Below are 118,713 nucleotides of genomic sequence, written 5' to 3'. Positions count from 1 at the left end.
TACATTGTCTTGGCTGTGTGCTTAGGGTCGTTGTCCTGTTGGAAGGTGAACCTTCACCCAGTCTGAGGTCCTGAGTGCACTGGAGAAAGTTTTCGTCAAGGCTCTCTGTACATTGCTCCGTTCGTCTTTCCCTCGATCCTGACTAGTCTCCCAGTCCCTGCCACTGAAAAACCTCAAAAGGCCTCCTGCGGGGACAGTGGCTGGGATTAAAAATATAGGACAAAACACATATCACAAGAGACACCACATAAAGAGAGACTTAAGACAACTACAGCATGGCAGCAACACATGACAACAACATGGAAGCAACACAACATGGCAGCAGCACAAAACATGGTACAAACATTATTGGGCACAGAAAACAGCACAAAGGGCAAGAAGGTAGAGGCAACAATACATCATGCGAAGTAGCCACAACTGTTAGTAAGAGTGTCCATGTTTGAGTCTTTGAATGAAGAGATGGAGATGAAACTGTCCAGTTTGAGTGTTGTTTTTGCCTCTCATTCCAGTCAATAGATACAACAAACTGAAAGACGAGCGACCGTAATCTAACATGGATAGGATGGTCCCCTAAATCAGGGTTACTTTGGCAGCTGGGTGAAAAAAAGAGCAATTAAGATAGAGGAAACCAAGTCCAGATTTAACCTTAGCCTGCAGCTTTGACATGTGCTGACAGAAGGACAGTGTACCGTCTAGTCAAACTCCCAAGTACATGTATGAGGTGTCTACCTCAAGTTGTAAACCCTCAGAGGTAGTAATCACACCAGTGGGGAAAGGGTGTTACTATAATTTAATTATGCCAATGTGCTTTCATCAATTGAAAGCCCTTAATCTATTTTATGAGAATTTGTAAGATTTATTGTTTGCATAAAATAGACGCAGACCAGTCTTTAAATAATAGGTAATAGAATTTATTCTCGGAGCGCGCTCCCACTTAAACACGTACAGCAGTTTATATACAGATCATGACGTCATTTTACTGCTTTAACAGAATCCCCTCCTCTCGACCGGGACAAAGTAAGGTGAAAGTTCATTCTAAGAAATTTTTGAGAAAATGTTTGCAAAATAATAGAATAGAAATACTTAATTTACATAAGTTCATTCTAACTTACTAACACACTCCCAGATAACTTTTGACCCCTCAACATTATCGATCACCACTGAACTGACAGTTATAATTAAAAGAAAACCTAGGAATGCACTCACTTATCTAAAAACCCCAGAGCTAAGTTTCAGTTGGGTCAACCATAGGCTAACGACCTTATGTGTTTACACAGTCCACAACCCATTTGTTTCTGCCTAGTTGGAATGGTGTTCATTAACTTTTTATTACTCCTTGTCCTGTCACACAATTCCTTCTTATGAACTCATTTTGTCTATTACTTATAAAACAGAGTATAAGTTTACCTAGATACAATTCTATTTAAAATGGGGATATTGTTTATTCATTTATCCATAATAAATCCATAATAAATTCAACAAGGGGCATTCTTCTTACCAAACCACATGACCTTTGTTTTGGTGGTGTTCAGAACAAGGTTAAGGGCAGAAAAAGCTTTGTTGCAGAGCGTTTAACACAAAATCCGGAGGGGAGAATACTATAGACATCAAGAAAGCCAGTCAGTTGATCATTGACAAGTTTTTCCAACACTGTTGATAAACAGGGAAAATAGAAATTGGCCTATAACAGTTAAGCTCAACTTGATCTTCCCTTTAAATAAAGGATGCACCGTGGCTGCTTTCCAAGCAATGGGAACCTCCCCAGAGAGGAGAGAGATGTTAAAAAGGTCAGAGATAGGCTTGGTGATGATAGGGGCAGCAACCTTAAAAAAGAAAGGGTATAAACCATCTGACCCAGGTGGTTTTTTGGGGTCAAGTCTAAGGAGCTCCTTTATTACCTCGGACTCAGTGACTGCCTGCATGGAGAAACTTTGTAGCGGGGCAGGGGAAAAGGATGCATGGCTGAGTCAAATATGATGCCTGACTTAATGAAATGGTGATTAAAGAGCTCAGCCATGTGCTCGTTGTCAGTAACAACCACATTATCGACATTAAGGGCAGCTGGAAGGAGGAGGGTTTATTCTCCAGGTCTTTAGCCGTGTTCCATAACTTCTTGGGGTTAGACCAACAGAGAGAGAACTGCTCCTTAAAGTAACTGGCTTAGATCTTCCGGATAGCCTGAGTGCACTTATTTCTCATTTGCCTAAACGAGAGCCAGTCAGCCTAACTATGCGTGTGCCGAGCCTTTCGCCAAATGGTATTCTTGAGGTGGAGTACAGTGCCTTGCAAAAGTATTCAGCTCCCTTGGCATTTTCCCTATTTTGTTGCATTACAACCTGTAATTTGAATCAATTTTTATTTGGATTTCATGTAATGGACATACACAAAATAAAACTTTTTGGTTAACAGTACAACTGAAAATATGAAAAAAGGAGGTCCAGGCGTCTTCGACAGAGGGGATAAAGCTGTTTCTACATCAATTTACAGAGACCGGGTCATGAAGGAAGGCTTGCTCATTAAAGTTTTTTAGCAGGCATTCATGACAAATCAGGACAGGTCGTTTCACTGAGCAGCCATTACGAAAACAGGCTGTAAAAATTGTGATCACTAAGGACATTACAGAAAACACCAGACTGATACCTATCAGGATTCTTTGTGAGGATAACATCAACGATATTAGCCTTTCCTGGGTGTTTGGAGTCATACCTTATGGGATTGGTAATAATCTAAGAAAGATTTAGGGAGCCCCATTGCTTTAGGACTTGGTCAGGTGGTTTAAGCATGTCCCAGTTTAGGTCACCTAAACAGGACACATTCAGACTTAGTGTAAGGGTCCAGGAGAGCGCTTAGGGCAATTAGAGGACAGGCCGGTGCTGATGGAGGACGATAATACCCAGAAACAGTCAAGAGCTATTTGAAAGTTGAATGCTTAAAAACAGCAAATCAAATTGTTTGGAGAAAGACTTTGTGGAGACAAGCAAGCACTGAAGGTGTTCCTTGGTAAAGATTGCCAGAGCACAAGTGAGAATTAGGGCTAGCAACAGTAGATGCACCAGGGTGTAAATGCACATTTCCAGATATCATCAGCAGTAATACAATCAGGGCACGGCAGAGGACAGGGAGAGGTCTGTAGTGTTGATTTATGACATTTGAATGTGGATTAGATGGCAACAAGATCATATTGTACAGCAATTTCATCAGGTAACATGAATATAAAGTCGGCATCCCGAGTGTGGAAACAAACGTAGTCTGTCCCACGGTTGGGTAAACAAGCAAGTTCATAGTCAATCAAGCACACAGGAGTCATGAGGCAAATAGCTTAAAGCACAAGATAAAATATATAACTTGGGGCTAGAAAAGAGTCACTCGCCCCAACAGTGCATGTGCTGGAGGCGAGTGAAAGCTTGGGAGAGAGGGGGGAGTGTGGCGGGGGTACCTGTACCAGACAGGGGGAGGGCACAGGTACCCAGACAGGCTAGGGAAGACGGTGAACAGATCGCCAGGTGGAATCCAAGCAGCAGGAGTAGGTGTCACACCCACTTGGGAGAAGATTTTTCGGGTTCCTTGTAGAAATTCCCAGCTAGCTAGCAAGTCTTTGTCCACCGTTTTTTTCCACGTTGAAAAGGAGGACGTTAGCTAGCTTTATCTCTTTATTGTTGGCGAATCGTCCTTTACGACTTCCAAACAAAGTTGTCCTGCGGCTGTTGTATTTTGGAGATTGCGGGGAGGATATTTTCTGATGTGATCAAAGCAACAAAATAATTTGAGGTAATTAACAATTGAAGTGTCCTTGCAGCATATCAGTTTAAAATAGGGATAAATCCAGGGGATACTTTATTGTAAGGACCTCTGCACAGATGGGGGGGATTCAAAGGCCTCTGCATGCATTTGGGTGGGGGAGGCTGTGAAACTCTCCTGCCATTGTTGGGCTCAAGGGCTTTGACACCTCTCACTTCACACCTGTGCTAATTGATCTGATCTGTCCGAGCAAGCTTGGTAGCCTTAACTTCGCATTCAGTCCTTATAAAATATATCATTAATATTTATTTTTCTTCTTGGCTTTAAAAGTAACTTCAGACTAAACATTACTCAGTTCCAGGTTAGATGGTGTTTTCAGGTTTCTTGTGTTTATTTTGCTGGTAGTTGGTTTGCCAGCGCATTCGTTGTATATACCTAGGAAATAATCTTTGGTAGTAGGAATCCTTCCAGGCAATTCTGTCCAAAATTAGGTTGCAGGTCTGGAGTTTTGATTTGAAGGTTGTTGTGGAGGGTAGAATCCTGTATATGTCCTTGCAGAAAAAAAAACTATCTAGCTCTTAATCCATCTGTCTGTAAAAACATGCTGAAAATGCAGGAGCCCATCTGCTCATTAGCTCTCTCTGAATGTTTTACTCTGAATTTCCACATATTTAAATATATAAACATATATGTGGAAATACACAGCAGTCACGCTGGACAAGTGTGCTAAAATGTAATCTACAAATCACCACACTTACTCATTTCATGCATTCTGTAATATTGCTATTAGGAGTTTGGTTGGGAACAACACCCAACAGTATATCATGTCTGGATACATAATTGAAGTAGGTCAAAAACAGTTATCTTCTTCAATCCATGCATCAACTGGCTAAATAAACAGAACTTGAAACCTCCAGCAGATAAAGGAGATTGATACAAAAAGATTTTATTTTCACAATATCAAAAGTCAACAGTGAACCCTACAGAGATTTGTGGATCAATAGGCATCAACAGGGTAGAGAGAAAAAAATAAACAGTTGTGTGTAGTGATCCCATTTAACCAGTTACTTTATTTTTGTTTGAGTGTAGGTGCATGCTGAGTAGCATTGAGAACAATGTTTTTGAAAACTGAGTTGGAGACAAAACACAAGCAAACAGTAAACTGAAATAGCAAACTGGAGCAAAAATCATTTTTGCAGTTCATCCTTTACACAACAGTTATACAAAAATCTAAGAAAAGAAAAATGTGTAAGAAATTATGCATATGGAAAATTCAACCCAGAAATGGGGTTAATTTCCTATATCTGCAGATTAAAATATTCTCATCTCCTTTCAAGTATCCCGCCATCTGTAGGACAATGTTCCCATTTTCAAATGTAAAAATACTACAAGATTAGGGGGAATGGCAAATACCAAACAACTCAATGGCAGCAAGAGGGGATAAGAGAAGTTAATAGGAGGGGAGGAAGAAAAAGGAGAACTCCGTGATGGCCATTTTATAGAGCTGAAATAACAACCGTCATGGGCACAGTTTCAAACGGACCCAAAGCGGTCACAACTAAATACTTCATGATCTTCCGACCAAGGTCTGGACAGTATCAGCAGTATGGTAATAGCTCCACCTTATCCTCTGATAGGGTAGGTGGATAGAGGGCTAAGTAGAGTTTCTGCCATATTGCTCACACCGACACAGCCCTTTCATTTCTCCAGTGGGGAATCAAGAAGTGTCTAGAGTGGGGTTTACAACCCTGGTCTTGGAGTGCGGCAGACACTTCCTGTTTTTGATTATACTGACCTGGAAGACCAAGTGTGTTGAATTTAGGCAATCACTGAACAATAAGCTTAGTAGCTCAGTGTGGCTCTTTGAGACAATTGTACAGTACCTGCGGCACTCCAGGAACAGGGTTGTCTACCCCTGGTCTAAGGGTCAGTTTGAAACAGAACTGAAGAGATTCAAGACACCAGAATCCATCCTAACATAAAGGGCGCGTTCCTCTGCCCAGGCATTGCTGACACATGCCAGATCTTACAACCCCTGGATAGGTATTTTAAGTATCAGCTAACCACATCAAGTTATAGCAAACGACGCATCAAGTTATAGCAATCGACGACAGTCGATGACGTGGCACGTAACCATTGGTTGATGCACGCAACGCCTAAGCAGGGGAACGCGACCAAAGGCGCCATATTCCCTCCAGGGTGAAAGGTCACAGGAAGTAGTCTGCCACTGGCTTTTTGGAGGGAATGCCCCTGGTCTCCTGCGGAGCGGCTTCAAATATGATGAACTCCCTCTGCAGGTGCTCATCCAGCTCCAAGATGGCCGCCACATTACCACATCTGTTTGTCACAGAGAGAGAGAGAGACAGAAGGGGGCAGGAGAGAGAGGTGGTTGCTATTGCGACCTAAACATTGTTATAAGCTAACAAAGCACATGCATACACAGCAGAGTTTGGCAATAAACTCAGCAGTTCAAATACAGAATATATAGGACGGGAGAAGAAAACGAGACAAGCAGGCAAGAAAAAGATGGACAGGACACAGACCTGTAGCAGTAGTTGGGAGCAGACCACACAGTGAGTACGGTCTCATTGAAGTGCCACTTGTATCCCTCCATGACCAGCTGGTGGGCCCTGCAGATCATGTGGATGTCGTTGGCTGCGTTGAACTGGGCCACCACGTCACTGCCAAACAGGTAGCCCGCCCCCCTAGGGCTCACACCCCACCCTGTGGTGTCTGGGAGAGTGAGAAGCAGAGAGACATTCTGGTTGCTACTGGAGTCATCTCATTCCTTTTTGTTGGGGCATAGATGCTACAATGTGTGACAGGATGACTTGGAGGAATCTTCACCATCTTGCTTACAGCAACACGTTTTTGGGGCACAAGTTTATTTAGGGGGTTGTTTCTGGACAGTACCAGTATCTTACCTTCTGGGTCAGACCACAGCAGGTCACACATGGGGCCGTCGTGAGGCACTTCCTGCTTCCTGTCGATAGTTCTGATTTGGTCCAGAGTTTGAATAGATGGAGAAAGGCCGCCGTGCACACAGAATATCTACACAAAGAGAAAATATAAACACAACATGTAAAGGGTTGGTCCCATGTTTCCTGAGCTGAAATAAAAGACCCATGACATTTTTCATACGCACAAAAAGCTTATTTCTCTCAAGTTTTGTGCACAACTTTAGTGAGCACTTCTCCTTTGCCAAGATGATGCGCCACACCTTTCAGGTGGACGGATTAAGAAGCCGATTAAACCGCATGATCATTAGACAGGTGCACCTTGTGGTGGGGATGATAAAAGGCCACCCTAAAATGTGCAGTTGTGTCACAACACAATCCCACAGTTGTCAAGTTGAGGGACTGTGCAATTGGCATGCTGACTGCAGGAATGTCCACCAGAGCAGCTGCCAGAGAATTGAATGTTAATTTCTCTCCCATAAGACATCAACATCTAGAGAATTTGGCAATACATCTAACAGGCCTCAAAACCGCCGACCCCATGTATGGCGTCGTGTGGCGAGCAGTTTGCCGACGTCAACATTTTGAACAGAGTGCCCCATGGTGGCGGTAGGGTTATGGTATAGGCAGGCATAAGCTATGGACAACGAACACAATAGCATTTTGTTTAATCAAAGGCAATTTGAATGCACAGAGGCCCATTGCTGTGCCATTCATCCACAGTCATCACCTGAAATTGCACAGCCCCATGTCGCAAGGACCTGTACACAATTCCTGGAAGCTGAAAATATCCCAGTTCTTCCATGGTCTGCACACTCAGAGATGGCACCCATTGAGCATCTGCGGGATGCTCTGGATCAACATGTATGACAGCGTGTTCCAGTTCCTGGCAATATCCAGCAACTTCACATAGCCATTGAAGAGTCAGACAACATTTCACCACAATCAACAGCCTGATCAACTCTATGTGAAGGAGGTGTTGCACTGCATGAGGCAATTTGATTTTTCCAGGGTATCTGTGAGCAACATATGCATATATGTATTCCCAATCATCTGAAATCCATAGATTAGGGCTTAATTTATTTATTTCAATTGACTGACTTTCTTATATGAACTATAACTCCGTAAAATATTTAAAATTGTTGCATGTTGTGTTTATATTGTTGTTCAGTCTAGTGAAGGCCTTACACAATCCAACTCCAGAAACAGGTTTCTTTAAAAACATTCTTCCTCATACAGCAGCAAAACATGTTTGAACCGATGAGTGCAATTGCGATCGTTACTTGCATTAATTACATAGTTAACAATTACAATTACTAGAGCTAGCAGGAAAGATATAAAGAGGGGAGATTGTAGCGAGTCATGCTGTTTCAGTGAGAGCTAGCTATTTAGTGAGACTAGCCATCTAACCATAACAATCTAGCCTGGTCCCAGATCTATTTGTTCTGAATTGTCAACTCATATGTTCATTGTCACGTCCCTACTTGGCATGACCATAGGAGTTGGTAAGATGGCACAAATAACAATCAGAGAGAAGCAGAGAAATATGACTGAAGGGGCCGGGGAGCGCACCTTGCCGTCGATGATGGCAGAGAGGGATAGGTAATCAAAGATCTCGGTGCAGTATCTCCAAACAGTGACCGAGCCGTACTTGCGGAGGCACTCGTCATAGAAGCCGTAGACCTGTGTGATCTGCCGTGACTCATGGTTCCCTCGGATCAGAGTGATCCTGTCTGGATACCGCACCTGTGGGAGGAGGAGGGGTTAAGTTACGTGTTAGAATGGGTCCTTCAGAGGGACCCTACTGGCTAAAAAGCAAATGAGAGGGGTGGTAGGTCCAACTTTGACCTATAGAGAGCTTAGGTTAGACACAGGGCTAGACACAAAGGGCACACGTTGCACAGTACAATGAAGAAGAACACAATATTTATTGCATTTCCTGAATTTACATAAGTTTAAATTGAATTAACGCCCACCTCGCATAGCATTAGAAACACTACTACAGAGGCGGTAAAAGAGAGTCAGAAGAATAAAAATAATTGAATAGCTTTGATTTGGCTTCTCTCGAGTACCTTGAGTGCTAGCAGCAGCAGGAACGTCTCCACACTGTAGAAGCCTCGATCCACAAAGTCACCCATGAAGAGATAATTTGTCTCCGGAACATCACCGCCAACCTTGCACACACGCAATTGAAGTGTTAAATAATGACACAGCAAAAAGGGAACAGTAGAATATGACATGTATGTAAATTACATAGAGTTTATGGCATTATGAAGACAAATGGTGCATATGTTGAGTTTGGAACTGTACACACACCGCACAGAGCAGCACTCAGAAATCATACAGATGAAATGCAGACAACTTACTCTAAACAACTCCTTCAGGTCATAAAACTGTCCATGGATATCCCCACACACCTGTGATAGAAAAGGAGAATTGTAGGGAATTAAAGGGAAACAATTCAGGAAGTAAAGCTGAGCAAAAATGTATTTAATCCACCAATACTAAACATGTGCTTGTAACATAGAAAAATCTATATTTTTTGTATTTTGACCTTCAACAACGTTTATTAGAGGTAAGGGTAGCGCTATCTTGAATTGCCATGGTAGCGCCGATGTGTCATTGCATTGGTAGGAGGGAGCAGATTGTGAGTTTTGGCACAGAGACTGCAAGTGAATGCTGCCACTGGGAATTTCCTCACCTCTACTGGATTGTGATCTGGACAACAATATTAAGGAATGAAACTGTATACAATTAATTGTGATGTAATGACATGTATACAATTAATTTTGATGTAATGACATGTACACTTTAGAGTATTTTTTCAGTTGATGAGTCGGTGAAATGAAATTGACAAGCCGAGTAGACAAAAATCAGCCAAAATGAGGCAAAGTAGTTAATAACTAGCTAACCAGCCTACTTGATTGAGCTCAACTTGTCTTTATGTAAATATTTTCATTGATAACTACAAACTAAAATACTCCTATTGACCCTTTGAAGAGCATTTGTCATTAGGTATGAGCTAGACCTAGCTAACACGAACTGGCTAATGATTAAGTTAAATATGAAGAAGTGCTGCATGGTATACTGGTATGGTATACTGCATGGTATACGGTACCAAAACATCATGATACTTATGGATACCAACATTGTAGAACACCATAGTGCCATTTCATATGATACTACCTGCGTTATGTGTTAATAACATTTAGACTACGGGGGGGGTTGAAGAATGAGTTGCATGGCTAAACAAGGAGTTTAGCTTAAGTACATGTTCATTAAAAGTCGTTAAACCTACGCCCTGGTTTGTCATTATACAAGGAACAAACATAACATGGTGTCGAATCGGTAGTCGCTATGACGAGACAAAGAGAAAAGAAAGCAGTACTCTGCAAATTTCCATGATGAAAATTGAACATTCTACCACAAGTGAAGTGACATGAGTAGTTGAAGATGCTAGCTTGCAAGAGCGACAGTAGCGAGAGCGAGGCTGCATTGGAATCTGTTGACGAGCAAGTTGATGAGCAACATACTGAAGAGAAATTGACACTGTTCCTGTTCTCCGTCATGGATAGGCTTAGTCCTTCTACACAGTTAACAGGAAATCTAGCTGACAGTTGGAAACATTTCAAGCAGAGATTCAATATCTACCTAGTAGCCAGTGGAGCAGGGGGTGATGACAAATTGAAGGCTTCCATTTTCCTGCATGTTATTGGACATTTACAATAGCTTTCAGCAAGACGAGGCAAACTTGACATTGACTGTACTAAATTTGAGGAGTATGTTGTACCATGCCAGAACATCACGTTTGAGAGATACAAGTTCATGATCAGAAACAGGGTGTCAGTTTTGACCCGTATTTGGCTGAGCTGAACACACTGAGCAAAACGTGTGAATTTGAAAAACTGAAAGACTACCTAGTGAAAGACTTTCCTGTCTGTGGCATACTTATAAAGCATTACACTCCACGCAGTTTGGCTTCAGAGCGAAACACTCCACAGAAACGGCCAACTGCTTTCTTCTGGAAAATGTGAAGTCCAAGATGGACAAAGGGGGTGCTGTTGGGGCTGTGTTTCTGGACCTAAGGAAGGCTTTTGATACTGTTAACAATGAGATTCTCATCACAAAATTGTCCAAGTTCAACTTTTCCCCTGATGCCTTGAGATGGATGAAATCATACCTTGAAGGCAGAACTCAGTGTGTCAGAGTGAGCAATGAGCTGTCGCCCACTCGTAGCTATGATGTGGGCGTGCCCCAAGGGTCAATACTGGGGCCCCTCCTGTTCAGCCTGTACATTAATGATCTGCCTTCTGTCTGTACTGGGTCTGAAGCTCAAATGTATGCAGATGATAGTGATATATGTGCATGCAAAGAGCAAACAACAAGCTGCACAACAAGCTGCACTCCCACGGCCTCCTCCACATCTCCTGATGTACTGGCCTGCCTCCTGGTAGTGCCTCCATGCACTGGCCACTACGCTGACAGACACAACAAACCTTCTTGCCACAGCTCGCATTGATGTGCCATCCTGGATAAGCTGCACTACCTGAGCCACTTGTGTGGGTTGTAGACTCTGTCTCATGCTACCACTAGAGTGAAAGCACCGCCAGCATTCAAAAGTGACCAAAACATCAGCCAGGAAGCATAGGAACTGAGAAGTGGTCTGTGGTCACCACCTGCAGAACCACTTCTTTATTGGGGGTGTCTTGCTAATTGCCTATAATTTCCACCTGTTATCTATTCCATTTGCATAACAGCATGTGAAATTTTTTGTCAATCAGTGTTGCTTCCTAAGTGGACAGTTTGATTTCACAGAAGTGTGATTGACTTGGAGTTACATTGTGTAGTTTAGTTGTTTAAGTGTTCCCTTTATGTTTGAGCAGTACATATATATATATATATATATATATAGACGAGCAAGGTCAGATCGGAACCGACTAAGATACAGTAGAATAGTATAGAATACAGCATATACATATGAGATGAGTAATACAAGATATGTAAACATTATTAAGTGAATGAGATACCATAAAATGGTATAGAAAACAATATATACATATGAGATGAGTAATGCCAGATATGTAAACCTTATTAAAAGTGACTAGTGTTCCATTCCTTAAAGTGGCCAGTGATTTATAGTCTATGCCTATAGGCAGCAGCCTCTAATGTGCTAGTGATGGCTGCTAACAGTCTGATGGCCTTGAGATATAAGCTGTTTTTCAGTCTCTCGGTCTCAGCTTTGACGCACCTGCACTGACCTCCCCTTCTGGATGGTAGTGGGGTGAACAGGCAGTGGCTTGGGTGGTTATTGTCCTTGATGATCTTTTTGGCAATCCTGTGACATCGGGTGCTGTAGGTGTCCTGGAGAGCGGGTAGCTTGCCCCGGCATCAGGAAGACCGCACCACCCTCTGGAGAGCCATGCGGTTGTGGGCGGTGCAGTTGCCATACCAGGCTGTGATACAGCCGGACAGGATGATTTCAATTGTGCATCTGCAAAAGTTTGAGGGTTTTAGTTGACAAGCCAAATTTCTTTAGCCTCCTGAGGTTGAAGAGGCTCCGTTTCACCTTCTTCACTACACTGTCTGTGTAGGTGGTCCATTTCAGTTTGTCAGTGATGTGTTCGCCAAGGAACTTGAAGACTTCCACGTTCTCCACTGCGGTCCCGTCGATGTAGATAGCAGAGGGTGCACCCCCTGAAGTCCATGATCATCTCCTTTGTTTTGTTGACGTTGAGTGAGAGGTTGTTTTTCAGGCACCACACTCCCAGAGCCCTCACCTTAGGCTGTTTCGTCATCATTGGTAATCAAGCATACTGTGGTGTGGTCTGCAAACTTTGAGTTGGAGGCATGCTTGGCCATGCAGTCATGGGTGAACAGGGAGTACAGGAGGGGGCTGAGCATGCACCCTTGTGGGGCCGCAGAGTTGAGGATCAGCAGAGTAGAGGTGATGTTTCCTACCTTCACCACCTGGGGGCGGCCTGTCAGGAAGTCCAGGATCCAGATGCACAGGGCAGGGTTCAGACCCAGGGCCTCGAGCTTAATGATGAGCTTGGAGGGTACTATGGTGTTGAATGCTGAGCTATGTCAATAAACGTATTGTTTGAGCCGTTGAATTGAGACTTCACTTTGTCTCAATACTTACGTTATATATATATATATATATTTCCATCCCGCGAATGCTACCATCTATCCACGGTCTCTGGTTAGGGTAGGTTTTAATAGTCACACCGGGTACCACATCTCCTATACACTTCCTCCTAAACTCAGTCACAGTATTCGTGTATGGTCTTGATTATTTTCGCAAGCTGCCCGGAACATATTCCAGTCCACGTAACCAAAACAATCCTGAAGCGTGGGTCTTGATTATTTTCGCAAGCTGCCCGGAACATATTCCAGTCCACGTAACCAAAACAATCCTGAAGCGTGGATTCCTGAATAGTGCGAAGCATGTGTCCTTCCTGTTTGAGTTTCTGCCTATAGGACGGGGGAGCAAGATGGACATGTGGTCAGATTTGCCGAAAGGCGGACAGGGGGGGGCCCTGTAAGCATTCCGGAAATTTGAATAGCAATGGTCGAGAGTCTTAGCAGCGTGAGTAGTACAGTTGATATGTTGACAGAACTTCGACAGCCGAGTTCACAGATCTGCTTAGTTAAAATCCCCAGTTACAATAAATGCAGGCTCAGGATATGTGGTTTCCAGCTTGCATAAAGTCCAGTGAAGTTCCTTGAGGGCCGTCGAAGTAACGGCTTGAGGTGGGATGTAAACGGCCGTGGCGATGACGAAGGAGAATTCTCTTGGGAGATAATATGGTCTGCATTTAATTGAGAGGTATTTTAGGTCGGGTGAACAAAAGGACTTGAGTTCCTGTATGTTTACAGAATTACACCAGTCGTTAATCATGAAAAACACCCTTCTGTCCCGGAGAGAAATTTATTCCAGTCTGTGTGATGTACTGAGAATCCTGCTGGCTTTACCGGCTCTGACAGAGTATCCCGAGAGAGCCATGTTTCTGTGAAACAAAGTATGTTACAGGCCCCCTTGCTCTAAGCTCACCAACTTTGTTATCGCGAAGTCTAAACCTTTCGAGGGAGGTTCTACTAAGACAACATATGGATTTGTTTAAAGATGGTCATACCATGGATCATTTAGATATTTTATTTTAGGGCCCCTGTAGGCATCAGAAAATATTGAATTTGGCTTTCACTACTATAGCCCATTAAAACGCATTGAATAACACATTCATAAATGGCAAAACAGACAGTCAAAAATTAAATCAAAAGGAATAAGGTTTTGAAGTGTCTGTCATATGTAGAATATGCGCTCAGGAAATATGTGTTCTTTGGACATTTTTAACCCCTTTTTTGCTGGCTAGTGCTGAGCAATTAGCTCTTTTTGAGGTCAGTTTAGTTAAATAAATCACTTAATGTTTTTTTTTTTTACATTAAATGCATTATGTGGGTTGAATGCTGTAACACAGAATAAAACAATTAATAAAAATCCCATGACGGTAATGACTGCCCATTACTGCTTACTAACCATTTATCTACATTAATAAAAATATTTGATGTTTATTATTTCATTCCAAGTCATCATTTCATATAGAGCTGCTGCCTATGCGGTCTGACAAAAATCACTATTTTAGTAGTTTTTCAAAGTAAACAAAGACGTAGCCTACTTTTATGAATGCTGAATACCAACTATCAATCCCTTAGATCATGTATTTTCAGGCTCGCGAAGCAACTGCTTTCTATCTCTCCATCCTGTGTTCTCACTTCTCTCAGTCTCAGGGTCTTGCGCCACACAGACCGGACGAGTTTAAGTGTGCTTAACTATGTAGAATATTGGCCTGGAAACTACAACTCCTTACTACATCGCACAGTTGAGGCTTGATCTGATATATCTACAGAAACTGCATATTATATAGCTTAAACTGAATGATTTTGATGGGAATTTGTGTATTATGTTAGATTGACTCACGGGTGCATCAATAGATTTAAGGATTATGGACAATCAGATATGAAATGTTACATGTTTGCTCAAAACCGTTGGACAATCAAATGTAACTGTCACCTTGCAAGCCGTTTGATAACTTGTACAACTCCCTTCCATTCATTGTTCCATTTTTTATGTGCTGAAGGGTCATCATTACTTGGGGAAGATGAGGACGAGATTGAAAATGGACGAGCAGGAGGAAGTTTGAGCCACCACGTATTACTGCTGCCTCTGTCAAGCTTTTTGACTGGAAGGTAACTGTCAATGATTATTGTTATGTACCATTGGGCCTATGATTTTTTTTTTTTTTCTTAACACTCACTCTCTATATGACACTGTGGTGCACTGTCAGCTCTCAGACCTTTGTGTTGAGGACGACACTATAGACATGTCACCTGTGCACCAGGCAGTCAATAGTTGAATCCACAGTAACAAGGAGAGGCAGGGGCTGAAGAGACTGGACAACATGCTGCAAAAAGTGCTGAGGGACAATCACACCCTCGCAGGACAGATACATAGATATACATAGGTACTCGTGAGGTGACTCCTAGTCTTCACCCAATAGCTTAGATTGTCACTTGTCATTTCCCCTTTCTTGCATGCTTTTCATTTGTTCCCTTTTTGACTCTGTGTATTAGGCTATATGCCTTGTGGAATGTTTGTAAGAAGAAATTTAAGTTGTAAAAGCAAAATGTTATTATATGCTTAATTCTTATATATTGTAATTCCAGTAACATTTTGATGACAATATCCCAAAGATGAAAGTTGTATATAATGTTATGGTTATGATAGCATGATGTAACTTGCACTTTGTTTTCAGGGTGGAATGAGATCATGTATTCCCTTAAGTAATATAAATCTTTCCATAAAGTTATGTATAAGTCTTTCCTTATCAGATGTAAGACTAAATTACATTTGTAATATGTTTTGGTGCATATATGCATTTACTATACTATCCAAATAAGAAAGTGTCTGATCGCAGAACATTCCATAAACTTCTACAAAAATACCACAGGTCTTTAAAACAGCTGTAACTCATTCACAGTTAAAAGGTATTACTATGCTGATATCAGACAATCCTTACAAAACAAGGAAGACTCAATATATGCTAAGTGTTTCTCTATCTTCATTAGGAAGTGTAAATTGCAGTTGTTTGGGAAAAAAAAGTGTATAGCACATTTTCACATGTGTTTTTTCTTGACTGATTACCATTTTATTTACGTCATATCATTTGAAAGGGCTGTTTCTCAGCTTTCAAAATATGTATCATGTTTTCATAATGGTTTGACACCAGCAAAGTATAGCTCATTTAGGTATGCAAGATCTCAGTAAATTCAGGAATTTCAAAACTCTCCAACCGATGAGGCAACAATGCCAATTTGGCGATTTACAATTAAGTCAGGTTTACAGTCTGTCTATCGACATGTCTGTAGAGAATTGTCTTAGCGACATCATGAACAGTCTATCGTCATCCGACATCCAATTTTATACTTATGAAAAAGTATAAACAAAACAGCCTCTGCATGACATCAGCACCCCAGTGCTCCAATTGCATACTTTATTTTATCACCAATAAAACCCATCCGTTTAAAAATGAATTCAGAAAATGTCAACCTAGCAAGCCAGGCAACTAAAAAGCTATTTTCTAAACAATGTTTTGGTTCGTTGTCTAGCCACTTTAAATAATGACCAGAGTATAGCTGACAACATCTAAACTTTAGTTACTTGTGATCTATTATTACAGGAAAGTAAACAAACCTAATTATTTACAAGGTAATGGCGAGCTTACAGAAAATAGCTTAGTGCCATAGTGTGACAAAATAAAAGTTGGTCATTCTGAGAATTTTTAGAACAGCATCATCAAAGGAGGATTTGGTCTGGTTGCTGTGACAGTACGGTAACCACATCAACGTACACTGCGAGTCGCAGAGAAGTAAACTTTTTTCACGTCTGTGCGACAAGGAAAGTGACGGTCTACAGACATTCCACCTGAGTATAAATCAAATGTTGTTTTGACCAGTGACACTGGTCGTATTCTAATTGCCTACAAACATGTAGACCAAGTATGAACTAGACTTTACAGTTAACTGGGGTTCTAAAGCCTAGTGTTTCCATTCCCCCTTAATGTATTCAGCCATCCAACATTACACGTAACACGAGGGCTCAGATTGGGAAGTGCAAATAATGGCAGTCTAGGCAGATCTACGAAGTAACCAAGGTGTCTTCTATTCTGAAAATACTCACAGTAACGGGAGAATCCACCCTCTGTACATTACTCTCCTCTACCAGAATCTCCCTGTAACACAAACGACAGGCTTAGTGATGAAGATTTAGATAGTATCAGAAATGTTATAGTAATATTTGTGTTTAATTACCTGGCCTTGGCACACAGTGCTTTGACTTCATTTTCCTTGATAAGTTCACAACGCCTAAGTTGTTCTATCTGTCTGTCCAGATCACTGATGTCCCCCATTGTCACACACATATGGAGCGAGAGGCTCACACACAACCCTCACTCTGGGGTCTGGAGGAGTCACCTACAGGGCCTCGCAAACACAGTGTATTCTTCACACAGTCACCCTGGTCCGGAACACACACACACTCGCTGTTCAGGCAGTTATAGTCACTAAGCGAGAGCGGCAGATAGAGGGATCTATGGAAGAGTAAGAAAATACATTTTTTTAGAGCATGGTAACATGTAGACATTGTTATATGTCTGTTCTGTTCAATGTGAGGGCTTCAAATAGTGGAAACCCTAATTACCCAAATAGCGTAATAGTTAGCGTTACTAGCGAAGTTTGCGAGTTAGTTAGCATGAAACGAGTTAAACATTAACATAATAAACGTTCGTTAACTGGTAACGTTACCTCAGTCAGATAGTTGGCTGGTCTTTTCATTGAGGTTGGTATTATGGCTATATTTGTGTTCATATGTAATACTCAGATAGTTTGTGGTAGAAAAGAGAACTGCGTTGTTAGGATTAGCTAACAATCTTGGCCTGTTTATCAGGTACTTACGAAATGCTAACGTTGCTTAGCTAGCTAATTTAGCTTGCTAGCTAGCTGTTACCAATGTGTTCTAGTCGAAACGGCGTAATCCAAAACTAACATAAATACCTTTGAATATTGGGGAAGAAGAACTCGAGATACATACATATAGCTGTTTTATTCCACGTAAAAGCAATTTTTCCGCTCCACCACGGTTATCTTTTTTCACCGGTTCACCAAACCACAGCCGGACGGGCTCTGTCTGCAACTTCCGCTGTCGGGAACGCGCATTTCGCAGTCATGAAACGGGAGTCGAATTTTTCAGTTTTTAAGCAAATTTCCGACAATTCAACATTTTAACCTGACTAATGCTGTGTTCTTATGATGAAACATTATAACAAAATCAATGGGGGTTTGACTGTTTACATATATTTTCTACATACTTTCTATTTGGTTTAAGTTGCCACTGAAATACTTTTTCCCATCCTGAAAATGTCAAATAATAACAATATTTATTTGCTATCCACAAACAACTTCACCCCCATTGATGTATATGGACCCCGATTGCATTTTCTATGTATTGGCAATGAGAGGCTTTGAAGCCATTGGCACTCCCCAGAAGGAATTGATGGATTTCTACAGAATTTTAATTGAATGTTGTAAGTACAATGTTACATGTATTTAAGTCTTTTTTGTTGTTGTAGTGCAGACACTAACATTAGTACTTAAAAAATTATATAAACTTTAAGGAAAATGTATATATATTTTGTTTTTTTGTTTTGCACACATGATAAAATATAAATTTAACATGCAACAATTTAAAAGATTTTACTGAGTTACAGTTCATGTAAGGAAATCAGTCAACTGAAATAAATAAATTAGGCCCTAATCTATGGATTTCATGACTGGGAATACAGACAGATATGCATCTGTTGGTCACAGATACCATTAATAAAAAAGGTAGGGGCTTGGATAAGAAATCCAGTCACTATCTGGTGTGACCACCATTGTCCTCATGCAGCGTGACACATCTCCTTGGCATAGAGTTGATCTGGCTGCTGATTGTGGCCTGTGGAATGTTGTCCAACTCCTCTTCAATGGATGTGCAAAGTTGCTGGATATTGGCAGGAACTGGAACACGCTGTCATACACATCGATCCAGAGCATCACAAACATGCTCAATGGGTGACATGTCTGGTGAGTATGCAGGCCATGGAAGAACTGGGACATTTTCAGCTTCCAGGAATTGTGTACATATCCTTGGGGCCGTGAATTATCATGCTGAAGCATGCGGTGATGGCGGCAGATGAATGGCATGACAATGGGCATGACAATTATCTTGGCAAATGAGAAACGCTCACCAACAGTAATTTGAGAGAAATAAGCTTTTTGTGCATATGGAACATTTCTGGAATCTTTTATTTCAGCTCATGAAACACTTTTACATGTCACATTTATATTTTTGTTCAGTGTATCATTTAAAATAATGCATTAAGGTGTCTGTAATATAATAAAAGTGAAACAAACAAATGTAGACATACATTTCTATAGCTTCCAAAATATGTTTTTACATTGTGGGCGAGTGCCAATATGGAGGCGCAGTGGCTTCAAAACAAAGCCCCCTTTTTGCCATCTCGTGTGTGTGTGTGTGTACACACACACACACACACACACACACACACACACACACACACACACACACACACACACACAGTGCATTTGGAAAGTATTCAGACCCTTCCCTTTTTCCAAATGTTGTTACTTTATAGCCTTATTCTAAAATGGATAAAATAAAAATAAATCCTTATCTACACACAATACCCCATAATGACAAAGCAAAATTATATCAATGCATTAACAATAAAAAACTAAAATACCTTATTTACAAGTATTCAGACCCTTTTCTAAGAGATTCTAAATTTTCTCTCAGGTGCATTCCATTTGTCATCCTTGAGGTGTTTCTACAACTTGATTGGAGTCCACCTATGGTAAATTCAATTGATTGGACATGATTTGGAAAGGCACACACCTGTCTATATAAGGTCCCACAGTTGACAGTGCATGTCAGAGCAAAAACGAGGCCATGAGGTCAAAGGAATTGTCCGTAGAGCTCAGACAGGATTGTGTTGAGGCACAGATCTGGGGAAGGGTACCAATAAATGTCTGACACACAGTGGCCTCCATCATTCTTAAAATGGAAGTTTGGACCCACCAAGACTCATCTTAAAACTGTCTGCCCGGCCAAACTGTGCAAGCAAGGGAGAAGGGCCTTGGTCAGGGAGGTGACCAAGAACTCAATGGTCAGAGCTCCAGAGTTCTTCTGTGGAGATGGGAAAACCTTCCTGAAGGACAACCATCTCTGCAGCACCCCACCAATCAGGCCTTTATGGTAGAGTGGCCACACAGAAGCCACTCCTCAGTAAAAGGCATATGACAGCCTGCTTGAAGTTTGCCAAAAGGCACCTAAAGGACTTTCAGACCATGAGAAACAAGAATCTCTGGTCTGATGAAACCAAGACTAAACTCTTTGGCCTGAATGCCAAGCGTCACGCCTGGAGGAAACCTGGCACCATCCCTTCGGTGAAGCATGGTGGCAGCATGATGCTGTGGGGATAGTTTTTCAGCGGCAGGGACTGGGAAACTAGTCAGAGTCGAGGGAAAGATGAACGGAGCAAAGTACAGAGAGATCCTTAATGAAAACCTTCTCCAGAGCATTCAGGATCTCAGACTGGGGTGAAGGTTCACCTTCCAACAGGACAATGACCCTAAGCACACAGCCAAGAAAACGCAAGAGTGGCTTCAGGACAAGTCTCTGAATGTTCTTGACTGGCCCAGCCATGGCCCGGATTTGAATCCAATCAAACATCTCTGGAGAGACCTGAAAATGGCTGTGCAGCGACGCTCCCCATCCAACCTGACAGAGCTTGAGAGGATCTGCAGAGAATGGGAGAAACTCCCCAAATACAGGTGTTCCAAGCTTTAGTCATAATAAGTCATACTTATTTTCCACCATAATTTGCTAATTAAAAATTAAAAATCCTATAATGTGATTTTCTGGATTTTTTTTTCTAATTTGGTCTGTCATAGTTGAAGTGTACCTATGATGAAAATTACAGGCCTCATCTTTTTAAGTGGGAGAACTTGCACAATTGGTGGCTGACCAATGACTTTTTTGCCCCAATGTATGTATGTATGTATGTATATATCTTTATTTTAATGTATTAATTGAGGTATTGTGTGTGTGTGTTGAGGAAAAAAACGATTTAATACATTTTAGAATTAGGCTGTAACGTAAGAAAATGTGGAAAAAGTCAAGGGGTCTGAATACTTTCCAAATGCACTGTAAATCTTTGGTCATCCCACTACCCAGTTGGGCTGGGTCGACCCACAGTTTGGGAACCAGGCAACTTCCGCTGTCGGGGAAGCACATCTCTTAGTCATGAAATGGGAGGGGAAACCCTGGCTGAGAGTACTTTAGTACCTCTGAATGTAATTTGCAAACCGAAGTGAACACCGATCCACATTGTGTCTGTTTAAAGTTAGATTACTTAATTGAAACAATAACAAAGTGGCCTGGAGAAATGTAACCACGCTCAGATTTAGACTCCCAACTATCCACGATATCAAAATGATCATTTTAACCATGTTTTGAGGCTATGAAATGGTTGTTTACATTTACATTGTTTTTAAACATTGGGAGTTAACAAGCCTATAGTTTGGGTTCTGACTTGGTACGACAGTTGAACTTAGCTCATGTGGCATTTACAAGTTATATTCTTCAATAATCATGGGGTATAAACAGTTGAAGTTGGAAGTTTACACACTTAGGTTGGAGTCATTAAAACTCATTTTTCAACCACCCCACAATTCTTGTTAACAAACTATAGTTTTGGCAAGTCGGTTAGGACATCTACTTTGTGCATGACACAAGACATTTTTACAACAATTGTTTACAGATTATTTCACTGTATCACAATTCCAGTGAGTAAATTGACTGTGCCTTTAAACAGCTTGGAAAATTCTAAAAAATGTCATGGCCTTAGAAGCTTCTGATAGGATAATTGACAACATTTGAGTCAATTGGAGGTGGACCTGTGGATGTATTTCAAGGCCTACCTTCAAAATCAGTGCCTCTTTTCTTGACATCATGGGATAATCAAAAGAAAAAGCAAAGGACCTTGTGAAGATGCTGGAGGAAACAGGTACAAAGGTATCTATATCCACAGTAAAACAAGTCCCATATCGACATAACCTGATAGGCCGCTCAGCAAGGGAGAAGCCACTGCTCCAAAACCACCATAAAAAAAATCCCGACTTTTTGCAACTATACATGGGGACAAAGATTGTACTTTTTGGAGAAATGTCCTCTGGTCTGATGAAACACAAATAGAACTGTTTGACCATCAATATGTTTGGAGGAAAAAGGGGAGGTTTTCAAGCAGAAGAACACCATCCCAACCGTGAAGCATGGGGTGGCAGCATCATGTTGTGGGGGTGCTTTGCTGCAGGAGGGACTGGTGCACTTCACAATATAGATGGCATCATGAGGGAGGAAAATTATCTGGATATATTGAAGCAACATCTCAAGACATCAATCAGGATGTTAAAGCTTGGTCGCAAATGGGTCTTCCAAATGGACAATGACCCCAAGCATACTTCCAAAGCAAAATGGCTTAAGGACAAAGTCGAGGTATTGGAGAGGCCATCACAAAGCCCTGACCTCAATCATATAGAAAATGTGTGGGCAGAACTGAAAAAGCGTGTACGAGCAAGGAGCCCTACAAACCTGACTCAGTTAAACCAGCTCTGTCAGAAGGAATGGGCCAAAATTCACCCAACTTATTGTGGGAAGCTTGTGGAAGGCTACCCAAAACATTTGACCCAAGTTAAACAATTTAAAGGCAATACTGCCAAATACTAATTGAGTGTATGTAAACTTCTGACCCACTGGGAATGTGATGAAAGAAATAAAAGCTGAAATAAATCACTCTACTATTATTCTGACATTTCACATTGATAAAATAAAGTGGTGATCCTAACTGACCTAAGACAGGGAATTCTTTTACAAGGATTACATGTCAGGAATTGTGAAAAACTGAGTTAAAATGTATTTGGTTAAGGTGTATGTAAACTTCTGACTTCAACTGTATAATTAATTTAAAAGTCTAAATTTAATTGTGCAATTTATCTTATTTAAAAACAAAGTAGGCCTACAGAACAATAAACCACACATTTGATTCAAAATCTTTTTTTTTTTTTTTTAAATCACTTGTAGAATCTAAGGTCAGTTTTCAATAGTTGAACATTGATCATACAAGCCCACCACATGTAAACACTGTTAGTAGAGCTAAGTTAGAGCATTCACAATTTTATAACAGGAACTCAACAATAGCAGCAAATAAAAAGTTAGTGGTTATATTTAAAACAAATTTTAGCAGGATACTAGACATTGGAATGTAGTGAAAAGATAAATATATTAAAACATACAATCCTGATAATTATCAAAGGCACATTGACAAATGTCCTTGGTGATGGCAGAAATATTAAAGTTACAGTTGGCTAGTGACCGTTATCTTTCGAAGTGATATGAAACTTGTACCAGTCGTAACAATGTGATTTCTAAGTAAATGGAGGAATCTACCACACACCCAGCAAGGTTGCTAAGGTGCAGGAAAATGTCTGAACAGACCTCTAATTTAAGCATAACAATAATTATCAGCAATTTCCATCCACCCCAGCTGCAGAGTCTCTTTTTCAGACCTCCAAGGAAATACCAAGCACTTCAAAACATGATACTACCTCTTTTGCACTTCCCACCAGTCTTTCTCCCTCTACTATCTCTTATAGTGAGCAGAAGTATCTGTGGACTGGGAAAGCTATGAGGCCGGAGATGGCGATGCCCAGACTGTCTCCTACACTGGCTGCCACCATGGCAAACTCCCTCTGTCTGTCTCCAGTCTGCAGGGAGAGAGGGGAAAGGTAAGGGGAGTGGCACGCAAACACACACAAACATGTCCGATGGCTGACCCTCCAGCTAATGTTTATTATTGACATAAACACAACCTTATATGCAGGCTGACAAACACACACACACACACACGTGACTGACCTCCTTGCTGATGAAGTAGAATGTGTTGACGTATGCAGCTCCACCCAGCAACCCCTCGTAGAGGACTATCACAAACACCAGCCATGCACTGGGCAGGAACTGGTAGTACACTGACAATAACAGCAACACCGCGTTCACACACTGAGGGAGACAGAGCAACACCGCGTTCACACACTGAGGGACCAGGGCCCGTATTCACAAAGCATCTTAGAGTAGGAGTGCTGATCTAGGACAATAAAATAACATGGACAGGGGGGACCCGATCCTAGATCAACACGCCTACACTGACACGCTTTAATATGGTGTCTCCTATTGCCCTGGAATAGGTGGTCTTCACTGATAAAACCCTTAAACAAATGTAAACTACGCTTTGGTCCTATTATTGATCACACAATTTCTATATGGCGTCAAATTGAAAATCGATATAACTGGGATTCAAAATGACATGCCTATACTCCAATATTTCACAATAATGCCTTGTGATCTGGAGGGTGGCCTTTTGCATCCCCCCAATGGTCCAAATATGAAATCCATACCCTCGCGGATATCATGGATAGTAATGGTTCGTGAACATTCCAAGAATTGAAAGACAGATACATACCAGGCAAATCTTTTTTCTATATTTACTATTTAGTTCAGCTTTGCTGGCCTATGGAGTCCCTTGGGAAACCCAACTACCGAACCATCCAATGCTGGGATTTAGAAATAAATGATCTGGGCTCCTGAAAAGGACTGATCTTTATAATATAGAAAACTTTTGGAAAGCTCATTCTGAGCTAGTCATAAAAAAAACTGGTCCACAGATCTAATTGAAATCGGAACAACCCTTTAACTGGAACAGAACATTGAAAAACATGACTTTGGCATCCCGTAATCTGAACCATCAATTTATACATTGTCTGTTCACACACTGTATTTAACACAGGAATCGTTTTACGATTAAATTGACCCCAACTCCTAAAATCAGGTAGGCACATTCCTCCATATGTGGATGTACCCTGCAGTTAAATGCTTCTTGGCAAAGATACAAAATTAATTCAGAAGTGCATGAATGTAAATTCAATGCTTTGCATCTATGTTACTTAACGATGATAGCTCCTTGAATCTCTCAATCAGAGATGATTAATGCTGACAGGCAACACTGCCGCAAAATATTATGTTGGATCTTACACGGCAATCACCTCACTCTCTCACAATTTGCCAGTGGATACAGTTACTTTTAGAAGTTAGAACATCATTTGTATTTATTATGGATCACCAATTGCTGCTGCCTTGGCATTGGAAAACCTTTGTGGTTAAATCTGTTTGAAATTCACTGCTTGACTGAGGCATCTTACAATTGTGTGCATGTGTGGTACAGAGATGAGGTAGTCGTTAAACACTTATTGTACACAGAGTGAGTCCATGCAACTTGTGTGACTTGTTCAGCAAATGTTTACTCCTGAACTTATCTAGGCTTGCAAAGGGGTTGAATACTTAACTCAATACATTTCTGCTTTTGATTTTTAATTCATTTGTAAAAATTTCTAAACATAATTCAATCTTTACATTATGGGGTATTGTGTGTAGACCAGTGACAATCTCAATTGAATCCATTTTAAATTCAGGCTGTAACACAATAAAAATGTAGAAAAATCTAAGGGGTGTGAATACTTTTTCAAGGCATAGTACCAAATAAAAATGGCCTAGAAGGCCAGCATCCCGGAGTCGCCTTTTCACTGTTGACGTTGAGACTGGTGTTTTGTGGGTACTATTTAATGAAGCTGCCAGTTCAGGACTTGAGGCTTCTTCCTCAAACTAGACTCTAAATGTACTTGTCCTCTTGATCAGTTGGGCACCGGGGCCTCCCACTCTTTCTACTCTGGTTAGAGCCAGTTGCCACAGATGTCTCAAATTTTTAGGAAGAATGCAATTGGCATGATGACTGCAGGAATGTTCACCAGAGCGGTTGTCAAATAATTAAAATGTTAATTTCTGTACCATAAGCCACCTCCATTGTTTTAGATAATTTGGCAATACGTCCAACCGACCTCACAATCGCAGTCCATGTGTATGGCGTCGTGTGGGCGAGCGGTTTACTGATATCAACGTTGTGAACAGAGTGCCCCATGGTGGGGTTATGGTATGGGGAGGCATAAGCTACGGACAACAAATACAATTGCATTTTATCAATGGCAATTTGAATGCACAGAGATACCGTGACGAGATCCTGAGGCCCATTGTCGTGCACGGCACCATGCCGCAAGGATCTGTACACAATTACTGTAAGCTGAAAATATCCCAGTTCTTCCGTGGCCTACATAGTTCCAAGTTCTTCCGTGGCCTGCATAGTCAGACATGGTACCTGTTGAGCATGTTTGGGATGCTCTGGATCAACGTGTACGACAGCGTGTTCCAGTCCCCGCCAATATCAAACAACTTTGCACTGCCATTGAAGAGGAGTTGGACATCATTCCACAGGCCAAAATCAACAGCCTGATTGACTCTATGCAAAGTAGATGTGTCACGCTGCATGAGGCAAATGGTGGTCACACCAGATACTAACTGGTTTTCTGATCCAGCCTCTTTTTTTTTTAAAGGTATCTGTGACCAACAGATGCATATCTGTATTCTCAGTCATGTGAACTCATCTCAATTGACTGATTTCCTTACATGAACTGTAACTTTAATCTTTGAAATTGTTGCATTTTGTGTTTCTTTTTGTTCAGTATATTGTTTAGTATGTAAAGACAACATTACATTGAGAATAGTCTAATGGGTGAGAATATTATCACTTGTGAATGATGCCCAGTGTGTGCAGTCTAAAGAAAAACAGAGCATGCGTTATTTTAAAACTTTTTCAGCTCATAAGCCTATACGTTTTGATAAGGTTTGTATCACAGTTTGTATCATGGCCAAATTACTCAAAGCGTAGCCTATAAGCCTGGAACAGGGGTGTAGAGCCCATAGCCAACAGAACTTGGTGAACCGTGTTCTTATAAGCCCAGTCATTGCGCCATGGCGTGTGAACCATTTAAAAGAGGATCCCAGCTTTCTTGTGATGCTATATTTAGTGCTCAATTCTTAAAATTAAGCACATGAATCCTCTTTATGACCAGTGTAGCCTACCTGGCATATAAAAAATTAAATCGCACGTAACGTTCTTTCTATTTGAGTGCAGGCTACGGATGTTTTTTGTGTGGGCCATTCTAAAAAAAAAAAAAAAAAGCACAAATATGTAAACACCAGATTACATTGAGAATAGTCAGATGGGTGAGAATATTATCAAGTACATGTCAAATTGTGAATGAGAGACTGATGAAGTGTGTGCAACCTGAGCAAGAAACAGCAGAGCGCATTCCTTTCATCCAACTCTTTTCAAATCATCATTAGTCGCACAACTAAAGTTGCATACATAACTACATATTCAGCATATAGAAGGACCTGTTTCAAATGATCACTTTGTTAACCACAACACAGAATAGCCATATGTGGGCACACCCTCTGAAGTCAATATCCTTTCTATTTTATTCAAGCTATTTTCAATTATATTCTTCTTCCTATCAAATAATGCCACGGAATTCTAAGAAAATCCTGTAAAAATAATTAGTGTAGCCCACAGCCATATGGCAGAGCCAGATCAGGGCCTGACATGAGGACAACTCAAAATATACTGTTCTGTTCTTCGGTATAGGCTACATTTTCTTCATATAATGTTTCTTTAGATCTGCTTAAAATAATTAATTTATTGTGATGGTGTAGGCTATATTAAATGGATTTACTAGACTTTTTAAAATGCAGATGTTCCAAAGATCTGCATCAGAGTGGCTTGTAGGCTATGCGTGGAAGCCCAAAGATGCTAAACATTTTGTTATTTAAAAGGACTATTACCGTGAGACAGGCAGTTATTTGCATAACAGTTACCGGCTGATAAAATGTCATGACCGACAAGTTCATCACCGCTTGCTGGTGACACTGATTTATTTAGAATTCAAGGCACACGTAACCAGCATGGCTACCACAGCATTCTGCAGCGATACGCCATTCCATCTGGTTTGGGACTGTCATTTTTCAAGGGCTATTTGACCAAGAAGGAGAGTGGTGGAGTGCTGCATCAGATGATCTGGCCTCCACAATCACCCAACCTCAACCCAATTGAGATGGTTTGGGATGAGTTGGACCTCAGAGTGAAGGAAAAGCAGCCAACAAGTGCTTAGTATATGTGGGAACTACTTCAAGACTGTTGGAAAATCATTCCAGGTGAAGCTAGTTCAGAGAATTCTAAGAGTGTGCAAAGCTGTCATCAAGGTGGCTACTTAGAAGATTCTCAAATATAAAACATATATCTGTATAACAATTTTGTTTACTACATGATTCCATGTGTTATTTTACAGTTTTGATCTCTTCACTATAATTCTACAATGTAGAAAATAGTAAAAAGAAAAGAAAAACCCTGGAATGAGTAGGTGTCCAAACTTCTGACAGGTACTGTATCTCATCTATTGTTCACTCACCTGAAGCAGAGAGAGAGCCCAGATTCTCCTGAACTTCACACAGCAGAGAGAGGATCGCGAGACCAACACCCCCACCTGGTACAGTGTCTGGTACCTGAACACATACACAAAGAATGTGAGTTAATAGCTTTACACCACTTAATCATAGAAGTTTACATTCACCTTAGCCAAATACATTTTAACTCAAGATTTTCATAATTCCTAACATTTAATTTCCCTGTCTTAGGTCAGTTAGGATTACCACTTTATTTTAAGAATGTGAAATGTCAGAATAATAGTAGAGTGATTTATTTAAACAAGACAATGATCCAAAACATAAAGCAAAATCTACAATGGAATGGTTCAAAAATAAACATATCCAGGTGTTAGAATGGCCAAGTCAAAGTCCAGACCTGAATCCAATCGAGAATCTGTGGAAAGAACTGAAAACTGCTGTTCACAAATGCTCTCCATCCAACTTCACTGAGCTCGAGCTGTTTTGCAAGGAGGAATGGGAAAAAATGTCAGTCTCTCGATGTGCAAAACTGATAGAGACATACCCCAAGCGACTTACAGCTGTAATCGCAGCAAAAGGTGGCGCTACAAAGTATTAACTTAAGGGGGCTGAATAATTTTGCACACCCAATTTTTCAGTTTTTGATTTGTTAAAAAAGTTTGAAATATCCAATAAATGTCGTTCCACTTCATGATTGTGTCCCACTTGTTGTTGATTCTTCACAAAAAAAATAGTTTTATATCTTTATGTTTGAAGCCTGAAATGTGGCAAAAGGTCGCAAAGTTCAAGGGGGGCCGAATACTTTTGCAAGGCACTGTATAACCATATAGATGTCATCATGACGGAGTATTTTTTTTTTGTGAAGTGCACCAGTCCCTCCAGCAGCAAAGCACCCCCACAACATGATGCTGCCACGCCCGTGCTTCACGGTTGGGATGGTGTTCTTTTGCTTGCAAGCCTCCCCCTTTCTCCTCCAAAAATATCGATGGTCATTATGGCCAAACAGTTATATTTTTGTTTCATCAGACCAGAGGACATTTCCCCAAAAAGTACAATCTTCGTCCCCATGTGCAGTTGCAAACCGTAGTCTGGCTTTTTTATTCCTTGCTGAGCGGCCTTTCAGGTTATGTCGATATAGGACTCGTTTTACTGTGGATATAGATACTTTTGTACCCGTTTCCTCCAGCATTTTAACAAGGTCCTTTGCTGTTGTTCTGGGATTGATTTGCACTTTTCACACCAAAATACGTTAATCTCTAGGAGACAGAACGCATCTCCTTCCTGAGCGGTATGACGGCTGTGTGGTCCCATGGTGTTCATGCTTGCGTACTATTGCTTGTACAGATGAACGTGTTACCTTCAGGCGTTTGGAAATCCAAGGATGAACCAGATTTGTAGACTTGTGGTCTACAAGTCTAAAACAAATTCTGAGGTCTTGGCTGATTTATTTTGATTTTCCCATGATGTCAAGCAAAGAGGCACTGAGTTTGAAGGTAGGCCTTGAAATACATCCACATGTACACCTCCAATTGACTCAAATGATGTCAATTATCCTATCAGAAGCTTCTAAAGCCATGACATTTTCTGGAATTTTCCGAGCTGTTTAAAGGCACAGTCAACTTAGTGTATGTAAAGTTCTGACCCACTGGAAATGTGATACAGTGACTAAGTGAAATAATCTGTCTGTAAACAACTGTTGGAAAAATTACTTGTGTCACGCACAAAGTAGATGTCCTAACCGACTTGCCAAAACTATAGTTTGTAACAAGAAATTTGTGGAGTGGTTGAAAAATGAGTTTTAATGACTCCAACCTAAGCGCATGTAACTTCCTAACTTCAACTGTATATATTCTGAATGGTACTGACCAGCGATACTGCTCTGCATGGGAGAGATAGAAGTTTGGGAAATATAGGAGTTCCAACTGTAAAGAAAGTTAAAAAATTAGGGGTCATCCATACTATACAATGAGAATGGAAGTGATGGTGAGAATATCAACTAATTGCAGTGACACTATAAACTGCCAAGGGGCGACAGAGGCCTACTCACCAGGCCCTGGTTGATGAAGTACTCCGCGAAGTAGACAACTCCTAACGGAACCACAAACCTCAACAGACCCTGAGGGGAGGCGGTAGAATTGATATTAGCAGATTGGCAATAACACATATAGTACTGGAGCACATCAAGACTGAGTAAAACTTACTAGGCCAGGGTTAAACTGATTATTTAGCACATTTGAAAATGAAATTAAAGTAAAACTGTTCTGTGTCTATCGCATTGGGGAATTGAGTTTGTATCGACTGGGAAAAAAGGATATTTATGAGATTTTGGCCTGGCTTACCCTGGTCTGGGCCAACTTTGAGAGAGTATAACTTTTTAATCTGAAAATGGTACAGACCAAGTCCACTTTTCTAAAGTGACTTCAAACTCACTTTAGTGATGTGTAGTTTCTCAATACATGTCAGTGGTCCAGTGACCTTGTCTTCTGTTATATTCAGAAGGAAGGAAGTGAAGATGGGCTGTTTGGTTAATCAATGTCCTACAAAATATTTTACAATTAAAATGTAATATTTCATTACTTAAAAATATAGTGTTAAACATCCATATTACCACACATCACTTTCCTCAAAATTCTTTACCTTACCACATGCTGACATGATAAACACACCTTCAGCACCTTTCTCCCGCTCTTCCTCTTCATCAGTGTCATCCAATAGGGGCTGCCTGCTCTGTGAGTCTCTGCCCCTCACAGACTCCACCTCCCTGCACTTCCACTGTGGGAAGGATGGGGGGAAGACTAGCAGGAAAAAATAGCTGAGGGGAAAGTGGGGGAAAAGGAAGAGACAAAAAGGGGGTGAAGGGTTCAGCTAAACTGACAGAAAAGGAGAGTGATCCTTTCCCACTCACCTAACAACACATTAACTTATCACATCAACATTGTTTATGGGACTGACCAGGGGTGAAAGCATACAGAACAAAAATATAAACGCAACATGCAATTTCAACGATTTTACTGAGTTATTGTTCATATAAGGAAATCAGTCAATTGAAATAAATTCATAAGGCCCTAATCTATGGATTTCACATGACTGGGCAGGGGTGAAGCCATAGGTGTGCCTGGGAGGGCCACCCACATGGAAGCAAGGCCCACCCAATCAGAATGTGTTTTTCACCACAAAATGGCTTTATTAGACATAAATACTCCTCAGTTTCATCAGCTGCCCGGGTGGCTAGTCTCAGAAGATCCCGCAGGTGAAAAAGCCGGATGTGGAGGTCCTGGGCAATGGCTGGCATGGTTACACATTGTTGGCGGTTGTGAGGCTGGTTGGACATACTGCCAAATTGTGCACAACCTTTTAGAGAAGAAAGCTTTTTGTGCGTATGGAAAATGTCTGGGATCTTTTATTTTCAGCCCATGAAACATAGGACCAACACTTTACATGTTGCGTTTATATTTTTGTTCAGTATAGAACTAATTTGTTCCCGGTATGGGACCTCCGGTGTGTGCATGCGCTTGTCAAACTATCACTTAAAAGGGCTCCTTTACTAGACTACACACACTCATCCACTCACAACATATTTCCAGCCTCCAAACTGGTGAATGGAAAGAGACATTGGTTACACAAAACACCAAAAAAAATGTAATGACATTTGGCGATTTGAGAATTGATGCACCCACTGCTGTCCTCACGCGTCTCATCCACTCATCTCTGCCTTGGCAGATAGTTAGTGTTCTCGTGGAACCACATCGTAGTTTTGAGCGTAGGTTATACCACCATTTGCAAAATGTTCATGCCTCTGACGTACGGTAATGATAAATAATGGCATAATAGCCTAAAGATTCATTTACATTTGCTTGAATTATTGTGATAGGCTCATGTTTCTGGCACAGCGTACCCCCACTATTTATTTTGCCAGTACGCCATACCGAACTACCTTACTTTCACCCCTGGGACTGACCTGATCACCATGGCTACAGGGATGACCAGCATGATGAGCAGCGTGTTCCTGGGCGAGAGGCCAGCCTGCGTGAGACAAGAGTACAGCAGAGCCCCGGCCACACCTGCTCCACCGGTGCCCGAGCCCCAGCCCCCCAACACATCTCTAAGAAGGCGGATAGAAAGAGACACGGGGTGAGAGTGTCGGAAAAAAAACTATTGAGAGGGGTTTGAGTGAGAATACCTGTTATGTAAAAAAAAAGAGCTGCAAAGTAAACATCTTACAGAACTGTTAGTAAATCAGGGAGATAGTCTACCTGCTAAAGAAGACAGTGAGAGAGAGGAAGGAGAGCTCTCCCAGTCCAGCGCTCACACTGGCAAAGATCACACCTAAAAGATACACAGTACTTTAATATGGATGCAAATATGTACTCTAATACGATACACATAATAATGGTTAAAATACCGTCTCACAGCATATTGAGTAAGGGTTAAACAATTGTAATACAGTGCCTTATGAAAGTATTAATTTCCCTTGAATTATTCCACATTTTGTTGTTACAGCCTGAATTCAAAATGGATTAAATAAAATAAGTAATACCCCATAATGACAAACTGAAAACATGTTTTTAGTAGTGACTGGGTGTATTGATACACCATCCAAAGTGTAATGAATAACATCACCATGCTCAAAGGGATATTCATATTTTGTTATTTTATTGAAAATGAAATACAGAAATCTCATTTCCTTTTCCTCTAGGATTTTGTCTGTGCTTAGTCCCATCCCATTTATTTTTTATCCTAAAGTACTCCCCAGTCCTTAACGATTACAAGTCTACCCATAACATGATGCAGCCAACACTATGCTCGAAAATATAGAAAGAGGTACTCAGAAATGTGTTGTATTGGATTTGTCCAAAACATAATACATTGCATTCAGGACAAAAAAGTAATTGCATTGTCTTTTTTTTTTTGCAGTATTACTTTAGTGCCTTGTTGCAAACAGGATGCATGTTTTGTAATATTTGTATTCTGTACAGCCTTCCTTTTTTTCACTCTGTCAATTAGGTTAGTATTGTGGAATAACTACAATGTTGTTGATCCATCCTCGGTTTTCCACTATGTCAGCCATTAAACGCTTTAACTGTTTAAAAAAAGTCACAATTGGCCTAATGGTGAAATCCCTGAGCTGTTTCCTTCTTCTCTGGCAACGGAGATAGGAAGAATGTCTATGTTTGTAGTGACTGGGTGTATTGATACACCACCCAAAGTGTAATGAATAACATTACCATGCTCAAAGGGATATTCAATGTCTGCTTCTTTTTTTTTACCATCTACCAATAGGTCCCCTTCTTTGCGAGGCATTGGAAAACCTCCCTGGTCTTTGTGGTTATAATTCACTGCTTTACTGAAGGATCTTACAATTATCTGTATGTGTGGGGTACAGAGATGAGGTAGTCATTAAAAAATAATGTTAAACACTATTATTGCACACAGAGTGAGCCCATGTAACTTGTGACTTGTTAAGCAAATGTTTACTCCTGAACTTGCCATAACAAATGGGTTGAATACTTATTGACTCATGACATTTCAGCTTCTAATTTGTAATGAACATAATTCCACTTTGACATTATAGGGTATTGGCCACTGACAAATTCTCAATTCAATACATTTTAAATTCAGGCTGTAATACAACAAAATGGAAAAGGGGTGTGAATACTTTCTGAAGTCACTGTAAGTTCTGCCTTTGTGAGTTGAAAGGGTCTATCTAGGATTGGTACATTATTTTTAAACTATATACAGTATATAGCCATGGATTCTTGAAGAATACTTATAAATGCTTCATGAGCTTAGTTCAACTGTCCTAACCCCAAATGTAAGTCTGTTTTACTCCATTGTTGGTAAACAATATCATTGTAAATAAATAAGGTTAAGATTCAAAACATGGTTAAAACTACAGCGCCTTCAGAAAGTATTCAAACCCCTCGACTTATACCACATTGTTGTTGTGTTACAGCCTGAATTCAAAATGTTTCTCACCCATCTGCCTCATAATGCCAAAGTGAAAATATGTTTTGACATTTTTGCAAATATATTGAAAATGAAATACAGATACATCTCATTTACATAAGTATTCACACCCCTTTGCTATGACACTCCAAATTGAGCTCTGGTGCATCCAATTTCACTTGAACATCCTTGATATGTCACAACAGCTTGATTGGAGTCCACCTGTGGCCAACTGAGTTGTTTGGACATGATTTACAAAATTAAAAAAACGATATAAAAAGGTCCCACAGTTGACAGCTCATGTCAGAGCAGAAACTATACCATGAAGTCCAAGGAACTGTCCATAGATCGTCGAGATTTGTGATGAGGCATACATCTGGGGAAGGGTATACAACTATTTCTAGAGTGTTGAAAGTTTCCAAGAGCACAGTGGTCACCATCATTACGAAATTGAAAAAAATATGGAACCACCCGCTCTGCCTAGAGGTGGTCGTCTGACCAAACTGAGCAACCAGGCAAGAAGGACCTTGGTCAGGGAGGTGACCAAGAACCCAATGACCACTCTGACAGAACTACAGAGTTCCTTGTCATAAATAGGAGAACCTGCCAGAAGGACAACGGTCTCTAGAGCACTTCACCAATCTGGGCTTTATAAGAGAGTGGCCAGACAGAAGCCACTACTTACAAAAAGGCACGACAGCACACCTGGAGTTTGCAAAAAGACATGAAAGACTCAGATTATAAAGTAAAGGATTCTGTGGTCTGATGAGACAAAGAATGTACTATTTGGCCTGAATGCAAAGCACCATGTCTTGAGAAAAGGATATTTGAAATTGGATGACAACTTGTTTTTAACCAAGAAAGAATAATTTATAACCGACTTTTTCCAACATAACATAGACAGATCCCCTTATTGTATAGGACGCTTTTCAAATGTTCCTTTAGAGGACATGCAATTCAACACTCATCTTTAAAAAAAAATAGCAATTTAGGTCAGGAGTTCATATTAACAAAGGAAATAGCAGGACTAACAGTACAGATAGATAGCAATAAAAACTGTACCAGAGGCACAGAATATGTGGAAAACAAAAACAAATAGAGGAACTTATTCAAGGAAGATCAAGTGTAATATATTATAAAAAATAAAGCGAACTGCTAAAAGCTTGGAACACCTGTATTTGGGGAGTTTCAGCCATTTTTCTCTGCAGATCCCCTCAGGTTTAAGTCCGGGCTCTGGCTGTGCCAATCAAAGACATTCAGAAACTTGTCCTGAGGCCACACCTGTGTTGTCTTAGCTGTGTGCTTAGGGTTGTTCTCCTGTTGGAAGGTGAACCTTCGCCCCAGTCTGAGGTCCTGAGAGCTCTGGAACAGGTTTTAATCAAGGATCTCTGTACTTTGTTCCGTTAATCTTACCCTCAATCCTGACAAGACTCCCAACCCCTGAAAAACATCCCCACAGCATGATTCCTGCCACTATCACGTTTCAACGTAGGGATGGTGCCATGTTTCATCCTGACGTGATGCTTGGAATTCAGGCCAAAGGGTTCAATCTTGGTTTCATCAGACCCGAGAATCTTGTTTCTCATGGTGTGAGAGTCTTTAGGTGCTTTTTGGAAAACTCCAAGCAGGTAGCCATGTGCCTTTTACTAAAGGAGTGGCATCCATCTGGCCACTCCACCATAAACACCTGATTGGGAGTGCTGCAGAGATGGCAGAACCTTCCAGAAGGCCAACCATCTCCACAGACAAACTCTAGCTCTCTGTCTGAGTGACCATTGGGTTCTTGGTCACCTCCTTGACCTAGGCCCTTCTCTCCCGATTACTCAGTTTGGCCGGGCCGACAGCGCTAGGAAGATTCTTGGTGGTTCTAAACTTCGTCTATTTTTGAATGATGGAAGACACTGTGTTCTTGGGGACTATCAATGCTGCAGACATTTTATGGTACCCTTCCCCAGATCTTTGCCTTGACACAATACTGTTTCAGCGCTCTACGAACAATTCCTTTAACCTCAAGGCTGGGTTTTTGCTCTGACATACACTGTCAACTGTGGAACCTTATATAGAGAGGTGTGTCCAAACAATTGAATTTACCACAGGTGGACTCCAATTAAATTCTAGAAATATATCAACGATGATCAACAGAAACAGGATGCACCTGAGCTCAATTTCTTGTCTCATAGCAAAGGGTCTGAATACTTATGTAGATAAGGTATCCGTTTTTAAGTTTAAATAAATGTGCTAAAATGTCTAAAAACCTGTTTTCGCTTTGTCATTATGGGGTGTTGTCTGTAGATTGCTGAGGATTTAAAAAAATGTATGTAATACATTTTTGAATAAGGCTGTAACGTAACAAAATGTGGAAAAATTCAAGGGGTCTGAATACTTACCGAAGGCACCACACACACACACACACAACCAGTCAAAAGTTGACACACCTACTCAATCCAGGGTTTTTATTTGAACAGGAAGACAGAGTTACCCCTGAATCAGGCCTTCATGGTCAAATTGCTGCAGAGAAACTACTACTAAAAGTCACCAATAAGAAGAGACTTGCTTGGGGCAAGAAACACGAGCAATCAACATTAGACTGGTGGAAATCTGTCCTTTGGTCTGATGAGTCCAAATGTGAGATGTTTTGTTCCAACCGCCGTGTCTTTTTTCAGATGCAAAGTAGGTGAATGGATGAACTCCGCATGTGTGGTTACCACCATGAAGGAAGAGGAGGAGGTATGAGGAGGAGGTATGAGGGTGTGGGGTCCTTTGCTATTGACACTGTCTGTGATTAATTTCGAATTTAAGGCACAACTAACCAGCATGGCTACCACAGCATTTAGCAGCGATACGCCATCCCATGTGGTTTGCACTTAATGGGACTATCATTTGTGTTTCAACAGGACAATGACCCAAAACACACCTCCAGTCTATGTCAGGGCTATTTGACCAAGGAGAGTGATGGAGTGCTGCATCAGATGACCTGGCCTCCACAATCACCCGACCTCAACCCAATTGACATGGGTTGGGATGAGTTGGACTGCAAGCAACCAACAAGTGCTCAGCATATATGGGAAATGCTTCAAGACTGTTGGAAAAGCATTCCAGTTGAAGCTGGTTGAGATAATGCCAAGAGTGTGCAAAGCTGTCATCAAGGCAAAAGGTGGCTACTTTGAAGAAGCTCAAATCTCAAACATTTTGATTTGTATAACACGTTTTAAGTTACGACATGATTTCATGTGTTATTTCATAGTTTTGATCTCTTCACTATTATTCTACAATGTAGAAAATAGGAGAAATAAAAACCCTTGAATGAGTAGGTGTGTCCAAACTTTTCACTGGTACTGTGTATGTATCAATATTTATACATACATGCATACAAACATACGAAGAAAAAAAAATATATATATATACAGTAGGGCAAAGAAGTATTTAGTCAACCACCAATTGTGCAAGTTCTCCCACTTAAAAAGATGAGGCCTGTAATTTTCATCATAGGTACACTTCAACTATGACAGACAAAATGAGAAGAAAAAAAATCCAGAAATCACATTGTAGGATTTTTAATACATTTATTTGCAAATTATGGTCTACAATTGTGTTTCTGGTGTCCTTTGACAGCTCTTTGGTCTTGGCCATAGTGGAGTTTGGAGTGTGACTGTTTGAGGTTGTGGACAGGTGTCTTTTATACTGATAACAAGTTCAAACAGGTGCCATTAATAAAGGTAACGAGTGGAGGACAGATGAGCCTCTTAAAGAAGAAGTTACAGGTCTGTGAGAGCCAGAAATCTTGCTTGTTTGTAGGTGACCAAATACTTATTTTCCAACATAATTTGCAAATAAATGTATTAAAAATCCTACAATGTGATTTTCTGGATTTTTTTTCCTCATTTCGTCTGTCATAGTTGAAGTGTACATATGATGAAAATTACAGGCCTCTCATCTTTTTAAGTGGGAGAACTTGCACAATTGGTGGCTGACTAAATACTTTTTCCCCCACTGTATGAGCCCTGTATCAACAAGTATAATAAACAGATATATATAGAAGGTTGAATATATTATTATTACCTGCTAGATCTACTCTCTCTATTATATTATGACAGACCAGCTAGATCTACTGTCTTCATTATATTACCACAGACCAGCTGTATCTACTGTCTCCATTTCACTTTTGCCATTGATGTGGTCTTGCCCTCTCCTCAAAGCTATTTCATGTGGGTTGGGTTGGGGTGGGGCGGCAGACACACGCATCTCACATTTCATGACATTACATGTTCATATATTGCTTCTAAAATTTAAAAACAATCACAAATAATATTTTATATCATTAATTTCAAACAAGGGCATTAGCATGATAAGAACTTACCAGTCCAAAACGATGTCCTCTCCCGTTCAAAAAAATATTCCTCCACAATCGCTAAATGAAGCATCCTACAACAATCTCTGTCTCACTTTCCCAATCAATTTATTCAAAAATTGTGTGTACATCTGTATATCTAGACTTAGATTTAGCTTTCCCTGACTTGTCGCCATAATGATTGATATATAAACAGCTGAATCTGCGCGTTTACCAAACAATGCAGTGCGTAATATGCGTAGCTCCTTCCGGTATGAAACTTCAATAGCGAATGACGCTCGTTAAGCTGGAGCTTACTACATGGGTTGGTCTTGCAACACATAAACATGGCGTATTGCTGTTAGCTCAGCTCATTGGCTATCTACCGAGCTACATTTCAAGACGATCAGTAGTCATTGGGTTACAAGACAGTCAATCAACGAAACAGCAGGCAAATCATTGCTCCTCAATGATGTAATGACTTGTTGTCTTCAAATCAGTTTCTTTCAGTCAATACGTCCCGCGAAATGGCCCATTACGTTTGATTGTGTTACAAACAAACCAGTTGATTGCAGTGAAACCAAACATGACTGGAAAAGTGTGGGTTATTTACCTGGAATGTGTCGTCGAAAATGGAATGAGACGGAATTCACGACACGGTTCACAAAATTTTATCAAACAAAAGATCACTCATTGTGTAACAATGAGCATTGGAATTGCAAACAGACGAAGATCGTCAAAGGTAAATGATTTATTTTACTGCAGTTTGTGATTATGTTAAGCCTGTGCTGGTTAATTTTTTTTTTATGGGGCTCTATGCTCAGATAATTGCATTGTATTCTTTCGCAGTAAATCATTTTTTAAATCTGACAACGCAGTTGGATTAGCACGATTCTAGGCTTTCGATACATGTGAGACACTTGTATTTTCATGAATGTTTAATATGACTATTTATGTAGCGAAAACCGTATGTTGTGGAATTTCAGCCCGCTAGCGGGTTCCGTGCGCAGAGAGGTTAATATACACATGACTGAAAGGTTGCTGGATTGAAACCCTGAGCTGACAAGGAAAAAATGTGTTGTTCTGCCACTGAACAAGGCAGTTAACCCACTGTTCCCAGGAACCACTGCTTTAAATCAAGGCAAGGTGACTGGAAACATGACCGAATGTGGCAGGGTCTACAGTCAATCATGGACTACAAAAAGAAAACCAGCCCCGTCACAGACCCCAATGTCTTGCTCCCAGACAAACTAAACAACTTCCTTGCTCGCTTTGAGGACAATACAGTGCCACCGACACGGCCCACTACCAAAGACCTGCGGACTCTTCTTCACCGCAGCCAATGTGAGTAAAACATTTAAACGTGTTAACACTCGCAAAGCTGCCGGCCAAGACGGCATCCCTAGGCACGTCCTCAGAGCATGTGCAGACCAGCTGGCTGGTGTGTTTACGGACATATTCAATCTCTCCCTATCCCAGTATGCTGTTCCTACATGCTTCAAGAGGGCCACCATTGTTCCTGTTCCCAAGAAAGCTAAGGTAACTGAGCTAAAAGACTATCGCCCCGTAGCACTCACTTCTGTCATCATGAGGTGCTTTGAGAGACTGGTCAAGGATCATATCACCTCCACCCTACCTGACACCCTAGACCCACTTCAATTTGCTTACCGCCCCAATAGGTCCACAGACGACGCAATCGTAATGACACTGCCCAAACCCATTTGGACAAGAAGAATACCTATGTAAGAATGCTATTCATCGACTACAGCTCAGCATTTAACACCATAGTACCCTCCAAACTCATCATTAAGCTCGAGACCCTGCGTCTCGACTCCGCCCTGTGCAACTGGGTCCTGGACTTTGACGGGCCGCTCCTAGGTGGTGAGTGTAGGAAACAACATCTCCACCCCGCTGATCCTCAACACTGGGGCCCAACAAGGGTGCGTTTTCAGCCCTCTCCTGTACTCCCTGTTCACCCAAGACTGCGTGGCCATGCACACCTCCAACTTAATCATCAAGTTTGCAGATGACACTACAGTGGTAGTCTTGATTACCAACCATGACACGACTGCCTACGGGGAGGTGGTGAGGGCCCTCGGAGTGTGGTGTCAGAAAAATAACCTCACACTAAACAAAACAAAGGAGATGATCGTGGACTTTAGGAAACAGCAGAGGGATCACCCCCCTACCAACATTGACGGGACAGTAGCGGAGAAAGTGGAAAGTTTTAAGTTACAGGGGGGAACACATCATGGACAAACTGAAATGGTACACCCACACAGACAGCGTAGTGAAGAAGGAGCAACAGCGCCACTTCAATCTCAGGAGGCTGAAGAAATTTGGCTTGGTCACCAAAAACACTCAAACTTTTAAAGACGCACAATCGAGAGCATCCTGTCGGCCTGTATCACTGCCTGGTACGGCAACTGCTCCGCCCACAACCGCAATGCTCTCCAGAGGGTAGTGAGGTCTGCACAACGCATCACCGGGAGCAAACTTCCTGCCCTCCAAGACACCTGCACCACCCGATGTCACAGGAAAGCGAACAAGGTTATCAAGGACAACAACCACCCGAGCCACTGCCTGTTCACCCCGCTATCATCCAGAAGGCGAGGTCAGTACAGGTGCATCAAAGCGGGGCCCGAGAGACTGAAAAACAGCTTCTATCACAAGGCCATCAGAATGTTAAACAGCCATCACTAACAATGAGTGGCTACTGACTCAAATCTATAGCCACTTAAATAATACAAAAATTGGATGTAATAAATGTATCACTAGTCACTTTAAACAATGTTTTCATACCCGGAATTACTCAGCTCATATGTATATACTGTACTCTATACCATCTAGTGCATCTTGCCTATGCTGTTCGGCCATCGCTCATCCATATATTTATATGTACATATTCTTATTAATTTCTTTACACTTAGTAGTTGTTGTGAAATTGTTAGATTACTTGTTAGATTCTACTGCATGGTCAGAACTAGAAGCACAAGCATTTCTCTACACTCGCATTAACATCTGCTAACCATGTGTATGTGACCAATAAAATTGTATTTGATTTAGGCTGTCATTGTCAATAAGAATTTGTTCTTAACTGACTTGCCTAGTTAAATAAACATTAAATAAAAATGATTAATTAATCAGCTAAATCTGCTATTAACAGAACTGCTGACTGGCTGATAGATGCGTCCCCATGGTTACCATATCAGTGTCTGGTTTCAGGGGAATTGCCAGAGCTGCAATGTTCTAGGAATTAAAATAGTGATCAATGATCATATCTCAAATGTTTCCATCCCCATTCACAAACATAGGCCTACACACACACATTACCCAAAACGCTTATCCACATGGTAGAAGAGAAGGACACCACAAGGAAGCTTGCAATCGCCGTTGCAACGCATACCAACACTCGGAAACTGTGGACAAAAACACAACCTCCAAATTGACATGTGCACTCAAATTGGCAAACCTTTGCAAACTCAAACAAACTGGTAATGTAGGATAATATTGTTTCTGTATTATGTTATGATTAGCAAAAGCTAAGATACGGCCATTGACAACATCTTATTACAATGTTAATTTACTGTAAGAAAAAGTATTCAAAGACAACTGGGAAAGCACCATCTGTCCTTCTCTTACCCATAAGGGAGATTGTGGATGAAGAATGGAGCAGAAAACTTGATCATGAGAGTGGGAAGAATATCAGCCAACAAAACAGCCTTGGAGAGGGGGACAGAGGTCACACACATGTTAACCAGGCAGGTTCAGGCTGGTCACTTTAACAAATGTTTACATACTGCTTTACTCATTTCATATGTATATACACTGTATTTCAGTCAATGCCACTCCGACATTGCTCGTCCTAATATTTATATATTTCTTAACTCCATTCTTTTCCTTTAGAATTGTGTGTATTGTTGTGAATCGTAAAATATTTCTGCACTATTGGAGCTAGGAACACGAGAATTTCGCTACACCCGCAATAACATCTGCTGAATAAAATAACATTTGATCACACACACTTTCACAGCTGCAGTGCATCTCTATTTACCGCGGTAGAAACAGGGCTGCAGTCGTAACGACTTCTTTTTCCACCTTCAACGTCCAAGGCAACTGTGGATGGAGTCTGAAGAAGGACATGGAGAGAGAATGAAAGAATATTGCCAATATAGTACTTTGATACTAACAACAGATACAAATGCTATGGTGATACAGCATTCTACAACCCATTCTTACAGGCGATGTGGAGTTGTGAGACCCTTGTTGTTTTAAGATGTCATGGGCTGCACTCAGCATCACCACGTACGCAAAGTTATTGCACAACCCCAGCAACCTGAAGACAAGGGTCAGGAGGAAAGGTGGGAGACAATGTTGAATTTCAAATCATTCATTTCTATTGCCTGCATTTCAGAACATTCAGTGCAGAGATGATGATAAGTATCAGTGGGCCAATGAATGGTCGCAAGTTCACTGAGGCTACGCAATGATGTTGTAGGGCAAACTGAGGATAAGATGTAGATTGTAGATTTTGTAGATTAAGACACCGATTAAGACACCGCGAAGCCAGTGCAAGATATGGCTTGGAAAACGTACCTCAATCTAGGTATGACAATTATGTTGTACTTCGAATTGTCCCAACTGCTACACCGAGTAGAAGGAACGACTGCTAGTTTTTAAGTAAACTGCCGTTTTTGTCCTCATGCTAGCTAGCAGAAGCCACAGCAGTCATTTTAGAATTCCATAATGGCTGCTGTGGCTACATACATACTTATTGCTGGGGCCAGACAGAATCTACAAGGATTGGTTTAGTCAGTCTTTACAACATATAGTGCCTTCAGAAAGTATTCACACCCCTGGACTTTTTCCACATTTTGTTGTGTTACAAAGTGGGATTAAAATGTATTTAATTGTCCTTTTTGTCAACAATATACACAAAGTATTCTGTAATGTCAAAGTGTGTGTGGGGGGGGGGGGCTAATGGGGCAGCAGGGTAGCCTAGTGGTTAGAGCGTTGGACTAGTTGCAAGTTCAAACCCCCGAGCTGACATGGTACAAATCTGTCCTTCTGCCCCTGAACAGGCAGTTAACCCACTGTTCCTAGGCCGTCATTGAAAATAAGAATTTGTTCTTAACTGACTTGCATGGTTAAATAAAGTCAAAATTTAAAAATTTAAAAAACACTAATATAAACTACTTAACCAAAAGTATATGAACACCTGCTCGTCGAACATCTCATTCCAAAATCATGGGCATTAATATGGAGCTGCAGGGACTTGCTTCCATTCATCTGTGACGACCCTCCCACTCTGTCTGCCGCCGTATTCTCTCTTTGCGCTAGTTTTCCTTTTTAGGATGCCGGTGGGCGGAGTTGGGAGGGTCATCAGCTACATGGGAAACACCTGGGCCCGGTGTGTCCCAGGATAAATACACCACTTCCCCATTCATGAAGGAGACTCTCTCCATGCAGACACCTTTCTAGATTTTGTTGTGTTTCTTGGTGGCCTTTTGGTTGCTTGCTTTGGCACCTTTCAACACCCTGCATTATCACATTCATGCATGCAAAACACTCACATACACTACTGATTTCACACACCATTGTATATTGTACCTAGTTACTTATTTAATAAATATATGTTTTGTTACTCCTTATCTCCACGTTGTCTCCCTTTTGTTACGGGCTTTGAGCCGATTCGTGACACAGTGTTGGGAAATTATGATTAAATGACTGAACAAATCATTTTAAATGGAATTGTAACTAAGTAAACTTATACTCTGTTTTATTATATCTGATTAACAATGAGTTCATAAGAAGGGATTGTGTGACATGGACAATGAGTAATTAAAGTTAATGAAAACCATTCCAACTAGGAAGAAACGAATGGGTTGGGGACTGTGTAAACAAATAATGTCATTAACCTAACGTTGAACCTACAGAAACTTAGCTCTGGGTTTTTTTTAGATAAGGCAGTGAGTGCATTCATGGGTTTTCTGTTAATTAAAACTCTCAGTTCAGTGGTGATCGATAATGTTGAGGGGTCAAAAGTCATCTGGGAGTGTGTTAGTAAGTTAGAATGAACTTTTCACCTCACTTTGTCCCGGTCGAGAGGAGGGGATTCTGTTAAATCAATTAAATGATGTCATGATCTGTATAGAAACTGCTGCTCGTGATTAAGTGGGAGCGAGCTCAGGGAATAAATTATATTACCTATTATTGAAAGACTGGTCTGCGTCTATTTTATGCAAACAAGAAATCTTAGAAATTCTCATAAAATAGATTAAGGGTTTTCAATTGATTAAAGCACATTGGCATAATTAAATTACAGTAACACACAGTCACAAGAGCATTAGTGAGGTCGGGCACTGATGTTGGGTGAATAGGCCTGGCTCGCAGTTGGCGTTCCAATTCATCCCAAACGTATTCGATTGGGTTGAAGTCAAGACTGTGCAGGCCAGACAAGATCTTCCGCACCGTTCGACAAACCATTTCCCTATGGAAATTTGCACACGGGGGCATTGTCATGCTGAAACTGTTGTCACAAAGTTGGAAGCGTAGAACGTATGCTGTGATAAGATTTCCCTCCATTGGAACTAAGGGGCCTAGACCGAACCTTTAAAAATGGCCCTAAAACCATTATTCCTCCCCCACCAAACTTTACAGTTTGCACTATGCAATGGGGCAGGTAGCATAGCTCTAGGCATCCGCCAAACCCAGAGTTGTCCGTCGGACTGCCAGATGGTCAAGTGTGATTCATCACTCCTGAGTCCAATGGCGGTGAGCTTTACACCACTCCAGCTGACGCTTGGCATTGCGCAAGGTGATCTTAGGCTGGCCATGGAAACCTATTTCATGAAGCTCCCGACGAACGGTTATTGTGCTGATGTTGCTTCCAGAGGCAGGTTGGAACTCGGTAGTGAGTGTTGCCAACAAGGACATTTTTATGAGCAACGCGCTTCAGCACTTGGCGGTTCCGTTCTGTGAGCTTGTGGCCTACCACTTCGCAGCTTAGCCGTTGTTGCTCCTAGATGTTTCCAATTCACAATAACAGCACTTACAGTTGACCGGGCAGCTCTAGCAAGACAGAAATTTGACAAACTGACTTGTTGGAAAGGCGGAATCCTATGACGGTGCCATGTTTAAAGTTACTGAGCTCTTCAGTAAAACCATTATACTGCAAATGTGTATATGGAGATTGCATAGCAGTGTGTTCTATTTTATACATCTGTCAGCAACGGGTGTGGCTGAAATAGCCAAATCCACTAATTTGAAGGAGTGTCAAAATACTTTTTTTTATTTTCGGGTAAGTCTAAGAGCTTTCCAAATCTGGATTGTGCAACATTTGCCCATTTTGTTTTCCAAAATTCTTCAAGCTCTGTCAAATTGGTTGTTGATCATTGTTAGACAACCATTTTCAGGGCTTGCCATAGATTTTCCTGAAAAACTGCCCAGTCCTTAATGATTACAAGCGTACCCATAACATGATGCAGCCACCACTATGCTTGAAAAATATGTATTGGATTTGCCCCAAACATAACACTTTGTTTTATTAACAAAAAGTGAATTGCTTTGCCACATTTTTTACAGTATTACTTTAGTGCCTTGTTGCAAACAGAATGCATGATTTGGAACGTTTGTATTCTTTACAGGCTTACTTATTTTTACTCTGTCAATTAGGTTAGTTGTGGAGTAACTACAATGTTGTTGATCCATGCTCAGTTGTCTCCAATCACAGCCATTAAACTAACTGCTTTTAAGTTTCCATTGGCCTCATGGTGGAACCCCTGAGCGGGTTCCTTCCTCTGCGGCAAATGAGTTAGGAAGGATGCCTGTATCGTTGTAATGACTGGATGTATTGATCCACCATCCAAAGTGTAATTAATAACTTCATATTGAATGGATGCTTTTTTTACCCATCTAAGAATAGGTGCCCTTCCTTGAAAGGCATTGGAAAACCTCCCTGGTCTTCGTAGTTGAATCTGTGTTTGAAATTCACTGCTCAACTGAGGGATCTTACAATTATCTGTATGTGTCAGGTACAGAGATGAGGTAGTCATAAAAAATAAAAATAAATGTTAAACACTATTATTGCACACAGTGAGTCCATGCAACTTATTATGCGACTGGTTAAGCAAATTTTTACTCCTGAAATTATTTAGGCTTGCCATAACAAAGAGGTTGAATACGTATTGACTCAATACAATTCAGCTTTTCATTTGTAATTACATTTGTTTTGTTTTTTAATTGGAAAACATAGCACTTTGGAGGTGCTCATGAGTGGCGCAGAGGTGTCACGACTGACCCTGGTTCGATCCCAGGCTGTACCACAACCGGCCATGATCGGGAGTCCCATAGGGCGGCGCACAATTGGCCCAGCGTTGTCCGGGTTAGGGGAGGGTTTGGCCGGCATTGTAAATAAGAATTTGTTCTTAACTGACTTGCCTAGTAAATTAAGGGTTAAATACAATTATGGGGTGTTGTGTGTAGGCCAGTGACAACACATCTCAAATTAATCCATTTTAAATTCAGGCTGTAAGAACAAAATGGGGAAAAAGTCAAGGGGTGTGAAAACTTTCTGAAGGCCCTGCAGCTTGCCTGCCCTATTCCATCGAGTACTTAACATACGCACCAATTATTCAATATTCAACTGATTATGGCGTAAGGCCGGCGAGTATGGAAGTCGTCATGTAAACACCTTACTCTGTTTATCTATATCGGCGTAAGGTCATAATCGACGTAAACATACGCCTATTAAAACACTTGGTTTTATGAGCAATCTTTCGAATTATTAGCACATATTAACAGTTTAATCGGCGATACACTGGTGCATTTGCGCGAGTGAAGTGACTTAGGAAAAATATATATGCATCTTATAAGTTGTTTTTACATACAAACTTCATACAGTGTGTCCGAACGTTTCTTGATTGGCGACTTTCTGCATTTATCAAAAGTCCCATCAGCAGCCTGATTTCACGTGTCGAAGCATGTAAACACATTTTAAACAAACTATTGTATTAACCTGACTATCCACAGTAATCGCAAGATTGTGTGTATGCAACCGTGTTCACTGTAGCTAGCTAAATAGGTTTGATTCAAATAACGTTACATTTAAAGAAATGAAACACGTAGCGAGGCTCGTTTCTGATTTCACATCACATTCACCACAGTAGAACATAATCCCAAAACTAAGCTCACCAAAAACCAGTCCAATTTCTCCAGCGCGAGCTACGACCTACAGACAGTAGAGAGACATAGTGTTAATAAAATAACCAAATTAAATATAAATAGTGAAATAGCCTACTAGCTAGCCATCCACACAGCAGTGTGATCTGTCTGATCGGTGAAACAAATCATAAGTGTGACACACGATTTACCTTCAATATCAGATGGCATATCTGGGTCTGCATTGACGCTGACTGCTTGGTCCATGATTAAAAACGAATTAAATCGATTATTAAACAGCAGCTACATAAACAGCTATCTAACGTTATTCTTACACAGCTGTCCGATTAGCAATCGAGCTCGCTACTTCCTCAATGTTATCTTGTGGTGTTCCGCAAATTTCCATACGTCACAGATTTGACAGCATTTTTTACAGAACTTCGGGCAGACAGAAAAATGTTATAGCTAACTGACTAGTATAAAACGTTTTTCTTATCACTTTAATTTTGGTTCATAGGTGTTTACGACATTGCAACTTCGGACCGATTCAAGGCAAACAACAAACATCGCGTGTAGCAGCGAAATATCCCCCCCTTGAAAATACTACAGCACACTGCTGGTTCCACATATTGCAAGTGGAGTACCACAGTATAATTCATAATACTCATAAAACCTAGAGGTCAAACAAGGAAATGGTTCCAATCGTTTTTCCACAATTCATTTTTCCATAGGGAATTTTAAAACACTTAAAATAAGGGCAACATTTTGTATAGACTTACCCTGACATGACGTTTTGATAACCATGCATATCTCTCTTGGCCAAGGTTACTTTTTTTGACAAAAAACTTCTCAGCTGCAGATGTAATGATGCCCAGCTTCTTGGACTTTTGTGCAATATAATTAATAACTGTGGCTATACAGTTGAAGACAGAAGTTCACATACACCTTAGCCAAATACATTTAAACTCAAGAGAATTTTTACTAGGATTAAATGTCAGGAATTGTGAAAAACTGTCTTAGGTCAGTTAGGACCACCACTTTATTTTAAGAATTTGAAATGTCAGAATAATAGTAGAGAGAATGATTTATTTCAGCTTTTATTTCGTTCATCACATTCCCAGTTCGTCAGAAGTTTACATACACATACACCGAAGTTGCACTCAATTAGTATTTGGTAGCATTGCCTTTAAATTGTTTAACTTGGGTCAAACGTTTCGGGTAGCCTTCCACAACCTTCACAGTTGGGTCAATTTTGGCCCATTCCTCCTGACAGAGCTGGTGTATCTGAGTCAGGTTTGTAGGCCTCCTTGCTCGCACACGCTTTTTCAGTTCTGCCCACAAATCTTCTATAGGATTGAGGTCAGGGATTTGTGATGGCCACTCCAATCCCTCGACTTTGTTGTCCTTAAGCCATTTTGCTTTGGAAGTATGATTGGGGTCATCGTCCATTTGGAAGACCAATTTGCGACCAAGCTTTAACTTCCTGACTGATGTCTTGAGATATTGCTTCAATATATCCACATCATTTCCCTACCGCATGATGCCATCTATTTTGTGAAGTGCACCAGTCCCTCCTGCAGCAAAGCACCCCCACAACATGATGCTGCCACCCCCGTGCTTCACGGTTTGGAAGGTTTGGATGGTGTTCTACGGCTTACAAGCCTACCTCCTTTTTCCTCCAAACATAACGATGGTCATTATGGCCAAACAATACTATTTTTGTTTCATCAGACCAGAGGACATTTCTCCTAAAAGTACGATCCCCATGTGCAGTTGCAAACCATAGTCTGGCTTTTTTATGGCGGTTTTGGAGCAGTGGTTTCTTCCTTGCTGAGCGGCCTTTCAGGTTATGTCGATATAGGACTCGTTTAACTATGGATGTAGATACTTTTGTACCCGTTTCCTCCAGCATCTCCACAAGGTGCTTTGCTGTTGTTCTGGGAATGATTTGCACTTTTCGCAACAAAGTACTTTCATCTCTCTCTAGGAGACAGAACGAGTCTCCTTCCTGAGCGGTATGACGGCTGCATGGTCCCATGGTGTTTATACTTGTGTACCATTGTTTGTACAGATGAACGTGGTACCTTCAGGCATTTGGAAATTGGTCCCAAGGATGAACCAGACTGGTAGAGGTCTACAATTCTTTTTCTGAAGTCTTGGCTGATTTCTCTTGATTTTCCAGTGATGTCAAGAAAAGAGGCACTGCGTTTGAAGGTAGGCCTTGAAATACATCCACAGATACACCTACAATTGACTCGAATGATGTCAATTAGCCTATCAGAAGCATCTAAATCCATGACATCATTATCTGGAACGTTCCAAGCTGTTTAAAGGCACAGTCAACGTAGTGTATGTAAACTTCTGACCCACTGGAATTGTGATAGTCTGTAAACAATTGTTGGAAAAATTACTTGTGACATGCACAAAGTAGATTTCCTAACCGACTTGCCAAAACTATAGTTTGTTAACAAGAAATTTGTGGAGTGGTTGAAAAACGAGTTGTAATGAATCCAACCTATGTGTATGTAAATTTCTGACTTCAACTGTAAATGCTACAAAATCCACCTTCTTCACAATACGTGTATCTAGATCAGTTGATTGACGTATAACATTTGCAACTGATTGAGGTGCATCCAACGCCACATCTTCTCCAACACTGTGGCCTCTTGCCCCGTCAACTCTTTTCACAACCTCCACATAGAAGATTTGCTGTACAGCCCTGATCCATGACACCTCAACCTCTTTCACCATAACAGTGCACTGAGGGAATTCAGGAATATAATCCCCACCACAGTTGCAACATTCAATAATGTCTGCAAACACTTGACACGTGGCCAAACGTTTTACATTTCTTGCATTGCATCGGGTTTTGCACAAACACTCTCACAAAGTATCTTTTACAGTGCAATTGGAAAAGTATTCAGACTCCTTGACTTTTTCCACATTTTATTACATTGCAGCCTTATTCTAACATGTATAAAAAAATATTCCCTCATCAATCTACACACAATACCCCATAATGACAAAGTGAAAAGATGTTTTTAGAAATTTTAGCAAATTTATTACAAATAAAAAACAGAAATACCTTATTTACATAAGAATTCAGACCTTTCCCTATGAGAATTGAAATTGAGCTCAGGTGCATCTTGTTTCCAATGATCATCCTTAAGCGGTCTCTTCAACTTGATTGGAGTCCACCTGTGGTAAATTCAATTGAATGGACATGATTTGGAAAGGCACACACCTGTTTATATACGTTTCCACAGTTGACAGTGCATATCAAATCAAATTTTATTGGTCACATACACGTGTTTAGCAGATGTTAATGCAGGTGTAGCAAAATGCTTGTGCTTCCAGTTCTGACAGTGCAACAATATCTAACAAGTAATATCTTACAATTTCCCAACAAATACCTAAGTCACACAAATCTAAGTAAAGGAATGGAATTAAAAATATATAAATACATGGATGAGTAATGTCAGAGCGGCATAGACTAAGATACAGTAGATAGTATAGAATACAGTATATACAGTGCCTTGCGAAAGTATTCGGCCCCCTTGAACTCTTCGACCTTTTGCCACATTTCAGGCTTCAAATATAAAGATATAAAACTGTATTTTTTGTGAAGAATCAACAACAAGTGGGACACAATCATGAAGTGGAACGACATTTATTGGATATTTCAAACTTTTTATGGATATCTTTAAGAAATGGCTTTCTTCTTGCCACTCTTCCATAAAGGCCAGATTTGTGCAATATACGACTGATTGTTGTTCTATGGACAGAGTCTCCCACCTCAGCTGTAGATCTCCGCAGTTTATCCAAAGTGATCATGGGCCTCTTGGCTGCATCTCTGATCAGTCTTCTCCTTGTATGAGCTGAACGTTTAGAGGGACGGCCAGGTCTTGGTAGATTTGCAGTGGTCTGATACTCCTTTCATTTCAATATTATCGCTTGCACAGTGCTCCTTGGGATGTTTAAAGCTTGGGAAATCTTTTTGTATCCAAATCCGGCTTTAAACTTCTTCACAACAGTATCTCGGACCTGCCTGGTGTGTTCCTTGTTCTTCATGATGCTCTCTGCGCTTTTAACGGACCTCTGAGACTATCACAGGTGGATTGTATTTATCATCATTAGTCATTTAGGTCAACATTGGATCATTCAGAGATCCTCACTGAACTTCTGGAGAGAGTTTGCTGCACTGAAAGTAAAGGGGCTGAATAATGTACGCCCAATTTTTCAGTTTTTCATTTGTTAAAAAAGTTAGAAATATCCAATAAATGTCGTTCCACTTCATGATTGTGTCCCACTTGTTGTTGATTCTTCACAAAAAAATACAGTTTTATATCTTTATGTTTGAAGCCTGAAATGTGGCAAAAGGTTGCAAAGTTCAAGGGGGCCGAATACTGTCGCAAGGCACTGTAGATACGAGATGAGTAATACAAGATGTAATACAAATGTAAACATTATTAAAGTGGCCAATGATATCAAGTCTGCGTATGTAGGCAGCGGCCTCTCTGTGCTAGTGATGGCTAACAGTCTGAAGGCCTTGAGATATACATTTTTTTTCAGTCTCTCGGTCACAGCTTTGATGCACCTGTACTGACCTCACCTTCTTGATGATATCGGGGTGAACGGGCAGTGGCTCTGGTGATTGTTGTCCTTGATTATCTTTTTTCCCTTCCTGTGACATCGGGTGCTGTAGGTGTCCTGGAGGGCAGGTAGTTTGCCCCTGGTGATGCATTGTGCAGACCGCACCACCTATGGAGAGCTTTGCGGTTGTGGGCAGTGCAGCTGTTTCACTGGCTGCCGTACCAGCCAGTGAAACAGCCCAACAGGATGCTCTCAATTGTGCATCTGTAAATATTTGTGAGGGTTTTAGCCTACTACAAGCCAAATTTCTTCAGCCTCCTGAGGTTGAAGAGGCGCTTTTGCGCTTTCTTCACTACACTGTTGGTGTGGGTGGACCATTTCAGTTTCTCAGTGATATATACGCAGAGGAACTTAAAACTTTCCACCTTCTCCACTACTGTCCCATCGATGTGGATAGGGGGGTGCTTCCATTGCTATTTTCTGAAGTCCACGATCATTTCCTTTGTTTTGTTGATGTTGAGTGAGAGGTTATTTTCCTGACACCACACTCCCAGAACACTCACCTCCTTCCTGTAGGCTATCTCGTCGTTGTTGGTAATCAAGCCTACTGCTGTTGTGTCATCTGCAAACTTGATGATTGAGTTGGAGGCATGCATGGCCACGCAGTCATGGGTGAACAGGTTTTGAAGGAATTATGTCAATATTGACTAAATAATGTATACATTAGGCATAGAGTTATAACTCACAGAGTTATATGTTGTCTGTTAAGGAATATGTTGGTACATAGGCAAAGAGGAAGGGTCAACAGACAACTCGTGACCACAGTGAAACTGACAACAGGAAATATGTCTGGTCCCCAACCATGGTGGGGAGAAACCGTTGGGTGTGCGGTAGATTGTGTAACATATGGTAGCAGAAGATAAGCAATGTATGTGTTGGAACGGAATTGAAAAACAGCTTTGTCATGGTCCAGGAGGAGGAGAGACATTTTTGAAAGACATGACGCAATGTGGGATATATAAACTGATGTACTTTGTGATTATGTTCAGTACTCTCGAGAATAAACGCTATTAATTGATTTTGAGACTGGTCTCTGTCCATTTTATGCAATTAAGTATCTTACACGTTCTTAGAAACAGACAGAGTGTTTTAATTGAATTGGTTAACATATAGGAATAAAATAACAACAGGGAGCACAGGAGGGTGCTGAGCACGCACCCTTGTGGTGTCTGTGGGGTCATTTTGCACTTCCCAAGGCTTCCACTAGATGCTAACAGTCTTTAGAACCTTGTTTGAGGCTTTTACTGTGAAGGGGGGCTGAAAGAGAGGGGAATGAGCCAGGTGTCTGGCAGAGTGCCATGGGCTTGTGACGTGCATTCATGTGAGAGTTACCTCGCGTTCCATTGCTTTTCTACAGAAAAAGGAATTCTCCAGTTGGAACATTATTGAAGATTTATGATAAAAGCATCCTAAAGATGTCACGTTCTGACCTTAGTTCCTTTGTTTTGTCTTTGTTTTGGTATGGTCAGGGCGTGAGTTGGGTGGGTTGTCTATGTTAGTTTTTATATGATTTTCTATTTCTGTGTTTGGCCTGGATGGTTCTCAATCACAGGCACCTGTCAATCGTTGTCCCTGATTGAGAACCATATTTAGGTAGCCTGTTTTCGATTGTGTTTTGTGGGTGGTTGTTTTCAGTCTTTGTGTGTCTACACCAGACAGAACTGTTCCGGTTCTTTCTTTGATGTTTTGTTATTCAGTGGTCAGTTTACTTTATTAAAAATATGAACACGTACCATGCCGCACATTGATTGTCACCTTCTTCCCAAGACAGCCGTTACAAAAGATTGATTCTATACTTCGTTTGACATGTTTCTACGACGTGTAATATAACTTTTTGGACTTTTCGTCCGACCTTTCGGCTGGACCTGCCTGCGCTTCATGAGTTTGGATTTGTGAACTGAACGCGCTAACAAAAGGAGGACATAAATGATGAACTTCCTCGAACAAATCAAAACAATTTGTGGAACTGGGATTCCTGGGAGAGCATTCTGATGAAGATCATCAAAGGTAAGTGAATATTTATGATGATATTTCTGACTAATGTTGACTCCACAACATGGCGGATAACTTAATGGCTTGTTTGGGCTCTGAGCGCAGTACTCAGATTATTGCATGGTGTGCTTTTTCCGTAAAGTTTTTTTTAAATCTGACACAGCAGTTGCACTAAGGAGAAGTTTATCTAAAGTTCCATGTATAATAGTTGTATCTTTAATCAGTGTTTATTATGAGTATTTCTGTAAATTGATGTTGCTCTCTGCAAAATCACTGCATGTTTTGGAACTACTGAACATAATTTTTGGATATAAATTTGCACTTTATCGAACAAAACATACATGTATTGTGTAACATGTAGTCCTATGAGTGTCATCTGATGAAGATTATCAAAGGTTAGTGATTAATTTTATCTATATCTATATTTCTGTTTTTGTTGACTCTCTTTGGCTGGAAAAATGGCTGTGTTTGTCTGTGACTAAGCACTAGGTGCTTACCTAACATAATCATTTGTTGGGGCTTCGCTGTAAAGCCTTTTTGAAATCAGACACTGTGGCTGGATTAATGAGAATTTTATCTTTAAAATTGTGTAAAATACTTGTATGCTTGAGGAATTTTAATTATGAGATTTTTGTTGTCTTGAAATTGGCGCCCTGCACTTTCACTGGCTGTTGGCGGGGTGGGACGCTACCGTCCCACATTTCCCAGAGGTTAATGATGAGCTTGGAGGGTACTATGGTGTTGACTGCTGAGCTATAGTCAATGAACAGCATTCTTGTATAGATATTCCTCTTGTCCAGATGGGATAGAGCAGTGTGCAGTGTGATGGCGATTGCATCGTCTGTGGACCTATTGGGGTGGTAAGCAAATTGCAGTGGGTCTAGGGTGACAGGTAAAGTAGAGGTGATATGATCCTTGACTAGTCTCTCAAAGCACTTCATGATGACAGAAGTGAGTGATTGTCTGTAGACCCTGCCACATACGGCTTGTGTTTGAGCCGTTGAATTGCAACTCCACTTTGTCTTTATACTGATGTTTTGCTCGTTTGATTGCCTTGCAGAGGAAATTACTAGTCTGTTTGTATTCTGCCATATTCCCAGTCACCTTGTCATGGTTAAATGCGGTGGTTCGCGCTTTCAGTTTTGCGTGAATGCAGCCATCTATCCACGGTTTTTAGTTAGGGTAGGTTTTAATGGTCACAGTGGGTACAACATCTCCTACATCTCCTAACCATCTCAGTGTACACTTCAATATTATTCTCTAAAGCTACCTGGAACATATCCCAGTCCGAGTGATCAAAACAATCTTGAAGCGTGGATTCCGATTGGTCAGACCAGTGTTGAATAGTCCTTAGCATGGGTACTTCCTGTTTGAGTTTCTGCATATAGGAAGGGAGGAGTAAAATGGAGTGGTGGTCAGATTTGACCAAAGGAGGGTGGGGGAGGGCATTGTATGAATCCCGGAAGTTGGAATAACAATGGTTGAGTTTTTCCAGCGTGAGTACTACAGTCGATATGCTGATAGAATTTAGGTGGCCTTTTCCTCAAATTTGCTTTGTTAACATCCCCAACTACAGTAAATGCAGCCTCAGGATATATGGTTTCCAGTTTGCATAAAGTCCAGTGAAGTTCCTTGAGGGCCGTCGTGGTATCGGCTTGAAGGGGGATATACGCTGCTGTGACAATAACCTAAGAGAATTCTATTGGGAGATAATATGGTCGTCATTTGATTGTGAGGTATTCTAGGTTGGGTGAACAAAAGGACTTGAGGTCCTATATGTTATTACAATCATACCTGTCGGCGGGATGAACTGCGTATCCAGATGGCTGGACCGACTCCGACAGTATTTCCCAAGAGAGCCATGTTTCCGTGAAACAGAGTATTTTACAATCCCTGATGTCTCTCTGGAAAGAAACCCTGCCCTTGAACTTCTCAACTTTGTTATCCAGGGACTGAACATTAGCAATTAATATACTCTGACGCAGTGGATGGTGTGCGCGCCTCCTAAGTCAGACTAGAAGACCTATTCGAGTCCCTCTTTTTTACCGGCGTTGTTTTGGTCAGCCCCTGGAATCAGTTCAATTGCCCTGTGTGGTGGGAACAAAGGATCAACTTCGGGAAAGTCGTATTCCTGATTGTAATACTGGTAGTGCTGGTGAGTTAACGCTGCTCTTATATCCAAAAATTCTTCCCTGCTGTATATAATAACACACAACATTTTCTTGGCTAACAATGTAAGAAATAATACATAAATTCACAAAATACTGCAAAGTTTCCTAAGAACTAGAAGCGAGGCAGCCCTCTCGGAACCATTTTATCTCAATATCAGAGCAAAACCAAGCCATGAGGTCGACGGAATTGTCCGTAGAGCTCCGAGGCAGGATTTTGTCGAGGCACAGATCTGGGGAAGGGTACCCAAAACAGTTCTGCAGCATTGAAGGTCCCCAAGAACACAGTGGCCTTCATCATTCTTAAATGGAAGAAGTTTGGAACCACCAAGACAGGAAGGACAACCATTTCTGCAGCACTCCACCAATTAGGCCTTTATGATAGAGTAGCCACAGACGGAATCCACTCTTCAGTAAAATACACATGACAGTCCGCTTGGAGTTTGCCAAAAGGCACCTAAACGACTCTCAGACTATCATAAATATGATTCTCTGGTCTGATGAAACCAAGATTGAACTCTTTGGCCTGAATGGAAACCTGGCACCATCCCTACGGTGAAGCATGGTGGTGGCAGCATCATCCTGTGGAGATGTTTTTCAGTGGAAGGAACTGGGAGACTAGTCTGGATCAAGGGGAATATGAACGGGGCAAAGTACAGAGTTCCTTGATGAAAACCTGCAATAGAACAACGGCCCTAAGCACACAGCCAAGACAAAGCAGTGGCTTTGGGTTAAGTCTTTGAATGTCCTTGATTGGCCCAGCCAGAGCACTAACTTGAACCCGATTGAACATCTCCTGGTTACTTTGACTGCATCCACTTCTCCCAGCACCTCTTTACCTAGTAACTTCAAATGGGTTTCCCAAAGGAACTTCAATTTTAGCACTTTTTGTTTCATTCTTGGACTGGACACTGTTCACTCATCTTTCTCACTAACTGTAGTCGACGTGCTTTCAGCTTCAAATAACACTTCTGATTCCACCATGTCAACTTCCTCCATCTGGCTCAAAGTTACATTCCTTCATCAATCAAAATCAACACAAAACACAACTTTCTAGGACTAAATTAAATAAATGACATTGTTAAATACATGTGAGAATTGCTTTAGGAAATGCAGTTCAAATGTACAGTATTGAATTGAGTGAAGTCTGACGGCAGTCACATTTGGATTTGGTCCTTTCTAATTTGCCCATCTAGCGATTATTACCCCCTGGCCTCCACCTAAAGCAACCATTAACATACAAAATGGAGGTGAAAAGAATAGTGTGTGTGTGTGTGTGCAAATTGTAAGCTACACACAAGTCATTGTGTCTGTCATTTGGTTGGATGGTAACTGGAAGAGCTATGGGTTGTTGGTGACTACTGTCTGTAGTTCTGCTGGTCCGTGATGCTGCAGGTGAGGTCAGAACATTATTTATCAAAAGATAATAAATCATTATTTTAACTTACAGTACCAGTCAAAAGTTCGGACACACCTACTCATTCAAAGGTTTTTCTTTATTTGTACTATTTTCTACATTGTAGGATAATAGTGAAGACATCAAAACTATGATATAACACATGGAATAATGTAGTAACCTAAAACGTGTTATACAAATCAAAATATATTTTATATTTGTCACGACTATCACCGACGGTGGCTCCCCTTCCCGTTCGGGTGGCACTCCGGCGGTCGTCGTCACCGGTCTACTAGCTGCTACCGATCCCTTGTCCCTTTTTTGTTTTGTTTGGTCTAATTGGTTTCACCTGTTCCTTGTTTTGGGTTGGGGTTATTTAAGTTCAGTTAGCCCACCTGTGTTCGTGCGGGCTTGTTTGCTGTTTTTGGTTCAGGAGTGTCCTGTCATTGATTTTCCACTGTACAGCGTATGTACTGGTGTTGTACATTTTGGAGTGTTTTACGCCTGTGTTCGGCGTTACACTCTTTTGTTCGCTGTGATTGTTCCGGAATAAATGTTTTTTCCGAATCCTCTGCGCCTGACTCCACACCCATCACTCTTCGAAGCCTGACAATATTTGAGATTCTTCAAAGTAGCTACCCTTTGCCTTGACGACAGCTTTGCACACTCTTGGCATTCTCTTAACCAGCTTTACCTGGAAGGCTTTTCCAACTGTATTGAAGGATTTCCCACATATGCTGAGCACTTGTTGGTTGCTTTTCCTTCACTCTGCGGTCCAACTAATCCCAAACGATCTCAATTTGGTTGAGGTCAGTTGATTGTGGAGGCCAGGTCATCTGATACAGCACTCCATCTCTCCCCTTCTTGTTCAAATAGCCCTTACACAGCCTATAGGTGTGTTGGTTCATTGTCCTATCATTTGTTTTTCAACCAGATGGGATGGCGTATAGCTGCAGACTGTTGTGGTAGCCATGCTGGTTAAGTGTGCCTTGAACTCTAAATACATCACAGACAGTGTCACCAGCAAAGCACCCCCACACCATAACACCTCCTCCTCCATGCTTCACGGTGGGAACTACACATGCGGAGATCATCCATTCACCCACTCTGCGTCTCACAAAGACATGGCGGTTGGAACCAAAAATCTCACATTTGGACCCATCAGACCAAAGGACAGATTTCCACTGGTCTAATGTCCATTGCTCGTGTTTCTTGGCCCAAGCAAGTCTCTTCTTCTTATTGGCTTCGTTTAGTAGTGGTTTCTTTTCAGCAAATAAGGCTCCCAAGTGATGCAGCGGTCTAAGGCACTGCATCGCAGTCCAAGAGGTGTCACTACAGACACTCAGGTTCGAATCCAGGCTGTGTCACAACTAGCCATGATTAGGAGTCCCATAGGGCGGCGCACAATTGGCCCAGTGTCGTCTTGGTATGGCTGGTGTGGGCCGTCATTGTAAATAAGAATTTGTTCTCAACTGACTTGCCTAGTTAAAATAAAGGTTACATTTGACCATGAAGCCCTGATTCACAGTGTCCTCTGAACAGCTGATGTTGAGATGTGTCTGTTACTTGACTCTGTGAAGCATTTATTTTCGCTGCAAATTCTGCGGCTGGTAACTCTAATGAACTTATCCTCTGCCGTAGAGGTAACTCTGGGTCTTCCTTTCCTGTGGTGGTCCTCATGAGAGCCAGTATCATCATAGCACTTGAAGAAACTTTCAAAGTTCTTGAAATTGTCCAGACTGACTGACCTTCATGTCTTCAAGTAATGATGGACTGTAGTTTCCCTTTGCTTATTTGAGCTGTACTTGCCATGGACTTGGTCTTTTACCAAATAGGGCTATCTTCTGTATACCACCCCTACCTTGTCACAACACAACTGATTGGCGGCAGGGTAGCCTAGTGGTTAGAGTGTTGGACTAGTAACCAAAAGGTTGCAAGTTCAAATCCCCGAGCTGACAAGGTACAAATCTGCCGTTCTGCCCCTGAACAAGCAGTTAACTCACTGTTCCTAGGCCGTCATTGAAAATAAGAATTTGTTCTTAACTGACTTGCCTAGTAAAATTAAAATTAAAAAAAATGCATGAAGAAGGAAAAATTCCACAAAAGTGAATTTAACAAGGCACACCTGTTAATGGATATGCATTCCAGGTGACAACCTCATGAAGCTGATTGAGAGAATGCCAAGAGTTTGCAAAGCTGTCATCAATGGAAAGGGTGGCTACTTTGAAGAATCTACAACAAAAATAGATTTGGATTTCTTTAACACTTTTTTTTGTTACTACATGATTCCATATGTGTTATATCACAGTTTTGATGTCTTCACTATTATAGTAAATAGTAAAAATAAAGAAACCCTGGAATGAGTAGGTGTGTCGACTGATAATGTACATATAATAATACAGGTTAATTGTTCTTAGGCCGGGATTCAGTCCATGGAGCGCTGAACCATTTAAAGGTAATTTCAGCCTTGCCTGGTTCCTCTATATAGTAAACACAAACTCTGGTTGAAAGTGGACACTGTTTCTTTAATTGAATAGCTTGAGATAGAAATATCACCTCATCTCTCTTTTTGAGAATTTGCATTCTGAAAATAAAAGAGAACATGATTTTATCAGCAACCCAGATGAGCAGCCTGCTATCATTGGAACTGTTAATCAGATTGCACGTGTGTAACATTGATGTAATCTAAGCATGGACGTCTATAAAGCTGGACATCAGCCAGTCAGTGTCTATCCATCAAACAGCCGTCTGGTTGGTTGGATACTGACAGGAAAAACTATGGGTTTTTGGGGACTGCTGTCTGTAATTTTGCTGGTCCAAGATGCTGCAGGTGAGGTCAACAGAAATGTATTAATTAAAAGAGCATCAAATCGTTTTTAACTTGCTTGGTCCACAGTAACTATTACATTCATCAGATAGTGACGACATTTTTTTTACTGGTGTTTTAATTTGCGCATCGTTAGCCTACATATTTGGGCATGTACATAATTGTTTTGCCATGCACTAGAACAAAGAACTTCAAGCATATCTCTCTGTTTTGGCATTAGTGACCACTAAGGGCTCGATTCAAACCATAGTTATAGCTCAGATTTAAATGTAAATGTAATTTCCAACTGAGACGACATATGTAGCATTTACCGTGGCATGAATGCAGCTTCTGCTAACGCGGGAACATTGATTTAAAATGTATTGCACTTTTGTGAAGCTCTTCAGCGCTACGAATATCAACACTAAATATAAATACATATCACCACTATATCCTCTTAAAGGGGAAATCTGCAGTTGCTACATCCAATTAGGACTTATAAATTAAGTTGATTCGTGAAGAATATCACTTAATAAATGACTCATGAGTTTAGTTTGTAACCCATCAGAATCCAAAGCTTATTTTACTCCAATGTTTTGCAAAGTAAATGTAAACAAACATTATATAGCCTCAAAACATGGTTAAAACTGTAATTGTGATATCATGGATGGTCAGTCCTTGCATCCAGAGCTCAGTCTGAATTTGAAAGTGGTTACAATCCTCCATCCCAATCCCTCCACGTTTTACCGAGACAGGGGTGGGGAGGATCACTTTGTTATTTCAACTGCTCAGATGTTCTGGTGCGGTGGCACTAATTTCAGAGTTCTGACAGGAGCAACGTATCAAATGCAGAGTGTTTGTACATGAAACAGTGTCAGTCTGGCATTCTTTCCACCCTCCACCTCCCTCTCTAGAGTCGTTTGTGCCCCAGGCTCGGAGCTCTATCGCGGGGGGAAAGGATGCTCAAAGGGGCAGCTGGCCGTGGATAGTCTACCTTTCAATCAAGGATTATCCACGCTTTAGCTGTGGCGGATCCCTCGTTACTGATGAATGGGTGCTCACCGCTGCACACTGTGTTGACCCGTAAGTGTGTTTGTGTGTGAAGGAGGTTTGCATGTTGAACTCATTATCGTGTCTGCAACCAAAATGACGTTTTTTCCATGATTGTAATTTTCTTAACGTGTCTACAAGCAGAAAACCAGTTTACCAACTAGAATGACATCATTATAATTTCAAAGGCCAAATTTGCTTGCTGGAATAGAACCGAAAGATCTGTATGTGTTTGTATGAAATATATAAATGTCTGTGTAATGTTTATATCCAACCTGGACTCAGGGGTAGACATAACAGAGTAAACGTAAATCTGAACCATGCCGATTAGTATGATGTTACGTTTTCGTATGGTATCTATTCATTTGTGGATATCCATCATCCATTTTGTATGATATGTTACAAATGACAATTCATATGATATGTTAGGAATTGCAATTTGTACAATATGTTACGAATTGCAAGTCCTACAATGTTGTTACATCTTCTAACAATGGTGAGTGGAGGAGTCAAGCGCAGAGAGCAGGTAATTCAGTTTGTGGATATTTTATTCCATAGACTGTGGAGCCATGACATGCAAAACACCAGGGTGCATGAAACAACCCGTCCCAAAATACAACGGACTAAACTGTCCTTAAAAAATCCTGATTACACTCATACACCAGATAACAGAAAACAAGCCTGCACAAATACCCAGCGGGCCTAGTGCCCTTAAATAGCCTACAAACACTAACTCAAAATAGGTGTACCCAATTACCCAATAAACAGAAACAAACGGAAAGGGAATCGATGGCAGCTAATAGGCCTGCGACGACGACCGCCGAGCGCCGCCCGAACAGGAAGAGGCACCATCTTTGGCGAGATTCGTGACAAATATGTTATGAATTTTCTAAATGTTTAGTAGCAAGGTAGCTAAAAAGTAGTAACTAGTTGCAAAGTTGCTAATAAGATAAAATGCTAAAGTTGTCTGTGATAAGATTCAAACACGCAACCTTTGGGTTAATAGACATTCACATTACAACCATCCTACTTTTGTTTTTTGCCTTAAGTAACCTTTCTTATGTAACCATATCAAATGTAACACATTCTAATTTCAGTGTCCTGGATTTAAATGTCCTATATTACACCTAGTCTATGAGACCAGGCTGTTTTACCTGTCTGCATGTGTATTAGGAATGACAACCCTTTTCTAGACCGTTTCGTCATTTATCTGGGGAAACACAGCCTGAATGAGCCATCAGTGTTCCATCGATTCATCTCACGCATCGTCAGTCACCCACAGTACCAGAAACAGCGTTTGGCCCGGCTGCACGACATCGCTTTGGTGAAGATGAGTAAAAAGGTGTCCTTTTCCTCCCTGGTGAAGCCCATGTCCCTGCCCAAACAGAGGGATGCCTTTAACTCAAGGTCGAAGTGCTTGATCGCTGGCTGGGGCGATGTCGGGAACAATGGTGAGCAAACACACAGCAACACCGATATACAAACACTCACAGTGCCAGGTTCTAAAGCACAGCGTTGGTTGGTTTGGTCTTGACTGAATGTCAGTATTCAATTCTGTGGGCGACATTTTAATAGTGTAAAATGATTTACCACAAACCTCATTATAAAGCTAGTGGTTCCAGCATTGAATGCTGACTGGCTGAAATGCTGATTGGATATGACCCCCCCCCCCAAAATGTTTTACCTTTCTAATTATGTTGGTAACCAGTTTATAATAGCGATAAGGCACCTCTGGGGTTTGAGGTATATGGCTAATGTACCACATCTAGTGGCTGTATCCCAGCACTCCACGTTGTGCATGGCCTGGGGTATATTGGCCATATATCACACCCCCTCGTACTTTATTGCTTAATTATAATCTGGCAGTGTGATTTATAAACTTTTATATACTCAGAGGAACCCAATTGAGACCAGTTTCTCATTTACAATGGTGCCCTGAGGAGCCCAAAAAAACACAATCAATACAACAACAAAAAAGATAAAAACAAGTTATAATAATCAATTGAAACATTTGCACATTGTTAAAGAAAGATTTCAAAATTAAATCAGAATGCCAGATTATAATAAGATGTACTGTATTTTGTGCACTTTACACAATGTATTTTGTTTTCATCCAGCTTCTGTTTGTAGTTAGTGAGTATTTCTCCCTTAAATTCTCCCTGCCCGTTCACTTCCTCCCCCACCAGGTTCTATCCTACATTTTACTCTTCTTTTTCCCTCCCTCCAGTGAAATTGTCTGGTAATAGGACCCTCCAGGAGCTGAAGCAAACCATCTTGACAGGGAGAATCTGTAAGAATTATTTTCGGGCCCTCACTGACAACATGCTGTGTGCTAACTCCATGGAAGGAGGGAAAGGCTCCTGTCAGGTGAGTCTTCTTTCCTGGTCTCCTGATTGGTACGTATACATGTTTTATACAAACACGGACCCTCCCTCTCACACACTAGTGATGCGCCAGTCCCCGTGGGGCAGGTGGGTTTAGGGTCATGAAATATTGTTAATTGTTCAAGAGGGAAAAAAAGGAACTGTACAGAGCACTTTCTATATTTTTGGGTAAGAGTCAGGTAAGGGTCTTAGATTTTCACTTTATCACATTCAGCTGGTTGTGGATGGGTTATTAGCAATTGTGGGTGGGTGCAGGTGAACAAACAGCTGACCCACACACACTCTTTCTCTTTATCGTTCTCTCTCACGTACACACACACACTCTTACTTGAATGTTGTAAATGTATGTTTGTGTTTTTCTTTGTTCTACAGGGGGACTTTGGTGGGCCGTTGGTTTGTCGCTCATCTCATGCGTTTGTCCAGGTGGGAATCATGAGTTTTGGGAATACCAATGGCTGTGATTTGGGCTTCCCCAAAGTCTACACCAGTGTGAACCGCTACATGGACTTCATCAGGAAGACTATAACCTCAGACTGACAGGCTTCTGCTGAGGCCTAGGTCACCATGAAACACTGTCTGTTACAGTCCATATCCGCCTCTCGCTCTGTCTTCCCTTTCTCTTCAGTTCCCTATTGAGCCAAAGTCCTTACTCGAGATGCAGCTTGAAGTGATTTAAAATGACAAGATATTGGTATTGATTGTGAATTACTTTGTGGTTTTATTCTTTACCAGACCTTTAAATTATTTTCAAATATATTTCGAAGTATTTAGTCAACTCTTCCTTGAAAATACAAGATGTTGAATCTGTATTTGAAATATTTATTTGAAATATTTAAGTACTCTATGCATTTGAAACCAGGTTTGTTTGAACACAGGGGTATTTGGAAACAAGTAATTGAAAATAGTTTAAAATATAATGTATAGAAAATTATTAGAAAATATACAGAAAATACATTTAAAATATAAATACTTTAATAAACATGTATTTGAACCCAGGTCTGTTGTAAAAAAAAAATGTTCAATGACTTACTATGTCCATTTCAATAGTAGCTCCTTAGTAAACTGCAAGCATCAACCCTTACGTTTCATTTTTTTTTTGTGTGTGAGAGTCACGAAGTTGAAAGTGACTGGTTCTAGAATCTAGGTTGAGTGGTGTGAAGCAGCGACCAGAGTTTGGGTCCTCTCTTATCATCTGGGCCAGGGATTCCGATATCAAAGTATACAGCAGGAGAGACAGGGGACATTATTGTCTGACATCCATGATCTCTACATGCCAGGCATGTGCACAGATAGAGCTCCACCAGTGCTCAAGCCTTTTGCCCATACTATGAGTAAGGGCCCCTTTGCCCTCCTATCAGGTATTAAATAGGATATAACACTGAATAAAGTTAAGATAATAAGATAAGTAAACTGACACAATGAACAGAACACCAGTAGAGATCTTAGACACCCCCTAAGCAAAGAATAAATAATAAAGACTTCTATAAAATGGGAAAAAATGGCCAGCGGCAGGGAAATTGGATGTCTCTGTGTGTGAGGAAATGGAGACTCTGATAAAGAACCACAAACCAAATGACAAGAAACAGAAAAGGAAATTTAAGTGAGAGAAATTAATTACTAAGAATGTTCAAGGAAGAAGGAGTTGGTCTGTTGAAAAGCATGAAGACCGCAAGAAAAATGCTGAAGAGTGATGAAAAACATGCAAAGGAAAGACAGAGTGGGTGACTGTTAAGATATTTTCTCAAGGTTGAAGATAAATGATTAAATAATTCTACCAAGAAACTTAACCATTAGGAATTAGAGTTTATGTAGCATGAACAAGGAGTAATTACAACAAATAAACATAAGCTCCAACTAGGTTGGAGGGGGGGAGAGAGGAATACATGTGTGTGCCTAACGAAAACAAAGAGGACTCCTTAACCTATGTTGGAACCGACCCAGAGTCCCGCCGTAGACAACCGCCTAGGGATGAGGACACAGGATGCTGATTCACCAGGCGGGAGCCCGGAAAGACCAGGAGCAGCGGAGGAGATTGAGACGCTGGGGAGGAGTCAGCAGACCAGGTGGAAGCCAGGATACGACTGATGCACCAAGAGGAGGACGAAAGCGAGACAATGCTGCAAACAACGGATATTCTCTCCTGAAGGGCCAGAGAGTCCAGGGTTGGGGGGGATTTTGAATGAATTTTAATGAATGGTGGAAAATAAATATTTGGTCAATAACAAAAGTTTATCTCAATAATTTGTTATATACCCTTTGTTGGCAATGACAGAGGTCAAACGTGTAAGTCTTCACAAGGTTTTCACACACTGTTGTTGGTATTTTGGCCCATTCCTCCATGCAGATCTCTTCTAGAGCAGTGATGTCTTTGGGCTGTTGCTGGAAACACGGACTTTCAACTCCCTCCAAAGATTTTCTATGGGGTTGAGATCTGGAGACTGGCGAGGCCACTCCAGGACCTTGAAATGCTTCTTACGAAGCCACTCCTTCGTTCCCCGGGCGGTGTGTTTGGGATCTTTGTCATGCTGAAAGACCCAGCCACGTTCCATCTTCAATGCCCTTGCTGATGGAAGGAGGTTTTCACTCAAAATCTCATGATACATGGCCACATTCATTCTTTCCTTTACACGGATCAGTCGTCCTGGTCTCTTTGCAGAAAAACAGCCCCAAAGCATGAGGTTTCCACCCTCATGCTTCACAGTAGGTATGGTGTTCTTTGGATGCAACTCAGCATTCTTTGTCCTCCAAACACGACGAGTTGATTATTTACCAAAAAGTTATATTTTGGTTTCATCTGACCTTATGACATTCTCCCAATCTTCTTCTGGATCATCCAAATGCTCTCTAGCAAACTTCAGACGGGCCTGGACATGTACTGGCTTAAGCAGGGGGACACGTCTTGCACTGCAGGATTTGAGTCCCTGGCGGCGTAGTGTGTTGCTGATGGTAGGCTTTGTTACTTTTGTCCCAGCTCTGTGCAGGTCATTCACTAGGTCCCCCCGTGTGGTTCTGGGATTTTTGCTCACTGTTCTTGTGATCATTTTGACCCCACGGGGTGAGATCTTGCGTGGAGCCCCAGATCGAGGGAGATTATCAGTGGTCTTGTATGTCTTCCATTTCGTAATAATTGCTCCCACAGTTGATTTCTTCAAACCAAGCTGCTTACCTATTGCAGATTCAGTCTTCCCAGCCTGGTGCAGGTCTACAATTTAGTTTCTGGTGTCATTTAACAGCTCTTTGGTCTTGGCCATAGTGGAGTTTGGAGTGTGACTGTTTGAGGTTGTGGACAGGTGTCTTTTATACTGATAACAAGTTCAAACAGGTGCCATTAATAAAGGTATCGAGTGGAGGACAGAGGAGCCTCTTAAAGAAGAAGTTACAGGTCTGTGAGAGCCAGAAATCTTGCTTGTTTGTAGGTGACCAAATACTTATTTTCCACCATAATTTGCAAATAAATTCATTAAAAATCCTACATTGTGATTTTCTGGATTTTTTTCTCATTTTGTCTGTCATAGTTGACGTGTACCTATGATGAAATTTACAGGCCTCTCTCATCTTTTTAAGTGGGAGAACTTGCACAATTGGTGGCTGACTAAATCTTTTTTGCCCCACTGTACCTATTGTGGCAGATCTCCCTGACGGAAGCCCTCTACAGTCGTTTGGGACTCGAAAGGATGCAACTTGACAATAACTAAAGGAGAAGACACTTGGCCGATCACCATGGACAAACATGACCAAGAGGAAGGTGAAGAATATATAGAAGAAATAGTGAGTACTAAAAGGACTGAAGGGAATAGTGTAACTATCATCCGAATTGGCCCCACTCTGGCACCAGGCCAGGAAAGGACCGTGACAACAGGAAAGACAACAAAAGTAACAGCTGCCTTGAACACCACAGCTGTTACCACTAGGTTACCATCTACTGCTCTTACCAAGCAGTCCACTGCAACTACAAAGAAACCTGAAGCATCAGATTCAGGAGGGTTCTTTACTGACATGTGGAACTTTCTGACAAACTAACAATCTACCTTGAGACAAGAACACTGTATCTGTAACTAACGTCTTAGAGTCAGAAACACTCAAGGACAATTCGTTGGAAGAAATAGTGAAGAATGACTGGTATAAATGGGCTAGTTATACAGCAGCCAAACATAGGATGGACAATTGCATTTTGTGTAGCAAATTACCTTTGTCTGATCTTTTAATAGTACCTGAACCTGCATCATTTGAAGACTGTGCTAATTGTAAAAATGTTCAATGTACTCATAGAAAGTACTATATTCCTTTGTGCAACATAGAATGTAGAATTGCCCTAGGTAGCACTAGGGGTAGGAGTATGTTGAATGAAACTATGTTGGGAGATAGGGAATGTGCTGCCTATGACATTAGAACTAAATGGACCTCAACTGGACAAAATTACTATTGTTAAAGGAAAATATGAATGTTTCTATAGCTATGGTACTGATGGAATTGATGTAGGAAACACTACTATCAAGTGTGTTACTATTTGGGTGTTAGAATCTGCAGGAGTTCGTACATTTGATGAGAAAGGTTTGTAAGATAATAGGAAAGGTTTGTGTGGGCACATAACTCACAACTCACATCTCTCACTATGTTGAAAAATCAGGACAGAGGTATCGCTGATAGATTTGGATGTGTGGGAAAAACAGTCTTGAATGTTTTACCGGAAGGTTGGACTGGTCTTTGTGCTTTAGTCAAAGCAATTCAACAGGTTACCATTATTAAATCACAACAGGATGACTATGTTAAAACTAGAGTTAGAAGGGCTTATGAATCAGATCCTAAAGTATACCTCGATGCAATTGGACAACCTAGAGGAGTACCTAATGAGTTTATGGCCAGAGATGAGATTAGATCAGGATTTGAATCTATATTCTTGTTGATAACACCTAACAAGAATTTAGAGTGGATTAATTATATTTACTATAATCAACAGAGACTCATTAACTATACTGACTCTGCTTTAACTGCATTGGAGTAGCGAGAAGGATCGGAGGACCAACGCGCAGCGTGGTAAGTGTCCATAATGTTTAATCAAAAATGAACACTGAAATACAAAAACAATAATCGTGACTAAACGACACAAACGAAACAGTCCCGTGTGGCACAAACACTGACACGGAAAATGAACACCCACAACTCAAAAGTGAAACCCAGGCTACCTAAATATGATTCTCAATCAGGGACAACGATTGACAGCTGCCTCTGATTGAGAACCATACTAAGCCAAACACAGAAATCCCAAATTTGTGGACTCCGGCCGCAAAACCTAAACCTATAGGGGAGGGTCTGTGTGGGTGTCTGTCCGTGGTGGCGGCTCTGGCGCATGACGTGGACCCCACTCCACCATAGTCCTTCTCCGCCTCTTCAACCACCTCCATGGACTCTTTAGAGCAGCAAACCTTGCCGCCGACCTCGGACTGGGGACCCAAGCCATGGGTCCCGAATGGACGGGAGATTCCGGCAGGGCCGGACGGACGGGAGATTCCGGCAGGGCCGGACGGACGGGAGATTCCGGCAGGGCCGGACGGACGGGAGATTCCGGCAGGGCCGGACAGACGGGCGACTCCGGCAGCTCAGGACAGACGGGCGACTCTGGCAGCTCAGGACAGACGGGCGACTCTGGCAGCTCAGGACAGAGGGGCGACTCTGGCCAGACCAGTGTGGGCTATTCCACCTCTCCGCACTGGCCTGGCTACGGGCAGCATTCAGCCAGGTAGGTTTGGGCTGTGCTGGCGAACCGGGGACACCATGCCTAGGGATGGTGCCATGTGCCCCGGCCCGAGGAGATGCACTGGAGACCAGATGCGCTGAGCCGGCTTCATGGCACCTGGCTCGATGCCCACTCTAGCCCGGCCGATACGAGGCGCTGCTATGTACTGCACTGGGCTATGCCTGCGCACCGGGGACACCGTGCGCCTCACGGCATAACACGGTGCCTGCCCGGTCCCCCTCTCTCCACGGTAAGCATGGGGAGTTGGCTCAGGTCTCCTACCTGACTTAGTCACACTCCCCGTGTGCCACCCCCCAATACATTTTTGGGGCTGCCTCTCAGGCTTCCAACCGCGCTGCCGTGCTGCCTCCTCATACCACCGCCTCTTGGCTTTCGCTGCCTCCAGCTCTGCCTTGGGGCGGCGATACTCTCCAGCCTGTGCCCAGGGTCCCTTGCCGTCCAGAATCTCCTCCCATGTCCAGGAGTCCTGAGATTGCTGATGCTGCCCGTTACCACGCTGCATGGTCCTTTGGTGGTGGGTGATTCTGTAAAGATTGTCCTCTTCTTCTGACGAGGAGTAAGAGAGGTCGGACCAATTTGCAGCGTGGTAAGTGTCCATTTTAATATATAAAACTGAACACTCAAAAATACAAAATAACAACGTGAATGAACAAACGAAAATCGAAACAGTCCCGTATGGCACAAACACAGACACAGGAAACAATCACCCACAACTCAAAAGTGAAACCAAGCTACCTAAGTATGGTTCTCAATCAGGGACAACGATTGACAGCTGCCTCTGTTTGAGAACCATACCAGGCCAAACACAGAAATCCCAAATCATAGAAAAACAAACATAGACAATCCACCCAACTCACACCCTGACCATACTAAACAAAGACATAACAAAATAACTAAGGTCAGAAAGTGACATGAAGTATGATTCCCAATCAGAAACAACGATAGACAGCTGCCTCTGATTGGGCACCACACTCGGCCATAAACAAAGAAATAGACAACATAAAATCACACCCTGACCTAACCAAATAGAGAAATACATCTCTCTAAGGTCAGGGCGTGACAGTACCCTCCCCCCAAAGGTGCGGACTCCCGGCCACAAACCTGAACCTATAGGGGAGGGTCCGGGTGGGCAACTACCCTTGGTGGCGGCTCTGGTTCGGGACGCAGCCCCCGTTCCCTACACTGATCCCTCCGCTTTTGTGGATCCGGACCGTGTATCATTGCCGGAGACTCCGGACCATGAATCGTTGCCAGAGGAACCGGGCCGTGGATCATAGCTGGAGACCCCGGACTGGGAACCGTCACTGGAGACCCGGACAAGGGACAGTCGTTGGAGGCCCCGGATTGGGGACCGTTCTGGAGGCCCCGGAGATGGAAGGAGATGGTCAAAACTCATTTACATGCATACTTTGAGGTTCTTATCCTTACTGTGGTTTTCAGATCCAATGGGGAATCCACAGAATCCCTGTGGGATGCAGAAACTGTCAGAGAACTTTTCTGTGCAACAATGTCTCTGGAAAACTTCCCCATTCTTTCCAGGATCATCCGCTTCTATAACCGAGACACCAGACCAGCTCTGCAGCAAATAGACAAGCTTGCTGCAATCAGGTCAGTGTGGGACAAGTGGCTTGACCTTCTTCCCCTGTTTTACAACCCTGGGCCCAATGTTACTGTTGATGAGCAGCTTATACAATTTATTGTCTAAACCCTCAAAATATGGATGCTGCTGCTTCATCATATGCGTGGAACTTGCAAGTGTATACGTGGATGCCAGGAGGAGGACCCCCTGAGAAGAACCAAGGGATGCGGGTTGTCCTGGACGCGGTCACAACATCACATGCGCTAACTTTTTTGCTTAGCACAAGCTGGGACAGAAGCTGCTCAAGAAGAAGCTGACGATGGAAGGAACAATACAAGAAAAAAGCCAGAGCTCCCACCCCAGCTGATGAATACACAGAACAGGCCTATCAACTCCTCTAAGTTTGTGACCACGGCTGACACATCCCTAGTGTCCTACATGCCAAAGAAAGGCAGAAATGTGCTACTCATGAGTACACTGCATAGGGATGGGAGAATCTGTGGCCAGGAACATCAGAAACCAGAAATTATAATGGGTTACAATGCCACAGAAGGGGGGATGGACAATTTAGACAAGCTGGTGATTGGCTACAAAAGGGGAACCCTACACTGGCTACTGATATTCTTCAACATTTTGGACATCTCAGCTTACAAAACATATGTCATCTGGATGGCATTGAACACAGATTGGAACAGAGGGATTCTCCAGAGTAGACAGCTCTTTCTCGAGGAGCTATGCAAGGTATTGGTAAGACCTCAAATCCAGAGGAGGCAACATAACACAAGGACCCCAACTTCTGCAGCGATTGTGCTTTGTTAAAGATAAACAAACAAACATTCCACCTATATCTTCATTATAATAATAAAAATCAACAAAAATCACATTTTATTTTAAAAAAACGAATAGCCCTTTTATTGATGAACGTGACATAGTAGAGGTAAATGGCAAATATTAACCATGTATGCTGTCTACATCGCTTGTAATTGATATAAGTCAACATCTAAGTATTGAGTATTTTTACGTAAATTGTTATGGCTGTATTGTTTAAAAAACCCAATAATGTTGTGGGTCCATCAGACCAGCGAACATTGGGTGAATAACAAAAACATGAACACCACACAAGGGTTAATAAACCCTGTCTGGTCGTGATGTGCGAGTGTAGTCATGCAGGATTCTTAATGGGCTGAGAGAACTTTAGCATACAATTTAACCTAAGAGCACAACAACGACAAAGGTCTATAGTGACCAGTTTACATTATGAAAACATTCAACAGAAGTCCGAATTATATTGTGTAAACATAATATATGATTCTTCATTGGAAACGTAAGGAGGATCTAGGTTCTGAAAAAATTCAGCTGAGGCATAGTTATCCAAAGTAAAATCAGATTTATATAATATAGAGTAAAAAGAACCAAGCCGCATTGATTTCCAAAGGATTAGTTAACAGGTGTGCCTTGTTAATAGTTCATTTTGGAATTTCGTTCCTTCTTAATGTGTTTGAGCCAATCGGTTGTGTTGTGACAAGGTAGGGGTGATATACAGAAGATAGCCTTATAGAGGTTAGAGCATTGGGCTAGTAATCGAAAGATTGCTGGATTGAATCCCTGAGCTGACAAGATCAAAATCAATTTTTCTGCTGCTGAATAAGGCAGTTAACTCACTGTTCCCCAGTAGGCTGTCATTGTAAATAACAATTTGTCCTTAACTGACTTGCCTTGCTAAATTAAGGTTAAATTTTTTTATGGCTAGAACAGTTCAAATAAGGAAAGAGAAATGGCAGTCCATCATTACTTTTAGACATGAAAGTCAGTCATTACGGAACATTCAAAGTTTTTTCAAGTGCAGTCGCAAAAACCTTCAAGTGCTATGATGAAACTGGCTCTCATGAGGATCCTCACAGGAAAAAAAGACTTACTTCTGCTGCACAGGATAAGTTCATTAGAGTTATCTGCACCTCAGATTGCAAGCCAAAAAAAATGCTTCGCAGAGTTCAAGTAACAGACACGTCTTAAAAGCAACTGTTCAGAGGAGACTGTGTGAATCAGGCCTTAATGGTCGAATTGCTGCAAAGAAACCACTACTAAAGGACACCAATAAGAAGAAGAGACATGCTTGTGCCAAGAAACACGAGCAATGGACATTAGACCGGTGGAAATCTGTCCTTGGGTCCAAATTTGAGATTTGGTTCCAACCGCTGTGTCTTTGTGAGACGCAGAGTAGGTGAACGGATTATCTCTGCATGTGTGGTTCCCACCGTGAAGCATGGATGAAGAGATGTGATGGTTGTTGCCAACAAGTGAGGTAACTAACTACAAGGCACAGTACATGAACACACACGTTTTATAATTGTAATCATCTATGGATTATGCTGAGAGACCAAGGATTAAGCTGTCAAAAGCTGACCATCTTCCGTTATTTGTGTAAATTTGATAAGTTATACAACTAAATTAATTAGTTTATCTTTCTTTTCATATTCAGATTTGACAAATACGTACCCTTGTTTTTTAATATTTCATTTATTCTACTTTCCTGCACTAGTAACACATCTGACAGAATGATTTAGATGAGTATTTGGATTTGATTTTATTGAGGCGTTTTATACAGGTGTTTCTGTAGATTGGAGGAACTGCTGAACACTGTTAGTTTAGACGTTTCTGGATACAATACTGCCTCCTAGTAGTACTGCCTCTTATTGGAACCCTCACAGATTCCAAGGTAAAAGTCCTAATTTGGGTAGCAGGTGGTTTACCAGTCACTATATGTCTGTCTGTTCAATACAAAATACAAAAGAGTGACAGACTCTCAGGTCCCTTGGTGCATCACACCACTGATCGCTTCACGTAGCCAGCCAGTGCAGTGCCTTTAAGCCGGTGCTTGGTGGAGTCATAGACCCCCCGTCTAGAGCTCTTGGAGGAGAGCTTGGCGCAGATCTCACTGTGTTTCTCCAGGCGACTAGGATCAAAGCACCGGCCGCAGTGCTCACACTGCTTCAGCTTGGAGTTGGCTGCACTCATCCCAAATTGACGTTTCAACACCACCTGAATGAATGGATGTTATCAGATGGGCAAAATAATGGGCAGCTGGGCAACAGAGACAAGATATACAATATATACAAACCAGATGAGGCTGGTGGGAGGAGCTCATTGTAATGGCTGGAATAGAATAAAAGGAACGGTATCACACACATCAATCACATGGAAACCAATTCATTTCATTCCAGCCATTACAATGATCCTATCGTCCTATAACTCATCCAATCAGCCTCCTCTGATACAAACACACGTGATCACCAACACTATACATGTCAAGCTACTTTACCTGTCTGTCCTCCTTTTTCTCTTCCATGTTCAAACCTTTCTTGACTTCCTTTGGCTTGATCACATATCTCATGGCTGTTTGCTTTGGCTTACTTGCCACACTGTGTTGTTCTTCATTTCTCCTCACCTCTTTACTCCTTTCTTCCTCTTCTTCATTATCTCTTATCATCACCCATAGGTCAGAATCCACCTTCATCAGGCAAATCTCCTGGATGAACTTCTCCACCTTTTTTCTCAACCTCTCTTTTGCGTTTTTCTCCTCTAAAGCCTGAGCATCCAACTTGGCCCCACTCTTAATCAGTTTCAATTCTTGGGTGACACTGATCAGCTTGGCCTTCATATATGCCATCACCTGCTCAGCCTCTGAGTTAAAGACGTCCCATACCATCTCATCGGGGCATGGCGGTAGATCCTGTACAGTTAGTGTCTGAGTCTTGAACTGAATGTGTTTCTTCACAACCTGCCTTCTGTACTTTGAAGCAGCAGGACGAGGGCTGCCATCTGGTCTGACTGGCTGGAATGGCTTCTTCTTGGCATCATTGTTTGGCACAGTGACTCTGGTTCTAATGGGAGGCAGTGGCATCTTGGTGACCATATTGGCTCCATGGACTGTCTTCAATGGCTTGGCACTATGGAGGTAGATGTCTTTCACCACGCAGGTTTGATCCCTCTTGGTACGGATGGGTTGCAGTGGAATCTGGATGGGAGGAACAGTAGCCTTCCCTGACTGCTGAGATGTTGGAGCTACATGCAGTCCTTGACTCCTCCCATTGCAGATGGACCTCTTTTTCTGCAGTACTGGGATTCTGGAGGAAGGATGTGGTTTCTTTTCCACAGCCTTCAAACTGGCAAGTCGCTGCAGAGCACCCTTTCTTTCTTCAATCAACTCCAGTACTGTGATTCTGGAGGTATTTAAACTGTTTTGTTTGAGCCCTGGAAGCTTCTCAGTGGCCTTGGGTTGAGATGGCAGGGCAGGCTGAACGGAGTTGCTACTGGCAGCTCCAAGGTTCCCAGTTAAAGCATTATCTTCCTGTAGCGGCCGCAAGAATCTCCTCATCATCAAGGAGATTGAGAGTGGCATTCTTCTAACCTCGTTCTGCAACTAGGTTTTCGTCTCGTAGCACTTTCTATATTTTATGGTGATCTACTGTGTTAACTATATCTCAGGAGGAATCTGCTAGATTGTCTTAGATACTGGTGTTCTATTTTTAGCAACCAGGCACCAGAATGTTCAAACAGAACATTTGGAATTTATTGATCAGTTGTGACATCATAATTGAAATAATCCTTATTTTAAGTGTTTCTAAAATTCCCTATGGGGAGAAGTGAATGGTGGAAATACAGTTGGAACCATTTCCTTGTTTGACCGCTATGTTTTATGGATATTATGACTCATACTGTGGTACTCTATTGTACTTACACAAATAACTGGAGTTGGTCAGCTTTTGACAGCTTACTCCTTTGTCTCTGCATGATCATTTGCCTCCAACTACTCACTAGCATGAGAAATCTGCAGATTATTTTGTTTTAGCATACTGGCCTTAGATTTTAATAAAATGTGAGTGTTCGCAGCTGTCGATGTTGCACCAGTTTCTTTCATACCCCTCAAGAAATAAACACCTGGGGGTTTGAGGTATAGCGCACCTTTTTCTGTTATGGGTCAGGATGGAGAAGGGTAAGATTGAGGACACGGTGTTAGAGGCCGCGTCTTTCGAATCCGGTATCAGGAAGTATAAAAGTCAGAATCTGTCGTTAATTATCTTCAATTAAATTCAAGTAATAAATGGTAAATGCAATTTTCGTATATAAGGGTTCCCTGTAACACCACGCAGGGCAAGCAGAGAACTGACAGGTTGTATGTAAACAGCTGTTCTTATACTGTGATAGACATAGTTCCAACCCGTCTGTTGGCCTATCACAGTAGAGGCTAAGCGTGGTTTAGACTTGCTCAGCCTATCGCAGGCGCTCAGACTCGTCCTAGCCTCTTGGCGCTTCTTGGAGTCCACCCTCTGTCAATGTATAGATACTCACTGTTCTGGTATCACACCCTAGTTGTAACAGTTGCTCAGTTCCTGCTATTGTATTTTTCCATCTCAGTTAAACCTCGTGATGACCACCCCTTCCTGTACCTGATTAACCACAAAACTTGTAACATGCAGCAAGTCACATCATGTGCTCAATATTGTCACACACACAGACAGGCAAATGTAGCAAACAGTACACCGCTTTGCAACATGAAAGTCACACCATGTTTCTCAGTTCTTGTCACACACACACACACACACACACACACACACACAGATAAAGACAAAGCAGCTGTTGTTCAAACAATTCAATCTTAAGTAATATGGTAACGGGTTTAAAATGCATTAATCCTAAATCCTTACAACGGGAGGCTCCTACTCCATCAAGCCCCAGTTCAACTCAGAGGAGCAGTGGACCAAGGCGCTCAAGTTCATGTTGACCAACCTCAAGTGGGGCTTGGTGTGGGTGTCGTCTCAGTTTTACAACCGATTGAGGAGGAAGATGAGGACTCACCCTGGGTGTGCCCCTTGACCCTTCTAAAACCACCATTTTGTCACAATGTGTGACTCTCAAAAGTTATTCTTCTACAATGTGCTCCTTCATTTTGTTTTAAATTATTTTTAAATATTTTATTTTTGCATTTTCCAATTAAGAACATTCAAAACAAAAGTGAAAAGATATTAGACAACGATAGGACAAAGTGACAGTAACAGACAAGCGTAACAAAAAAACAAAAAAATTATAATTCTATATACAAACATACAATAAGAAAATAATAATAACAAGACATTGGATCACCTGCCGTAGTCTACATATTATACATTACGTGTGAAACATTATGTGAGGATTATATATAGATTCAATCAATGAGATGTGGGGGGAGATTCTCCATATAGTCAAGAAAAGGTTGCCAAATTCTGTAAAATGTCTTATACTTATTCCTCAAGCAGTAACTGATTTTCTCCAAAGTGATACAACTTTTAACTTCCGATAGCCACATTGCAACTGGCAGGGAGGAATTTCAAGGCAATACATTTCTTGGCAATCGCTAGCAATATTACTGTTAGCTTTATAGTATGGCTTTGCCTAAGATTGGTGTTAGTAAAGTTACCCAGTAGACAGACCTCCGGGTCTAAAGGCAATGCAAACCCGTGAATTGAGGATATGGTATCGCATACCCCCTGCCAGAAACCATGTAGTTTTGAACACTGCCAAGTGGAATGGAGGAATGTTCCTTCATCTGAGTCACATCTAAAACATAGGGAGGAGATATCTGGGCTGAACTTGTGCAGTCTAGATGGGCTGATGGAGGAAATTAAACTGGATCAGTCTGTATCTGGAGTTCAATGTGGATGTAACACCATCCCTGCATAGGTCACTCCATAGATCCTCATCAAGATCAATACCCAGATTGGGTTTTATCTAGCCCAGGCAGTGTTAGTCCTGACATAAGAGCATCGTATACATGGGAAATGGTCTTCAGCAGTGGTTGGTCTGCGTGGCAGAGTTGTTCAATAGGTGAGATCTTAGGTAGGTTCCATTGTCCCTTGAGAAAGTAAAATAATGTTTTGTAGTTGTAGGTAGCTAAAGAAGTCCCTGTTAGGCAAGTGGTCTTTCTGTTTCAGCTGATCAAAAGACATAAGAACTCCCTCCTCGTAACAATGTTCCAGAAGAGTGATCCCCTTATCAGACCATGGTCTAAAGTTAATATTCTGGAAAAACATAGGGATCAATCTATTGTTCCATAAAGGGGTTTTAGGGGAAAGGAATCCCTCTCGTCCAAACAGCTCATGCAGTTTGCACCATGCCAGGACAGAATGTATGATTAATAGGTTGTCTGTGATGGTTTTTATAGATTTTCTGTCCCATTTGTAAAACAATTCTGCCCCAGTGTCATCATTTACCTCAAGCTCTTCAATGTTCAACCATGAGGGAGAGGGACCATTGGCAAACCTCTGAGCCAGAAACCTAGACTGTGCAGCCCAGTAGTACATTCTAAAATTGGGTAGGTTTAAGCCCCCTTGACTGTAATCAAGGGTCAGTTTATCCAGGCCAATCCTAGGGGTTTTGCCATGCCAGATAAACCGTCTGGTCAGCTTGTCGAGAGAGGGAAAAAAATGCTGCGGGAACAAGGATAGGAAGAGATTGAAACAGATATAGAAATCTGGGCAGGGCATTCATTTTAATTACATTGATTCTACCCAGTAGAGTGAGCGGTAAGTCCATCCATTTACAAAGGTCAACCTCCACATTTTGCAACAAACTGGCCAGATTGAGTTCATAGAGGTTGTTCAGATTACCATCCACCATTATGCCCAAATATGTGAAGCCCATAGGCGACCATCTAAAAGGAAACTTGTGCTTGATGGTCTTAAGGCCAAAGACAGACAACGGTAAGATTTCGCTTTTATCAAAATTGACCTTATATCCAGAGAACGAACTATAACACTGTAGTAGGATCTGCAAGTGAGAGAGGGAGTGTTCTGGGTTTGTTAGAAATAAGATAAGGTCATCCGAAAAGAGTGATAATTTATGGGTATGAGGGCCCACCTCAAAGCCATGTATGTCAGGGCACGTTCTAATAGCCTCAGCCAACGGTTCGATGGCAAGGGCAAAGAGGTGGGGGCTAATTGGGCAACCTTGTCTGTTCCCCCTATAAAGAGGGAAAGAGGAGGAAGTAATCCCATTGGTAGCAATCCTAGCTTTAGGAGATTTGTAGAGTGATTCTATCAAATTTACAAACACGGTACCTAAACTGAACTTTTCCAAGACGTGAAAGAGGTATGGCCATTCAACCCTATCAAAAGGCCTTTTCAGCGTCGAGGGAGACTGCGACACTAGGTATTTTGTTTTTGTTAGCGAGGTGAATTATATCAAAGAACCTTCTGAGATTATTGGAGGACAATCTATTAATTATGAAGCCAGTCTGATCTGGGTTGACCAACAGGGGAAGACATGACTCCAGTCTCTTAGATAGCATCTTGGTGACCAGTTTACAATCTGTGTTAAGGAGAGAGATTGGTCTATAGGAGGTGCACTTTAGCGGGTTTTTCCCTTTCTTGTGGATTACAGTAATCACTGCTTGAGAGAAGGACTCTGGAAAGCAGTTGTCTTCTCTGGCTTTTTTAAGTACCTCCATAAGGTAGGGGACCAACAGCTCCCTAAATTCTTTATAGAACTCTGGAGGGAAGCCATCCTCCCCAGGAGATCTATTAGAAGGTAAGGATTTAATGGCCTCCAACAATTCAGGAACTGAGAAGTGTTCACCCAGGCGCTCGCTGTCTTCCCCTGACAGGCATGGGAGGTTGAGAGAGGAGAGAATGGAGTCGATCTCTGATAGATCGTCGCTTGATTGGGAAGTGTAGAGTTCTTCATAGTATTTCTTAAAAGTATTATTAATTTCAGTAGGGTCGAAAGATATCTCATTAGTAAGAGTTTCTATGGCATTAATTGTCCTCTTACTTTCCTCTGCTTTCAGTTGCCATGCCAATACTTTGTGAGCTTTCTCTCCAAGCTCGTAATAACGCTGTTTTGATTTAGTGATGGCCCTCTCAGGCACCTATGTGTTCAGAATATTATATTGAAGTTTTTTATTGACCAAAAGCCTGTATAGATCTTTAGTCGGGCCTCTTTGGTAGGTTTTCTCTAGCTCAGAGATTTCAGATTCAAGGGCACTCAGTTCCGCACCGTGTTTTCTCTTCAGCCCTTTAGTATAGGAAATAATCTGTCCCCTCAGATAGGCCTGTGTGTCCCATGTGTCCCAAAGAATGAAGCTGTCAGGAGCAGAGGGTTTGTTTGTCAAAGTAAAAATATTGATCTGCTCTTTGATGAATGCACAAAATTCAGGTTGCTTTAGGAGTGTATCATTTAGTCTCCATCTGTATGCTCCATTTACCTTGGTAGGAATGGAGATTGATAATACCAGAGGAGAATGGTCACTAAGCAATCTGGGGAGATACTCGACATCTAACACTCTATGAAACAGTTGTGTCGAAAGTAAAAAGTTATCTATGCGTGTGTGTGTCTTGTGTGGGTGTGAATAAAAAAGAGTAGTCCCTATCCTGTGGGTGCAACTGTCTCCAGATGTCTAGTAAATTGAGATATTTCATGAATAACATGGTAGGCTTGCCGGCTTTGGTAAGAAGTGAGGGTTTATCAGAAGACCTATCAAGAACTGTATCTAAGCAAAAATTTAAATCTCCTCCAACCAGTAGCCATCCTGGTGGTGCTTGAGCGACCTGAAGGAAGACATTCTGAATAAACATATGGTCATCGAAGTTAGGAGCATAAATATTCAATTGGGTCCAAGACTCTGAAAACATATGCCCCTGCACCAAAACAAACCTACCAGAGGGATCAGAGATGGTGTTGTTGACGCAGAAGGGGATGTGTCTACTTATCAAAATTGCAGTTCCTCTTGCTTTGGAGTTAAAAGAGGATGCAAAAACTTGTCCTACCCATTCCCTCTTCAATTTCTTGTGTTCACTGGCTGTAAGATGTGTTTCTTGTAAAAACACAATGTCAGCCTTTAATTTCTTAAGGTATGTATAGACTCTTTTCCTTTTAAATGGGCTGTTAAGACCTTTTACGTTGAATGTGACATATTTTAGTGGATTAAGCATAGGTTGCGTTTCAAATATGTAATTGAATAGAAATCTATCATATGCAGATAATTAGGAAATGTTTCAACTTTGGTTTGAGCACAAAAGTGACCTATGTGTCTCTTTAGGAAGGAAACAATAAACATAGAAAAAAGGAAGAATAAAAATCCCACCCACCCCGATTGTCAGACTAAAACAACAATCAAACATGAATACACTTGTAGAGATACGTTGCTGCTCGCTTTCCATCTTGCTCATACTAGCTAAACCTTGGCGTAAACTAAAACCTGCGAGCTCTCTAAATTGAAAACAAACGTTGTGAATAGACATTTATGGCTGAATATTTACTGCCCACGGTAAGGGCTGCTTGAGTCTCTTTTCAAAGATTAACATAAATGAGGGGGAAAGCAGTGGGCCTGAGCCCACTTATTGCTTCGCCCAGTGGATATGGACTAAACCAAAATATACTCTCCTGTAAATGTAATAGAACTCACCCCGGAAAGATACGGTTAGTTGAAAATGTACAAATCAATTATAGTGACCGGGAGATACCAGCAGTTCAGTCCGGATAAGAGAAAACAAACAAACTGCATTTTATCCCCCAGAGAGACCGTCCTGGCTCAGACGTTGCTCAGTTCTTTGAGAAAAGTGTGCACATCTCCCGGTGTGTTGAAGAGATGGCTTCAGCCTATGTACTGAACTTTCATCCGCGCAGGGTGGATGAGGTAGCCGGTGATGTTCTTCTCCTTCAGTGCTTTGGCGGCAGGTCTGAACGGCTTGCGACGTCTGGCGAGATCCGCGCTCATATCTGGGAAAAGGCTGACCCTCTTTCCATCGATGGTGATGTCCCCTTTGGCTCTTGCGAGTTGCAGTATCTTCTCTTTGTCTTGGAAATGGAGGAACCTGATCAGAACGGCTCGTGGGGGCTCATCTGGCCAGGGTTTTCGGCACTGATGTTCTGTGGGCGCGTTCGATTTCCAGCGGCTTGGTGAAGTGGATTATGCCTAGGACCTCCGGGATCCATTGAGTGAAGAAATGGACCGGGTCACAGCCCTCCCTGTCCTCTTTCAAACCCACCACATGGATATTACTACGTCTACTCTGGTTCTCCATCTGATCTACCTTGTTTTTGAGGTATGCATTGTCCTTTTGCAGTTGTATCAAGACCTGGTCATGTCTAGCGATGGTATCTTCAACTGTGCTAATGCGCAACTCTGCCTCAGTCGTTCTCAAAAGGAGATCATTCATGGAGGATTTCAGGTCATCAATGGAAGAATGGAGTTCAGCCGATTTCTTATCAATTTTCATAGAAAGACCTCTGTTACCATCCTGAATTTCCCGGGGGAGAGTAGCCAGCATGTCGGCAGGCTCGCAAGAGGCTGCTGAGAGCAACAGTCTGGAACTGTCGTCTGAGTTATGAGGGCTAATGCTAATCTTGCTAGCTGTAGCGTTATCGTTATCTTGGGAATCAACAACGTTTTGGTCGTCCTTCTTGCCTCTCGGTCGGAGGTCCATGGCTCTTTGGGAAGGTAAGTACTTGACAATTTATCAGCCGATGTTAGAATATTGTTTCAACGTTGTTATTTAGGTAAAAATAGAATAACTTTGAAGAGCTAGGTTTGTCAACGTCTGCTCAGCTCCGCGGCATCATGTGCTCCCTCCTTCATGTTTTGAGAGGGTGGGGAGAAGACTGGAGGAAGGACTTTTGAGATTTTGGTGTGAGTTCCAATAAGTCTTGTTTCCTTGTTTGATTTCCATATTGACCATTTGAAAGGACAAGATAAAACCTGTTAAATTGTACACATTCAAGTCCTCCTAGACTCGTAGGTGTTATGAAGGGAGCTGTCTGAGACTTTTGGAGCACATTCCAGGATTGAGTCCTAATAGTAGCTAAGTCGCTTCTGGTTGTGTCTTTTCCTTCATATGCACATATTTTATGGCACTGGATAGGTGAAAGCTGTTGTTTCCAATTTTCTTGTTGAGTTCTTAAAGATCAGTACACATGATGGGAAGGAGAGAATGACATGTTGAACTATTGAGATGCAGTACTGGAATGGGTTCTTATGCATCACATGCTTCTTACTTTGCTCCAGAAGGAAAACTAGAGAGTCACAAATCTGTTTTTCTGCGATTACAGCTGAGAGTCTTTCTGGGTCAGTCTTTAAATGCTTTTAACACCAGGATTGCACGTTTGTCTTCATGCTCTGTCAAGTTGGTTGTTAATCATTGCAACAAAGCCATTTAAGTTTTGCCATAGTTTTCACTTAAATTGGCTTGAAATGCTAAGTCGGGTGCTCTGGAACATTCAATGTCATCTTGGTTTGCAACTCCAGTGTATATTTGGCCTTGTGTTTTAGGTTATTGCCCTGCTAAAAGTTGAATATCTCACAGTGTCTGTAAAGCAGACTGAACCAGATTTTACTCTATGATTTTGCCTGTGCTTAGCGCTATTCGGTTTATTTTCATCATAAACATCCTTGCCGATGACAGGCATGTAGCCACCACCATGCTTGAAAATTTGAAGAGTGGTACTCAGTTATTTGTTGTTGGATTTGCTCCAAATATAATCTTTGTGTTGACAATCTTTCATGTGCTTAAATAGCTAATATTAAGCATTTCTCACTGTTTCTGAGTCTCAATGTGAAAAGATAACTAGGTTCAGCTGGTTTGACGAATTAAGAATTCTGCCTTGTGTCTGAGCAAAGAATGAACTTCTAACTTATCTACATCTATCCTCTTCTTTTTGTCATCAGAGTAAGAGTTTTGTTGTTCTTGTTCCTGATTATCCAAAGATGTTTGTAGTTCATTAATTGCTCTCATTGTGGTTTTATTAAGGTGAGATGTAAATGTATTAATTGTTTTAACTTTTATTTTAACAGCAGAGTCCCAACACCTTACATGTCACACCCTGATCTGTTTCACTTGTCTTTGTGCTTGTCTCCACCCCCTCCAGGTGTTGCCCATCTTCCCCATTATCCCCTGTGTATTTGTACCTGTGTTCTCTGTTTGTCTGTTGCCAGTTCGTTTTGTTTGTGAAACCTACCAACGTTTGATCCCCTGCTCCTGTCTGATTCTTGCTTCTTGATTCCTGTTTTCTAGTCCTTCCCGGTTTTGACCGTTCTGCCTGCCCTGACCCTGAGACTGCCTGCCGTTCTGGACCCTTTGCAACCTCTCTAGATTATTGACCCCTGTATTATTTGACACTGTCTGTATCTGGGTCATACCTGAAACGTGACATTACCACTGTTACACCTGGCTATCAGCCAACCCTTGTCTGGCAGTAAACAGCTCATTCAGCCTCATCTACTGCCTTTTAAAAAACATAACTGATATGGTTGACTTGCTTAAACAGAAGTGGTTTCTATTGAGATGTACAAACTATGGCAAAAGGGCAGATAAGAGACCATGCGTAATTTAAATTAAGACATTAATGAGCGAGCCAGGACGAACGTAGTCAATATACAGTGCCTTGCAAAAGTATTCACCCCCCTTGGCATTTGACCTATTTTGTTGCATTACAACCAATTTGGACAAAATAGTCAAAAAAACAAAAAAATACGGAAAAGTGGTGCATGCATGTCTATTCACCCCCTTTGTTATGAAGCCCCTAAATAAAATCTGGTGCAAACAATTACCTTCAGAAGTCTCATAATTAGTTAAATAAAGTCCATCTGTGCGCAATCTAAGTGTCACATGATTTGTCACATTATCTCAGTATATATACACCTGTTCCGAAAGGCCCCAGAATCTGCAACACCAATAAGAAAGCGGCACCACGAAGACAAAGGAGCTCTCCAAACAGGTCAGGGACAAAATTGTGGAGAAGTACAGATCAGGGTTGGGTTACAAAAAAATATCTGAAACTTTGAAAATCCCACGGAGTACCGTTAAATCCATTATTAAAATTCTTTAATAATATGGCAGCACAACAAACCTGCCAAGAGAGGGCCGCCCACCAAAACTCAAGGACCAGGCAAGGAGGGCATTAATCAGAGAGGCGACAAAGAGACCAAAGATAACCATGAAGGAGCTGCAGAGCTCCACAGCGGTGATTGGAGTATCTGTCCATAGGACCACTTTAAGCCGTACAATCCAGAGAGCTGGGCTTTACTGTGTCCAGAAAAAAAGCCGTTGCTAAAAGAAAAAAATAAGCAAACACGTTTGGTGTTCGCCAAAAGGCATGTGGGAGACTCCCCAAACATATGGAAGAAGGTACTCTGGTCAAATGAAACTAAAATGTAGCTTTTTGGCCATCAAGGAAAACAATTTGTCTGGGCCCAAACCCAACAGCTCTCATCACCCAGAAAACACCATCCCCACAGTGAAGGATGGTGGTGGCAGCATCATGCTGTGGGGATGTTTTTCATCGGCAGGGACTGGGAAACTGGTCAGAATTGAAGGAATGTTGGATGGCACTAAATACAGGGAAATTCTTGAGGGAAACCTGTTTCAGTCTTCCAGAGATTTGAGAATGGGAAGGAGGTTCACCTTCCAGCAGGACAACGACTCTAAGCATACTGCTAAAGCAACACTCGAGTGGTTTAAGGGGAAACATTTAAATGTCTTGGAATGGCCTAGTCAAAGCCCAGACCTCAATCGAATTGAGAATCTGTGGTATGACTTAAAGATTGCTGTGCACCAGCGGAACCCATCCAACTTGAAGGAGCTGGAGCAGTTACGCATTGATGAATGGGCAAAAATCCCAGTGGCTAGATGTGCCAAGCTTATAGAGACATACCCCAAGAGACTTGCAGCTGTAATTGCTGCAAAAGGTGGCTCTAAAAAGTATTGACGGTGGGGGGGTGAATAGTTATGCACGCTCAAGTTGTCTTTTTTTCCGTCTTATTTCTTTTTACAATAAAAAACATTTTTAATCTTCAAAGTGGTAGGCATGTTGTGTAAATCAAATGATACAAACTCCCCCAAAATCTATTTTAATTCCAGGTTGTAAGGCAACAAAATAGGAAAAATGCCAAGGGGGGTAAATACTTTTGAAAGCCACTGTAACTATTTGTTTAGCACTTTTGAAATATATAGTGACAGAATTCCGAACAAAGGCCGCTCTTACAGTATTTTCTCTGTACATCAATTCAGATCTGTATGATAAATAAAGGGGACATTTACAGTGCATTCGGAAAGTATTCAGACCCCTTGACTTCTACCACATTTTGTTGCAGTACGTTGCAGTACATGTCTTGGAGAATTTGGTGCCATCAAGGCCAGTTTTCCAAATGTATTATTTAAATGGTGATTTTGTGAGGTTTGTCTGTGCATGGTATTGCACTTCAAACCAGAACCTTCTTGTCCCAAGGCCAGCCCGCTAACCAAAGTAGAGATTTGGAATTGTCATAACACTAGTATATACTGTATATTTATGAACGTATTAAAATGGAACTAATAGCATTTTAGCAACATGAAATCTTATTTAAAATCTGTCTTATACACCCCAGGAAGAATATTTCACTTTTTTTCCCTGACAAGCGAGCACTTAGATATGTTAATTTTCACATTTTGTAAGACATTTGTGAAAATTATATATCAATATAGGGTAGGAAAGTGGCTGTGCATTTGGACAATTAATAGACACTGCAGTAAATAAAACCTAATAAAATCATCTGTCTTGTCCAGGGTCTACACAGACAAGTGTGCCATAGCCAATCACATCTATGGTAGGCCTTTATGCAAATAAGCCATTTGACACACAGGCCTGTCATCATTCACTTTAGACAGGCAGTTGCAACAGCGTGGCTTTATATCATAAGAGCGCATTCAGCATAAGCCATAAAACGCACCTGAATGGTGTTACGTTACAGCCTTAATCTAAAATTGATTTAATCTATGTTTTTCCTCATCTGTCTCCACATATAACAACAAAGCAAAAACAGGTTTGTAGAAATGTTTGCGAATATGTTAAAAATAAAAAACAGAAATACCTTATTTACATAAGTATTCAGACACGTTACTATGAAACTCGAAATTGAGTGCATCCCGTTTCCATTGATCATCCTTGAGATTTTTCTACAACTGGATTGGAGCACCTGTGGTAAATTCAATTGATTGGACATGATTTGAAAGGCACACACCCGTCTATATAATGTCCCACAGTTGACAGTGCAGGTCAGAGCAAAAAACAACAAATGAGGTTGAAGGAATTGTCTGTAGCTCCGAGACAGGATTGTGTCGAGGCACAGATCCGGGAAGGGTACAAAAAAATATCTGCAGCATTGAAGGTCCCCAAGAACACAGTGGCCTCCGTTATTCTTAAATGGAAGACGTTTGGAACCACCAAGACTCTTCCTAGAGCTGGCCGCCCAGCCAAACTGTCTGGGGCAAAGGTTCACCTTCCAACAGGAGAACGACCCTAAGCACACAGCCAAGACAATGCAGGATTGGCTTCGGGGCAAGTCTCTGAATGTACTTACGTGGCCAGAGCCCGTTCTGAACCTGATTTAACATCTCTGGAGAGAGCTGAAAATAGCTGTGCAGCGACGCTCCCGATCCAACCTGACAGAACCTGAGAGGATCTGCAGAGCAGAATGGGAGAAACTCCCCAAATACAGGTGTCCCAAGCTTGTAGCGTCAAAGTCAAGAAGACTCAAGGCTGAAATCGCTGCCAAAAGTGCTTCAACAAAGTACTGAGTAACGAGTCTGAATACTTATGTAAATGTGATATTTCCGTATTTGCAAAAACATTTTATTTACCTGTTTTTGCTTTGTCGTTATGGGGTATTGTGTCTAGATTGATGAGAAGGATTTTTAAAAATACATTCAAGAATAAGGCTGTAATGTAACAAAATGTGTAAAAAGTCAAGGGGTCTGAATACTTTCCGAATGCACTGTAATCAGACAATGAAACCTCTAACAATGTTCAATGATGACATTTCTCAAAACAGGTGCACCACCAAGTCAGACCAGTAGGCTAAGTGTGTGCACAGCCCCCTCTTGTATTCCCTGTTCACCCATGACTGCGTGGCCACGCACGGTTCCAACTCAATCATCAAGTTTGCAGACGACACAATAGTAGAAGGCTTCATTACCAACAATGACGAGACAGCCTACAGGGAGGAGGTGAGGGCTCTGGTGGAGTGGTGTCAGGAAAATAACCTCTTCTTCAACATCAACAAAACGAAGGAGCTGATCGTGGACTTCAGGAAACAGCAGAAGGATCAAGTCCCTATCCACATTGACGGGACCGCAGTGGAGAAGGTGGAAAGCTTCAAGTTCCTCGGCGTACACAACACTTAAAATCTGAAATGGTCCACCCACACAGTGTGGTGAAGAAGGCGCAACTTCACCTCTTCAACCTCAGTAGGCTGAAGAAATTTGGCTTGGCCCCTAAGACCCTCAGAATCTTTTACAGATGCACAATTGACAGCCTCTGAATTCTAGTCCTTCCCTTCCCTCCACCGTGTGGCTGGACCAATCAGCGTCCTCTGATAATCTGTGGTTTAGTTGATGATGACAACAAGAGGCGCCTGTACTGGGGGCAAAGTCGACAATCCTAATAACAATGATTGCTCTTGAGGAGGTTGGTGTTGGTTATGCTATAGCAGCAGTTATATCAGAACTGGAAGGCATAACTTAATTGAAAGAACAGCATATAACTGCATTCAAGGCTTTTCTTGGGAGAGAAGATGTTTTCACTCCTCTTCCGACTTGGTTGGCAAGAGAGAGCTTGATTTACCAGCTAGCTCCGCTAGTAGTCAAGAAAATTAGACATATCGATAACCTAGTTTCTCGCAGTTGGTCACCCTCATGGAGGACCAGATCAGAGAGAATACAAAGATGGGGATCACTAAATTGCAGCCTCCATGGAAATTGACAAATGTTTTTTTCGGTAGCCCAGAGTCTTGGTTGCTGAACAACTATGTTGAACATTAATTGGAGTCCCAGATAGCATCTAACTGCTGGGGGCCTCAGAATAAACCAGCATCCCCTCTCACACATACATATTTTTCTGCATAAGTTTTGCACCATTATGGACAATTGTGGACAATATATCAAACTTTGTCTCCATCTATTGTATATTATTGGTAATCGTTTTGTGTCCCCACAGTCACAATTAGGGTCTGGTGTAGACGGGTTGGTTGTTTAACAAAAAGACCGATGCATGTGCAACTATGGAGCAAAACAGATGGGGGTTGCCAAAATGTTAACTATATTTCTTCGACAAATGTTAATTGAAAACATAAATACAATGGATACTATGGATGAATACTTTTGCAAGGCACTGTAACATTCTGTTGGTGGCAAGAATTAATCATTTAAATTGAAAACACCAAGTTTGAATCAAGCATTGTTTTGGGTATTAGTTCATAAACCATGTGCCATGGAATCGGTACATCGAAAATACTATTTTATAACCTATATGGCTCCGCTGTCAACATTTTGTTCGTCAAATGAAAAATGGTTCCATTTTCAATTAACCAAAAGTGAAAGGTTGTAATCTGGATAAAGGAAAAGGCAAGGGGTGAGCCATTCTTACTAATCTACTGGGTAACCAGTAGATGTTGTGCCCAGGTTCTTTTAGCTTGCCTTCATCCCCCTATTCGTATTCTCCTCCCACCCCTTCTTCTTTATTTCTTGAACTCTAGATCCCATACTATATATTTTAACTCAATGTTTGTCCCCCTCTCTTGCTCTCCAGGACCGTTGTCTGCCGATAAGATCCTGCAGCAGCTGAGAGTGCCCCTCATTAAGTAGTGTGCTTGCTTGGAAGCGTATCCTGTTCTCACCTTCGACATGTGTGCTGGGTTCTGGGAGGGTGGAAAGGACACCTGTCAGGTACTGCATCACTTGAAGGAAAACACACAGTCTTACTTGTGGTTTATCTTGTCCACTTGTCAGGGGGACTCTGGTGGGCCGTTGGTATGTCTCTCTGCTGGTCAGTTTGTCCAGGTGGGAATCACGGATTTCGGGAAAGGCTGCGGTAGAGAAGGCATCCCTGGAGTCTACACCCAGGTGGCCAGCTACATGGTTTTCATCCAGGAGATTATTAACTCCAATACCAGGCTTCTGCTGAGGCCTAGGTCATCCTGACTGTTTATGAGACAGTAGTCCATCCCTCTTTTTATATTCTTCTTTATCTCATATTAACCAAAATCTCTGACTTGTGACTTTTGTTTAAAGGGATAGTACGCAGTCTATGGACAAGGTATGACAGCAAGCCATGCTTTGTTTTTGTTTACCTTGTGTAGCTCAAAGAAGTTACTGATGAATGATATTGGGACTATTGACTTGGATTGAATGTGTGCCAGAAATGTGGAAACAGTGGCCAGGTAAACAAAACCAAAGCATGATCGCTGTCATACAGTGTCCATAGACTGATTAAAGGGTAAGGAAACCAATATGTAATTTTGTAATTAAGGTGAACTATCCCTTTAAATAATGCATTCACGTCCTTTTAAGGCTGCATATTGCTATTGATTGTGAGTGATCTACTCGTTGATTCTTGACTGTGACAATTCATACTGCGATAATTAGCTAGTCAACCTGTGTGTGAGTCTGTTGTTTTAACTGCTGTCAGAGATTGATATTGTGACTGTTCAAATGTGTTACTCATTGCTGGTCGGTTGGCATCTACAATACTGTACTCCTTAGACGAATGTGTATCGTCTTTTTTCATGTTTTTACGGCTACAGCATGACATGCTGTGAATCCTAGGAACGCGAAGCGAGGCGGCCATCTCTGTCGGCGCCGGAAGTTAGAAGGAATCCCCAAGCATTTTCTGACCCTGTTGTCACTGATAATGGTAGTTACACCCCCATCTAGCAGTCTCATTAGAGCAGGCAGTCTGCCCAAACCCAAAACATGATAGCACAATAGTGCATTTAGTGAATATGATTCTTTATTTTCTATTTCCAGTGTATATAATCTCATACATTAATAATATACTCTACAAGGTCTTCCTCCAGGGTTTTTTTCAGTCAAGAGAAGAAGGCACATGTACTTGGGAATCATCAAGAAGACAACACTGAATCACGAGGGATAGTCACAGGGGAGGATATTGTAAGCAGAGGGGGGTGGGGACAAAGAACTGGAGCTCTCAAGCTCAGCAGTGAACGGGGAGTGACTAAGGGCAAAGTATCACAGAGGGGCGTTTGAGTGCTAAAATGTTAAAATAACTGATGAGACACACTTAACTTTCCTGCACTAGACAATAACATAACAGTGACATCACAAGCCCAAAGAAAAAAAAAAGAAAAAAGTGGAAGAGGGAAAGAGTTTTGCAAAAAAAAAAAAGGGTAACAGCTGAGTCGATAGTGTGGGGAAATGTGGGTGTGGCTTGATATTGAAAGGGGCGGGTCCATACTTAATAGGCATGGTTGGCCACATAGAGGGATTCTCCGCCGGCGGCGCCCTTGTCTCCAGAGGAAACATACTTGCCCTGACAGGCCTTGCTGTTGTTCTGTAAATGAGAGAGACAGAGGGAGAGAGAGAAAGGAAGAGTGAGAGAGGGTTTGGGAAAGAGGGCAGAATGTAAGCCGGAGAGAGAGAGAAAGTGGAAGAAAGATAAAAGACAACAATTAGTACAGACCCTCTGTCTCCCCACACAAGGGACATATGGAGTCTTAGCTCCACTTCCTCTTGCTATCTCATTGCTGTAGGAACATTAGGTACGCACCCCATGGCCTTCCTTTATTAGGTTTATACGGTGTGTCTAGGACTGTCTAGGACCTTATCCTAGAGACTGTAGTCCAGGGCTATCCAACACGCCTTCTGTACAATATACAGTAGTGTACATGTGATGACATTTATAGGCTCCAAACCATCATGATATCATTCTGTCAAGTAGGCCTACTTTGGAGTCAGTATTTAATTGGGAAGGTTTTTGAGAAAAGACTTGTTTTGGCATTCTAACTGGCTACACAACACATGGGCGCACACAAACAAGCGTTACTTCTTCAGAGAGTTACAGGAAATACGAATCAACGATGCATTCTTTTTATGAATTATAAAAAACTTGTTTCATTTAACTACTCTACTGCTGTCGTTCATCTGTACGCTGCTCCATGGGACAACCAGTTATTTGAGCTGCACGCTTTCGCTGCCCGACAGACGACATTCTGCTCAATTCGAGCCGAGTGTAGGGAAATTGAGCATCTTGTTTGGGCTAAAAATCAGGAGAAAATAACACATTTCTTTTGAAAAGCAGTAATTTTTTCAATCATGTCATTAACTGTTTCATCCCTCCCCTATAATACCACATTAAGTCAATTCAAGTGATTGAATTGAAAAACAAACCTCTGCTACGAACTCCCTATCAAGCATTTTTGCTTGATTTGTGTTGGCTTTCTTGTGGCGGTAATCGCAAAAAAAAGAAACTTACTCGCTTGAGAGCATTACCCTTGTTTAGCCACCTAACATCATTATCTAAAAGTAGATCATGACTATGAAACGAGTGATGTTCATGCGGTGGCACCGCCAGATGTTTGCAGCTGCGATTGGCTGATGTTAGCAGCTCTGATTGGCTGTATGTTGAAGGATATTAATTGACAGCACTTCATGGGCAGGACTACAGGAAAACAGATTCTCCTACTGGAGAATATTGACTCATTTTGGCACAAAACATATATTTTTGTCAGATTTTTAAAACTTAATGTTCAGAATTTATCCAGGGGGTGGACTGAGATGGTCTAGCAGTTAGGGCCACATATATACTGTGTTGACGTGGATCCAAATCCAGCCCACGCCATTCTGGCACAAACTTCTCTCCAATCTTTCTCTCACCGTCTCGAACCCCCCCAAAAAACATTTTTTTATTTGTATTTTTAAATGTATCAAAAGCACATGATAAATGTATAAACTGCCAGCTAGTTGAATAACCTTGCTGTAGTTTGTTATCACAGAGGGTCACAATAATTCTAAGAACCTTGTGATGTAATGGCCATGTATTCACTGCTACTGTTGAACTATGCACAAAGTACCATCACGCTTACTATATAAATGCCTTAACCTGACTCTGAGAATGTTGACAGCTATGCTGAATTAGGGTCACTTGATAAATTAGTAATATCTTTGGGAAGTTATTATAGTTAAAAGTTCGTCTTGGAATACTTTACTTGCCCGGTGCAAGGGAACAAATCGAATAATTCTGAAAGTGCAAAGCCCGCCCATCTAACACTCAAGGTAGACAGGCTCAATGAAATGCTCAAATCAAAGTATTAGAAAGAAAACAAATACTACTATTTGAATGCCACCCTTCGTATCTCCCTCCCTCATGTTCTTCTCTCTGTGTGGGTCATACCAGGGCTCTCTTGATGAACTCCTCCTGGCAGGCCTTGCCATTCTCTGGCTTGCCTCCCCAGGCCTTGAGGGCGGAGGCCTGCAGGGCGCGGCCATAGGAGAACGTGATGGCCCAGGGCCGGTGAAGGGGACACTGGTTCATGGCATTCAGGTTGATGGAAGCTTCCTCCTCAGACTGGCCACCAGACAGGAAGGTGATGCCTGGGGAAGGACGGAGGGAGGGAGACAGGGAGAGGAAGGGTAAAATAAGAGGAGGAGATGTGTGTGGGGGAGAAGGGTTTGTGTGTGTGTGTGGAAAGTAGAGTGAGTGTGTGTGCGAGTAAAGGATGTCATGTTGCTTGCTTAGTGAGTACCACTTCCTACCAATTCGGAACATACCTGGCTCGAAACCGGGACCTCTGCTTCACAAACACACATGACCCTCCTCCCTCAAGCATCTCTGCGGGTTGCGCCACTCAAAAGCTAGCTCTTGAGCAGCAAAAGCGTGGACACTTAAGGCAAAGGAGTAAGTTTCACACATCGCCATGTGCTCCACGTGCATGCATGCACGTGTGTGTGTGTGTGTGTGTGTGTGTGTATCTCCATATTTATATATGTATAGTACCAGTCAAAAGATTGGACACACCTACTCGTTCCAGGGTTTTTCATTTTTTTAACTATTTCTACATTGTAGAATAATAGTGAAGACATCAAAACTGTGAAATAGCACATATGGAATCAGGTAGTAACCAAAAAAAGTGTTAAAAAAATATTTTATATTTGAGATTCTTCAAAGTAGCCACCTGTTGCCTTGATGACAGCTTTGCACACTCTTGGTATTCTCTCATGAGGTAAAACATTTCAACTAACAGGTGTGCCTTCTTAAAAGTTAATTTGTGGAATGTCTTTCCATCTGAATGCATTTGAGACAATCAGTTGTGTTGTTATAAGGTAGGGGTGGTATACAGAATATAGCCCTATTTGGTAAAAGACCAAGTCCATATTATGGCAAGAACAGCTCAAATAAGCAAAGAGAAACAACAGTCCATCATTACTTCAAGACATGAAGGTCAGTCAATAGGGAAAATGTCAAGAACTTTTAAACTTTCTTCAGGTGCAGTCACAAAAACCATCGAGCGCTATGATGAATCTGGCTCTCATGAGGACCGCCACAGGAAGATCCAAAGTTACCTCTGCTGCAGAGGATAAGTCCATTAGAGTTACCAGCCTCAGAAATTGCAGCCCAAATAAATGCATCACAAAGTTCAAGTAACAGACACATCTCAACATCAACTGTTCAGAGGAGACTGCGTGAATCAGGTCTTCATGGTCGAATTGCTGCAAAGAAAACACTACTAAAGGACACCAATAAGAAAGAAAGACTTGCTTGGGCCAAGAAACACGAGCAATGGACATTAGACAGGTGGAAATCTGTCCTTTGGTCTGATGAGTCCAAATTTGAGATTTCTGGTTCCAACCGCCGTGTCTTTGTGAGATGCAGAGTAGGTGAACGGATGATCTCCGCATGTGATCTCCGTGAAGCATGGAGGAGGTGTGATGGTGCTTTGCTGGTGACACTGTCAGTGATTTATTTAGAAATCAAGGCACACTTAACCAGCATGGCACCCACAGCATTTTGCAGCGATACGCCATCCCATCTGGTTTGTGTATTATTTGTTTTACAACAGGACAATGATCCAACACACCTCCAGGTTGTGTAAGGGCTATTTGACCAAGAAGGAGAGTGATGGAGTGCTGCATCAGATGACCTGGCCTCCACAATCACCCGACCTCAACCCAATTGAAATGGTTTGGGATGTGTTGGTCCGCAGAGTGAAGGAAAAGCAGCCAACAAGTGCTCAGCATATGTGGGAACTCCTTCAAGACTGTTGGAACAGCATTCCAGGTGAAGCTGGTTGAGAGAATACCAAGTGTGCAAAGCTGTTATCAAGGCAAAGGGTGATTACTTTGAAGAATCTCAAATATATGTAGATTTGTTTAACACTTTTTTGGTTACTACATCATTGCATGTCTTATTTCATAGTTTTGATGTCTTCACTATTATTCTACAATGTAGAAAATAGTCCAAATTAAGAAAAACCCTTGAATGAGTAGGTGTTCTAAAACTTTGACCGGTAGTGTTTGTACTGTATATAACGTCAATGGAGTGCGTTAGTGAGATCTTCGAGATTTCTTCTTCATTCTTGGAAAATGACTAGTTCTGAAACCTAACGTTTCTCTGTCTCGTCATTTTACCCTATTAATTCAGGTATGTAATGTGCAAAAGTGCAATATGACTTTTTTATAATATTGAGGTAGGTGTGTCCAAGCGAGTAGGTGTGTCCAAACGTCTTGACTGTTTCTGTGTATGTCTCTCCTTCTCACCAGGCACGGCTGGGGGCACGGTGCGGCGCAGGGCGGTGACAGTTGCCATGGCTATCTCCTGGTTGCTAAACTTTTGGGAGCAGGAGTGTCCAGGGGTGACCATGTTGGGCTTCAGCAGGGTGCCCTCCAGGTACACATGGTGGTCAGACAGAGCCTTATACACTGCAGCCAGAACCTGGGGAGAAGGAGGGGGAGAAAGAAAGAGAGAGCGACAGGAAAAAGACAGGGGACAGAGAGCGGGAGAGAGAAAGACAAGGGGACAGAGAGTGAGAGACAAAGGAAGCAGAAGAAATAGGGATGAGACCGACAGAAATAGTTAGAGGTGTTGAAATTGATTGAATGACTGATTGATCTAATGAGTGTTCCTATCCTACCCAGACTTAGCACGCTCTATTCCAATACCCACACTAAGGTTGCATTTACACATCAGACCAATTTTTATATTTTTTTCACTAGTTTTTCACTCTTTTGACCAATCAGATCAGATCTGAACAGGATCCAATGTGAAAAAATCTGATGTGATTGGTCAAAAAATCAACTTGGTCAGAATTGGGTTGCCTGTCTAAATGCAGCCAACTAGAATGAAGCTGACATGCATTTTAAGTGGCAAGCTAGAATGGCTATTGGAAGGAAGCCACTATTTTTCTGTTAGTCGGAGCGATTCCACACCTTTTCTGTGACATACTGGCAGCGCTTCAGGTCATGGTCTCCGTCTGGCAGGATCTCAGGCTCCACGATGGGCACGATGCCATGCTAGGGAAGGGCACAGGAGCATGGGAACCAGCGTTATGACTACAGAACAGACAATACAACTTTTCAATGGCACCGGAGTTCGCAACTTGGCACCCGAGCTAATTTGATTAACTTGGTGGTTAACTCTACAGCTACAGAGCAGGCTAAAATAACTACAACTCCTTGATAAGTAATTATAGTGGTCATATAGTTTTTCGAAGCCCAGATGTGAAACATTTACAATAAATAGATATTGTTTTGTGGAGATTGATGAAGAGTGGGTAATGATGTAACATAAGCGTGAACTGTAGGGGCCAAGTGTGTGCCAACTCATTATATGTGTGCCAATATGTTCACACATGTTCAATGCGTGTTTCTGTGTGTCTCACCATCTGGCAGATGCTGGCGTAGCGCGCCAGGACGTTGGCGTTCTCCTTGATGGCCAGCTCTGAGGGGGTGGTGTCAGTGATCTTCAGCACACAACGCCACTTAGCAAAGTCAGCTCCGTCCTTTTTGTACTGGGCACACCGCTCGTACAGACCATCCAGACCTGAGGGAGAGAGACAGAGAGACATACAGAGAGAGTGAGAGACAGACAGACAGCGAGGGAGAGAGACAGAAAGAGAGGGGGAGGTGGATATGTGTAACATTATGAAATAAACATGACTTGACACTTTGTTCCAGTTTCACTCTTCAAACCATCCCCTGAACACAATCTGCATATGTAGCAAAGTTGAGCTCAATTCTAGAGGTGAAAGGTCACCTAGACCCGGCCTGCCGTTGTCGCTCACCCTGAGTGGTGGTCTCTCCATTGGTCCCGGCCAGGGGGACGACACCTTTGTCCACCTTGATGCCCACCACCATGTCCCTCTCCTTGATGAGCTGAGGGAACAGCTTGCCATCGTCTGTCTTCTGGTACAGGGTCTCATGGAAGAAGATGACTCCGCCGATGCATGGCTCTACGCGGTCGGCCGTGAAGAGGAGCTGGCGGTAAAGACGGCGGTTCTCCTCAGTGTTCTCAGCGTTGATGCTTTGGAAACGCTTGGCGACGCTGCCTGTTGGAATGAGGTTAAAAATTAATACGATAAATATTAAATATATACAGTGCATTCAGAAAGTGCTCAGACCCCTTTCCTTTTTCCAAATGTTGTTACGTTACAGCCTTCTTCTAAAATGTATTAAACAAAATAAAAATACCCATCAATCTACACACAATACACCATAATGACAAAGCGAAAAGTTTTTTTTTTTTTTTAAATACCTTATTTACATAAGTATTTAGACCCTAAGCTATGAGACTCGAAATTGAGCTCAGGTGCATCCTGTTTCCATTGATCATTCTTGAGATGTTTCTACAACTTGATTGAAGTCCACCGGTGATAAATTCGATTGGAAATTACTTGGAAATGAGCACACCTGTCTATATAAAAGGACCCACAGCTGACAGTGAATGTCAGAGCAAAAACCAAGCCATGAGATCGAAGGAATTGTCCGTAGAGCTCCGAGACAGGATTGTGTCAAGGCAAGGATCTGGGGAAGGGTACCAAAAAATGTCTGCCGCATTGAAGGTCCCTAAGAACACAGCGGCCTCCATCAGTCTTAAATTGACCAAATTTGGAACCACCAAGACTCTTCCTAGAGCTGGACACCCAGCAAAACTGAGCAATCAGGGGAGAGGGGTCTTGGTCAGGGAGGTGACCAAGAACCCGATGGTCACTCTGACAGAGCTCCAGAGTTCCTCTTTGGAGATGGGAGAACCTTCCAGAAGCACAACCATCTCTGCAGCACTCCATCAATCAGGCCTTTATGGTAGAGTGGCCAGATGGAAGTCACTCCTCAGTAAAAGGCACATGACAGCCCGCTTAGAGTTTGCAAAAATGCACCGAAAGGACTTTCAGTCTATGAGAAACAAGATTCTCTGATCTGATAAAACCAAGATTTAACTCTTTGGCCTGAATGCCAAGCGTCACATCTGGAGGAAACCTGGCACCATCCTTATGGTGAGGCATGGTGGTGGCTGCATCATGATGTAGGCATGTTTTTCAACGGCAGGGACTGGGAGACTAATCAGGATTGAGAGAAAGGTGAATGGAGCAAAGTACAGAGAGAACGGTAGTGTATAAATATATATATTTTTAAAGTATTCAGACCCTTTACTCAGTACTTTGTTGAAGCACCTTTGACAGCGATTACAGCCTTGGGTCTTCTAGGGTAAGACGCTACAAGCTTGGCACACCTGTATTTGGGGAGTTTCTCCCATTCTTCTCTGCAGATCCTCTCAAGCTCTGTCAGGTTGGATGGGGAGCGTCGCTGTACAGCTATTTTCAGGTCTCTCCAGAGATGTTCGATCGGGTTCAAGTCTGGGCTCTGGCTGGGCCACTTAAGGACATTCAGAGACTTGTCCCGAAGCCACTCCTGCGTTGTCTTGGCTGTGTGCTTAGGGTCATTGTCCTGTTGGAAGGTGAACCTTCACCCAGTCTGAGGTCCTGAGTGCTCTGGAGAAGGTTTTCATCAAGGATCTCTCTGTACTTTTCTCCGTTCATCTATCTATCGATCCTGAAAATTCTCCCAGTCCCTGCTGCTGAAAACATCCCCCCAGCATGATGCTGCCACTACAATGCTTCCCTGTAGGGATGGTATTGGCCAGGCGATGAGCAGTGCCTGGTTTCCTCCAGACGTGACATTTGGCATTCTGGCCTAAGAGTTCAATCTTGGTTTCATCATACCAGATCATCTTGTTTCTCATCGTTTGAGTCCTTTAAGTGCATTTTGGCCAACTCTAAGCGGGCTGTCATGTGCCTAATACTGAGGAGTGGTTTCCGTCTGGCCACTCTACCATAAAGGCCTGATTGGTGGAGTGCTGCAGAGATGGTTGGCCTTCTGGAAGATTCTCCCATTTACTTATGTAAATAAGGTATTTCAGTTTTTTTATTTGTAATAAATTTGCAAAAATTTCTACAAACCTGTTTTCGCTTTGTCATTATGTGTGGAGATTGATGAGGGAAAAAAATGTAATTTAATCAATTTTAGAATAAGGCTGTAACGTAACAAAACGTGAAAAAAATCCATTCAGGTGTATTTTGTGGCTTTTGCCGAATGCGTTCTAATGATCTAAAGTCAAGCTGTTGCAACTGCCTGTAAACACACAGTCCAGTTCAAAATGAATGATGGCAGGCCCGCGTGACAAATGGCTTGTTTCTACAGTAGCTCTACAGTAGCTATGATTAGCTATGGCACACCGGTCTGTGTCGACCCTGGTCCTGGACAAGACGGATGTTTTAAATTAGGTTTTATTTACTGCAGTGTCTTAATTGTCCAAATGCACAGCCGCATTTTCACAAATGCCTTTTATTTTTATTTAACCTTTATTTAACTAGGCAAGTCAGTTAAGAATAAATTCATATTTACAATGACGGACTGCCCCGGCCAAACTCTAACCTGGACAACGCTGGTCCAATTGTTCGTTGCCCTATGAGACTCCCAATCATGGCCAGTTGTGATACAGCCTGGAATCCAACCAGGGTCTGTAGTGACACCTCCAGCACTGAGATGCAGTGCCTTAGACCTCTGTGCCACTCGGGAGCCTTACTATATGTAATTCCCAAACATTGTAAGAATTTATGAAAATGTCAAAATTACCATATTTAAGTGCTCGCTTGTCAGAATAAATAAATAAATAAAAGTGGCATATTCTTCCTGGGGTGAATAAGAGCAGATTTTAAATAAGATTTCATGTTGGTAAAATGCTATTAATACATTTTAATACATTCATAGATATGCAGTATATACTAGTGTTATAGCAATTCCAAATCTCTACTTCCGTTAACAGGCTGGCCTTGTGACAAGAAGGTTCTTGTTTGAAGTGCAATACCATGCACAGACAAATCCCACAAAATCACCACTTAATAAATACTAAATTTGGAAAACTGGCCTTGATGGCACCAAATTCTCCAAGACATCTGTATTGTAATTTGAATGGGAGGTTTTCGTGCCAACATGCAGGACAGTTTGCCAAGCCTTGTATTTCCAAGGCTCTCGGAAGGATGGAGGAACATCACCATAGTAACAGCAGTGTGAACTTAGATGTTGTCATTCTCCCTTTCAGGGATTGGCACATTTTTCTATGTGTTATGTTAGTAGCCTACAGTGCCACTTGGGCAAGACTCTCTCAGTGGTAGGTTACAGCTGAAGATGTGGTTTTGCTTGCAGACATTGTGAAATGTGATGGTAAGCGTTCAAATTGTGTTTAATACATTCTTATACCCTTCTCTCTCGGATAATAAACTGTTTTTACATGTAGGCCTTGTTATGTAGGGTAGGTTGAGTTATGTAATAGTGCAATCTCTCTGTCTCTCTCTCTCTCTCTCGCTCTTTTGCTCTGCCCGTCTGGCAGTGTCAGTTATAGCCCCATTTTAGGCCACCGTACACCATCTGTGATATGCCATGAATGAGTGTGTTTAGTGGGTGATCTGATCCCTGTGTGTGGACTCATCAGCAGTCCCCTACCAGTAGACTCATCGGCAGCAAGGATTCCCTTTCCGGGAGCAACGATCTTCTGAGCAATATCACTGAGCTCCTTCTTCTGCTCCGTAGAGAGGAATGGGAATGAGTGAGGCATCGTGTCTCTGAGAGAGAGAGAGCAAAAGCAAGAGGGAGAGGGGAGGTGGGAGTGAGGGAGATGAATGAGGGAGACATGGAGAGAAATCGTTGTTATGAATCTTTATGTTGAAAGGATTATAGATTCAGTGTTTGTAGCAAGGATGGTTAATCCCAAATGACGCAATCAACTGTCATAGCAGCGTCATAAGGCTGTAATACACTCCCCTGGCGATCGGGTTCGTACATTAAACATTCTCCATGCAAGCTGCAAAGACTTCAATTTCCTCCTTAAGTAGATTTAATGGCGAGAAGGCAAAAAATGGCGAAATATACGCACTACGAACCCGTTGCCGGGGGACACGAGTGTATTACCTACCGTCTGTGTACATCAAACCCAGACGATACAGTAGATATACGCCACTAGCAGCTGCACAGGCTAGTTATCATGCTGAGACTCCCAATATAACCTTGGTCTGCCTATGTGCGCCATCAGAGGAGTCCGTCCGATTTCTCAAACAAAAGCATCTCACAAATTCTGGTGAGCATTTCAACAGTGAAAAACAACATGACGCTAGCTTCAAATCGCATTATACATCCAAATCTTCCCTTATAGCCGGTGCGTGGAGTTTTCACATACCGTGCGTACGTGAGGGATTCGCTTTTGGCATCCGTTGATGTAGGCGTGTACACGATGTTCTGATTGTCTTTTGGGGAGCGCTTGTGTGATATTTCTGGATTTATTTGCCCGCTATGAACAGTTTACATAATATGCGCATTATTTCATACTAGGTCCTGGCAAGTATTACAGGCAGGTAGCCTAGTGGTTAGAGCATTGGGCCAATAACCGAAAGGTTGCCAGATCAAATCCCCGTGCCGACAAGGTAGAACTTTTGTCGTTCTGTCTCTGAACAAGACAGTTAACCCCCTGTTCTTTGGCCGTTATTGTAAATATGAATTTGTTCTTAAATGACTTGCCTAGTTAAATAAATACAATTAAAATACTTCCGCGCCTGTCCTTGCCATTGCATCCGTATGACCTTGTAATACATTGGGAGTTGCCGGATAGGAAGAGTCACACGTAAGAGTCATATTTCAACTACAGACAAGAAATACGACATCATATATATATTACATATTTAGCTTGAGGCTTATACATAAATCAATACAGTAATGTCTGATGGAAACGACAGCATTTTACATAACAAATGATTAGTTGATGAAAAAAACTTACCAGTTTATCTGCGCAAAAATATAATAGAGCAAAAGCTGTAACTTTACGGTTTTAAGAGGGAAGCGATGCGTTCTGTAGCAATATCAGGCAATGAAGAAGGATGTCTAGTACTGTTAAATGTCATGTGACCAGGGAAGGCCAGTGACGAAAAAGAGGGCCTTGCCTCAGGCCACGTACGGAGACTGTCCAATCAAAACTCACGATGAAAGATTGACATATCATTCCATCCATTGTCTGGAGAAAACGCTTTTTCTGTGACAGTGGTTGGCTCACTAGCATCCAAGTGCCGTTCTTTTGAATGACGGAAGAGAAAGAAGGTGTGTTTTAGGAATAAAGGGGTGGAAAGATTTGCAATCATGTACGTGAGAGATCTCACGTGCATAATGCATGCTCAATACGTGCCTGTGACATACTGCCACAGCAGAAAGGCACTACTTTGTGGTGGTGCCGCATTGAAGCCAGACTGCACCACAGAAGCGGCACTATCCTCAATCTAGACCTACTATGAATGAATAAGCCTTTTCAATTGAAACCTCATGGATGTTATGTTGCTGCAGATTTGGCTCGAGACTATTCATAATGATAGTTTACATGGAATAAGAATACACCTTGGTCATAATAATCAATTCAATTACTAGACCTACTATATATTATAAATACAATATGATGACAAGATGTACAGAACACTGCAGCAAAGCTATTCAAAATACATTATATTATAGACACTGTAGAGACAGCGCTAAACTATAGCATTGTCATGTTCAATGTGCATCATCATCATCATCACCATTCATTACTTCATTGTCTCCCTCTTTCAAATTTGGTTTCTAATTCTGCTCTCCTTCGGTTCCTTTACCCATACCTCCATCCACGTCACCCATCCCTCCCTCCATGTTACTGGTGTGAAACATGATGTGCTGGTTTAGTTTGGCCATGTTGATGTTCAGCCTTAGCCTCCATTGGTACGACTTGGAACACAGCAAGGGTTCACATTCAGCCCCATCATCACACATTGTAACAACATTTCCTAAACATTTCAGAAACTCTGCCTTGGTAGTATTGATTTCAGTCTTTGTGTGATATGACCTTCCTCTTGCACAGTCAGACCACCATATTACATAATACACCCTGGCTCGCTGTGCTACCCAGAGGACCACAGACTGACCAATGCTCTTTCCACAGGGGGACACTCTTTTCAAGGCATTTCGATACAAAGTTATTTTAGTAGCAGGTTAGGAGAGCATTTTCGATAACCCTGACCCCTTTCCTTATTTTAACCTGTCTCCTAACCTTCTATGTTAATTCTCCCAACCTGCTGTGTAAGTTCTAACCTGATACAAAAAAAGTAACTTTGAAATCAAAGTGCTGTGAAGAGTGTTTCCTGTTTCCACAGAGGCCGAAAGGGGGAGTGTGTATCAATCCTGTGTGTGTGTGTGTGTGTGTATGTAATTGTGGGGAGTTGGAACTGCAGTGATAAGTCTGTGTGAATAGTACTGTTATTCATTGCTAACCTTCACCTCTTCAGGAAGAGTTGGATTCACTGCATGTCTGTCTACAATGGTCACGGCATCCAGTTTACAAGGCTGCCCCTTTTCTCGCATCCTTCGGACACCGTGTCAAACACCAGAGGCCAGAATATAGCAGATTTAGTAGTAGTATAATGGGAATCCTTGGAAGTATCGCTGTTCCTCATAGAATGTACTAGGTAGAACCCAAAATGTACACTACTGTTCCAATTGAAGGTCAGGTGGTTTGTCAAACATCCGCTTGGTCTATTGAATATGGACACCATAAGCCTGACTAAACAATTTTCCTGTCCCACATCAGGTTGACTCAGTAAAAGCAGGAACTCAATCTCATACCTATTAAATGAAGTTGTCCCAAATTACTTGAAGTTGCCCCAAATACTACATAGAACATGAGATTTTAACCCCTTTGGGAGAAATATCTTAATTACATGTAACAATTCAAAGTTAGTTCCTTAATGCTACCAAAGTACATGTTTTTGTCACAATTAAATGCAAAGTGTTGCTAAATATTGGGAAACAACATCCGGATAACCAACATGTCTTAGCTTGCATGGATTGCATGCACCATCCAAAATACATTTGATAGTGTTGGATCATGTTGTCATTTGGTTGGCAGGCTCTCAACCTTTCAACACATATATAAATCACTGTTGTTTATAAACATGGCAGCATTAAACATGGCATACATGAGCTCAAAAGATGGCATAGCCTCAGTAACACAATACAGCTTCTAGCCCAGTCCCACTGCATGTGCTGTAACGTCAGCGAAGTATACATCAAAAGACTACATGATTGGCTACAGAAGAGTAATATGCATGGGACGAGGCTACAATACCATTCACATTCTGTATAGTCTGCAGAGTGACACAAAATACACAAGAGAGGGCTATGGTCAATGCCTCCTACATTTTCTGAGGTGGAGGTATAAGAAGACTTGTGAGAGGGAAAGCAGACAATCTGGAGAACGTCTGCAAGCCCCTCTAGGCCCACATGGCTAGTATTTATTCTCTGTTCATGACCTTTGACATTTGGCCAGCATAGCTAATCTTAGTAGGCGATGGAAACACACACAGCAACTAGAGAAGGGCATAGCGGCCTTCACAAACAAAGAACAAAGGGAATGCATGAGAGGCGGCGTTGAAAAGGTTATAGATACAGAGTCCGAGAGAAACAGAAAGAGAGATGGTGTGTTAAACGCACATCACTTAGACTACATAGAAAAGTTCTGCAAAGGGAATGACAATAACATGCCCTAGAAAGAAGTCTCAATCCAGTCACTCTACCCTTCGACAAACTAAACCTAAACCTGGTGACCTTAGAGGATGGGTAAACCCAGCTCTACTGCTGAAAGAAGAAGTCAACATCTGTTCCCCTATACTATCCTCCACCTGTTACACTCATGTCACCTGGAACAACGCAGTCAATGGCATTTGGTTGCCTTTCTCCACAAACCAAAGCTATGTCACTTGACTTACAGGCAACATAAGTGGGACTGGTGGTAAACCTATTGTAGTAATTCTTGCCTCAAATTAACTTCCTGCTGTAACTGAGCCAAAAGATACAATCTAGTGTGTAGGTTCAGGCAAGTCAGCTGACTGCAACACATTTTCTTTCCTGTGTTGGTACTTTGGAATGTATTGACCGTTGAATTGGGACAGTGGTCATTGTCAAGTGACAGGGCTCATGTGACAGTAGTTATTAGAGAAACAATGATGGGACTGACAGTCTTATGTTGCTTGAGGTTGGGAGAGGACCGTACTGAGGAAATATCACAATATTGCGCATATTTTGAGAACCGCACAATATATTTCATCAGGAAAAAAAGGTTTATTCCTTTCTGTGGATTTACTTTTCTAAAGCACACATTTGTCAAATCTCCAAACATGAGATATACAGGCCATTGACACGTTTAAAAATAGTAATCTTTAATTGACATTGGTCAATAACTTAAAAAGTACAAGTCCACAGCGTCAAAGCTACAGTATATACATATGTAATGTGTAACAACTTGAGTGTAAATGTGATAAAAAAAATAACTGATTAATGAATTAAGGAACAGTTAAAACCATCATGGAAGTATTACATCAGCTACAAGTGTACAAAACATTAAGGACACCTGCTCTTTCCATGACATAAACTGACCAGGTGAATCCAGGTGAAAGCTATGATCACTTATTGATGTCACTTGTTAAATCCACTTCAAATGAGTGTATATCAAGGGTTCAAGACAGGTTGAATAAGGATGTTTAAGCTTCGAGACAATTGAGACGTTAATTGTGTGTGCCATTCAGAGGGTAAATGGGCAAGACAAAAGATTGAACTACCTTTGAACAGGGTATGGTAGTAGATGCCAGGCGCACCAGTTTGTGTCAAGATCTCTAACAATGCTGGGTTTTTCATGCTTAACAGTTTCCTGTGTGCATCAAGAATGGTCCACCACCCAAAGGACATCCAGCCAACTTGACACAATCTGTGGGAAGCATTGGAGTCAACATGGGCCAGCATCCCTGTGGAACGATTTTGACACCATATAGAGACCATGCCCTGACGAATTTAGGGTTTTCTGAGGGCAAAAGGGGAGGAGGGGGGGGGGGGTGTAACTCGATATTAGGCAGGTGAGCTTACTGTTTTGTACAATGAGTGTATTGGATTGCTGCAGAGGCACAGAATTGTACTTGTGCTGTAATGAAAGTAGATGCCCTATATTGTAATAGCACTCTGATAATGTTGTTCTCCCTTGGACACATATGGCACAACTATCCATAAACTGGTTGTAGATTTTCACTTTAAGGCTGTGTGTTAGAAGGATTCAGATTGTATTTTCATATTGATACATAAACACAGTAACCCACCCCCAGTCTTCCCTTTCCATTTCTCTAGGGATAAATGGATAACTCCTTCCTCTTGCACAAATTGTCCATTAACATCAATGTGTGAATATGCAAACATGCTGTGCATCTTGAGTTAGGATTCATCATTCATCCTACCACGCCTCTGTTTCTCCCTCTATCTGAACTTGATCTCGAAGCAGAGGCAGTTGAAGGACTCACATGCTGGGGGTTGGCAGGTGCAAGCACAGTCCCACATGTTACACTGTGGGGAAACAAAGCATGGGGTAAGAACAAGTGGTTCAAACCCTGATCGGTGGCACACTCAGGGGTTTTACTCACATTAGGAAGAGAGGGGCAGGTAGAGGGGCAGGTCTGGTCAAGGCACGAGCGCAGTGATGGCATGCGACAGTTGCACGACTCTGCACATGCTAAACAGTAATCAAATGGGGCGATATTTGGACAGCAGTCACCACACTCAGGAGAACACTGTTCCTGTAGGGCAAGAGGCCATGAATTAATTAACATCCCTCTCACCAGTCAAACCATATCTCTATTTGCTGCTGGAGCTTATGGTGAAGACAGTTTGCTATGGTCAAGTAGGGTTTGAGGCCTACATTAAAAAAAAGGCAACGTCAGCCGACCCTATCTGCAGCATCAGTGCCTCTCACTTGAAGTATTAAAAAAAAAAAAATTTGATTCAAGGTTCATCTTCCTGGCTTTGTTGAACTACATTTAAGCTACATTTGCAAGGTATCTGTGCACAACAGCATATAAGGAAGGGATAGGATAGGGAAGTAAATGCTGTACCTTGAGGCATTGGCGGAACCATAATGCCATTGCAAGGAAAATCATGTAAAGACCAACAACAATCATCAGTACAGCGGGAAGAGGGAGTGTGAGGCCCCACACAGGCAACACCTGAAGAAGAATAGAAACAAGTTTACTGTGTGCAGGAGATGGCATGTTCAAGATTATACTAATATAAATACCATGCACACTTTAGTTTGTTATAACGTTAGCTAGATAGCTATGCCTAGCAAATAATGTAGAAATATATATTTTACATCTGCAAACAAGCACACACACCGGACACGATACGTTTACAATGCTGCGTTGGTAAAAGATGGGTTGGCTGACAACATCACAAAAATTATGTGCGCACATCCATAGGGCAGAAGAATGACAAGACACTGCCATGTTGGGAATTGTGTGTGGCTCCTTTCAGCTTGTTATTGATACCATAGCTGTGTTAGAATACTCATACTAATTGCACTAACCATACTATTTGTGACGTTAATTGATTATGTAGTATGCTTATTGGTCATAGTATGGATATAGTTAGTATGCCAAAAGTTCCCGGATGTCGTACTAAATTCGCCAAAATACAAATATACAAGCAGGTGGACACCATTTACGTGCTTTTAGAGTCCATAATGCAATTCTTCGAAAATGGGCGTGGCTTCACAACTTTTCCAGATTTGAAGTAAATGGTGGAAAATATGCAGCCGAAGTCCCGACGAGAGTGGATACAAATTCATTGCTTTAATTAATTATGACAAATGTTAAGAAAATGTTGAGCAATGTAATAAAGTAATGACATTTCAAATAAGTTACGTTACATGTTATGTTGGCTGACAATTTGTTAGCTACGCTATCCTTACGAACCCCATAGCATATCATTACAGCAGTATGTTAGCTAGTTACTTAACGTAATGTTAGTTGGCTACTAATACATCGGACTTTCCAGTAATGTTATATTAACTAAATGCTATCTAACTACCCAATGTTTATTGCATTGATTACTCACTTCATTCTTAGCTTAACTGAGGTATAGTCGTTGTGCGTTCTCAATGGCCATTGTTAATTCGCTCTGGCTATCTACTCCGATTTCAGAGCACTCTCCTCTGTGTGTTCCAGAGCGCACAATAACTGATTACTTACGAACGCCCAACACCTGCTGAAAATAACCGTTGTCAGTAAACGGTGGCACACAAAAAATTTGATTAAATTGTTGCCAGCAGCACAGTTACAGTCAACAATGCTCTGGATAACATGAATACAGCCTAACCAGCTGTCTAGGGCAAGTAAAATGGTCAGAGTGAGGTGTTCTTATTTGTGTCTGGAAGTAGCTAGCAAGCTAGCCAATGTAAGCCAGTTAGGTTGGGTGCTTGACTGCTGTTAGGTCAGAACGCAACGCTCGGAACAACCCGAGCTGAACGCTCCGAGAGCGAAACTCTATTAATTTACAAATGGACAATCTGGCATACGAACGCCCGGAACCCACTCTAGCACTCCAGATTGAATTCACGAACACACCTGAAATCATATGATGTCTAGCTAGTAATTTGTTATACTAGCAAGGGGTTCCATAGCAACAAATTCAACTTCCAGTAGAAAGCACTAGTACGCTCAACTGGAAGGATACCGTTCGTTTAAAGTATACTAAAATGAACTAATAGTATATAGTACATACTCATTAAGCATGTAATATACAGTATGTTAGTATGGGTATTCGAACACAGCTCGTGTCTTGTTTTGAGGTGTTTTGACTGATTTACTGTCAATGCTAATATGGCTAAAAATTCACTACCCAGCTAACCACTTTTAACAATGTATTTAAGAGACAACAAATGGTCATTGTGCACATTTATGTTTTCAATAAACATTGATGACGAAATATAGCTTACATGTTGTCCACAATCTAAGCCAACCTCATCTGTTTTGCCCCATGGTTGCACCCACTTCATTTTTGTTGTTGAACAACCAACACATCTTGTTCAACCGAATGGATAAACATCTGTGTGAGCATTTGAAATAAGATCAGGATAAAAAAAAATGATAGCTCGGTAGTCCAACATTCTCCCCTACATGCAACCATCACAGAGGCAGGGAGGAAAGTATGGTGATCCTGATCCTGCGGCTGCTGCATGCCAGCCTGCCGTATCCCAAGCAGTTGCACCTGATTCATCCTAGCCAAATATTTGTATTGTTCTATCTGTGTCCTAGTCAAAATAAAGAAAAATAATCAAGCATTCTGTCAACATTGATGACAGTTTGTAAACTGGAGGTAGGCTGTCTCCCTAATAGGTTGACTTCAGTTTACAATATGACAGCTACTCACAAATACCTCTGATATACAGTACCAGTCAAAAGTTTGGACACACCTACTCATTCAATTTTCTTCATCGTAGAATAATAGTGAAGACATCAAAACTATGAAATAAAACATATGGAATCATGTAGTAACTAAAAAAAAAAGTGTTAATACAATTTTAGATTCTTCAAAGTAGCCACCCTTTGCCTTGATGACAGCTCTGCACACTCTTGGCATTTTCTTAATAAGGCTAGGGTAAGTATTCGGAAGTTCGGATGACTGACGTGCCCAAAGTAAACTGGCTGTTACTCAGGCCCAGAAGTTAGGATGTGCATATGGATAGAAAACACTCTGAAGTTTCCAAAATGGTTAAAATAATGTCAGTGAGTATAACAGAACTGATATGGCAGGCAAAAACACGAGGAGAATCCATCCGGAATTATTATTTTTTTGGTCACAGGCCATTCAAATGCTTGTCTATGGAATATTCAAAGGAATTCCTCCCATATTGCAGTTCCTATTGCTTCCACTAGATGTCAACAATCTTTAAAGGGTTTCAGGCTTGTTTTTTGAAAAATGAATTCGTTTTGACTGTAGTCTTGGGGCACGCACTTCGTTATTTATCTCTGGTATTGAACATACTACATTCCGTCTTAAATTGTATTGTTTATTTACATATTAGGGTACCTGAGGATTGATTAGAAACATTTGTAATGGTTTCGACTTAAGGTTATTGTTTATAGGGGTGCCAGGTAGGTTGTGCCTACCTGAGAAAATATTGGCATCTTTTTTTTGGTTTGGGAGGGAATGAGTCCCATCTGGTCCATCAAATCTACACCAATACAAAGGACTCATGTAAAAGTCAGGATGGACACACTTTTCATAAACCCTTAAAACTTTGGAAATAACTTCAAAACAACTGTATTCTTTTGTGTGGGTTGTATTACCAACATATATGATCACACACACATAATAATATAACAAATAATGAGCTCTGGTTCCTCCAGAAAAGTTCTGTACCTCGGGCCTAAAAGAGTCCAGCCCGGTAAAGGAGTTCAGGGAACTCAAGTGACCTTAGTCACGCAATATTTGTCCGTTCATACAAGTGTAGCGTAAACCCAGTCTCAATCATACAATCAAAATATCAACTCTTTTAACACACAACCATAAACATATCATATAACATATCAAATCTCAATAAGTCTTCAACTACAACTAACCACATAAATCATCACGGTATACATCACACCAAAACAAATGAAATACCGTATACAAAAAGGTTGTAGTCAGTTATTCAGTCAGACAATTCAATCCGCCAGCAGATCTCCAGCAGAGAAAGGCCACGAAGAACATTGGAGATGTGTAATCCAACGGCAGCAATGAGTGGATCCTATTCTGGGTAAACTGGCGATTAGGCTACAAAGCACACTTTTAAATACAACAAAACAAACGGTATAGAGAAGCTTCGGAACTGAGGGTTGAACACATCCTCATTCGCGTCTCCATCACAACCCCACTTTTGCGCAGCTGAAATCTCCACATGAAATCTCTGAAATCTCCACGTGTGGTTCTCACCGTGAAGCATGGAGGAGGAGGTGTGATGGTGCTTTGTTGGTGACACTGTCTGTGATTTATTTAGAATTCAAGGCACACTTAACCAGCATGGCTACCACAGCATTCTGCAGCAACACACCATCCCATCTGGTTTGTGCTTAGTGGAACTATCATTTGTTTTTCAACAGGACATTGACCCAAAACACAAAATACATTTTATTGGTCACATACACATGTTGAGCAGATGTTACTGCGGGTGTAGCGAAATGCTTGTGAAGGACTGCAGAGTGAAGGAAAAGCAGCCAACAAGTGCTCAGCATATGTGGGAACTCCTTCCAAGACTGTTGGAAATGTGTTCCAAATGAAGCCGGTTGAGGAAATGCCAAGCATGTGCAAAGCTGTCATCAAGGCAAAGGGTGGCTACTTTGAATAATCTAAAATATATTTTGATTTGCTTAACACTTTTTTGGCCACTACATGATTCCATATGTGCTATTTCATAGTTTGGGTCTTCACTATTATTCTACAATGTAGAAAATAGTACAAATAAAGCAAAACAATGGGTGTGTCCAAACTTTTGACTGGTACTTCTGGGGTAGCTAGCTTTAGCTTCGTACTTAGCTAACACCAATGCAACCAGCCTGAAAACAATGACCAGTATCTGCAATCATTTTCAATATTCTTAGCAATGATTTGGGAATCCATCTGACCTTCAGTTCATGAAAATAACTCGATAACGTTAGCTAGATAACGAACTAAACAAGCAAGCCTGCTACTGTTACCCAGCCCTGTTGCCCCAAGCTAACGCTAAAAGCGTGGCTAGTATGCCTTAACCGGACCGGGTCAGACCATCATCAACCAAATATTAAACCCTTATAAATTAGGCGTATTTTAGATGATAAAACCTAGCTAACTATAGCTACTGAAACAGTGTCGTTTTTGAGGGATACAAATTGTTTGCATGCAACAGTTAACTTTTTTTCCGACCAGCACTGTCCCAGAGCTTGGGGAAGTATGTCTACTTCATGCCGCCATTTATTTTATTTTAACTAGGAAAATCAGTTAACACATTATTATTTACAATGACGGCCTACCCTGGCCAAACCCGGACCACCCTGGGCCAATTGTGTGCCGCCCTATGGGACTCCCAATCACGTGTGATTCAGCCTGGATTCGAATCAGGGACTTTAATAACGCATCCTGCACTGAGATGCAGTGCCTTAGACCACTGCGCCACATGGGAGTCCCAACATAGGAAATACTAGTGAGTGTAATCGATGTGTAATAACTACGTAAACATTTTACGAACGTGTTAAATTATTATGTGATGTGCAGGCATATTCAGGTCCTGATTGGTCAACAAGCTTATTTGACGTGTCAAATAGGGTTATTTTATGCGTCAAATAGTGTTATGTGAGGTGTGTATTTCAACCACGCAAAGCAAAAACCCAAACGGCGTTCCATAATATGGTGATTAGCTAAAACGAGAGTGGTCTGTAAAACATACATACCATCATCATTTCCACTCTATCTCCTTCTTGCTCCTGGTGCGTTTAAGGTGCTCCCATTACTGTCGTCTGTTTGGTGGATGAAAACAGCAGAGAAGAAGCAACGTTAACAGTACCAAGCTAACTAGCTAACTTAGTTAGCTAACGCGTTAGTTAAGTCAGGATTGGCCATGGCTGGCATACGATCTTGTTAACTTTAGCTAGCTAGCTTGCAAAGAAAGGAACCCAAGCTAGTAACGTAACCTTAGCGATTTCACACATCGTATAAGTTTAGTAACTAGCTAGCTATCAAAGTCGAACAGCTGGCTAGACACGTTTGGAAACGGACGTGCCTAGCTAGCTAGCGACGCGTTACTATAACGTTCGCGTTAGCTAGACAACTTAGCCTCATCCCACAATATATGAATACATAACTTCTACCGGTATGTTAAATGAAGGATTAAAGCACATTCTAAAAAACATTATTCGTTTACTACATTACGTTAGTTGGCTATGAAAAGCTAACTATCTAGCTAGCTTCACACGGTTACAAACGTTGAAGTTGCCGTTGAAGTTGCCATAGAAACAGACGGCTACCTGGGAGGGTAATATTATGATTCCAAATCAAAGTATGCGAAACGGAGGGCGCTTCACAAATGCGTACTCCGTTTGCACATAAGTACGCAAAGAAATATTTTAAAAATGTATTGAAATCAATGGCGGCCATTATTTCTGCTTGAATCGATGGAAAATACTTTCCGAATAAAATGTTGCTTGTGTACATCATGTTTCGTCTCTATTGCAATTGTCCTAGCCGGAAGATGGTTCAGTGAATGGATCAATCCATAGTCAATAGGGCGAGATAGCTAGCCACTAAGACTTAGTCGCTACCCACGAAACACATACATATACCTAGTCATAGTCAAATCCATATTGTATTGGTCACATACACATGGTTATCAGATGTTATTGCGAGTGTAGCGAAATGGTTGCATCTAGTTCTGACAGTGCAGTAATATCTAACAAGTAATCTCACAATTTCACAACTACCTAATACACACAAATGTAAAGGATATGTACATATAAATATATGGATGAGCGATGGCTGAGCGACAATAGACAAGATGTAATAGATGGTATAAAATACAGTTGAAGTCGGAAGTTTGCATACACTTTAACCAAATACATTTAAACTCAGTTTTTCACAATTCTTGACATTTAACCTAGTAAAAATTCCACGTCTTAGGTCAGTTAAGATCACCACTTTATTTTAAGAATGTGAAATGTCAGAATAATAGTAGAGAGAATGATTTATTTCGGCTTTTATTTCTTTCATCACATTTCCAGTGGGTCAGAAGTTTACATACACTCAATTAGTATTTGGTAGGATTGCCTTTAAATTGTTTAACTTGGGTCAAACGTTTCGAGTAGCCTTCCACAAGCTTCCCATAATAAGTTGGGTGAATTTTGGCCAATTCCTCCTGACAGATCTGGTGTAACTGAGTCAGGTTTTTTGGCCTCCTTGCTCGCACACACTTTTTCAGTTCTGCCCACAAATGTTCTATGGGATTGAGGTCAGGGCTTTGTGATAGCCACTCCAATACTTTGACTTAGTTGTCCTTAAGATAGTCAGAAATACTATGAAACATCCCCACTTCTAGCACACATTTGCAAGCAGGCAAATGAACATTCTATGTGTGCTGAGGCATGTGTGATCACTCAACATTATTGGGGCGGCAGGGTAGCCTAGTGGTTAGAGCGTTGGACTAGTAACCGAAAGGTTGTGAGTTCTAACCCCCGAGCTGACAAGATACAAATCTGTCGTTCTGCCCTTGAACAGGCAGTTAACCCACTGTAACCCACCGTCATTGAAAATAAGAATTTGTTCTTAAATGACTTGCCTGGTTAAATAAAGGTTAAAATAAATTTTAAAAAACATTGACAGGACCAACAAAGAAGACAAGGCCACATCCAAACAAAAGATAACACTGTTTAAATTGCACCATTATGCAATTATTAGGAGACTAGATACAAATATCTAATCCTGGCTACCAATGTTCTAGCATTAATTTATTAAGGCAAGGAGATGTCAAGGTGGCACCCAAGCATATGCAATGTGTATATGTGACAAACAAATATGTATGGGTATATATTTGATGTATTTTTTTTTTTATGTATTTTTTTTGTTTGTATTTTTTTTACAGAGCCATCCCTTTATGGAGCCATTTTCTAGGCCTCCCAGGTATTTACATTTAATGTACAGTACCGGTCAAAAGTGTAGAACACCTACTCATTCAAATGAGTATTTTTAAAATTTTTAAAATTTATTTTTTACTATTTTCTACATTGTAGAATAATAGTGAAGACCTCCGAACTATGAAATAATACATATGGAATCATGTAGTAACCAAAGAAGTGTTATACAAACCAAATTATAATTTATATTTGTGATTCTTCAAATAGCCACCCTTTGCCTTGATGACAGCTTTGCACACTCTTGGCTCCATACATTATGTATAATGAGAATGTGTAGATGCATGGGGACTCCAACAGGACTGCCATGGGCGTCCCTTGACGTGTACCAGGAATAGTGGAAGGACAATCTGAAGGTACAGTGGTTGCTCAACTAAAAGTTTTGCGATTATGCTGCGTGATTTAGAGATAATTTGTGGTTTAGTATGGTACCCAGCGTCACTACTTCATTGCTCCAGACCAGCGCAAGGTGGGAGTTAGAGCACTGATTATGCTTTTGGGTCCCAAGGCGCTACTGTGTCTCTAACTGACAATGAATGGGCGACATAAACCAAATAGAAACGGATAATTGTGCACGACTTCAAAATGTAATTTCAATGAACTAAATGATGAGGATGAAGAAGGTGATTGAATTTAGAACAATAGTGTAAGAATTACTATTCCTGTGTCCTGCAGACCCAGAAAAATACACTTATTTTGTTTGTTACTACTCATCAGTATTACTTACTAAAACTGTTATTACACTAAGAAACTTAGACTACAATTAGGGTGTGGAAATGGATTATTTCGCTCTTACTGTAGTACTGTAGTCTACTCCCGACCAGCCACATTGTATATGTGACTGAGTGGCACAGTAGTCTAAGACACTGCATCGCAGTACAAACTGCATTGCTACAGATGCTGGTTCAAAACCCGGGCCGGTTGTGACCGGGAGACCCATGAGGCGACGGCAGGTTTTCGGTTTCTCTCCCTCTAAAAACAGAAATAAAAATTTGTTAATAACAAACTGACTTTATTTACAAATTAGTAACAATGTCTCACCCCATGTTCAAGAATTGCCTTTTTCTCGCTCAATTTTTTAAACAAGCCACAGAAAGTTGTTTGCAATTTCAGTTTAATCCACCAGAAAAGACAGAACAAATAATACAACAAATATTGTGGTTAAACTCAAATATACTAATTGAAGAAAAAAAATTGGTTCCTCCTGAAATCCCTAATCTGCTCACTTAAATGAATAGAGATCCTGGTCATGGTGCTACAGTTAGTTGTTACAGCATAATCAAAGTGTGGACAATCGGCGATCTGCTGTATACTTATGGCCTATTGTCAGGTGAAAGTCACACCTTTCCAGTACTCATCTCCCCGCCCCAAACTCCACCCTTACCACAGTTACCATTCAAAAACGAGCTGTTTATCTAAAAAAAAATGGCATTGCGACCAAAGAGAACATCAAGCCAGCTTCTTTCTATGGCGCAACCTGTTCTAGGGTAAGGACCTTACCCACCAGAGGACTTCAAAATGAGCCGGAGCTTAGAGGATCACCAAACTAATCGTATTTTGGTTTCAGTGCATTTTCTTTCAAACAAAATGTATATAGCCTATTAATGTGTAGGCATACTGTGTAATAACATGGATAATTAAATAAAAGTCAAGTAAAAAATTATAATAATAACTCTGTACTAAAAACGTGAATGTGTTTTTGCAGAGCAGAGCATACAACCAACAGAGCATACAACCAACCCTGTTGGCAACGAATGGTTGCCAAGAAAGCGGTTAGTTTTGCTAGATTCTTATAATGTGCAAGCAGCATTTATGTTTTGGAGTCACTTTTCATTCTTGATTGATCTTCCGTTTCTATCATAGGCAGTGGAGGTTCTAGCTTTTATGGCTTTCTGGGCGAACCCCCCCCTTCAGCCCCACCCCATCACCATTCTGAACTAACTGTAATTTTTATTCAGACATTTGGAACAACACAAATAAATGATCATAACATTTAAAACTATATAAATATACAAATATATATACAAAAATAAGACTCATAAATATCCAAAAGAAGTAACAAAGACAAATAGAAACAAATTTGTGTTGATTTGGCACTCGAGCATGATTACATTATCCATCCCCCCAACACTGTCAACCAAGAGTCAAGACTACATTACCCATCCCCCCAACACTGTCAACCAAGAGTCAAGACTACATTACCCATCCCCCCAACACTGTCAACCAAGATTCAAGACTAAACCTTGGTGGTGAGCAGACTGGTTTTATATTATTCTTAACGGTTTTACATAAATCAGAAAAAATGCAACAATATGTCTGTAGAACTAGATATTCACAGTATTACGAATGAATTGTGGTTATTTGGTAGCATTTCGTAGTGTGACTGATTTTACTAATTACATTAGTACTGTACAAAGTTAGAGGTGCGCTATTTGATATATTCCCCTGCTCTCCCTACCTCGGGCTTCCAGTGGGGAGACCTGAGGTCAACCTACCCCCTCCCCATCTCGTACTTCTGAGTGGGAGACCTTCCCAGGCAGTAGCCTGCCTAGCTCACAAACCATAATCAGGGCGCCCACTCCGACAAGGTTAATTGACACACAGTCCCACATGGTGACATATCATTGACATGTTGTGCAAATGAGCGATAGAAAACCGATAGTGCAAATGTCACCATTCCAAATTATTTTGTGCGGGGGCTCCGTGCCACCCCCGGCAAGATGTCTCCCTGGGCGACTGCCCATGTCACCTATATCTAAATCCGCCACTGATCATTGATCACTCTGCCACTGTAATCGATGGGGGCTCAGGGCAGTACCATTCTGCTCATCTGATGAAGGTGCATGTTTACTACAGTATGTACCGTAGGGTATATTTACTTGTCAGACTGCACAGTAGCTTAATAAACAAATGCAGGCGGCTTCTATCTTCAAAATGCTTTAAATGCTTTATTATCCAAATGTTTAAAGTGTGTGTGGGCGACCTTATGCAACCACAAAATGGAGGATAAAGCATATACTGTACAGCACTATATTTCTTCATCAGCATCTTTATGCTTTTTTTTCTTCTTGAAACTCTGGGGGCGCTATTTCATTTTTGGATGAAAAACGTTCCCGTTTTAAACAAGATATTTTGTCACAAAAAGATGCTCGACTATGCATATAATTGATAGCTTTGGAAAGAAAACACTCTGAATTTTCCAGAACTGCAAAGATATTGTCTGTGGGTGCCCTAGAACGGGAGCTACAGGCAAAACCAAGATGAAACGGCAACCAGGAAACCAGCAGGATTTTTGAGGCTCCGTTTTCCATTGTCTCCTTATATGGCTGTGAATGCGAGAGGAATGAGCCTGCCCTTTCTGT

The 118,713-nt window shown here is 41.5% G+C and overlaps 4 protein-coding genes and 1 pseudogene across 7 annotated transcripts; 1 reads left to right on the top strand and 4 right to left on the bottom strand.

Moving 5' to 3' along the window:
• Window positions 1-4,659: 4,659 nt before the first annotated feature.
• LOC135555992 (serine/threonine-protein phosphatase 4 catalytic subunit B) lies at window positions 4,660-17,962 on the bottom strand. Of its 3 annotated transcripts, none has more exons than XM_064988841.1 (9): window positions 17,805-17,962; window positions 17,064-17,341; window positions 16,933-16,984; window positions 9,062-9,112; window positions 8,768-8,869; window positions 8,268-8,441; window positions 6,663-6,789; window positions 6,282-6,471; window positions 4,660-6,075 (listed from the first exon to the last, which is right to left on the bottom strand). In XM_064988841.1, the coding sequence occupies exons 2-9, from the start codon at window positions 17,171-17,173 to the stop codon at window positions 5,946-5,948; spliced, it is 936 nt and encodes a 311-aa protein (XP_064844913.1). In that variant the 5' UTR covers window positions 17,174-17,341; window positions 17,805-17,962; the 3' UTR covers window positions 4,660-5,945. The 3 variants fall into 3 exon arrangements, with proteins under 3 accessions (XP_064844913.1, XP_064844912.1, XP_064844914.1); XM_064988840.1 differs by having other exon boundaries at window positions 17,842-17,962; XM_064988842.1 differs by lacking the exon at window positions 17,805-17,962 and adding an exon at window positions 17,556-17,798.
• Window positions 17,963-19,075: 1,113 nt separating this feature from the next.
• On the bottom strand, window positions 19,076-48,292 carry cln3 (CLN3 lysosomal/endosomal transmembrane protein, battenin). Its single transcript, XM_064988820.1, has 15 exons — window positions 47,917-48,292; window positions 47,738-47,774; window positions 42,785-42,881; window positions 42,600-42,674; window positions 42,188-42,267; window positions 41,879-41,964; window positions 32,526-32,598; window positions 32,231-32,374; window positions 30,939-31,084; window positions 30,703-30,755; window positions 30,320-30,388; window positions 30,139-30,194; window positions 28,278-28,371; window positions 23,785-23,925; window positions 19,076-23,633 (listed from the first exon to the last, which is right to left on the bottom strand). The coding sequence occupies exons 1-15, from the start codon at window positions 47,969-47,971 to the stop codon at window positions 23,517-23,519; spliced, it is 1,323 nt and encodes a 440-aa protein (XP_064844892.1). The 5' UTR covers window positions 47,972-48,292; the 3' UTR covers window positions 19,076-23,516.
• A 12,336-nt stretch (window positions 48,293-60,628) lies between these two features.
• Window positions 60,629-90,470, top strand: LOC135556824 (transmembrane protease serine 9-like; annotated as a pseudogene).
• Window positions 90,471-91,260: 790 nt separating this feature from the next.
• On the bottom strand, window positions 91,261-102,727 carry aldoaa (aldolase a, fructose-bisphosphate, a). Its single transcript, XM_064988827.1, has 8 exons — window positions 102,604-102,727; window positions 101,280-101,398; window positions 97,565-97,828; window positions 97,163-97,323; window positions 96,711-96,794; window positions 96,042-96,216; window positions 93,679-93,878; window positions 91,261-91,839 (listed from the first exon to the last, which is right to left on the bottom strand). Exons 2-8 carry the CDS (start codon window positions 101,389-101,391, stop codon window positions 91,744-91,746), a joined length of 1,092 nt encoding a protein of 363 aa, XP_064844899.1. The 5' UTR covers window positions 101,392-101,398; window positions 102,604-102,727; the 3' UTR covers window positions 91,261-91,743.
• A 3,309-nt stretch (window positions 102,728-106,036) lies between these two features.
• On the bottom strand, window positions 106,037-113,713 carry si:ch211-198p11.6 (uncharacterized). Of its 2 annotated transcripts, XM_064988865.1 has the most exons (5): window positions 113,654-113,713; window positions 113,123-113,188; window positions 107,771-107,881; window positions 107,303-107,455; window positions 106,037-107,225 (listed from the first exon to the last, which is right to left on the bottom strand). In XM_064988865.1, exons 2-5 carry the CDS (start codon window positions 113,129-113,131, stop codon window positions 107,139-107,141), a joined length of 360 nt encoding a protein of 119 aa, XP_064844937.1. In that variant the 5' UTR covers window positions 113,132-113,188; window positions 113,654-113,713; the 3' UTR covers window positions 106,037-107,138. The 2 variants fall into 2 exon arrangements, with proteins under 2 accessions (XP_064844937.1, XP_064844935.1); XM_064988863.1 differs by lacking the exon at window positions 113,654-113,713 and having other exon boundaries at window positions 113,123-113,647.
• Window positions 113,714-118,713: the final 5,000 nt, after the last annotated feature.

This window comes from Oncorhynchus masou, chromosome 15, assembly GCF_036934945.1.
Source record: "Oncorhynchus masou masou isolate Uvic2021 chromosome 15, UVic_Omas_1.1, whole genome shotgun sequence".
Taxonomy (NCBI): domain Eukaryota; kingdom Metazoa; phylum Chordata; class Actinopteri; order Salmoniformes; family Salmonidae; genus Oncorhynchus; species Oncorhynchus masou.
The sequence above is the reverse complement of the archived record's forward strand: the minus strand, read 5'-3'. Positions and strand labels throughout refer to the sequence as shown.

Bases quoted from the DNA above. Each gene is read 5' to 3' on its own strand.
- LOC135555992 (XM_064988841.1), bottom strand. From the start codon at position 17,173: ATGTGTGTGACAATGGGGGACATCAGTGATCTGGACAGACAGATAGAA. The intron at 9,113-16,932 runs GTGAGTATTTTC...TTTCTATCACAG, and splicing joins GGGTGGATTCTCCCGTTACT to GTGTGTGGGGATATCCATGG. The intron at 8,870-9,061 runs GTAAGTTGTCTG...CGTGTGTGCAAG, and splicing joins ACCTGAAGGAGTTGTTTAGA to GTTGGCGGTGATGTTCCGGA.
- cln3 (XM_064988820.1), bottom strand. From the start codon at position 47,971: ATGGACCAAGCAGTCAGCGTCAATGCAGACCCAGATATGCCATCTGAT. The intron at 41,965-42,187 runs GTAAGAGAAGGA...TTTTGTCCACAG, and splicing joins ATCCACAATCTCCCTTATGG to TTTCCGAGTGTTGGTATGCG. The intron at 32,375-32,525 runs GTAGACTATCTC...CCGCCTTCTTAG, and splicing joins CTCACTGTCTTCTTTAGCAG to AGATGTGTTGGGGGGCTGGG.
- aldoaa (XM_064988827.1), bottom strand. From the start codon at position 101,391: ATGCCTCACTCATTCCCATTCCTCTCTACGGAGCAGAAGAAGGAGCTC. The intron at 97,324-97,564 runs GTGAGCGACAAC...TCTCTCCCTCAG, and splicing joins TGGAGAGACCACCACTCAGG to GTCTGGATGGTCTGTACGAG. The intron at 93,879-96,041 runs GTGAGAAGGAGA...GTCCTTCCCCAG, and splicing joins CGTGCCCCCAGCCGTGCCTG to GCATCACCTTCCTGTCTGGT.
- si:ch211-198p11.6 (XM_064988865.1), bottom strand. The intron at 107,456-107,770 runs GTACAGCATTTA...CTTGCCCTACAG, and splicing joins GGTTCCGCCAATGCCTCAAG to GAACAGTGTTCTCCTGAGTG. The intron at 107,226-107,302 runs GTGAGTAAAACC...GTTTCCCCACAG, and splicing joins CCTGCCCCTCTCTTCCTAAT to TGTAACATGTGGGACTGTGC.